Consider the following 144179-nt stretch of genomic DNA (forward strand, 5'->3'; position numbering starts at 1 on the left):
GTCGCGTACGCGCTGCATATTGCGGTTTTTCCTAACGCTCTCGCACTTCAATTAGCAATGTCTGTTATCGCCATTCCTGGATAGATATAACTGTCAATCGCCAGTGGCGTATGCCCGTATACAACTGCCCGTGGTAAACAGGCATGTGCCACACGGGGCGGGAGAAAGGGTTTGAGGACGTACGCAACAGGATTTACACGTTAGTCAGGTCATGACCAGACAGTCGTATTTGTCAAACCCTCCTACAACATTTTTGGGCTACACCAACTTATGGAGGCGATCATGATAGCACCCAGACGTAAACGGCTAGATGGATAGATACGTAGATAGAAACGTTCAAAGTGCTTTAGGTTCGAAAAAAAATGCATTGCTTCAAAAAAAATAACGGGGGGAGGGGGGGGGGGTGCGGTCAGGCCATCCGGGCCGGGCCTCTGAATTTGGCAGTGATATCACAAGAAATGCTTGAAATATATGCATAGTGAAGCAATACGCGCACCAAGCATCCCACCAAATGCTACCTTGTTAAACTCCACACTCCAAACTCCACAATCGAAAACAAGCTACAAACAATGCGCTCCAGCACAATTGGTCAGTTCGCTCAGAGTCGATGACGCGCTCGAGCTACCTGACTAACGTGCAATTGTTATCGCAATGTAATAATCAAAGTAATCTTGTCAACAGCAGCGCACCCTATTGCAAAACCCAGCGCCGCTGGGTACCAGCGTCCAGTGCCATGCCTGATTATGGGCCCGGCGTCGCGCTGGATACTGGGCCGCTGGAGCGGCGTTTTACTGGGAGGCGCTGGGTACTCAAGCGCAAAACGGCTCTACAGCGTTAAAACGGCGGTGCCTACGTTCCCTACAAAAATATATTAGTAAAGAAAGTCATACAGAAAACATTATTGCAATAAAAGAAAGAAAAAAATACAAACCGTATGAAAAGAAAAGCTTCACCACGAGGATTCCAACTCGCCACTTCTCAATCTCCAAGAGAGTTCTCTACCACTGCGCTACGCTGAAGGATGTCGGCATTGCTGTAAAAGAGCTAGTCAATACAGTAAGACATCGTTCCGTTTCATATTTTGATTTCGCGTATTCAAGGAAGATGCGACCTTCCTTTCCAAATCAAGCTTCCTTCTTTATTAGACACACACAGAGGGTTGCCGGCAACGAATGAAATGCCCAAAATGGGAAGAGTGCTAAGTTTCTTTAAGAATTCCCGTCTTATCTCCGAAAAATATCAAATGTGTCGAGGAGCAGGGTACAGTTATTTGACGGCTGTTACTGTCGATTTTAATAGCCGTTTCTCGCCCTTGCTAATGATGAACATGTACAGAAGCTTTATGATGACTCGTTCGATAAACACGCGCTTACATGAATTCATACGGAGTAGTGTTCTCGAGCGAGCGACGATATTACTGCGGAGCGGGCGTGCCTGTATTCTGATTTGCAGTTCTATCGATCACTACAACTATAAAACCGCTCAGCAAATTGCAATTTGTTGAAAAAGGATGCCGGTGTGTTAGTTCACTGATGCGTACCAGTTGACACGTATGTGTTCTCACGTGTGAGTCAGAGAAGGACCGGCGAGTGCGGCCGGCTGCTTTCGGTGAGCCTGCGTTCGTTGCTGCAAGCGCGTCGCATCGATGGTCTTCGCTCCTCGTGCGGACACGGTACACAAGAAAAAATGGTTAAGGGATGTCCAGACTATACTTTACAGTAATTCTTACACGTTGGAATTGCGTGTGCTTAAACCAAGAAGCGCCGGTGGCATGTAGACGGACTCGGCTGGTACGCTAGGCCTAACGCTCGCTGGGAGCCGCACTGGGTAGGCCGATCTCGGCGCGGATGAGTTGCGATGGTTGAACTTTCTGCATTTTGGCCTCGGAACCTTTGTAACTGTTACCTAACGTATAGCTGAAGTAAGTGGAAGTGCAAGATTTGCCCGAGATGCGTTTCCGGTGTGTGGATATCGAACGACGGCTGTTTTTCTGGCCTGCGTTGGGAGAGGTCGCAAAGCCAGAGCTCATTTACTTCTTGCCAACTGCACGACGATGTAACGATTTGCTCTGTATGTTAAGAGCGACGCCTCGAGACCTATAAACGTTACAATATGAAGTCATTACCGCAACACATCATGGATGCAAAACTGATATATATGCACGGCAAGCACAAAATGTGTATTCCTTGCTGCTACGTGCTCCGCAAAAATTAACGACGGTATTGGCACTGCATGAATAAAAAAAAGCGTGCTGGAAAGCAAAGTGATCAGTGTTGGCTGCTTTTGGTTATTAACATATTTTTCTCCGCATTCGACAGGGAAACATTAAAAGTGACCGTGATTTCACTTATCACATATATCATGAAAATAGTGCGCGTCTCATCATCTATCTCTGCCACGCTAGAATTTGTGACACAGGTTTGGGACCTAGCGATACCATCGAATCAAACATTCGATATTGAATGAAAGCATTCCGCCGCGCACAATACTGAAAGCAGCGCGCGACACTGGCAGAAACAGTGCAGGCTCCAGTATGTGCCAGCACACGCCAGTGAGAATTCCAGCATCTCCAGCGCTGCCCAGTGAGCGCCAGCTTCACAGCGGCAAAGCCAGTGCCGATAGCAGTGCGACCCAGCTCTTTTCCAGTGCGTTGACTGGAGTCCCAGTGAATCCGAGCGTATACCAGTGTTCCCAGTGCGACCCAGTGCCAAAAAACGTACTGGTATCACGCTGGGGGTACTGGAGCGGCGCTGGTTTCGTAGCGTTAGCTACACTTGCCTAGCCGGAGCCGGTTTCGCGTGGGTCATCATGAGCCGTGCTACGCATGCGCGAGGATGAGTGCGGAGCCGGCATCTCACGCGCACTCCGCCACCGCCGCGCGCGGCTCGCCGCTGCTGGTGGCGGATGGCGGGAGGAGTGGCGTCGTACCCGGGCAGACAGACTGGCGCCGGCGCGCGCGCCTCGCCGCTGCTGCTCTGCGCATTCGAGAGGGGTGACGTCGTAGCCATGGCGCGCGCAGCTATTCGCCTTCGCTGTGCAGTCGCCGTCTGACAATGCGCTGGTGCCGCTTGATAGCGCATCTGACTGGCGTTTGCAGGTGTTTAACGCCATGGAGAAGGAGAGCGCAAATGCTGCTCAACGGCGCAGAAGAGCCGAGAAGCTTATGTCATGGGATCCCGAAGTAGTTGCCTGGCAATTAGCGGTTCAGCGTACGAAGGATGAACAGAGGAAGGCTAAACGTGCTGCGGAGACACTGGAGAAAGGGTGGAACGTCTAACAAAGCGGCGTCGCCAGGATGCTGAGCGACGTGCCCGACCATCTCTGCAGCAGCAACAACAAGACGCCGTCGATGACGTTAAGGCTCGCCGATGAACTGCCTATACGGTGAAACTTAGCGAAAGCGCTAGTGCGACACGGACCTTCGAGACGGACTTGGTAAACAATCCGTTTGGATACGTGTGCGACGTGTGTGAAAGACTGTGGCACATGAAAGACTTGACGCCGCTAAGTAGTGCCATGCGTGAAACGTTGAGTTTAATGGCGGCGCCTGAGTGGGGTGAAACCGTGGCGCGGGTTTGTACAACGTGCAAGAACTTTCTCGTTAAGCAGAACATTCCGCTCTTTAGCGTTACCAATGGGTATGGTTACCCGGCCATGCCGCCAGGTCTGCCGGTTATGAACGCTGTGGCCGATTGTGTGTCATTGGAGCAGCAGTAAGCATGACAATCAAGCTAATCCTAGACAATCTGGAAAGCTCAGAATAATCAGCTGAACCTTTGCTAACGCTACGTATATCCTGACACAGCCGAGTTAAGCCACTGCAATTTTTTTTTGCAATAGGGCAGGTATGCGCGAGTAGTCGCGAGGATGCTTCGCAGCTCGTACACGAAGCCGGTATGTCTGTGCCTGCAAGCAAACGGCGCAAAAACTGTCTGCTTACGGCATGACGCGGAAGAGTGTTTTCTGATGAGTGCCGATGCTGTCACCTACCGCATTTGTAAGAACGGCGATTTAAACACGGCGTTACTCGTAACCAGTAGCCGGAGCAGCGGAACGATCTGCCCCTTCTCGTCGGCACAACCAAGTGTAATAACATGGGGGTTAGTTTCCTGTAATCACTTCTTCAGCACCTCATTCGCCTCAATTCGAGTAACACGGCAGGCGAAAATATGTCGGCATTACTGTTGCTATCAGCCGCCACACGCCGATACGTACGCTCCGTGGGTGCACATGCGGAGCGCGGTTAACCTTCAACGTGGCGGAAATGCGCACGGCGACCGCTAGATGGCAGCACATTTTGCATGAGGTCTACTCATGAATACCGACGATAGTGGGCTACATTGATTTTAGCCGCAATATAGATTTTAGGTATTTAAGTGACAGGTACACACTGGCCAAAAATTGTTGGAGCAGGCCCGAGCATATTGGCAGTGGCGAAAAAGTGTGTTTTTCTCAGTTTCAGTTAAATTGCATTTGGCTCTTTTAGAAAAAAAAAAGAACAAATGCCACATTTGTCTTTCGACTGTAAAATACTGCACGCCATACCATGCAACTCCTTGTTTCAAAAGTAACATTGATCGTTTTACATCCTATATTGCCAGTAGCTTAGCGGCCGTTTTGCTCTGTTGCCATTTTATTTGCACAGCAGTTTGTATCAATTTGACGGAAAGTAGGCAATGCAGTATATGCAAGGAAAGTATACTGAATCGGCGTATTTGATCGGGCAGAGTTCGCGTACATATGTCGGAAGTCCTTAAGCGATTTTAGAATCAATGTATGTGGACATTTGGCACCATGTGCTCATATCTATGAGCGATTCTGAGGTAGCCACCGTTGGTGCTAGAAAATATTATATCCTATATTTACAATCTTATAAATACTTATATTTACATTCGCATGCCGCGTTTGAGGCCCATGCTTGACCGTTCCCCGTGTTTGCACATTTCCACTTTCCGCTTCGTCCGATTAAATAAAAAAACATGGCTGATCCCTCCGTCATAGGAATCGGTATAACACCAAAGTGAAACGTGTCTTCACAGAAGTAGTGCTTATTGTGTAATGATATATGAGAGCTTGTACAACGTCTATTCGTGTTTAGCAGCTATATCACCGTTTGACGTGGATGCACTCCTGTTGACAGCATGTCTCTATCGCGACGACTAACGCCCATGATTATGATTAAACCGTTGTGGTAGCTGACGGTGTGAACATATATTTGGACACAGCGAATCGTGAATCCCGCGTAAGGATGATATCAACAAGCTCATAATTAACACTGCTACCCGGTATGCACTTCTTCAAAGCGTCGTCAATTAAGGAGAGAAACGGCACGGTGTGCGCTTTCTAGTAATGGGTAGCCGACGCCTGTGCTCATGCATACATAACACACACTGCGCTTCAGCAACACGGGAGGTAGAGGTTCGTAGCCTGAGCCGCAAACGCGTGCGTCCCGCTGGCCTCTGTCTCGCAGGCGCTGCTCTCGCTCCACCAAGGCACGACATTCGCCCGTCGAAATCGCGTCCTTTCTGCAATGCATATTGCAGCAGTTTTGTTATTCGGTGCTCTCGCAATTGAAGCAGTCGGCGGCGGAGAAATCCTGTTGGTGCACGTGGAAGCTGCACTACTCCGATGAGCCGACGCACGCTAACACGAAGCCAAAGGCAAAGAACGTAACTGCGTCAAGGGTGCCTCGGCGACGCCAGCGCAGCCACACTACCTCTCTGGTATCGAGACGCTTTAACCATGACCTCTGATATCGCGTGCAATCTCGGAGTAAGCGCTAGTAAGTGTCGATCGTGAAGCATTACTTCTTTTCACCTCTCACAGACGGCGGCACAGCCCCGCTCCGCCCGCCGCGAAAGAGAATGTGTGAAAGATATAAGGCGCGTTCGCGCCGTGCCTAGCATCTCCCGAGATGGCTTAGTAGGTAGGGCGTCAGGCGCTTGCCGTCGCGGCCGCAACGTCGTGGGTTCGATTCCCACCGGGTTATCTTTTTCGGTTTTTTTCTTTCTCACCCGTTGGTGTCCATTTTATCAACGTTATATCCCTGACGGATGTACTTGGTGGACCCCGGCATAAAACACTTTCGTGTTAAAATATTTTATATCCATTCGCAGAAGAATTCAAGAATGCAATAGCTGGGCAACCGCTAACAAACGCGTCGTAGAAGTACATGTGATTCCTCCCCGCTGTGTCGAAAGGTAACCGAGCAAACGTTCAGTTTAGGCAGCATGATTGCGTTACAAGGACATAAGGTCGAGAGCGCCTTAAAGAGCAGCGCTAACTGAACGGACCGACCTCTGTACTCGGCATCAGGCATGCTCTCCTCTCGAGATGTCGCCGATGCCGCCGAGTCTGGCACGGCCAGACAGACCTGCGGCGATGGCGAAACCTGCACTTGCATAGCTTTCCAGACGCACAATGCATCGAGCTCTCCTGATGGCTTTCGTTCCAAACTGCCTCCCGTCGTGCAGCAGAAGCGAGGGCAGTCTCACCCGATCGACGCTTTGCATGGAGTTGAGACTGCAGAAGACGTACAAGATGATATTGCTATTGCCATTGTGCCACCACAACATACGAGAACTATGGACGATGAAAATCGGACACTTTCAGCATGAACGAAGCTCGGGTAAATGTACGCCAGCTAATCAAAACCTGCAACAGTATTCGGGCAATACTTGTTGCAACACGGGAAGCAATGCAAATTTTGTGCGGTCAAGCACCACGTAAATGGACGATACTATCTGACACAAAATCCGTATTGGAAGCCATTGAATTGCTCAAGCAGGGGAGAATATTTTTCATCAACTTTAGAAACTATTAAGCATTCGAACTTTGTGCAGAGGAATGGTCACTCAATCACATTGCAATTGCTCCCTGGACACTGTGGATTGGCAGGAAACGAGCTTGCTGATGCTTAAGCGAGAGCCGCTGTGTATACCACGCCGATTGATGTGAAAGTACCCTACGCCAGACGATACCTGAACTCTTTGTTGAGATCGCTCTTGCCAGAGTCCACGAGGACTTATTGATCGCAGCCAGAGCGTCGATACAGAGCTCTGGGGCAAAGAGATCGTGAAATTACTTTCGCATTCTAGCGCATTCTAGCGGCGCCTCCCGCTAGAATGCGCCGAATCAAACTCCGCTTCGCTACAGCGGAATCGCTTGGGTGTTGCATTCACTCGCCGCTACGCACACCTCATCCGCCGTGCGCACAGCCCGGATATGAACGCTGTCAAGTGGGTGAAACAACAGCGCATCTATTTTGTGATTGCTCAATTTGCGTGTCGCAATGCAAAACGCTCGCTTCAACGCTGGCAGGAATCGGTGTGGCCACGCTGAATGAAAGTGGCATCTTTTCAGCAATGTGCGATAAGGAACCGTCAACAACTGCTGTCAGGCCTGTTATAGGTTTTGCTAAGAGTACTGGACTGGACACTAGACTCTAGAGAAAGCACTATGTTACGCCGGTATTGTATATACGCACAACCTTTTCCTCTCCCATTTATCACCCCTCACCACTCCTTTTTTCCCCTGTCCATTTTTCCCTGTGCAGAGTAGCAGGCTAGAGCGCGTTAGCCCAGGCCGACCTCTCTACCTTCTAATAAATCAACTCTATCTCGCTCTGCTTCAATGGTTTGAACATGACACTCGGGTTTCTTTCGCGAGCGTCTTGTGCTTCCTTTGATCCTGTGCGTTGCTAAGCCTCTCTGTTTTCGCGCAGCTATGCGCACGCGAACAGACAATGTACACCATCCGAACGGTGGGGCCAGGGCAGTAGTTTCGCGCTAGAAAGCTTTCTACGCGTGTACGCCGATACTAGATTACGCTTCAACTGTATCGTATCCTCACCTCACGTGTGACATAATGCAGCTAGAATGAATCCAGAAACAAAAAGAAACGCCAGGCCTGCGCTGAACCGCAGCACAGTCACAGAGAAAGCTGGAAGAGCGGCGTTTCTGGAGGCCGTTAAGCTCTCTTGGGGTTACAATACAAGTACACTAGAAAGGTACCCACTACGCCATAAATCACAATGTTTGTGAAGTTGGGAAGCACCTACAGAGTCATTATTCGTCATTCTGTGGAGAAGAGAGGCACCAGCTACACGTCTATAACGCATTATGTGCACTTTGTTGAGGCGACGACTGATGACGATGAAGAATCATGGCTCAGCCCTTTGTAATGGGTTGGAATCTTTAAACGGCCCACCATTTATGTAGTTTGCATTGGGTGACGCCCGGTCGCTATTTTCCTCTCCCGTCAAGCTGTATAACATACGTTGACGTGGGAGAGAGACGGGGGGGCGGGGCGAAGAACTTTACTGAGACCCCGAGGAAATGGATCATGTGCTTATGAGTTTCCTTGGCAACCAATACAAGTGCACTTGCGAGGAACCCAGTACGCTATAAATCATTGTAATTTTACTCGGACACCGAGGAAGTGGATCATGCGCTTATGGGCTTCCTTGGCAACCAATACAAGTGCACTTGCGAGGAACCCACTACGCTATAAATCATTGTAATTTTTGAGATGTAGGGCAGCAGGCACTGTGCCATTTTTCGTCATTCTACGGAGAGCGTTGGTACCTGCTAAACCCATGCAAGATATTATGCGCACTTTGTTGATGCTGTGCCTGATGACGATGAAGAATTATGGCAGAGTCCTTTGTAATGGGTTGGAAGCATTTAACAACCTACTCGTTGCGCATTTCGCGTTGTGTGACGCCTGGTTACAGAATTCGCGTTGTGCGACAATTGGTGCTTATTTTACTCTTCCACCACGCTATATTGCATATGCTAATGTGGTTCCTTCCGGACATGAAGCCTGTCATGAAGCCTGTTCCGGACACGAAGCACCGGCATGGCTCATACCATGAAAGAAAGAAAAAAAAAAAAGCACCGGCATGGCTCAGAGATTTAATACTGGGCTCCCACGCAGAGGGCCCAGGTTCGAACCTCGTTCCACCCTGGAGTTTTTTTCTTATTTCGTTTTTATTCTTATTTCGAGCAATACTGCCCACGGACACCGGCGGCGGCGGCGGACAATTACGGCGCCAAAAACGGCCGGTGATATGATCTCATAACAGCTTTCGCTGTAAAAACATGGAATGTTGTTGACACTGCGATTCTGCACTAGGGATTGTACGCGGAACACGTATCATGTTCAAGAGACGAAGATCTTGGCACGATCCTTCTCAAGTATCAACTCAAAGTTTCTCAAACAAACAAGCGCATATTCGTCTCTCTTCTTGTGTAAGATTTTCCAGCAGTCACTTGACCAAGCAACCTTGCCGCTGGACTGGAAGGTCGGTAAGGTTGTGCCGATACACAAGTCTGGTAATAAACACTCCGCTCTTAACTATCGGCCCATTTCACTAACGAGCATTCCGTGTAAACTAATGGAACATGTACTGCACTCGCATATTGCGAAATTTTTAGAATCGAATTCATTTTTTACATCGGCCCAACACGGTTTTAGGCGTACGTTTTCCTGTGAAACCCAGTTGCTTCTTTTCACTCATCACCTGCATACCATTCTTGATAAAAAATCTCTAATTGACTGCATTTTCCTGGATTTTGCAAAAGCATTTGAAAAAGTCAATCACGCTTTACTAATGCATAAGCTTTCCTCTCTCAACCTTGACTCGAATGTATTGGCATGGCTCGACTACTTTCTAACAAACCGTCTTCAGTACGTCACTGTTAACGGCCATGACTCGCCGGAAATAAGTGTAACATCGGGTGTACCGCAGGGCTCAGTTCTGGGACCACTGCTGTTTTTAATATATATTAATGACCTCCCTGACTGCGTTTCTTCATCCGTTCATTTATATGCCGACGACTGTGTGCTTTACAGAGAAATACGTACCGATGATGATAGGAAGATCTTGCAGACAGACTTAAATAACATTAGGAATTGGTGCGATAAATGGCTTATGAAATTAAATCCCAAAAAATGCAAGCTAATGACCGTCTCCCGCCAGTTTAATAACTCCTCAACATACAAACTGGGTGATGTTTATCTTGACCACGTGTCGTCATACCGGTTTTTAGGCGTTACCATTTCTTTCAATCTAACATGGAATGCCCATATTAACGTCATCACGAACAATGCTAACCGTACATTGGGATACATACGTCGAAATTTTAGCAACGCCCCACTTTCCTTGAAGATGCTTCTTTATAAAACCCTCGTGCGCTCGAAATTGGAGTACGCTGCTGCAATCTGGAACCCTCACCACGAAAACTTGATTAGGCACCTTGAGCTAGTTCAAAATAACGCTGCACGTTTTATTCTATCGGATTATCACCGTACATCAAGCGTAACAGCAATGAAGCACCATTTGTCACTGCCACCTCTATCACTGCGTCGCAAGTACTTCCGCCTTTGCCTTTTCCATAAGACCTACCATCATCCATCACTGCATAATGAGCTCATTACGCCTCCCACATATCACTCCTCTCGGATAGACCACGAACACAAGGTTAAAGGTACTTTCTGCTACACAAACACATTTTCTTGCTCCTTCATACCGGTCACATCAAATGATTGGAATCAGCTACCAGGTGACATCGTTTCCATCTCTGATCACTCCCTCTTTCGTCATTCTTTATCAGCTCACCTACTTCGCGATAGCTCTCCTTAGTCATCCGATCTATTCCCCCTCCCTACGAATTTCTGTCTCCACGTGTCAAGATGCCAGCGTTTTCCAGTGGATTCTTGATTTTTTGTGTGTGCGTGTCATTTCTCTTACTTTTACACTTTCTTGCTAGTACTGTATAATTTTACCACATTCACTATTTGCTTTTTGTGAATTCTTTATTTTTACGTTTCACTTTTGTTGCGTTTCATTGAGTAGAGATGTTTTTTGCTTTAGTCTTGTTCATGTATAAAATAGCACGTTTTTTTAGTTGTTTTGTATTTTTTCATGTTGTAACCCACTCCCCTCTGTAAAGCTTCGGCGATTGAGGGTAACAAAATAAATAAATAAAAAAAAAGTGTCGCTTATTTCAACAGGCAGATGGTCGTCCCAGTTCAACTGTTTTACAGTGAAAGCTCTTATGAGATCATTTCAACGGCCGTTTTTGGCGCCGTAGTTATCTGCCGCCGGTGTCCGTAACCGTTATCGCACGAAATGAGAAAGAAAAATAAGAAAACAAATTCAAGAATGGAACGAGGTTCTAAACTGGGCCATCTGCGTGGGAGCCCGGTGTTCTACCTCTGGGCCATGCCAGTGCTTGAAAGTTCGTTGCAAAAAGACCCTATACAGGCTTCATGTCGGGAAGGAACCACATTAACATGTGTAATGTAGTGTGGCAGAAGAGTAAAATAACAACCAGGCGTCACACAAACCCAAATTCTGTAACCGGGCGTCACACAATGCAAATTGCGCAACGAGTGAGTTGTTGAATGCTTACCACCCACAACAAAGGCCTCTGCGATAATTCTTCATCGTCATCAGCCACATCATCAACAAAGTGCACACAATACCTTACAGGTGTATAGCGAGTACCACGGTTCTCCGCAGAATGACGAAAAATTGCATAGTGGCTGCTTCCCTACTTCACAAAAATTATGATGATTGATAGAGTAGTGGGTTCCTCGCAAGTGCACTTCTATTGGTTGCCAAGGAAGCCCGTAAGGCTCTCATGATCCATTTCCTCAGGATCTCAATAAAGTTCACTCCCTTTCTCTATCTCTTTTTCATATTAGCGTATATTTTAAAGCGTGGTGGGAGAGTGAAATAACGACCGGGTGTCACACAATACGAATTACATAACTAGTGTGTCATTTAAAGCTTCTAACCCATTACAAAAGGCTCAGTCATAATTCTTCATCGTCATCAGCCGTCGCATCAAGAAACTGCACATAATGTCTTGCAGATGGTAGCTCGCTTCTCCGTAGAATAACGAATAATGTCGTGGTGGATGCTTCCCAACTTCCCAAAGTTATGACTTGTGGCGTAGTGGGTACGTTGCTAATGTACTTGTATTAGTAGCTACAAGAGAGTTTTAACGGGCTCTAGAAATGCCGCTCTTCTAGCTTTCGCTGTGACTGTGCTGCGCTTTCCGCGCAGGCCTGGCGTTTTTTTCCACGACTCTTGGAAAATTAGTTTGGCTTTCACTGTGAATAGACACAGAAAGCCGTATAGGTCGTATACCTTTGCTGCAGCCTTTAAAACATTCCTCTTTGTTGTGTTCATTGACGCTACAAGCTGCTGCATAATGTCGGAGGTGTCAAACCCGTTCACGCCATCTTCAGGGTACCAAAAAACTCCCAGTATTTTCTTGGTCTTTGGAACTGTTAAACGAATGCCTTTATTAATGCCTTCTCTTTTTTCACTGAGATGTTGAAGACGTGAAATTCGTCGTCCATTTACGCAGATGCATTCCTGCTTCGCTGATAACATTAGCTGCATTATAGCAGACGAGCAAACCCCTTCCACTGTGCCTGCTCCGGCCACAAATTTGTCGACATAAAACTAGCACTTCAGACCACTGGTCATCTCTTCATTTTCTCCCTTTGTGTTCTCAACGTGATGGTGATGAGTGCCACTTTGAAGAAACGGGCTTTATGCAGCTCCGAATGGTACATAATTCATTCGCCATGCGATTTCTTTCGGCTATGCTACTCCTTGTTTCACGGGGTTTTCATACCAAAGGTACCGAAGTGCATTGCGATCGATTTCCGCCAGATTAATTTGTGAAAACGCCTTCTCAATGTCAGCCGTAACCGCATGTTTTTTGTGACCGCATGTGTGTAACCGTATGTATGTTATTTGTGTTTGATTTTTTCCCCTTGTTCATCTTTTGTCACGTGGTTGTGCCACATATATATTTTCGGGTTCGGCACAATAAACCCAGTTGGAAGTTAGTGCTGGTCTTCGTGTACCTTTTGTCATTGTCCTGCTTTTGCGCTCTAACAATTGACATGACCTACCAACTAGCCCAAGCCGCTACCCTTCTAATAACCGCAGCGTTGTATATACGGAACTTTAAAAGGGGCTCAGTTACCGATGGATTCATATCTGGTCCCGCTTGTAAAACGTCGTTCAAAGACAGTTGGCCAGGGCTGCTCGAAGAGGCGTAGAACACTATTCTTGTCTTTGTGGTTTCTCTTTGGTTCTTGATGGCCACCCTGTGTGGCAGGTAATAAACAGGTCCGGTCCCTTCGTGCTCTGGTACTCGTTTTGCAAAGTCATTTCCTTCATATTCCCGTATCGCTTTGTCATATCGTGCCAACAACTCTTCGTCTTTGAGAGGTCTTCGTGGCAGTTTAACTAATCGATTGCTTGCTTCTTTTGTATTGCTGTCTAGTTCACCAGCGTTCTCCTTCCAGGGGAAGCGAACTTCGTAGCTTCCATACACTTTTTTACGGTTTTCTTGGATTCTTGGAGAACTGCACCTGAAATGGTAGTATCCTTTCCAGGTAGTGTTCAAATGTGCTCAACGTCCCAGAAAGCTTCGAGGTATTTTGATAGGTCTGCCTTAAGGTCGCATGTTCGCAGAACCACGTTCATCATTGCGGTGGTGTAAGTCTGACTGACGCTCTTGAAACTTTTGACGGCACCCTGCAATGTCCAACCAAACAGCGTTTCTGTGGCAGTCAATCCATTACTAAGTCGTCTGATTCTTCCAGCGGCCACCTGCCAATAGTAGTGAGATCCAATCAATAGGTCTATGTTGTCGTTGCCGTTGATGTGACGAGCATCATCTGCAAGTTGAATACTGATGTATATTCCGTGAAGCGCTGCGTCGGGCAGTGAAAACGGCGTGCCGTTGCAAATTTTTGGAACTTCCAGGGCCTCTACTGGAATCTGCTTGCCGTCATATTGGCTCTTCAAAACAAGTTCCGCCCGTCGTAATACCTTGGGGGATGAGGCAAATTCGCCAGATGAAGACAAAGTCATTCTCTCTTCTCCTAAAAATTGACATTGAAGGTTTCGCGCCGCCTCTTCGGTGACGAATGTGCGGCGGCTTCCTCCATCCATAAGGGAACGTAGAAGACACCGGTGTCATGATCTCTGTGCCCATACCTTGGCCGTTTGCAGCAGAATAACGTTATCAGTTTTCGAAATCGCCCTTGTCAATTGTACATTCTTCACCGCGTTGTTCTCTGAATCACTCTTAGATTGTTTGAAGTAGGGCTCACAAAGAAATGTCTTCCTTGACATAAGGCACATCGTAATAACCTTGCGTTTCTGCACTCTTTTGTGAGGTGATATTCTTGCACGATCGAAAGCAACGATCACTGAATTTCAGCTTTTCTTTCTTCTCTTGCACGGACACCTCCTTGTCGCATTTGTTAAAGAAATGCTGGTCTGACTCGCAAAAAAGGCAAACTACTTTATGCTGTTCAAATAATGTCGTTAACGAAGCCACTGAAGAGAAACGGTGTCGAGGAAATGCCTCTTGGTTTGCCTCAAGTTCTTCGTGACGTTCTGAGCAATTTCTCTGGGAAATATGGAAAGATCCTTCTGTGGTACTCACCTCATTTTTCAAGAACACGATTAGCCCTGCAAAATCTTTGGTTTCGTCTACAATGCTGGACTTGTTTTGGGAATAGCGAAGTACAATCTCATGTGGCAGGCACTTTTTATGGCAACTTTCAAAAGGGCACTGTATGCTTCTTCTTTTACACCAAGGGACTCGAGACCACGGATAAACTTAAATATTTCATCATAAAGAAGTCGCAAAGAAATCACATCATCCGCTGAAGCTACAGGCTTTAACTGAAGCAGTCGATTTATGTGATCGTTCACGGCCACTTCCTTGGGTCCAAAACGTTCTTTCGGAAAGTCTACAGCAATTTTATAATTGCTATCCATCAGTGATAGACCAGCTACACTGTCTTCTGCCTTTCCAACAAGGTAGCTCTTCAAATATTTGAACTTGTCAACTTCGGACAGATGCTCATTTTTGTGCATAGAACACTCGTACAGATCCCAAAAAGAGCACCAGTTCTGAACAGTTCCGTCATTTGTGCTCATCTCCAGTTTTGGAAGCTTGACGTCAAGTCAATATACGCTGTTCTGGGCACCGTTGACGCATTCAGCGCTTGGCCCAGGCGCTTGAATGCCACTAAGGGACATTTGCATTTCTTGCGTGTGTCTAGTAACCTTATATTTCGCAAAACATATATATGTGTGGTCACTCTCAACGCTTTCGAGTTCTGATTCAAATTGATCGTCCTCTACCAACTGTTCGATTGCACCGTCTAGTTCTCGTAAGGCTGCCTCATTCATTATGAGAAGTTTCAAGTAGTCTTTTAGCTCACCGATAGTCATTTTTGTAGATGCCATCAGCAAAGTGAGGTCGTTGATGAGTTTCGCGACACCGGCCTGCAATGCGCCCCGCCTCTTCATGGGGCGATCCATTCTTGAAGGGGCTCGAGGCGGCATCGGAATAGTTCTGAGAGCGTAGGCCTAACTGCCGCTCCGAGGGTTGTCAGTCGTGGTAGATCTCGGGTCTCGACTTCAAAAGACGTAGCTGCGTCAATCTTAGCTATGCCAGCTTTTTCGGGGGTCCCCTATGGTCAGGTATGCGTCGTTGAAAGACAGGTATTCGGCACCGTACTTTTATAACTGATAGTAGTCGGAGACCCGTCAACACCATGAATGTGTTTATTAGAACAGCAAAAGCTCATATAGCTTCTGATGTGCCCCAGCTAATTCACTCGTGCGCCTGCCCTGTCCGTATTGTGGACTCGTCGGTCTACACCAGCTCAAATGGCCGCAGGTGCCGCTTGCCGTCGAGCGGAAGTTCAGCACCCGCTGCCTCTACTTCGTTTGTCCCCAAAGGACAGCTCGCTCCTGCACAAGGAAACCCTCTGGCGCTCCACGCGTGCATTCATTCCTCCGCATGGATCCGCCCTTCCCGGCGGCTTAACTCGCCAAAAGGAGGTTGCGCTAAGGAGGATTCGTGTGGGCGCTGCGTTGACTCCTGCTATCCGAACTGCATGGACATATGGTGCACAGCCTCCCCCAACGACATGCCCTTCTGCGTTGCCCCAGCCAAAGAGGCAACGATTGATCACCTGCTTGTAACATGTCCGGGCGTTCACAAGGCTCGCACCCGCCACCTAGGATGCTTTCTATAGGCCCAAACACCTTCTATAGGCCCATTTTTTTAACGTCCATACTGGGCTGTAAATAAGTATAGCGGGTTGCGCCCGCGTTAATGAAAAACCTGTTTTATGTTCGCAGCCCTGCCGCCCACAACAATGGCGAAGTGACTTCTCTTCTTGCCAACGTCTGAGTGAAGGAGCGACTGAGATCAGAGGGCACTCAGGAGCCCCAAATATATATCGATAGCTTTGCAACCGGACCATGACGTAGCGCCGTGAATGCTCTTGCACAGCACGCTGTATTACTTCCACCATATTAGATGTTAAATATTATGTGGCTTCTTTCTCTCTAACAATATAGCTAGGTGGCCTAGTCGGTATCTCGCAAATAAACTACGTTTATTTACGCTCAAAGATTTTACTTAATTAATTCTCTCATTACAAAAGTGCCACGTGGAGGACGTGTCGTATGCATGATGTATGTGTGGTTTTCAAAGTTATGCATCTGAAAGTGTGATTGTGTTCATGTAGTATGCCGATTATGTCACTTTAAAATAATTTACATATTTTATATTCGGGTCTTGGACGCTTATTTCCTACCTAGAACACGAGTGAACTAGAGACAAGTTCATTTAGAGAACCGGCTAGTTGCTAAAGCCGCCCAGACCACTCAGGTGAATGTTTTCTGACAGCCTCCCGTCCTGCTGGACAGCTCAGGTTCGGTCCTGTATATCCCCTTCAGTCACTGTGTACACAATTGTGTACGCGAACTTCAGAGGTGCGTCACACGCCGCTTGATTCTTCAAATGGCCTGAAAACCAGTGTGCACATTCGTGTAGGCTTCCTGAGTGGAGAACTAGCGGTCATTTAACTTCATTGTGCTGCGTATTGCTCCAGACGATCACTTTGCTGGAGACACTACCATGTTAGACGATTGTTCGACGTGCCGCGTTTCAGGATAAATGTCGAGAGTATTTTTTCGCTCCGCTCGAAACGAATACAACCGAAAAATAAACTAAGCATGCATTTCGGGCCAACTAGTTGATTCTTTTTATGCAAGTATTGAAGCTGACTGATGGAAGAGTAATTAGATAATTAGTTACAGGCTAATTAACATTAATTAATGAAACTCACGCAAAACAACACATTCCTTCATTTTCTTTCTTGGAATGAAATACTGAGTGTCTTTGAATTATGCCGTGTGAATTTGACGCATTTGAAGACAGTGCATCATAATTCGTGACTGAAGGGGATATAGAGGCTGAGCGATGTTTTCTGCCGCCGCTACCAGATGAATTCTTAGGAGTCTGTGTGATTGAAACACTCGCCTATACCTTATTTAACCGCAGTCTCACTCATTGTATATAGAAAACACGAGAGCGAGCCCAAGTGACTTTTCCGGTTTTATTTCTTCTTGTATATAAAACAGTCCATCGCTGGACATTTAAATGGTATGTTTAATTTGAACATAATTCCACAAGCAATATAAGGCACTTATGTCGAGCACTTTTGTGTTCATAGTTCAAGAAAATTGCTTTTGAACACTCAGTGCCTTGACAAATTCTTTATGAATGATTGTTTGGCTAGGAATACCGCCGGTAAAGCATTTAGTCTTCTTAATTGGTATCTAACAATTCCTTTCTCCTTTTCGTTTGCAGATGTACGAGTTTGAAAATAAACTCGAGGCCATGGCATTTTCTTGGAACGGTAAGTGGATAAGATTAGTCCACAAATGTAAAACCCTTTTCATGAAGTGAAATCTGAGAAAGCAGCGGATCTATCATCAAGTCTTCAGTGTTTCTGGTGTTTTTCTGTGATTCGCGGTGGTTTGTTTTATTTTTTATTGGTTTATTTATTCATCATCTCAATGGACTCCGACACGGCAGAATACACGAGGAATGGGCAAACAAAGCGGGTAAAGTTAGATTTCGCGACATGAAAGGCGGTGTACATTTAAGGTTTGAAACGAGTTATTTCGGTGACGAGGGCATTGTCAAAAGGAAGGTCCTTCCTTCTGAAATAGGCCTCATTACCGACATTACTCGTTTCAAACTGTGCGGCCGCATGCAGAAAAAATTAACGCGAATGAGTAGTACAATGAACACGTAGCAGATACGCCAGGCATATGGCGAGAGCAGCAATGCGGAGAAGGAGGATTTTATTTCCTGGAGGCAGGGAATGAAAGAACACCAAAGAACTAATATTACGCGATAAATATCTCTTTAAATATTTTCAATATGTGTTGCGTCATTGCGTTGCCTTTTAGGAGATTGCTCCTTATGCTCGCGCCTTGTCCGTTGTCGCTAGGGTGTACACGCGGTCTCATTGGTCCCGCCGGAGAGGCGCAGCTGCACTCTCTACGGTCATTTCAAGAATGCTCACTAGATATCGCGCCGCCCAAGACGGCGCACACCATGCACGGCGCATGCGCTAGTTAGATAGGTGACCGCTATCTGCTGTTGTATGCGAGGCTCCTCGTTTGGCGCTCGCGTTCGGCGCGCTTCCTTTCTCATTGCCGGGAGCTCACTCAATGGACACTTTTCGTTGCTGCTCCGCAGCATGAACACCCCAGCCAAGGCTACAGCGCGCCGGCCTCGCAAGGCAGCAGCAGGTCGGGCTCGCCGCCAAGATCTGCGGTGAGAGCCCGGGAGGCCGAAGCGAAGAGGGCTAATGTATATTGTAACGACATGGGATTGACGAGGACACGGAGAACGACAAGCAAACACGCTTTATCATTCAGCGAAACTGCAACGTCTTCTTCGTCCCCGCGATGGGCCAAGAACACTCGCGCTGCTTCGTTGCTGTCACCACTTGCACATACGCGCGGCATTATTCCCCCTTTAAAAAGAAACATCGCCCCGATGTTAAACGTTCAGAAAGCAAGGTAAAAAAACAGCGCAGTTAGTCACTGGAAGTATGGCTTCACTCGAAGCATGTGAACAATTTCTGGCGAGGGTTTTCGGCGCTTTGAACACTGAGAGCCGTCCGCAAGAACCTCGTAGTTGACCTCCCTGATGCGTCGGAGAACTGCGTAAGGTCCGAAGTATCTTCGCAATAGCTTTTCAGAGAGCCCACGCCGACCGACGAATGTGTCCAGACCCACACTTTGTCGCCCACGTTGTATGTGAGGGGGCTGTGTCGGAGATTGTACTGTCTGGCGTCATAGCCTTGTTCGTTGATTCGCAAACGGGCAAGATGTCGAGCTTCTGCTCCCTGTGTAAACTCTTCAGCGTCCATCTCATTCCCATCATTTTCGTGAGGGATCATTGCGTGTAATGTTGTCGTGACTTCACGGCCGTAAATGAGACTGAAAGGTGTCTTCCGAGTGTTCCCCTGACGAGCCGTGTTGTACGCGAACGTGAAGCAGGGTAGAATGCCGTCCCAGTTTTTGTGCTCTACATCTACGTACTGTAGTGGGGAAGAGAGACAGCGAGACAGAGACAGCATCGAGTAGGAGTGGAAGAAGACCAAGACGAAGAGCCGATTGAGAGCGCGCGCGCCAGTTTTTCAGCCGCTGAACCCAGGCCTTTGGTTTTGTGAATAAACCCCCTTATAATTTGGTGGAGTCGCTGGGTAGTCTTCGAAGCTGGATCTACGAAGCCGCACCTTACCTCCAGTGTCAGCAATGCCGGAACAATCCGCCAACCAAGGTACCTCCCAGATTCCCGCCACTGCATGTCCTGGCGTGTTGCCACTGCGTCACCCGCCGATCTTCAGCGGCACTGACGACCAAGACGTTGAGGAGTGGTTGGCTACATACCACAAGGTGAGCGCAGCGAACAAGTGAGACGATGCGTCTAAGCTGACTTATGTCAGCTTTTACTTGGCCGGCATCGCTAGTCTCTGGTTGCGGAATCACGAAGCTGATATTACCAATTGGGCTTCGTTCAAGACAGCCTTTTCAGAAGTCTTCGACCGCCCCGCTGTACGAAAGCTCAGCGTAGAACAGCGACTTCGTGAGCGCGCTCAACAGCCAGGAGAGAACTTCACCAGCTACATTGAAGACGTTGTTGACTTGTGCAAGCGGGTGAACCCATCGATGCTCGAAGCAGACAAGATCAAGCAGATACTCAAGGGAATAGCCGATGATGCATTTCAGATGTTGTTAGCCAAGGACCCACAAACCGTAGCCGAACTGGTCAGTTTGTGCCAGAGTTTCGACGAGTTGCGCAAGCAACGCGCCCAGACACGACGCTCTCTGGAACAGCGTGACTCGATCGCAGCTTTGACTCTCGGAGACCAGAATTCCATGTTGGTTCAGATAAAACAGTTTGTGCGTGAGGAGGTCGCTCGGCAGCTCTCCATATTATCAAGCACTCCCGAACCAGCACAGACACATCATCTGACTCCAGCCATACGACAAGCTATCCAAGAAGAGGTAACTGACGCTTTGCCTTTCCCTCGTTCACCACCTCTGGAGGCTGCGCCCTTGACGTACGCACAGGTCGTCGCAGCCAGAGCGCCCCGTCAGCCAACTTATTCTCCCTCGCCGGTGCCTGTTCAGTCGTCACCAGTTCCGTTCGGACGACCAGTCGCTACGTTTCCTAACCCGTGGCGCACCGCAGACAACCGCCCTATCTGTTATTCTTGTGGCTATGCAGGACATGTGGCACGTTTCTGCCGCCGCCGCCCTCTCGTCCACACAGATACCATGCCACGATCTTCGCACGACCCTCGACGGTTTAGTGGCACATCAAGGTCACAAGAATCTTCTTCACCCGACCAGCTCCCCTCAGTTATCCGCCGATCTCCATCGCCCCGACGTCGCTCCTTGTCACCTATGCGCTGTCGACCCTACCCTTCAGACATGGAAAACTAGATGCCGCAGTTCCCGAGGCACGAACTGCGTCGTCGTCGAAAGAATCAGGTCCTCGCATTTCTCCGGCAAACCTCATCGAAGGTTTTGTGGATGGCTTTCGTACCCTTGCGCTTGTGGACACTGGTGCTGCCGTTTCAGTGATAGATTTAAAACTTTGCCGATTGCTTCGGAAGGTCACCACGACGTCAGAGGGATTGTCGCTCCGTACCGCCAGTGCTCACCATATTCAGCCGCCTGCACAGCCCACGTTCTAATCCAAGGTGTTTTGTATACTGTTGAATTTCTTGTGCTCCCTGCGTGTTCGCATGATGTGATCCTCGGCTGGGATTTTCTCTCTCGTAATCATGCGGTTATCGACTGTGCTCGCGCCGAAGTTGCCTTCTCTGCGTTGTGTTCCTCGTCGCCTGAAGCTGCGTTGAACAAGCTCTTTGTCGCCGATGGTACTGACATACCACCCAATAGCGCAGCCTTTGTTCCCGTGTCCTGTGCCGATGTGTCTGAGTCTCCAGTTTTGTTTACTCCCTCCCAAACCTTCCAACGTCGCAGGTGCCTCGCGTTGCCATTCGCTATTCTCGACGTAGCCACCGGCGTTACGAGCCTATTTGTCACGCATCCCTTGCCGTCTACGTCAACCATACTCCGCGGAGAATGCATTGACACATATCAAGAGTTGGACGCTTCCTCCATCTTCGGCCTTGGCGGCGCGAGTGATTTGCTCCTTAATGCACTGACACCATCTGCCTGTACGCCTGACCGCCCGACTATTAATGCGTTTGGACCCTCAATTGATGGCGACCTTGAAGGGGAACACCGAGAGCAACTTCTCGAACTTCTGCACCAGTTTCGCGGCTCGTTTGACTGCCAGCAGACGTCGTTAGGTCGAACACACACCGTTGTCTATTACATTAACACCGGCTCACAAGCGCCTCTGCGACAGCGCCCCTATCGCGTGTCTACTGCTGAGCGACGTGTTGTCACCGACCAAGTAGACGACATGCTTCAACGCGGCGTCATTCGGCCGTCCAGCAGTCCCTGGTCGTCACCTGTTGTCCTCGTAAAGAAGAAAGACGGCTCGATTCGCTTCTGCGTCGATTACCGCCGTTTAAACAAAGTTACGTGCAAAGATGTGTACCCTTTGCCACGCATCGATGACGCCCTGGACTGCTTGCAAGGCGCCGAATTCTTCTCATCACTGGACTTACGGTCCGGCTATTGGCAGGTCCCCATGGCACCCTCAGATCGCCCGAAAACTGCTTTTGTGACACCTGATGGCCTATACGAATTCAATGCTTTGCCCTTCGGCCTTTGTAATGCGCCAGCAACATACGAAAGGATGATGGATAGCGTCTTGCGTGGGTTAAAATGGAAGACATGTCTTTGTTACTTGGATGATGTGGTTGTCTTCTCCCCCGATTTCGACAGTCACCTGCTCGTCTCAAAGAAGTCTTGAGCTGCCTCACGCGTGCAGGCCTTCAGCTCAACATCAAGAAGTGCCGCTTTGGAGCTCGCAAGCTTACAATACTGGGCCACGTTGTCTCAAAGGAGGGCGTCCTCCCTGACCCGGGGAAGCTTGGGGCAGTTGCTGAGTTCCCGAAGCCTACGAACGTGAAAGCGCTTCGCAGCTTCATCGGTCTCTGCTCATACTTTCGCCGCTTTGTGAAGAACTTCGCTTCAGTAATCGCACCGCTCAGAAAGCTGCTCACCTGTGATGGACACCTCTCTGATTGGTCGCCAGCATGCGATGAAGCTTTCGCAACATTACGCCATCTCCTGACTTCGCCACCCATTTTACGCCACTTCGACCCTACTGCTCCAACCGAAGTGCACACGGATGCCAGTGGCACAGGCCTTGGCGCTGTCCTTGCTCAACGCAAGCCAGGCTTCTTCGAGTATGTCGTTGCATATGCTAGTCGCGCCCTCACCAAGACAGAGTGCAAATACTCGGTTACCGAAAAGGAATGTTTGGCCATTGTTTGGGCATTACAAAAATTTCGCCCGTACGTTTACGGCCATCAGTTTGATGTCGTTACCGATCATCATTCCCTTTGTTGGCTTGCTTCATTGAAGGATCCTTCGGGCCGGCTTGGGCGTTGGGCGCTACGTTTACAGGAATTTGATATTCGCGTCATTTACGGCTCAGGACGCAAGCATACCGACGCCGACGCACTTTCTCGTTCGCCCCTGCCTTCCGTTGCACCCGTTTCCATTGCCGACGCTACTATCGCCAACATTGATCTCGCTGACATGCCTTCGGAACAGCGCAAAGACCCTTGGATAGCGTCGCTCATAGACGTTCTCACCACGTCTTCTGCGACACCATGCTAACGGCTACCTCGTGCACTACGCCGACAAGCCCCTCATTATGCAATACGGGATGCCATGTTGTATCGCCGCAACTATCAGCCAGATGGTAGGAAGTGGCTTCTTGTTATACTTCGCCATTTTCGCTCCGACCTGTGCACGTACTTCCACGCAGACCCACAAAGCGCCCACGCTGGCGTTTTGAAAACTTACGACCGACTTCGCCAGGGATTCTTCTGGCGTGGAATGTACACATACGTTCGCAAGTATATACGTTCCTGCACTGAGTGTCAGCGGCGGACAACAACTTGCCATGCGTCTGGCGAATTGCAACCTTTGCCGTGTCCAGCTCGCCCGTTTGATAGAATTGGCATAGACCTCTACGGCCCCCTTCCTTGCACACCTGCTGGCAATGGATGGATTATTGTGGCCGTTGACCACCTTACCCGTTATGCCGAAACCGCCGCTCTGCCAGCCGCTGCAGCTCGTGATGTTGCCTTGTTCATCTTGCGCAGCTTCGTCCTTCGCCATGGCGCGCCACGTGAGCTGCTTAGCGATCGAGGACGTGTCTTTCTTTCGCAAGTCGTCCAGGAGCTTCTCACTGAGTGCAATATTATTCATCGCTCCACTACGACCTATCACCCGCAGACGAACGGTTTGACGGAGCGCTTTAACCGCACTCTCGGTGATATGCTCTCCATGCACCTATCATCCGACCATTCCAACTGTGACTTGGTGCTTCCGTTCGTGACGTACGCGTAAACACGGCCACACAAGCCACTACTGGGTTTTCGCCTTTCTTTCTACTATACGGACGTGAGCCCTTTTCGATGCTTGACACAATCCTTACATACCGGCCGAATGCTTCTGAATACCGCCCGGCCTCCGAACTCGTTCAATGTGCCGAAGAGTGCCGCCAATTAGCACGGTCATTTACATCCTTCGCACAAGGTATTCAAAAAGAACGACTTGACCAGGACAAGCCTGCCCACACCTTCCCCGTCGGCTCGTTCGTGTGGCTTTCTATTCTGTTCCAGTCTCCTGGCCTCTCCCGAAAGTTCGCACCCAAGTACACTGGTCCGTACCGCATCGTTCAATGCACGTCGCCGGTCAACTACGTCGTCGAACCAGTGACACCTCCCACCGACAGACGATGTCGTGGTCGTGAAACAGTCCACGTCAGCCGCTTAAAGCCCTATTATGATCCGCTTGTGCTTGCTTCGCCTTGAGTCGCCAGGATGGCTCTCTTCGACACCGGGGCAAGTGTAGTGGGCAAGAGAGACAGCGAGACAGCATCGAGTAGGAGTGGAAGAAGACCAAGACGAAGAGCCGATTGAGAGCGCGCGTGTCAGTTTTTCAGCCGCTGAACCCAGGCCTTTGGTTTTGTGAATAAACCCCCTTATAGTACATGCTTATCATGTCAGCCAGGGTCCTATTGAGACATTCAGTCAACCAGTTGGTCTGGGGATGATACGCCGTTGTTTTCCTGTGAGCGGTACCGCTTAGTGGAAAAACAGTATCAAAAAGCTCGTCCATGAAAGCAGTACTGCAGGAGCACCGTGCCTTAAAACGATGGCTTCGATAAAAAATTGCGCCGCTCCAGCTGCTCTTGCGCGTCGCAGAGCGCCCGTCTCGGCGTATCGGGTGAGGTAATCTGTGGCGACGATTATCCACCTATTTCCGGTAGCAGACGTTGGGAAGGGGCCCAGAAAATGCTTGCCGATTTCGGCAAATGGTGTTGTGGGCACTTGGACAGGCTGCAACAGACCGGCTGGCTTGATGGATGGCGGTTTGCGACGCTGGCAACCGAGACATGCCTGCACGTAAGTTTTTACGACCGCGGCAAGTCTCGGCCAGTAACAGTACTGCCTAATCCTCGCCAATGTCCGGATTGTCGTGCCTCAGCACAAAGGCCACAATGTCGTAGACTTTCCAATAAAGAAGGATACTGGAAAACGGAGTCTTCGCCCAGCCGGGAGCCAACACCTGCGTGCTGCTCATAGCAGCGCATCCCAGTTCGGAGAACATGAAGGGGAGCCAACACCTGCGTGCTGCACCTAGCGGCGCGTCCCAATTCGGAGAACATGGGGGAAAGCCATCACCTGCAACCGGCGGAGGGCCAAGAGGACAATGGACGGCTACCCGATTTAAGGCCGTCCCCGTCCGTGGTTAGGTGGTCGAACCGAGTCGAACCAGCCGACGTGGTCGGGCTGGTAGTCATGTTGACTGAGAGTGAAACCATGTAAATAATCTGTACATAAATTATTTCCTTCTTTATCTTGTCCTTCCTGACTGCTCCGAGCATGATGCACACCCGTGTTAGCACCGGCCACTCAACCCGAGTTCCAACAGCGGTTCCAGAGGTGGGATACAATGACGCGTATTTCCAGCAATGAGCCTGAGGGACGACATCGGATCATAACGGTGGCGGTAGCGATGGGCCACGCAACCTCATACCTAACAGTGGTGGCAGCGGTGGGATGCCATAACCCCGTATTCTACGCTGTGCACCCGAAGGGCCCTACCTCGTTCCTAACAGTGGTGGCAGCGGTGGGATTCCATGACCCCGTATTCTACGCTGTGCACCCAAAGGGCCCTACCTCATTCCTAACAGTGGTGGCAGCGGTGGGATGCCATGAGCCGGTATTCTACGCTGTGCACCCGAAGGGCCCTGCCTCATTCCTAACAGTGGTGGCAGCGGTGGGATGCCATGAGCCGGTATTCTACGCTGTGCAATCGAAGGGCCCTACCTCATTCCTAACAGTGGTGGCAGCGGTGGGATGCCATGACCCCGTATTCTACGCTGTGCACCCGAAGGGCCCTACCTCATTCCTAACAGTGGTGGCAGCGGTGGGATGCCATGACCCCGTATTCTACGCTGTGCACTTGAAGGGCCCTACCTCATTCATAACAGTGGATGGCAGCGTGGGATGCCATGACCCCGTATTCTACGCTGTGCATTCGAAGGGCCCTACCTCATTCCTAACAGTGGTGGCAGCGGTGGGATGCCATGACCCCGTATTCTACGCTGCGCACCCGAAGGGCCCTACCTCATTCCCAGCAGTGGTGGCAGCGGTGGGATGCCATGACCCCGTATTCTACGCTGCGCACCCGAAGGGCCCTACCTCATTCATAACAGTGGATGGCAGCTCGGTGGGATCGGCCAGCGCCAGCTACCCCGGTGTGGTGAGTGCCTGAAGTTTACCTCTCTTATTGCCAGACCTGGCTGGCCCACGTTATTGTTAGCAGGTTTTGACTTTTGTTGTAGGCTGGTAACTTTGTTTGGCCAGCCAAGAATTCGATTGTCTGACCGCTTAGTTTCAGTAGAGGGTTAACGAGCCGGAGTGCAGTGTCGGTATGGACAAGTTCAGTGTGCAGGACCTCCTTGAAAGTTGCAAGGAGCTGGGCATTACGGTTGGCTCTGCTAAACGGAAACGGCAGATCCTCCCGATTATAGAGGCAGAGAGGGTAACTGTCGAGGAGGCCCAGGAAGCTCATGAGGATATTCGAGCTAGAAAAGAGGAAATAGATAAAGAGAACAGAGAGATAAAGGAAAGAGAAGAGAAAGCTGCCAAGAGGCAACATGAGTTGAACCTAAAAGAGCTGTAACTTCAGATATCCGCCGCAAGCCAGGTTCCCATTGTGAGGGAGTCCGTAAGGATGGAAGACCTTTTCCAGCCGTTTAAAATTGGCGAGGACATCGCGCTCTTTCTTGTTAATTTTGAGCGAACGTGCGAGAAGGCAGGATTCTCCCTCAAAAGTTGGCCGCAAGTGTGGCTAACTCTTCTTCCATGCGAGGCCGCCGATGTAATAGCTAGACTCAGTAGGAAGGACGCTGTATCGTATGACAAGGTCAAAGAGGCACTGTTGCGCAAATGCCGCTTGTCAGCAAAAGCATTCCAACAGCGTTTGAGTCATACGCGCAAAGTTAGGGCATCGGACGAGGGCACGCATGGGGGAAGAGGAAAGATGGCCAATCGATACACAGAGTGCCTCGGACGTGGGAAAGGCTCAGTTTTAGCCTTAGTGTCAGACGGCCTGCAGGAAGTAACTGAGGTTAAGGATACGTTGTTCAGCCACTGTGGTAATGTAGGTTCGGCCGAATGCAAAGGCCAAGGACAGGGGTCTCTGAAAGGCAGTGATAGAGCCCGAGTAAAGGAAGAGACTCTTCAGAGCCAGCTGACTAGCTTAGAGAGCGTCGCGGCTGTCGTTCAGCCACAGGACATAACTGACGATGACCGCGAAGGTAGCTCAGTTCAGCCGTTTGGAGCTTTGACTCCAAAGAGTTCCGTACATGTGAGTACGAGGGACGAGGCGCCTAGTATTGCGAGCCGCTCCGAGGCGCAAGAGGACGAGGCGCGCCGCAGAGACCAAGATGTCGAGAAGCGTCGCAAGGCACTGGAGGCTGAGGTCCGTCGCGAGGCGCTTGAGGACGCCGAGGCGCGTCACAAGGCCCTAGAGGAGGAGGCGCATCAGAGAGAACGAGAGGCTGAGGCGCTTCGATGGGCGATAGCGGACGAGGCGCTTCGAAAAGCGAAAGAGGCGCGAGAACAAGAGGCACTTCACAATGAGCGAGAAGCTGAGGCGCGTGAGGACGAAGCGCGTCGAAAAGTGCAAGATGAGGCGCGCCGCGGAGACCAAGAGGTCGAGATACGTCGCGAAGTGCAGGACTAAGAGGCAGACTTCGAAGGCCTGAGAAATGGGGCTATCCACGATAGTGATAGATCACCCGAAACTAGAGAGACATCGCGAGGCGAGCTAGCTGACTTAGAGTTTCGGGACTGTCGCTATGTCAGAAGCACAGACACCTAGCGACGACACTGAGGATAGGCTGGTTGAGCCGCCTGAGGTTTTGGCGGTGAATATCGAAGGCAGCGTACTTGCGAGCGCGTGCGTCGAAGCTGCCAGCATTCCGTGTCGTTCAGTGAGGAAAAGGAGCCGGCGAAAACAAAAGGGGAACGAGAGAAGTGTAGCGGTAAGCGTACTAAAGCGCTAGCTAAACGCGACGACCGCATCTCTCGAGACGCCAAGTTGAAGGCTTGGCCTGACATCCCAAAAAGGCGTGCTAGGACAAGTCCCAAGTTCAGAGTCCCGCGGGAATCTAGATTGGGCGCTAAGCGCATCGCGAAGAAACGAATGTCAATGAGATTCAGGCGCCGAGGTTTCCGCCTGCTCTCGTCGTTTTCACTGCCGAGTAGAGGCAACAGCGCAGCGAGGTGTCGCGCACACAATTATCGTGACAAAGGCTCAAAAGAATGCAACAAAACGTGCAAAAAGAAGAAAGCGTCCGCAAGACAGAAATGCGGCAAAAATCGCGACGCATTTGAGGAAGAAGTTCGGACGTCGGTGCGAAATTGCGATTGTCATTATTGACAGGTTTCTACAGCATGCGTCCGAACCGCCGAGAGAAAAGGAGGAGAGAAGCGCATGGTTCGCGAGAAGGGTCGGCTGGGAAAGGAACTCCCCGTTGTGCTTTTCGAGGAACGTTTGTTCAGGTGCGAAACCGCGTGGTCGGTGAGCTTCGCGAAGTAGCAGGAAGCGACAAAGGCAAGTCCGCTTCAAGGAACGTAGTGGGGATCGACGAGGGGGTGATTAACGTTCAGGCGTGTCGTACACCCCGCTTGTCGAGAAAAGCCTTCTGGGCGCGACCACCGCGAGTGCGCCTGAAATGTTGTTGAGGGCAGCTGTTAGCGTTTCCTACAGCTGTTCGCACCAGCCATCAACCCGAGTTCCAACAGCGGTTCCAGAGGTGGGATACAACGGCGCGTATTCCCAGCAACGAGCCTGAGGGAAGACATCGGACCATAACGGTGGCGGTAGCGACGGGCCCCGCAACCTCATTCCTAACAGTGGTGGCAGCGGTGGGATGCCATGACACCGTATTCTACGCTGTGCACCCGAAGGGCCCTACCTCATTCCTGACAGGGAATTCATTCCTAAGTGACCAGCGGTCGGATCGTTGTGGCAGGCGTGTAAGATCTCATGTTGAAGCGACGAGGGAACGATAAGTAGGTAGCTGCTGCCGGTAGGTGAAAAGTTCTTCTAGTAAAGTACGTCATTGCGCAAGCAGTACGACGCCAGCCCCCTTGCGAATAATTTCGGCACGCTACTGGTTCGTCCTTCCAGGTAATGAATAAGCGGTAGCAGTTCAGCATCGTCCCGCTCCTGTTGTGAAAAAATCACAGCATATCCACGTGGTGAATGATGATGAGTGGGGAGAAGCGAACTCGCGCTGCAGCACGGCGATTGCATTGGCACGAGCGTGGTCCTTCTTGATGGAAGATATTGGGACTAGATTGTGACTAGAAACACCGCAACTATGGCCGAAACTGTTATCAAGGAAGTCCCGCGGAAGCACGCGTCGGCGTTTTCGGGCAGAGCCCGCAGGATGCGTTTCGCAGCCACTTCACGTGCTCGCACAGCCTCGGGCTCTGCCTGCCGATACGCGCGCTTTCTCGCCGCTTCACGCTCCTTCACGTTTTGAAGATCCGATTCGCGCCGCAGCCGTGCAGCTTCGGCCTTGCGGGGTCGAACGGTGGGGTATTCGCGCCGCCGCCGTGCAGCTTGTCGAGTGCTTCGGCCTCGCGTCTCGAACGGCGGGGTTTTCTCGCCGCAGCCCTGCAGCTTGTCAAGCAGCTTCGCCCTCGCGGGCTCGAACGGCGGGGTCTTCTCGCCACAGCCGTGCAGCTTGTCGAGCAGCTTCGGCTTCGTGAGCTCGAGTGGCGGAATCGGCTTCGTGACGTCGACGTGCAGCTTCGGCCTCGCGGGCTCTCACCTCAGGATTCTGTCTGCGAGCGCGTGCTGCCGCCGCCTTCCGTGCCCTCCGTTCCGCAGCCTTGTCTTCCATCTGGCGACTCCGAGCTAAAGCGAAAGCATGCCAATAGGGAGCCTCATTGCGCGTTGCATCGGAAATGTTGTCTTCGGGTGTCGTTGAAAACACGAGACGTAGTAAAGAAGAAAGAACGCCACACAGGTCAACACGCACGAGAGTGTCACTCGTCAACATCGTCTTCTTCTTCTACTGCATACCAGAACGCGCGCAGTAAAGAAGAAAGAATGCCACACAGGCGAACACGCACGAGAGTCTCACTCGTCAACGCCGTCTTCTTCTTTTACTGCATACCACAACGGGCGCTTCTCACGAGCTAGAGGTGGCTACTACAACGCTACAAACAAACGGAGGATGGACAGACCCACGGCATAAGAAGCTTCTCCCCTAAAAGCGGCAGTGTCAAAGACTCCCAGAAAGGCCGTGTCGTCGTCGTCTTGGGCTGCTGTCTCAGTAGGAGACCGAGAAAGACAGTCGGCATCGGCGTGCCGTTTTCCCAATTTGTAAGCAGCAGTGAAGTCAAATTCTTGGAGGCGAAGACTCCGTCGTGCTTGACGGCCGGGTGGATCTTTCAAATTAATTAACCAACAGAGTGAATGGTGATCGCTGAGAACGGTGAACAAGTGACTGTACAAATACGGACGGAATTTCTGAACCGCCCATGCCATGGCGGCGCATTCTTTCTCGTAGTACGGAAAGCCGAGCTAGTTGGTACGAATTCATAGTGCAATAGCGCAAAAAACACAAGGACACAGGCAAGAGAGACACGGCGGGGAGAAAGGTTTTAGTGCTGGGTAGCGCCTGTATCGTCTCTCTTGCCTGTGTCCCTGTGTTTTTTGCGCTATTGCGCTATGAATTCTTTCTCGGTCGTAGCGTAGTTGGCTTCTGCTCGGGACAGCGCCCTACTGGCATAGGCGATCACCTTTTCACTGTTGTCCGGCCATTGCACGAGCACTGCTCCAAGACCCACGTTACTAGCGTTTGTGTGCAATATCGTCGGCGCGTCCTCATCGAAGTCGGCGAGCATGGGAGGCGTTTGCATGCGTTGACGAAGGTCGTCAAATGCCCGCTGCTGGTCTTCGCCCCATGCAAAGGGGACATCTTCCCTAGTGAGCTGTGTCAATGGACATGCGATGCGCGAACAATTGGCAATAAACCGCCGATAGTAGGCACATAGTTCCAGAAAACGTCGCACTGATATTTTGTCTGATGGGGTAGGAAAATTCGCCACAGCTGGAATTTTAGCCGGGTCGGGTCGGATCCCCAGGCTGCTCACGACGTGACCGAGGAATTGAAGTTCGTGAAAGCCAAAGTGGCATTTTTTCAGGTTTCAGTGTGAGACCGGCCACACGTATTGCTTCAAAAACTGCTTCCAGTCTTCTTAAGTGTTCATCGAACGTAGCAGAAAAGACAATCACGTCATCGAGGTACACCAGGCAGGTTTGCCATTGTTACGTTTGGCCGAGTTGGCCTCCAAGCCGGGAGAAGAAGACGCCTCGAGAAGGAAGAACGTACTTTTAATCCGGCATGCTTGCCGAAAGAAGGTGTACAAAAAGAAGCGCCCACGGCGTGGTCCGCAGTCCTTTATAAAGGAACACCGTGATGAAAGGGCGTGGGAGAACATATTGTTACGAGTGATTGTGTTTATTTACAGATGAGGTGGAATGGCGTTGGGAAAGAGCAGCGTACTTCTGAGACAGGCCTAGTCCGGTTCACCCAACCACAGTCCAAGCGCCGGCTCCACTACTCTTCTTCTTCTTCCGCGCCCCGTACGCTCGCGCATCTTCGTTGCATTTCCCCCGGCGGCAGACGAAGCTCGCCGAGCGAGTTAAATATGCCTATGATGGTACTGTTTGAGGCGGGCTACGTGAACAATTTGCGTAACGCGCGAACGCCGGTTATTGGCTGTGACTCAGGCGATAACGTAATTCACGTCACTGAGACGAGTGACTATCACGAATGGGCCGGAAGAGTTTGCTAGAAACTTCCGGTACAACCCTTTTCTACGAACAGGAGTCCAGAGCCAAACGTAGTCGCCAGGAGAAAACTCTACGGGGATATGCTTGGCATCGTAGCGACTCTTGCTGTGTTCTTGAGAAGACAATGTTCGAAGGCGCGCTAGTTGACGTGCTTCTTCAGCACGACACAATGTCTGAGCGATGGACAGATCTTCCTCATGCGAGAAAGGTAAGAGGGTGTCCAGAAAACTCCGTGGGTTTCGTGCGTAAAGCAGAAAAAAAGGCGAATGTCCAGTAACTTCATGCTTGGCGGTGTTATATGCGTAAGTAACAAACGGTAAGACGGCGTCCCAGTTCCTGTGGTCAGCATCAACGTACACCGATAGCATATTCGTAAGAGTTCGATTCGTTCTCTCAGTGAGACCGTTAGTTTGCGGATGGTAAGGGGTGGAGTGGCGATAAGAGGAGCCACAGAGGCGCAAAATTTTTTCAACCACATCGGCGATAAATTGCCGTCCACGGTCACTGATGACAACCCGTGGAGCACCGTGACGCAGTATGACCCGTTGTAACAGAAAAGAGGAAACAGCGGCTGCTGTGGCCGATGTCAGTGCGTCCGTTTCCGTATAACGAGTTAAATAATCTACGCACACTATAACATATCGGTGGCCGGATGGGGTCTTAGGAAGGGGTCCGAGCAAGTCGCTGCCGACTTTTTCAAAAGGGGATGTCGGTGGTGAGATGGGCTGCAAATAACCTGCCGGAGCAGTGGTGGATTGCTTGTGGCGCTGACATATAGCGCAGCTGGCGACGTACTGTTTTGTGGTCTTCCACCTTTTCGGCCAGTAGAACCTCTCACGTAGTCGATCTAGCGTACGTGTGAAACCTAGATGACCGGATGTTATGTCATCGTGCATAGAACGAAGGACGACCTGGCGCAGGCTTTCCGGCACCACTAGAAGGAACGGGAGGCCGTCGGCTGAATAGTTTCTCGTGTACTGCAAGCCATTTGAAATTGTAAAGTGCTTGTCGGCGGAGTTATGCGCAGCTTCGAGCAAGGGTTTCAGGGTAGGGTCGCGTTGTTGCTCGCGTTTGAAGCTGCTGGTATCTGGAAAGTTGGACAAGACAGAAACTTAATAGTCATCAATGGCATTGTCGTCAGCATTGGTGTGTACTGAAGGAAGGCGGGATAAGCAGTCGGCATCCGTGTGACATCGTCCGCTCTTATAGGTCACAGAAAAGCTGTACTCTTGGAGGCGCAACGCCCAACGAGCCAGCGGGCCAGACGGGTCAGGAAGTCCCACAAGCCAGCATAGTGAGTGATGATCGGTCACTATTGTGAACTCGCGGCCATGTTGATACGGTCGGAACTTCTGCATGGCGAAGACGACTGCTCTGGTCTCTGCTCTGGTCAGTGTCCGACTGGCATATGCTACGACGTGCTGACGGCAGTTGCAGAGTTGGACCAGCACAGCACCAACACCTAGGCCACCAGCATCAGTATGAAGTTCAGTGAAAGCGTCAGGATCAAAATGCTTCAGGATGGGTCCTGAAGTCAATAAAAACTTCAGCTGTTGAAGTGCTGCCTCACATTTATCATCCCACAAGTACGGTGTGTCTTTATGAAGAAGGGACGTCAGTGGGGAGGCAAGTTGTGCTAAGTTCTTAATAAATCGGCGGAAATATGAGCACAGACCCAGAAAACTTCGCAGGTCCTTCACTGTTCGTGGTTGCTCAAAGTTGCGAACCACTGCGGTCTTCTGTGGGTCTGGTCGTACGCCTTCTTTATCCACGAGAAAGCCTAATACGAGGGCTTCACGTTCTCTAAAATGGCACTTCTTTGAGTTTAAAACAAGGCCAGCTTCGCGTAAGCATTCAAGCACAAGTGACAAGCGGTGGTTATGCTCTCGAAAAGTCTTTCCGTAGATAATCACGTCATCTAAATAGCACATGCAAATTTCCCATTTTAGTCCACGGAGTACTGTATCCATAAATCTCTCGAATGTCGCTGGAGCGTTGCACAAACCAAAGGGCATAACGTTAAACTCAAAAAGACCATCTGGTGTTACGAAGGTCGTCTTCTCTTTTTCTGAGGGATGCATAGGAATTTGCCAATACCCAGAACGCAAGTCAACAGAAGAAAAATAGGAGGCAGAATGCAGGCAGTCCACGGCGTCATCTATACGTGGCAGAGGGTAGACCTCTTTTTTTTGTAATGGCATTTAGGCGACGATAGCCTACGCAGAATCTCCATGAATTATCCTTCTTCCTGACTAGAATGACAGGAGCTGCCCACGGACTACACGATTCTTGTATGACGCCCTTCTTTAGCATGCCTTCAACTTGCTCAGCGATGACTTTCCTTTCGGAAGGCGATACGCGATAGGGCTTCTGGCGTATTGGTGGTGCTTGGCCTGTATAGATGCGGTGTTGGGTACGTGAAGACGGTGGCATAACGGTAGATGTCTCGTCTTGGGCAAAGTCAAAGACTGAGGCGTAGCCTGCGAGCACCTCCTGCAGTAGAGACCATTCAGTTGAAGGAAGCGACTTGTTGATCATACGGTCAATGCGGGCAGAATAGTCGGGGTACGAATTGGCGTGGGGTTTCTTTACGGCCGCCGACAGTTCAAGTGACCGTATGGTAAGAGTACTTTGCTCTTGAAAGCTTGCCAATTTAAGTCCTGCAGGCAGAGATATGGGCTGCGCGGCAACGTTCACAGTCCACAAATCGGCACAACCATCGACGGCGAGCACGAGGCATCGAGGCACAATAACGTTTTTCTTAAGTGCGTTACTGAAGTTCGGCTCGGCTAAACCGTAGGAAGAACCCGCACAAGAACGTGAAGAGTTTACGCGCACAAACATTGCAGTATGCGGGGCCTAACAGACGTCTTGAGACACGGAAAACACGTCCGAGCTGTCATCAACGGTATCTTCCGTCAATGGAGAGGGCAACACGGTACGAAAAATAATCCAACCACTACCACAATCCAGAGTGGCACCACATTCACGCAAAAAATCTATACCTAGAATGACGTCGTGGGTCGCACGACGTCATTCACAGAAAGTAAAACAGAACAAACACCAACCGGGCTCAACGTTTCTCCCCCTACGCCGCGGAACGTAGCACTCAGATTCCAAGCAAAGATTACTTTCGTCCCAAGGCGATTTTTAAGACATGCTCATATAGAAACTGCAGCACCGGTATCAACTAATGCAACAGTACTCACATTGTCTACAAAAACACTCACTTTGTTCTCAACCATTACAACACAAGGGGGTCTTGCGGAAGATGATTTTGCGGCCTCGCCCCCATCGGTCGCACCAGTTAGTTTCCCAGTGGTGGTGGCGTCCCCGAGCGGCGACGCGGGGACGGGGATCGCTGTTGGCGTGCGGGTGGCGGGGTAACGCTGCTGTCGGAGGAAGGCGAGTCAGCACGTGCTGCGTGTTGCCGTTGGAATGAGCTCTGAAATTGTCGAGACTCGCCAGCAGGCACATAGGGCGTGTACACGTTGAATCGTGGAGCTCGCTGCTGGCGACGGTAGCAGTACCTAGCGATGTGTCCAGGTAGCCCGCAGTTGTAGCAAGTACGCATGTCGCGTCTAGTCGTCTCCGGCGAGGTAGACCTCGTTGGTTGATAAAAGCCGGGAGATGGCGGCTGAGGAGTAAATTGCCGTGATGCAGCTTGCCTGCGTTCCTGGTTTTCGAGTGGCCGTTCACTCCTTCGTTCGAACCGATCGGTGTAATTCGGGCGAGGCTCAAAGTAGCTCTGACGCATCCGAGGTACCGGTGGTTCATGGGGGCGCTGGTCGAAAGCACACTGATGGCAGACACCGGCGGTGTCCACAGCTTGCAGTTGAGCAAGTTCTTCCTTAACCCCTCGTCTTATAATCGAAGAGATGTCGTCCTGCGATGGAAGGTTGACACTTGCAATCGTGGGCACATTGTCAAGACGTCCAAATTTCGGTAGGATTCTCCTCCTCTTTAGCGCTTCAAACGCTCGGCAGTGTTTCCTTAGGTCGGAAGGTATGTGTAGGTCTTCCTTAGTGATAAGAAAATTGTACACGTCTTCCGCGATTCCCTTGAGGAGATGACCTACCTTATCTTCGTCAGACATGGTCGCACTCACGATTCCGCAAAGCTTCAAGACGGCCTCGATGTAGGTGGTGCATGTTTCGCCAGGTAACTGACCTCTGCGTGAAAGCGTTTGCTCCGCCTGCTTGACCTTAGCAGTCGAGTCACCAAAACACCTCTTCAGCTCGTCCACAAAAATGTCCCATGTGGTCATTGCACTCTCGTGGTTGTCGAACCAAAGAGACGCGGTGCCAACGACAAAAAAACACCACGTTCTCGAGCTGCTTAGTAGTGCTCCAGCGGTTGCTGCGACTCACTCTTTGGTAGTGCTTGAGCCAATCCTCAACATCTTCATCCGGCTGCCCCGAAAAGGTCCTTGGTTGACGTTCCGACGTGCTGCAGCCAGCTTGTCCTGGCGGGTGAGCGTGTTGCTCATCAGCGGCGAGGTTGTTATGGCCTGCTTCTGCGTCCTCCATGTCTGGTAGCTGCGGTGGCAAGCCTGCCAAGCGTCTGCTCCGTCGCAAAATTGGTAGAGCTGGGTCGTCCAGATCGATGTACCCGGCACCTTCCACCAAACTGTTACGAATGATTGTGTTTATTTACAGATGAGGTGAAATGGCGTTGGGAAAGAGCAGCGTACTTCTGAGACAGGCCTTGTCCGGTTCACCCAACCACACAGTCCAAGCGCCGGCTCCACTACTCTTCTTCTCTTCCGCGCCCCGTACGCTCGCGCATCTTCGTTGCAATATCAACGCACATGCGCGATAGCAGATTATCGTCCGGAACAGAAGAGCCAGACTTGGGCGCCGGCTGATAGGCGGTGAGCGGTGCGAAAACGCAACAGCCCCTCCCCACGGAAGAGCACCAAGAGGTAAAGAAGTCTTCACACGCACTGGTTTTTGCAAAAAGTTCGTCGAAGACGTCAATGTAACGGCACTTTCGGAGATTTTCATCAGTTCAGCCGGCCGCGCGCTTGATGGGCAGTTCCGAGGTGCACAGAAGCGCTAGAGTATTGGCGACCGATGTTCAAGGATCCGGCGAAGTGACGTCTGACCGTCCGAGCTCAGATGACTCGGTGCTGTTTTGAAGTCCAAGGATGCGTCTTTTACGGACGCGCGCAGGGTCCGGTGGCCTGGCAGGCCGATGTGCGAAAATGTGGAGTGCATGGCGTGGCACGAAACTGCAGGCGACGCCGAGGGCGCTCATCCCGGGCCAGGGTCCTGGGCATAAGCGATACAGCAAGCACCCCCGCAAACACCGCAAACAGCTGCCAAGTGCAGCCAGGCTAGACCCTCAAACGCAGAGTGTTTTGGAAACCTTCCAATTGGAACAAAAATGGCTGTCGAGGACTTGCGACAGTTACGGTTCTATGTGAATACTGAATCAAGGCTTTGGTGCCACTAGGCCGACCGGCACTGAGCGAGAGAAAGCCCTGCTGAGACCATCTGCATTTGCGTGCAGCGATCCTTTCCTATGTTTAACCGTAAACGCGTACGGTTGCTAACTGAGGCTCCAACGTAACAACCTGCCATTTTTGTTGGACATCTGTTGAAGCCACGTGAGCGGACGATGATCGGTAATGAAAATGAATTCTGCTCCAGCCAAATAACAGGAAAGTTTTTCTACAGCCCAAACGAGGCACGCGCATTCTTTTTCTATGGTACTGTAAGCTTGTTCACGAGCAGACAGCTTTCGGCTGGCATACAAAATGGGATGCTCATGCCCGTGCTCGTCTTCCTGACTCAAAACTACACCTACCCCTTTTTCGCTTGTGTCACACTGCACAAGAAAGGGTTTCGAGTGGTCTGGGCTCGCCAGGACGGGCTTTTCGGTGAGAGCTACCTTCAAAGGATTGAAGGCCGCTTGTTTTGCTTCGTCCCATTGTATCCGTGGAATGTCAGGAAGTTCGGCTGCTACTTTTTCGGGCTGATTTAACACCAAGTTCACAACTTGCACACGCTCTACATAGGGCTTCATGAGGTTGCTGTGATAGATACGTACTTCTTTCCTACGACCTGGCAGTTTAACAACGTAGGTTGTGTCTGAAAGTTTGTGTTGTATCGTACCGGGGCCTTCCCAGTGTACCTACATCTTGTTAGCTTTAGAAATACGCAACATGAGCAAATTTTGCCCTTCGTGAAACTGGCGTACACTACTGTTTTTGTCGTAGCGTTTTTTTGCTTGTCTCTGAGCTTCAAGCATATTAGCTTCCACCAGAGCCTGCGTCATACAGGCGTTGCAGTAGGTTGCAAACGTACTCGAGCACAATTGGATCGCTACCCTTCTCTTCCCAGTTTTCACAAACTAGCCTAAGCGGGGAGCGCAGCACCGTTCCGTACACGAGCTCTGCTGGGATAAAATCTGTCGATTCATGTGCCACCGAACGCAAGGCAAAGAGCATAGCTTTTAACGCGGCGTCCCATTCTTCTCTTTTCTCATACCATAAAGCCCGCAATACCCGCTTCATTACAGAATGAACCCTCTCTACACTGTTGCTTTGCGGATGTTGAATAGAGCTGTCGTGTATCTTGATACCGCACTTGTTAAGAAAGGTGGTTGTTAACTCGCTTGTGAAGACACTGCCGAGATCCGACTGTATTTCACTCGGAAAACCCACGCTGAAAAAGATCAAAAGGAGGGCGTCTACTATTTCTGCTGATGTAAGACAACGCAGCAGCATTGCCTCAGGAAATTTAGTTGCAGGGCACACCATCGTCAAAAGATATTTATATCCCGACTTCGTCACTGGCGAGGGCCCCACAATGTCAACTACGACCCGACGAAACGGCTCAGTAATTATAGGAACTGCAGTCATAGGTGTCTTGTGTTTCTCGTGTGGTCTCCCAGTTCGCTGACAAACATCACAACTACGAACAAACTCCTCCACATCTTTAAAACAGCCTGGCCAGTAATACTTGCTTAGCAGCCTCGCTTTTGTCTTGGCAATTCCGAGATGACCAGACCAGCCTGCCCGATGGGAAAGTTCTAGTATGTTCTCATGGTACTTTATAGCGCTTTCCATTGGGCGAGCAGGAGCACTTCTAACTGCACTCAAAGTGCTCTCGTGAGTTGCGGCGCCTTCCAGCGGTCTGGCAGGAGCGGGGGCAGAGTGTTTCATTGGTCGATGAGGGGCAGTTTTGCGGCGCCGGGGGCAGCCGAGAGCAGTTCTTGGTGTTCCGCCGCCAGAGGCGGAGTAAACAGAACGCGGAGGAAGTCACATGACCTTTCTCACGCCACTTCTCGTTTTTTGCCCAGGGAGGACAGTGCGCGGACAGCGCAGCGGACAGTGCGAGCGTGCGCCATGTCTGAACATGTCCGCGAAAAGTGCGCGCGGGTGCGGGAAAAGTTTGGTCACGTGACGCCTGACATCACGCGCGGCCTCTATTTGCTCTGCTCTCGGAGCAGCGTGATTGTTCCATTCGAGAGACGAGAGCACGCGTCTCCGCCGCCCCCGTGTGCTGCTCTGGCTGCTCGTTCCCCTTGCTCCTGCTCGCCCAATGGAAAGCGCTATTACAGGGACCATGATTTGGTCAGCGCTTGCGCCTTTGTTGCCCCGAAACTCTCGGTACAAAACGCCATTTCTTTCATAGAACGAACCACTGCCTGCGCCTTGCTTTGCGACGCTTTGACGGCATTTTGTCAAGGTTAAAACCGTTTTTTGTTTATCCATCAACGTGGCTTTGTCGGCGGAAGATAACGCCTGAAAATTGCAGCTCGTGGGTTGAATGAAACACGGTGCCTGTTCGCCTTCCTCGTGGGCAGATTCATGCGTGTCTGAGCTTGCCTCATCGCTATTATCTGATTGACCCCGTTTTTGATCCTCGGCGCTGACAACGCGTGACGATGGCTCTTCATGAGCGGCGGTTTCTTTCGCCATCGACCTCGTGACAACCATTACAGGATTCATATCAAGTGTGACGCCTGTACTCAGCAATTCTTTTGCCGTTCTGTTTGATAGCAAATATGGACACTGTGGCATTACGCTATCCGAGACAGCTGCTTCGGTCTTAATTTCACCGAACGCCATGTTACGTTTGCTACTGGTAAGCTTAGAGTGCCTTCTTCCAAGGCTTGCCTTAAGCACACATAATCGCCTGTGAAGTCACCAGAATTTACTAGGGAAGAGTGCACCACGTCATACGTTGCACCTGTGTCGCGCAAGACCTTACATTCTGGGCCGTTAACTTCCATGCCATATAGGTAAGGTTGCAGCAAATCTTCGCCCTGTCCCATAACGAACTGTATCGGCGATACCTTTCGAACGCGACACCCTGCAGCTACGTGTCCTGGTTTCTGGCATTTAAAGCACACGATAGGCTTCCGCGCCTCAAAAGATTGGTTTATATGTTAATACAAAGATTCCTGCTTTGTGGTACTGTTATCTTTCTTCTCAGGCTTTCTAAATTTCTTCTGCTCTGTTGTAGAGCCTCGTGCGCCTCGCATGTTTCTTTCTGCGTCAAAAGAACGGTGTTTTGCGCAGTAGTCATCTGCATACTCTGCTGCCTTGCGGGCCGTCCTCACATCTGGCTTATCGAGAATCCATTCCCTTAGCTTTTCAGGAAGTGTCGAGCAAAATTGCTCTAGGAAGATTTCCTCAAACATTTTTTTCCTTGTCCTCGAACGCGTCAGCACCTTTTAGCCAATTTTCTTGGAAGCTTGCTAGCCTGTACGCGAACTCTGAGTAGCTTTCGTTCTGCTTCTTAACCGCTTTCCTAAACTTAAGCCGGAAAGCTTCAGGCGACAACTTGTACTTTGCTAACAAGGCCCTTTTTACGTCTTTGTAACATTCCGCTTCTTCAGCGCTTAACGTAGCTAGAATTTGTGCGGCTTCCGCCGGCAACAAACTCAGAGGCTTTGAGGCCAGGACGTCAGATCAAGGCCCATTCTTGTGCAAGTGCGCTCAAAGTTTGTCAAAAAGAGCCCCAATTCACTACCAATAACAAAAGGCTGACGAAAACCTCTCATGTGAGAATTGACGGTACTCGGCTCTGCCTCAGTGGCCAGAGACCGCTTTAGCTGCTCCAATTGGCATTGTTTTAGTTCCTCCTCTCTTTTTCTCACTTTGCGCGTCCTCTGTACTTCATCAACTGCTTCAGCAATTTCGTCGGCACTCGCCCCACAGGCTGAAATTTTGCCCACAATTTCGGGTTTTCGAATAGTATTGCTAACCTCTAAGCAGAGTTTGTCTGCTACGGCCAACAAATCTACCTTTAGCAAGCTATTCGAATCCATGTTCACTACCGTAACTGTGACTAAAGTCCTCTAAGCCGCCTTTTCTACTTCCCTGACTGGAAATTATAACACTCGGCGTACCAGAGAACAAAGCCAAAGCCTCACCGACTGCTGCCGCAGAGCTCCCGGGGGCCCGCCATCCCACCGCTGCCACCAGCTGTTACGTTTGGCCGAGTTGGGCTCCAAGCCGGGAGAAGACGACGCCTAGAGAAGGAAGAACGTACTTTTAATGCGGCATGCTTGCCGAAAGAAGGTGTACAAAAAGAAGCGTCCATGGCGTGATCCGCAGTCCTTTATAAAGGAACGCCGTGATCAAAGGGCGATGGAGAACATATCAACGCACATGCGCGATAGCAGATTATCGTCCAGAACAGAAGAGCCAGACTTGGGCGCCGGCTGATAGGCGGTGAGCGGTGCGAAAACGCAACACCACTGAAGTCCTGATGTACAGTATCCATTAGATGCTGAAACGTTGCTGGCGCCGAACACAAACCGAATGGAAGCACCTGAAATTCATAAAGTCCGTCGGGCGTGACAAAGGCGGTCTTCTCACGGTATCTCTCATCCACTTCAATTTGCCAGTAGCCACTTTTCAAGTCCATTGACGAAAAGTAGCGTGCGTTTCGTAGCCTATCCAGGGAATCATCAATACGCGGTAGCGGATAAACATCCTTCTTTGTGACCTGGTTGAGCTTCCGGTAGTCGACGCAGAAACTCAAGCTGCCGTCCTTCTTTTTACGAGTACTACAGGCGATGCCCAAGAACTGTTAAATGACTGAATAACGCCATCTTTCAGCATCGTTTTCACTTGCTTTTGAATTGCCTCACGTTCCTTTGGGGCAACACGACAAGGATTTTGCCTGATAGGTCTGGCGGCAGAATCGGTGATGATCCGGTGCTTTGTGAGCGGCGTTTGACTAACTCTGGAAGTGGATGAGAAGCAGCCGTGGAACTTGTTCATCAGCGCAAGAAGGCGGTCTCGCTCGACGGTCGATGACGTCGGACTAACGTCAACAGGTGTCGATGTAGTGATAGGAGACGCTGCCACCTCCTCTACCAGATGGCAATCTTCAATTTGCCCAAGTTCGTCGAAATAGGCAATGGCAGTGCCTCGAACAAAGTGTCGGCGTTCCTTGCTGAAACTCGGAAACAAGAGTTCAGCGCGTCCATCGATCACATTGAGGATAGCCCTGGCAATAGAAATGCTGCATGTGAATGCTAGCTCATTGATGTGTTCACCGATGCCAGTGCCGCTCTGCAAGCTGTTGCAGTGCACGGGTACGAGGGAGCAACACCTCAGCAGCAGTATGACGTCGTCGCCGGCGATACGTAATCGAGGTCGTTGGTTTTCCTCATCCTTAGCAGTGCCCGAGTGTGTAGCGTAATCAGGATGGGCAGGAAATCTCGAGCATTGGGCGTTGCGATAACGGCAAACTCGATAGACGTGCCCTGCTTCACCGCAATGAAAGCACACTGGTCGACGGTCAGCGGTACGCCACAAATCGGTTTTGCGACGCTGGTAGTTCAGTGAGGATTCTCCATTGAACCACGTTGCGGTGTTTGGATGCCGACCATACGGCATTCTTCGTGGCGGCGAGATCGGCGAGGTAGGGAGAGCCGACGGCGATGACAGCGGCGGTGCGAGGGTTGGTGGTGGTCTAGGCATTAGAGCCGGCGGCGCCGAGGGTACGATGGCTGGGCGTCGGACAGCATCAGCGTAAGTAGGATGCCGTGGCATATCACAATAGCCGGGCGATGAAAGAGCCTGACGGACCACATCCCGGACAACATCAGCGAAAAAAGACAATGCGGGCGTCGGTTCTGTTGGTGGACATAAACCGAGCTGCCGAAGCTCCTCTCGCAGCATCTCCCGGATTTCTTCACGCAGAGGCTTCTCGTTGCTTAAAGTCATAACAGAAGTACTCGCTACAGAGTTGATCATGGTGTCATGCATGCAGTACCGTTGCTGTAGGGCCCGTTCGATCGATGTGGCGTCTTTAGTGAATTCAGCTACTGTTGTTGATGAATTTCTCACAAGCCCAGCAAACAGTTGCTCCTTCACTCCTCGCATGAGATACCGTAACTTCCGCTCTTCCGGCATCTCGGGGTCTGCCCTGCGAAAAAGACGGGCCATGTCTCCGGCGAACGTAGCAACGCTCTCGTTTGGTTTTTGGTTGCGGGATTCCAGCAGACGTGCATTCTCCCTTCTGTCGACAATGGTAAAAGGGTAAAGCAGCTGGGGACGGAAATCGTCCCAAATAGCCAAGCTTCTTTCCCCGTTGATGTACCACGTCTGAGCGTTGTCCTTCAGGTAGAAGTAGACATTCGAAAGCTTGGCTGCTGGGGTGGCTCATTGGTTGTAATTCGCACAGCGCTCGAACTTATCCAGCCAGCCTTGGGCGTCTTCATAGGCTTCACCATGAAAGCACTCAGGAATCATAGGATTCTGTAGTGTCAGTTGCGATGGAGCTGCAGTGACCATAGCGGTTGAACAAGGCAAGCGATTGCTCGAACTTTCTGGCAGGGGGTTGAGCTCGGCCGCCAGGCCTAACAGACGGCGACTGAATTGGTGGACCGGTGTTTCAAGGCGTGGTGGCTATTCCGGGCTCCATTGTCGGCTCCGCGAAGGATTGCCAAGCATGAAGCTTACCCCGCAACTCCACCAGTGTAACGACGTGGGATCGACGAGTACACGGAGAACAACAAGCAAACACGCTTTATCATTCAGAGAAACTGCAACGTCTTCTTCGTCCCCGCGATGGGCCAAGAACACTTGCGCTGCCTCGTTACCGTCACCACTGGCACATAGGCGCGACAATATACAACGTTGTAGCGTCTATATATGATGGTAGAGGAATGTGTACGGAGGATTCGCAGGTTACCCGATCATCTCCGAGCAAGGTACTCTAACATTATTCACTTCGTGGATATGGCAGTGATTTTTTGCTATACTTAAGCAGGTCTTGGTTTGTTTGCAATTTTTCACGCTTGCTATACTTCTATTGCGTTGTATCTTTTTTCCCTATCCCCCTATGTAATACCCTCCCAGTGAGGGCATTAAGGGGTTTCATGAAATAAGTAAATGACCTAGTTTGGTGGCCTTCATGTGGGCGAAAACACAACTGGGACTTTATGGCGGGAACACTTCTTTTATAGAAGTATTCAGAAATAAGGAATCTGGCAGCGCGCTTCCAGACCGATTCAAGGGAATGAGTGATGCTAGCATGATGCTTGTAAGAAATAGTAAAGGCACATTCCAATTAAGATTATATTAACGTTTTATATGTAAGAAGTTGGACTAAGGAAGATGCTGATAAGTTTTCGACGTATATAATCTAGTATTTGATTTCATGAATTAGTTAAAGGGTTAACATGATGGGTCCCGGAGAGATCAGTAGATATGCGTACTCCTAGAGGACTTGAACAATTTTGCACTGAGACAGGGTGTTGTTGGCAATAAAAAGTAGACGCGGGGGCAATAACTGGTATTAAGGAACAAACGTATGTGAATTTTTTACAATTGAAACTTCATTGTACTCTATTTAGGTTTATCGAGGTTCAATTGCAGTTACCGGCAACGTGAAAAACGATAACACAAACGCTTATTTTTAACCAACCTAGAAACAAGATGCCTTCTGAAAATGGTACTGTATATCGATTCGCAGCCGCGCGATTGTTGAGGTAATTAAGAATTCTAGGGAGTGTTGTAAACCAAACCAAACTACTTTCATCGGCTACGATCGGGAATTTGACTCGGTGGAAATGCGAGCGATTTTAAAGGCACAGTGTCTCCAAAATACTTGAGACATATGCCGTAGCCAATAGATACGCGTCCGGCCACCCTCCCAAGGTGGCAACGGAGATTCCATACGAAAAAAACGAGGAGGGGTCACTGATCTCGGGGGTGTGTGCTTTGGAGATAGAGTGAGAGGGCGCAGGTAGGTACAACAAACATAATTTATTACAAACAGGAAAACTAGAAGAAAACTCAACACTAAAAAAAAAAACGCCAGGCCTGCGCTGAAACCGCAGCCAGTCACAGCGACAGCTGAAAGAGCGGCGTTTATAGGGCCCGTTGTAAGCTCCCTTGGGGCTACTAATACAAGTACACTAGCAAGGTACCCACTAGGCCATAGATCACAATTTTCGTAAAATTGGGAAGGACCTAATAAGCCATTATTCGTCATTCTGCGGAGAAGCGAGGCACCAGCTACACGTCTGTAAGGCATTATGTGCACTTTGTTGACGCGACGACTCATGACGATGAAGAATTATGGCTCAGCCCTTTGTAAAGGGTTGGAAGCTTTAAACGGCCCACCAGTTATGCAATTAGCATTGGGTGACGCCCGGTCGCTATTTCCGTCTCCCGCCATGCTACATAACGTACGTTCACGTGGGAGAGAGAGAGAGAGAGGGAGAGAGGGGCGAAGAACTTTACTGAGACACCGAGAAAATAGATCATGCGCTTATCGGCTTCCTTGGCAACCAATACGGGTGCACTTGCGAGGAACCCACTGCGCTATAAATCATTGTAATTCTTTAGAAGTAGGGAGGCAGGCACTATGCCCTTTTTCGTCATTCTACGGAAAGCCGTGGTACCTGCTAAACGCATGTAAGGCATTATGCGCACTTTGTTGATGCTGTACCTGATGACGATGAAGACTTATGGCAGAGCCCTTTGTAATGGGTGGGAAGCATTCAACAGCCTACTCGTTGCGCAATTCGCACTGTGTGATGCCTGGTTACAGAAGTCGCGTTGTGCGACGCTTGGTGCTTAATTTTCCCTTCTACCACGCTATATTGCATATGGTAATGTGGTTCCTTCCCGACATGAAGCCTGTATAGGACCTTTTCGCAAAGCAGTTTCAAGCACCGGCATGGCTCAGAGGATGAATAATGGGGTCCTACGCAGAGGGCCCAGGTTCGAACCTCTTTCCATGCTGGAATGTTTTTCTTATTTTTTCTTATTTCGAGCGCTAGTGGTTACGGGCACCAGCGGCGGCGGCGGCGGACAACTGCGGCGCCAAAAACGGCCGCTGAAATGATCTTATAACACCTTTCGCTGTAAAACATGAGTGAACACCTTGACATACTAAATAAGCGAAAATAAACAAATACAATTCTCAGTACTTCCAAACATCCGACTAGCGTCCTTACTAGAGTCTATCTGGCCACTTAGGCCTCGTGGCCATTCGACGGCACTAAGTGGCCACTTAGGCCACTTAGTGCCGTCGAATCGTAGTCTGAATTGAGCACTCTGACTTGGTTTCGTCAAACGCCCTAAGTCCAGCCTCCGTTGTGTTGGGTCCGCAGTCGATCTAGCCGACGATCCTCTTCAATCGTCTCTCCGATACGTAATGGTCAGCCACGCTGCCGTAGGCCTTTTAGATGCGAATATCTTATGGCGGAGTTCAATCCGGTGGTGGTGGTGGTGGTTGTGGTGTGCGGCGTGACCAGCCTTACTGCGCATGCGCATACTCTCTCCCCTCCCCCTCTCTACTACCCCTGTCACTTTCCCTCTCCCATTTCCCCCTCTCCTCTCCCCCTTTTCCAATCTTCGTCTGAAACGCGGGCTAGACATGCCGAAATTCTCTCCTGCGCAACGCCGCGATGAGCACCAGCGCATGCGCGTCCTCTCCTCCTCTCTCTCCTCTCCTACGCTGCCCCCCTCTCGCACGCCTGCCGACTGCGTTCCCCGCTCGCCCTGTGAGAATTAACGGCCAGGCTAGAGGTAAGACAAGACGCGCGTAGCGTTCCTCTTCGCGTTCCACGACGCGAGGGCGGTAGCATGCCCAAAGAACGCCAACGGAACGCGATCGTGCCAGTGCTCCCGCTTCGCATCGCCTCATGGTCCCCTTTAGCGGGAAATGGTGTAATTTTTTCCAATAGCTGAAGTGGCAGGGCGTCTCTGTCGCTTCGGCCTAAGTACGAGTTCGGCCCCTGCCGTAAATGATGACGTGGCGTCTCGGGGATTGTTGCTGGCCGAAGTTCGAAGAGGGACTGCTGCTGGTACATCCGCAACTGCCGCAAGGTGCTGCAGCACCTCCGAGGAGGCTCGCCCGAGTGTCGTCGAGGCCAACGGCCACGCCATGGAGTACCAGCGTCACGGCCTCCGGAATCGAACGCCCGCTGCCCTCCCGTTGACAGAACGTAGCTTCCAATGCGACCTTCTTCTCCCGTAGCCACGCAAACAATGCCAGCTCATCGAACTGCTGCATTCATGTACGTCTCGTGTCACGAGCATCAAGCCGTGTGCTACCATGCCCGCGCTCGTGCCTCTTCCACGTGCTTTCCCTCTGACTTCGTCGTCTTCGTCGTCCATACGTCCTCTCCTTACTGATGACATTCGCTCCTTTTTTTGAAAGTTTTTTTTTAAAAAGCTACCCTTCTTTCTTTTGTCGTAATGCCTGTGCATCTTGAACAGTTGCGATGTCTTCTCGACTCACAGGCCTTTCCACTCGACACTTCACAACATACTTCTCAGACACACCTTTCGCTGGTCACTTCACAACACTCCTAATAAGCCAATCGTCCCTATCGTTCTATACACCCCATTACACACATCAAGATATCACCGTGCATTTTCTATACCCTGTCTTTCACAATTTCATCCTCTTAGCCCTAACAAGTTTTGCTTTCCCCTGTTTTACCCTCTACACCAAATTTCGCCCCTCAACAACTTCTACTCATAAAATCGGCCCCCACATTTTCTCAACCTTAAATATTTTCAACACTAAATGAGTGTTCTTGCAGTGAAAGACTCCATCGCATTACTCTTCCATTTGTCAACTTTACCTTGTATATGCGTTCTAACGGTGGATGGTCCGTTGTACTTTAAAATTCTTTCCGAACAAATAGATGCAAAAGCTTTTGACAGCCCATACTAACGCCGAGCCTTGCCTCTTTACTGTCGAATAATTTCTTTCTGCACAGTTTAATCCCCTGCTTGCATAAAATACAAGATGCAACCTGCGGTCTTTTTCTTGCAACAAGACTTCTCCCCGCACTCGTGCTGATGCGTCTGTCCGGAGGACGAACTCCTGCTCTAGATCTGGCGCCAATGAGACAGGCAGTTTGGATTTACTCTCCTTTAATGCATCAAATGCTTCTTCTTCTACTGATGTCCACTTCACAAAATTACTGGATCTCTTCTTCGTTAATGCAACTACAGGGGCTCCATCTCTGCATATCGGGGTATGAATTCTCTATAAAATCCGGTCAACCCGAAGAATGACTGTATTTCTTTCTTGGTCTTCGGTGTCTTTGAAGCTTGAATTTTCTCGAGAATGCCTTCTTTTGTGGCGATTTGGACTATGCCCAATTTGTAATAATATAATAATATCTGGGGTTTAACGTCCCAAAACCACGATATGATTATGAGAGACGCCGTAGTGGAGGGCTCCGGAAATTTCGACCACCTGGGGTTCTTTAACGTGCACCTAAATCTAAGTACACGGGCCTCGAACATTTTCGCCTCCATCGAAAATGCAGCCGCCGCGGCCGGGATTCGATCCCGCGACCTTCGGGTCAGCAGTCGAGCGCCATAACCACTAGACCACCGTGGCGGGGCATGCCCAATTTGTGTTCAAGGGAAGTGACTGCTTGGAACCCAAGCTCACACTTATTTGGTTTAATTGTTAGTCTGCCTAAAACGCGTTCATAGGATAGTTGGTGCATGATCTGACAGAAATTTCGAGGCACAAAGGAACGAGGACAAGAAATGACAGGACTGGTGCCAAACTAACAACTGTTTTATTAGAAAGAATAATGCATTCCAAGTAGCTTCACGCGAATGCGCGAGTCACATTAGCAATCACCGTAACAGAATGACAACCTACTTTGAGTTATCAAGACTTGTCTAAAAAGTGCAATTCGTTGCGATATAAATTTAAAGAAGGCACACTAACACATTGGGCACCCTTCTTATTTATGCAAAAAGCCTCCAACGATTCTCTGGCCACCGAAACGAGGGTGCTTGGGAAAAGTTGAAACCAGGTGGCCAGATAATTATTGGAGGCTTTTTGCATAAACAGGAAAGGTTCCCGATGTGTTAGTGTGCCTTCTTTGGATTTATGTCGCAACGAATTGCACTTTTGAGACAAGTCTTGATAACCCGAGGTAGGTTGTCATTATGTTACGGTGATTGTCAATGTGACTCGCGCATGCGTGTGAAGTAGAGCACTGCACGGGCTCGGGCCTACCCGAAAACCCGAGCCCGGCCCGGCCCGTGGGCCGGGCCGGGCCGGGTAAAGTAGTTTTCACGGCGGGCCCGGGCCGGGCTCGGGTCTGAAGCTCCGGGCTTAGGGCCGGGCCCGGGTTTGAGGTGGCGGGCTCGGGTCGGGCCGGGCTTGGACTTTGCTCAGTTCTTAAAGGGGCACTAAATGGAAACAATGAATCGGTTTAGACTGATAAAGTATACTCTGAGAACTCGAATGTCGTTAATTTCACCATCATAAGTTTATTCAGGAGAAAATCAAGGTCAAAGTTCTATTTTTTAATGTTGCCCCGACGTCATTGATTTCAAACTTAATTTTTGTCGTATTTTAAGGACATTAGCTCCATGATATTTTTTGAAACTTGGCTTGTTAAGTCTATGACTTCCTCAGATGTCAATGTACTGCATTTTTTACCGATCAGGAACTACGTAGGCCCCAGTAGACGCCGTCAGAATCTCTGACGTCACGGTGTTTGCTGCGCGAAATTCCAGATGGCTTCGCTACTCGCATTTCCCTTTTGCGCGTTTTCACGCTTACGAAGAGTCTTGTCGCGGCGAGCGTGGTTATTTTGGAATTGTAAAAGAGTAATTTACTGATAATAGAAAAAGCGTTTTTCTCTTTAGTGTCCTTTCAAGCTTCTTCCACATACGTGGTGCCTACATGCATGTTCCAAATTATGTCCCGAAAAAACGTTTTATATATGTGGTGCAGGGTATTTGGGGAAGTTTATGAAGTACAAGTACTGAACTTGGTTTGCTTCTTGCACATGGGGCTACTTGAATTAGCTGAAACGGGCGAGCTAAAATTAGATAGATCAGGCGCTTATAACATCTCGCTAGTCTGTGCTTCATTTGCATTTGTTGTGATTTTATATGCCAAATGTTATTTTTTAATCGCAGTAATAAATGTAATATAATAAATTTATGCCTTGAACTTGTCATCACAAGCGCGATCACAGAGTTCCAAAGCGGGGAAACGTTCTTGAAAGTTCCAGCCCTCCACTAAAGCGAAAGTACTGCGCGGAATCTCGTTACAATAGAATCCCTATAAAGACACATTCTTTTTCCATCGCTCTGCCACAGCTCGCAGTGGTCATGTGACGCGATATGGGCATGCACAGTCTGCTTTGTGTGCCCACATTGGTAATGTTTTAGCTTTCGTCTTGCTCCGCTATATCAGGGGTCTCAAAGTCACCTCCGTTGGGCCGCATTGACGAAAAGTTACTCCCACGATGGCCAGGACAACGTGCCGAAGGTAGGTGCGCGGGGGCATAGGTTGTAGAAAACGTCAGCTAAGGTTGTCATTTGAGGAAGGACCTTTCCCACAGCTCATGTATGGGTTATTTCTGAAGGGGATTTGGCGGCAGGATTCCTACAACATATCGATAGCTGTCTTCAAAATGACTAAAACCTGGACGCCGATTCTGACATAGACAGTTGTTTCACGGTTATGTATCAACGCATGGTGACCGCAGGCGGTGCCTCACGAAAAAAAAATGTTTTAGACCTGTCATGCCTGTGTAGGTCAAGAAGGTACGTATAAATAAAATTACCGTAAGTTAAAGTATAATTGTTAGCGAAGCATGCGCCAACAAAGCGTAGATATTTCATACATAAAACGCCTCGCTGTCGATTCCATGTTCGAGTAACACCACATAGATTATTGGCTCGGGCCCCTGTCGGGCCCGATCTGCGGTCGGGCCGGGCCGGGCCGGGTAGGTGAAATTTTTTCTCGGGTTCGGGCCGGGCCCGGGTCTGGCTTTGAGTCACCGGGCCGGGTTCGGGCGGGTAAACTTTAACGAGCTCCGGGCACGGGCCGGGCCCGGGCCGAGAATTCCGGCCCGTGCAGTGCTCTAGTGTGAAGATACTTGGAATTCAATGTTATTTTCAATAAAACAGTTGTTAGTTTGGCATCAGTCCTGTCATTTCTTGTCCTCGTTCCTTTGTGCCTCCAAATTTCTGTTAGTTTGGCCTCCCGTAATCTTTCAAAGAGCATTTTTAATGTTTCCAAGTGCTCCTGCCACGTGTCTGTAACCAGAAGAATATCATCAATGTAATGCTCAACGTTCCTAATACCGTGGAGCACTCTCCTCATCAGCTTTGTAAAAACGGCTGCCGTGGTCTTAAGTCCGAACGGCGTATACGTGAATTGCAATAGTCCTCGTGCGCAGGAAAACGCCGTCTTTTCTTTAGATTTTTTCTCCATTGGTATTTGCCAATACCCCTTGGTCAAATCTAGCTTCGAAAAGAACTTTTACAGCGAAAGCTGTTATGAGATCATTTCAGCGGCCGTTTCTGGCGCCGTAGTTGTCCACCGCCGCCGCCGCCGGTGTCTGTAACCACTATGGGTGAAAATAGGAAAGAAAAACGAAACAAGAAAAACAATTCACGATGGAACGATGTTCGAACCTGGGCCCTCTGCGTGGGAGCCCAGTATTCAACCTCTGAGCCATGCCGGTGCTTGAAACAGCTTTGCAAAAAGATCCTATACATGCTTCATGTCGGGAAGGAATCACATTAGCATATGCAATATAGCCTGGTAGAAGAGTAAAATGAGCACCAAGCGTCGCACAACGCGAATTCTGTCACCAGGCGTGACACAATGCGAATTGCGCAACGAGTAGCTTGTTGAATGCTTCCAACCCATTACAAAGGGCTCCGCCATAATTCTTCATCGTCATCAGGCACAGCATCAACAAAGTACGCACAATGCCTTACATGAGTTTAGCAGGTACCATGGCTCTATGTAGAATGACGAAAAAGGGCATAGTGCCTGCTTCCCTGCTTCTCAAAAATTACAATGATTTATAGCGTAGTGGGTTCTTCGCAAGTGCAGTTGTATTGGTTGCCAAGGAAGCCCATAAGCGCGAGATCCATTTCCTCGGGGTCTCAGCAGAATTCTTCGCCCCCCCTCTCTCCCACGTGAACGTACGTTATGTAGCATGGCGGTAGAGGGAAATAGCGACCGGGCGTCACTCAATTCAAATTGCATAACTGGTGGGCCGTTTAAAGTTTCCAACCCATTACAAAGGGTTGAGCCATAATTCTTCATCGTCGTCAGTCGTCGCGTCAACAAAGTGCACAAATGCCTTACAGACGTGTAGCTGGTGCCTCGCCTCTCCGCAGAATGACGAATAATGGCGTAGTAGGTGCTTTCCAACTACACAAATATTGTGATTTATGGCGTAGTGGGTACCTTGCTAGTGTACTTGTATTAGTAGCCCCAAGGGAGCTTACAACGGGCTGTAGAAACGCCGCTCTTCCAGCTTTCGCTGTGACTGTGCTGCGGTTTCAGCGCAGGCCTGGCAATTTTTTTTCTCAATGACCTTTGAAAAAACCACATAAACTCTCGGTATAACTTTCGAGTCCGCCACGAGTATATTGTTCAGCCGTTGGAAGTCTAGACAAATTCTGTTGGAACCGTTTGGTTTCTGTACCACCACCAACGGTGCGTTGTAAGGTGGTGTCGACCTCTGTGTAATTCCTAAGGGGAGCCACGGCCGCTCGATGAAAAAGACACGGTCAAGCCTGCCGCGTCGCGGCGCAGGCAATGGGCGAGAGCGGGGCAGCGGAGTTGACAGTTGTCGCCGCATTTCGCTAGGAGGGCGCCAGTAGTAGGGGAGGGCTCCACGCGACGCGCGGGCGGGAAGGAGCGCGCTTTCAGCGGGTAGGTCGACGTAGTGGTTGTTTTTCTCCACATGAATCGCTCGCACTGAGTGTGACTCAAGACAGTCTGCGCATGTGTGATATTTTATACGTTAGGCAAAATGCCCCGTAACTGTTGTGTGCCGTTGTGTTCCACGAATGCATCGAAGGACCCGCATATACGCTACCACGAGTTTCCCAGTAACACAGAACGCAGGGCAGCATGGCTGCGAAGCATTTCCTGTGAAGGACCCGGCGGGAAGGGAACACTGTGGCAGCCTAACGACAGGTCGCTGGTGTGCGCCTTGCATTTTACGGAACAGGACTACAAGAAGACCGAGAAGTTGAGGATACTTTTGCCAACGGCTGTGCCGACAGTGTTCCCCGGTTCTCCAAGTGACAGCACTGAAGCCACGACGCCCAACAACTTTGAACTAGGGAATAAAACACGTGTGGAAATGGCATCATTTTCAGATGCATCATGTCAAACTACATTCGACCTTGTTAAACTGGCAGAACAAGCTGAAAAAAACGCGCTGCTTCCAAGCGAACATCGCTCGTATGAAAGGAGCACTACAGGTCCTTCAAGAAAAAGTGCATGAGGCTGCGGAGCGCGCGCAGTTTTCTGAAAATAACACGGACATTGCCTATGGACAAGGTACTCAATGGTGCTGCGCAAGGTGACAAGACTGCCGAGTTCGTTAGAAACCAAGTTCGCAGTTTCACGACGACGAAGCCCCACTACATTGACGTCATTCTAAGGGAATGTGTAATTTGAACGGCATGCTTCAACAAAAGTTATGAGCATACAAGGTCCAGAAACATCCTTCAGCTCCCTTGTCGCTCAACGCTCCAGAAATATGTAGGCCATATAACAGGTGCAATCGGCGTCACTTCGTTGATAAAGGAGTAGCTGTGCATCGAATTCAAGGGTCTTACTGTAGAGCAAGAAGCGTTCTGCTCCCTTATCGTTGGCGAGATGGCCATATAGCAGACGGTCATATACGTAAACAAGTCGACAAAATTTTTGGTTTCGTTGACCGTGGTAAAGAACAGCACTCAACAGCGGTACCCCAAGTGGCAAACACATCACTATGTTTTCTAATAAGAGGCTTGTCAACATCATATATTATCCCAGTCGGATGTTTTTTGACGAGATGTCTGAAAGGTTACCAGCTGTTCTCTATGACCACAAAAGTGCTGAAAGTGGACTTGCGGGGTGGACGACCACGTCATGGAAGTCTGCAAAGTTTTCATCAGAAAGCTCTTACGAACGCTTCTTGCCAACTAGGCAGGAAATCTTAAAGCCCCAACCACTGGCACGCGTATGCACGCGTATGCACGCGCCTAGGCGTCAAATGCGCCTCTCGGCGTCGGTGGCGGAGGGCTGTACGCGTCCATACGCCTCGAGGCGCGCGGGGTCAAGACGACTTTGATATTTTCGGCTACGTCACCACGCGTACGGCGCGCCAGCCAATCAGTGGCCAGCATGGGCCGGCGGCGCCAACCAATCAGAGGCCGCGATACCTCTGAGTGCTATGCCTAATGGCCGCCGCTTCGAAGGCACCTCCGAGTGCAGGGCAAGCACGGAAACTACGGTCGCAAACGCTCCTGAGTGACCGCGTCGTCATCCAGTACGTCGACGACACGGCGAACGACCGCGAGTGCTACCAGTGGGACGCTGTTTCGTGCCGAGTTCGAGCGACACCGACAAATCCAGCTAATGCTTCCCGGCTGCCCTTGCCCCGGTTTTGAGTGCCATCGTCGACCGAGTGAAAACATCGTACCTACTACTGCGGCATGTCGCTGCTCCTGTGCTCTTACTGTGTGTATCTGCGCTCGGAACGGGTGTAAACATGCTTCGGAGGTTTGAAGTCTTCAGCGTGAGCCCTCGCCTACCGCGAAGTCAATTCAGAGCGGTGTCATCTGCATTCAGCGTAGGCCTCTACCGTCGAGTTCGTGTGAACCAGTTCATGTGAGGAAGTTTCGTTGAAGGAAATTGATGGTAGTTGTTTCCGTCGAAACATAGACGCTATATATGACGCTAGAGACTTCGCGTGACGCTTACGCAGGAGTTTTTAACCGCAGTGTGTTTGTTTTCAACATCGCCATTCGCCTCATCATTGCCGAAAGCGAACATCGCACTTGCCAACGCATTTCGGTGATGTGACAACGTACATGAGGAGGATTTGCGGATTTTACGACGCTGAAACATTGGTTGACTTCGGCGCAAATCGTTTGCGTGTGTTGCCAAGCTAACAACAAGCGTGCGCTTGTTGGTAGCAGTGTGACGTGTTTTCGTGCCGGGTACCAGCGACGCCTACACATTAAGCTGTCAGCGGTCTCATTTACATTCATGTATAAAATAGAAGCTCGAACGTGAGCGAGTGTGGTGATCGAAAAAGAAAGTTGCATGATTAAGTGCTGCTTGTGTTGCCTGCTATTTCACATCTTGACTCTTGGTCTGCTTCTCTGCCGTGCAACTACACCTTAGCACATGCCCAGTTGCACATGCCTTGTTTTGCAGGTTGTCTATTCTGACACACATTCTCCCTAGTCTTTTCTGATACTCATAGACGGGAGAATGTGAACAGTGGCGCTTCTCCATCGTTTTACAGTTTACTTAAATATAACACATGTTTTGTTTACAGCTGGACAGCTAATTTGCTAAAAAGCTTGTAAGTAACAAGCACCTCCATTGAAATCTGAGGTGCACAATGACACGATAGTAAGAAGAGAAGAGCATGACATCACACGTATGTGCAGAAGGAACGAAAGTGCAATATTACTGTGCTGCTCTTTGTTTAGAAGGAATTCAAACGGTGCCTCACTAGAACCTCACACACTTGTGACACCATTCTAAACTGCGCACATATTTATCTCTTCCTCCAGACTGAATCCAGCTGAAATAATTATTTGATGGTTTCAAATGCAAAATCCTTGGATGTATTGCAAGGACTATTTCATTTCTGTTCAGTTCTTTGTATATGCACTAACTTAGACTATGCATGCACTTAAGCATAATTGAAATATGAAGACATTCATTCAGTTTAGCTATGTTAGACAACTTGCCAAAGACTTTTATACAGTGCTCTGGTGCAATCCTATGAGCGAAATCTGTTGTATCATGAAGTTTCAGGCACAATTTATTATGTTAGAAGGTATTTTGACTACTGACGACGTCCAAAGGCCTTCTACACAATGCTTGGTTCCAATCTTATTACCGATATCTGTCGCATAATGAAGTTTCAGGCACGATTTATTCTATTAGAGGGTATTTTGACTACTGATGACGTCCAAAGGCCTTCTACACAGTGCTTGGTTCCAATCTTATTACCGATATCTGTCGCATCATGACGTTTCAGGCACGATTTATTAATATATATTAGAGGGTATTTTGACTACTGACGACGTCCAAAGGCCTTCTACACAATGCTTGGTTCCAATCTTATTACCGATATCTGTCGCATCATGAAGTTTCAGGCACGATTTATTCTATTAGAGGGTATTTTGACTACTGACGACGTCCAAAGGCCTTCTACACAGTGCTTGGTTCCAATCTTATGACCGATATCTGTCGCATCGTGAAGTTTCAGGCATGATTTATTATATTACAGGGTATTTTGACTACTGACGACGTCCAAAGGCCTTCTACACAGTGCTTGGTTCCAATCTTATTACCGATATCTGTCGCATCATGAAGTTTCAGGCACGATTTATTATGTTAGAGGGTATTTTGACTACTGACGACGTCCAAAGGACTTCTACACAGTGCTTGGTTCCAATCTTATGACCGATATCTGTCACATCATGAAGTACCAGGTGTGGTTTGTTGCGCTAGAGGATATTTCGACTACACACTACGTGCAAAAACCAGTGCTCGGTTCCAATCTTATGGCCGATATCTGTCGCATCGTGAAGTTTCAGGCATGATTTATTATATTAGAGGGTATTTTGACTACTGACGACGTCCAAAGGCCTTCCACACAGTGCTTGGTTCCAATCTTATTACCGATATCTGTCGCATCATGAATTTTCAGGCACGATTTATTATGTTAGAGGGTATTTTGACTACTGACGACGTTCAAAGGCCTTCTACACAGTGCTTGGTTCCAATCTTATGACCGATATCTGTCACATCATGAAGTTTCAGGCACGATTTATTATGTTATAGGGTATTTTGACTACTGACGACGTCCAAAGGCCTTCTACACAGTGCTTGGTTCCAATCTTATGACCGATATCTGTCACATCATGAAGTACCAGGTGTGGTTTGTTGCGCTAGAGGATATTTCGACTACACACAACGTGCAAAAACCAGTGCTCGGTTCCAATCTTATGACCGATATCTGTCGCATCGTGAAGTTTCAGGCAGGATTTATTATATTAGAGGGTATTTTGCCTACTGACGACGTCCAAAGGCCTTCTACACAGTGCTTGGTTCCAATCTTATGACCGATATCTGTCACATCATGAAGTTTCAGGCACGATTTATTATGTTAGAGGGTATTTTGACTACTGACGACGTCCAAAGGCCTTCTACATAGTGCTTGGTTCCAATCTTATGACCGATATTTGTCGCATCATGAAGTACCAGGCGTGGTTTGTTGCGCTAGTGGATATTTCGACTACACACAACGTGCAAAAACCAGTGCTCGGTTCCAATCTTATGGCTGATATTTGTCGCATCATGAAATGTCAGGTGTGGTTTGTTGCGATATTTAGACTACAGACAATGTCCAAAAGCCTTCTACACAGTGCACAGCTGCAATCACAATCTTGACATAACCCATTTTTTTGTGCACACTAACATGTTCAAATACAGTTTTTTCTGATATTTACGAACACTGGAATGATGTACCTGGTTCCGTTCGTGAAATGAATGTATCTGATTTTTGGAGGCACTTGTATGATATTAGTGTTCTATTTCTCTCATTTTTTACCCAGTTGCACTCAACAGGTGGCGATATCTGCTTTTGTTGAAGCAGTTATTGCGATATTACTGTATACATTCTTTCCTTTTGTATTCATGTACACCACTCCTGCAGTAGCCCTGCATTGGGCTGCAATATTTGAAAATAAATAAATAAATAGACTGTTTAATTATGAACTCGATGCGTATTTTGTGGTGAACAGTGCATATTCATTTATTAGAAAACAAGAAAGTCAGCCCATACTTGCAGTGCTACAGTTTACCTGCATTTTGTTGCTAGGCGGAACATAAGTAACTGTGAGTTTCCAGTAATGTTGGTTTCTTGTTTCCATGCTACTGAAAAAAATTTGAGTTAGTATGTATGCTTGCTCCAGGATTCGAACTTCTCAATGTTGGCCCATGTAATAAACTGTAACTCATATTAGGCAGCTAGAATATTAGTCACGGTGACACCCGTGGTACGCGGCAGGGGCATAGCCAAAGGGGGGGGGGGTTGGGGGGTTCAAACCCCCCCCGAAATTTTTGAATTTTGCTTGCGCATATATACACGCACACATACAAACGCACGCACGAACATACATAATGTATGGTTGAACCCCCCCCGAAAAATATTTCTGGCTACGCCCCTGGTACGCGGGAAAGCCGTCTTTTTGTTAATGTGAAAAGTATTAGTCGTTATGCGGCGAATTTTTAGGGCACCTCGTTTGGACTTTGCAGCAAACGTCTATTTCCTTTTTTTTTCGTAACTAAAGTACGTGCCAAGAAACGACGTCAAGCCCACCGACGGTGCGGGCCACGCCGCTCCCGTCCGCTTCTTGGAGCAGAACCATTTTCATGAAAAGGATGATTATATTCGTGTTGGGCACTAATAGCATGGCCGTGAACAGGCGTCAAGAAGGCGATCTCGCAAACATCGTTGGCTGTGTCCCGTGATGCAGACGTGAACTTAGCAGCGCACGCGCCGATGTCGATTACTTGTGCATACCGTGGTTGTTACTTTGGTCATTGCGATGTTAATTACTTCTTAAATAGTCAGAACAGTGGTGGGTGAAGCACAATCAATATTTTAACGACAGTCTAATTCGCTTCGATTGATAACGCACCGTTCTAGGCTGTACATGGACAGTTTTAAACGAAAAGATCAGGCAACACTGTGCCTCTGCCGAAAGCGAGCGTCGGCGCTACAGTGTAGTCGGCGCGGTCGACGCTTGCCAGTGGTTGCGCGCCCTTTTCCTCCACGGGGCGCGCCGCGACGCATTTGACGCGTAGGCGCGTGGAACGCGTGCCGGCGCTTGCCAGTGGTTGGTACTTAATATGTCTGTTGAGCGTCGCGTACGCTTAGTGCAAAAACCTCTAGCCATGAAGGTGCTGCTCCTGTGATTCCAATAACAGAGTGATTCTTTTTTCACGCACGTGAAATAAAGCAATTATGACGCCCTGATGTTCAGAATGCTTTTGTTTCTAAAATGTGAGCAACAGCCATACCGGAAATACAACCGCGCCCATCAATGAGCGACTCTCCTGTTGATAAAATAACTATAGCACAAACATACTTCATCGAGGGTGAACAGCGCAACGGCAACAAAAGAGAGAAAACATGACGCGAAAAATTGCAACTCGCACGAGCAACCACTTCAGATAAAACTAACACTTGCTATATTTAGGTTGAAGCATCGCCGGCGCACATTCGGTAGGACGATTATCCATATAGTTAACGCTATAGCAAGCTTATTGTAACCCTTTAAAAACTAACAAGCGCATAGCAGCTCTGCTGTCAAGCCGCGGTCCGCCGCAATAATTCAGGCGCTCTCGCTTTCGGTCTCCTCAGAGGCTCCCCCACTGGTGGCGCCGCGGCGGCAGCCAGGAGCACTAGGCGCACGACGCAGTATCTGCTCCATGCGGCAGGCCGCACCGTGTGTTTCTCATCGAGCGGCCGTGGCGGAGCATTTCGTCTGGCCCCTTCTCAATTGACTCTTGTACCATCAACGGCAAAGGGTATTGCATGACGTAAACTGGCGTCGCAGTGGTACAGTCCAGGTGGTACAGTCCGCTCGATGAGAAACACACGGTGCGGCTTGCCGCATGGAGCAGATACTGCGTCGCGCGCCTAGTGCTCCTGGCTGCCGCCGCGGCGCCACCAGTGGGGGAGCCTCTGAGGAGACCGAAAGCGAGAGCGCCTGAATTATTGCGGCGGATCGCGGCTTGACAGCACAGCTGCTATGCGCTTGTTAGTTTTTAAAGGGTTACAATAAACTTGCTATAGCGTTAACTATATGGATTAGTTCTCCCTGGCAGGTCAGATAAGAATTCACTATATTTCTCTAATAAGGTTCAAGCTCCTCTGCTTCCTTCATCCCCAGATATGGATTGATAACGACCTTCTCTAGCCCCATGCTTTTATTGTAGTTACCGGTTTCCACTTCAATGTGATATTTCTCTCCTGAAACTACCATACATGCCACTTCTAATCCTTTTCGCTGATGTCTCTCCTTATAATAAATGCGAAGCATTTCTTCGCGAACCTTAGGCACTTTGGCCGTTTCTATCTATCTATCTATCTATCTATCTATCTATCTATCTATCTATCTATCTATCTATCTATCTATCTATCTATCTATCTATCTATCTATCTATCTATCTAGCCGCCGAAGTCTGGGCGCCCTCCTGGTCTTTTCCATAACTTGTAATATTCCAAAATTGGCATAGCAAAGGATCAGTGTATGACGAACACGATTCACTGGTCATGACATGAATAAGGCAAATTACCTGTCGCGTACACCATAAAACCCTTTCTCTGAGTCACGTGTGGCACATATCAGCATAGCAGAATTTATGTTATGCGGGTATGTCTCACAGGTGATATTTACGCGAGGTAGGCTGGCAACTGTTCTGGCCAGCCCCTGGGAAGAGAAGAACGAAGTTAATCGGTGTGCGCGCGCTTTTGGGTGTCGGCCTTTTTCTGAAGTAAACGTCCCTGTTTTGTTTCTTCGCCCTGCGTATTCTACCATCTATCAGTTAGCCTGGTGAGATCTTTTGGTGGAGGTGCTGGGTACGGTAAATGATACGGTCTCCAGAGCGTACCACAGACGCAAGCCCGCCGTGTATTTCGACCGAGCTTGCCTCTGTGTATGTACACCCGTCGGCAAAATGAGTCGGGACGCGCGAGCGACGACCGCAATCAAATAAAACTGCATCGCCGCGTGGAAGGTGCGCGTGCGCGTCCTTTCAATCTGGCAGCCGTATCTTTGTACTTTCTTGGAACGGACCAGATGTAGCGTTTTGCGCTAGGCGTCGCTTTCTTTCAATGCGTGACGCGCTCATTTCCACGGGGGCATGGTGCCGGTGAAGTGGACGCGTCTCGCTATGCCCTGATTAAAGAGATAGCATATCTTGTCTCAGTGGGAAACCGGTGCCACACGCATCATTAATTCTCTTTTTTGCACGTTTGGTTTAGTTGAAGCGTACCATGTGATACTGAAACAGGAACGAGGGCACCGAAAACCAAAAGGCGTTGAGCCAAAGGAATGCTTCAGTTTATTAACATAATATAACAAGAGGCAGGCAGATCACCTTGCACATGCAACTAAATAGGCCAATGGACTAGAAAAAAAAGAAAAAAAACGCTCGCTATAATGGCCTTGAAAGAACAAAAAGGAAAGCAACTGAGGACGAGCGAGAAATAGCAACGGCGAGACTTGTCACCTATGCCGTATTGAGTTGTCATTAAAAACAGTGAAACCGTTGCATCACGTCGTCACACGCAGACACTGATCGGCAAGTTTTCCGAAAAGATACTAAACGATGCATATCTTCAGAATTATTTGTTGTGATCACGTTTTTCCGAGCTTGCGATATCTTCTATAGAAAGCATGTAAATCACAACGCGTTCCGCGTGGCTGCAGAAAGTTGCAAAAACACGTGGCAGCCGTGATGAACTCAAAAAAGCTCAGTGACAGCTCAAAAGAACATAGCGTGTTCATCAATGAGTAGAAGTTCCGCTTCTCTGTACTCTAATTGCGGGATCTTCGAACCACGATAAAACGAGAAGGACGCTTGTGCTTCGCCTCCAAGAGCAGAATAGGATAACCTGATAGGGCCTAGCTGGCATCGCGTTTTCCATATTGAGCCTCAACGTGGCGTGAGGAAAAGAAAGCTTGTGAGCTTAACATTGAACACATTTTTGCCACGCATAAGGCGCTGATTTTTCGTTTCGCGCACTACCAACGACACTTACGAAGACAGCGGTACCGGAACTTTTGCGAAAGGAGCTTTTAACACCAGCGCGTTAAACGAAAAGTTCGGCTTCTCTGCGTTGACTGTGAAGCAAGCCGCGTACACTTCACCACAACCATGCCCCCGTGGAACTGTGCGCGTCACGGATTGAAGAAAGAAAGCGACGCCTAGCGCAAAACGCTACATGTAATCACCTGGTCTGCTGCAAGCGAGTAAAAAGATATGGCTGCGAAATTGAAAGGACGCGCATGCGCACTCTCCAGGTAAGATGGCGCTGCAATGCAGTTTTATCTGATTGCGGTCTTCGCTTGCACGTCCTTACTTATTTTGCCGACGGGTGTACGTACCAGTCGTCGTTTCCAGGGCCTCCAGCCACAGCATGGTTTGCTTCCTCAACGCACGAGAACTATGAATCAAACACCCCCTAACGCTACCGTGCAAGCACCAGCGCCGCTTGTCGTCAACCAAACCATGACGCCGAAGACATTTCACGGAGCTGCTTTCGAAGATGTCGACGACTGGCTTGAGCACTTCGACCGGGTTGCCGTCATCAACGACTGGACCCAAGAGCCTAAGCTACGCTATGTGTTGTGCGCTCTCGAAGATTCCGCAAAAACGTGGTTTGAGAACCACGAGGCAACGCTAACGTCGTGGGATGAGTTTCGTCGGCAGTTCCTCAGCCTTTGCCAGAACGGACAGGAAGGACAGAGCTGAGTGCGCGATGGAGGCCAGAGTTCAGGGCCCGAACGAAAGGGTGACAACATACATAGATGACATGGATCGGTTTTTCAGGCGTGCGGACCCCTCTATGACTGAAGCAAAGAAAGTTCGTCACCTAATGCGGGGCGTTCAAGGAAGACATTTTTGCCGGCCTTATTCGAAACGCGCCAGCGACACTTGCGGAGTTCCACGATGAAGCCACTGCCATGGAGAGGGCCCTTCAATAGCGTGTCAGGCAGTATAACCGCAATGTCGTGCAGTCAAGCGAGGTCACTTCGGTCACTCTCGGCAATGTCATCAGCGCCTTGCGAGAGCTCATCAGGAATGGCATCAAGGAGGAGCTACAAAAGATGGAGATGACTGCTACTACTGTAGGGCAGCTCTTCGTTGCGGAGATGGTTCGCGCTGAGGTACGTCATGCTGTCCTCGCTCCCCAACACTACGAGGTGCCACAACAACGGCAGTGCGTCGAGATGAGCTACGCGGAAGCACTGCGACGTCCTCCACAGTGCAGTACTCCCGGCGCGGTGCACCCCGCACAGCAAATGGAAGTCGGCTTCAGTGTTCGCAAGCCGCCGTTCATTGCCGAAGAAAGACCAAGAAGAGCGATGTCTTGCGCACACTGGACCACAGCCGCCATTGTTTTTCATTGTGGGGAAGCCGGGCACATCTACAGAACCTGCCCTTACCGCCGCGCGGGTCTCCGTGGATTCTCGCCGAATGCCCCTCGACCGCGACCTAGTGAGCGACCACTGGAAATAGAGAAGTTCATCTTTAATTGTCGCAATGTCGAGCATCGATGGTATGAACCCGGTTAATCGTCTCCTGCTCGTGATAGGTCCCCAAGCCCAGCCTTTTCACGCTGCGCTTCGAGACACCGCTCGCCCAGTCCTGCGGGTTGGGAAAACTGAGTTCAGCGACCTCCGGAGGTGAGGCCGCTGACGCTGACTGCACAGAACATCCTCCATTACGACGACATCGCCGACAGAAAAGAGACACACAGATGCAGCCACATTCGGTACCAAAAGTAGTAACCGCCAACATTACTGTAACCGTGGACGACGAAGAAGTAACGGCGCTATTCAATTTTTGAAGTCTTTATTTGATGTCTTATTTTTTATTACCATTTCTACTCTTAATTTTTTTTAACCATTTTACATTCTTTGAATAAGATTTCAAGCTTCAACTACATATTCTTGGCCCATCCCCCAGAGTGGGAACGTGCCATAGACGAGAAGGCAAAACAAATAAACAAATTCAATACTGGGGCAGATTCTTCAGTTATGAGCATGGAGCTTGCCTGCAAGCTGAATAAGGTTTCTACCCAGTGGACTGGGTCCCGTATTCGCACGGCAGAAGGCCATCTTCTAACTCCGGCGGGAAGATGCACAGCACGAGTAAGCATTTGTGGGTTTACGTATCTAGGAGATTTTATTACACTGCCGAATTGCTGGAGGGACGTAATTCTCGGGATGGACTTCCTGCAGGCTAACGGAGCCGTGATTAACTTGAAAGAGTCGCAGGTAACGTTTTCCACGGCGTGCGCCTTAGCGGGCAGCACTGATGGCAGTTATGTAAATGCCTTGAGGGTTGTTGATGACAACGTCACGTTACCGCCGAAGAGTAGCGTATTGATCCTGGTAACCTGCGACGTATTCGACGATTTTGACAACTATGAAGGCATTGCCGAGGCAAATATTCCTCTGTTGCTCAAACGGAACACCTGCATAGCCCGAAGCCTTGTTCCGCTACAGAATAAATGCTCTAAAGTTCTGCTGACCAACTTCATTAATGAATTTCAGCACGTCCCTCAAGGCACCGCTGTCGCCTTTCTCAGCGATATCGCCGACTTCTCTGACATCGGAACGTTAGAGTTGACCTCATAGGATGCAACAATACGTGCTAACCTAGGCAGCCGCATTCACGTTAATGCTTGCTTGTCAGATACGCAGAAGGAGAGCTTGCTAAGCATTGTGACAGAATTCTCCGGTTGCTTCTCCACAGCATCGAAAGTTCAACGCACTTCCGTGACCAAACACCGTATTGTTAGGGAGGAGTCGGCACGGCCTCTTCGCAAGCATTCATACCGCGTGTCCCCAAAGGAGAGGCAGGCGATTAAGCGTCAAGTGCCGGAAATGTTGAATGATGACGTCATGCAACCGTCGACAAGTCCGTGGGCGTCACCTGTGGTACTAGTAAAGAAAAATGGCAACACACTTCGCTTCTGCGTTGACTAAAGCCGACTTAACAGTCAACAAACGCGATATTTATCCCCTGCCGTGGATTGATGACGCCTTGGACCGTCTACGCCATGCCCAGTTCTTTACATCATTAGACCTCAAGTGAGGGCACTGGCAAATTGAGGTTGACGAGGGCGACCGTGAGAAAACCGCGTTCGTGACTCCCGACGCGCTGTACGAATTTAAGTACTGCCTTTCGGTCTCTGTTCTGCTCCCGCCACATTTCAAAGAATGATGGACACTGTACTCGCTGGTCTGAAGTTGCAGACGTGTCTGGTATGCCTGGGCGACGTGGTTGTGTTCTCAAGCCCGTTCGACGAACATCTCACACAGCTAAAAAGCTTACTCACAGCAATACGCAAGGCAAACCTCACTATCAAGCCCGAAAAGTGCTACTTCGGCTACCAGGAACTCAAGTTTCTAGGCCACGTGGTGAGCCCTGACGGTGTTCGACCAGACACAGACAAGCTGACAGCTGTGGCCGAGTTTCCTCGTCCTGAAGACAAGAAGGCTGTTCAGCGGTTCCTTGGCCTCTGCGCCTACTACCGTCGTTTCGTTGAAGGATTCTGCAAAATTGCGGAACCTCTTACGAGACTAACGCGACAAGATGTACCCTTCGTGTGGATGGAAGAGCAACAACAGGCCTTCGTACAGCTACGCAAGCGACTTCGACCAGCTTCAGTGCTGGCACATTTTGACGCCACTGCGGAAACTAAGATTCACACGGACGCCAGCAACGTAGAACTCGGAGCCATTAAAGTTTAATGGCAGGAAGGCGCAGACGACGTTGACGAGTGCGTGATTTCTTCTTTACTACGTCTCGTGTTTTCAACGACGCCCGAAGACAACATTTCAGAAGTAACGCGCCATGAGGCTCCCTCTTTGCACGCTTTCTCTTTACCTCAGAGTCGCCAGATGGAAGGCAAGGCTGCGGAACGGAGGGCGCAGAGGCGGCGGCAGCGCGCGCTCGCAGACAGAATCCTCAGGTGAGAGCCCGCGAGGCCGAAGCTGCACGTCGACGCCGCGAAGCAGATTCCGCCGTTCGAGCCCGCGAAGCCGAAGATGCTCGACAAGCTGCACGGCTGCGGTGAGAAGACCCCGCCGTTCGAGCCCGCGAGGCCGAAGCTGCTTGGCAAGCTGCACGGCTGCAGCGAGAAGACCATCGGAGGGACGTGGGGACGTGTATAGACCTGGTATTTTCTAACGTCCAGTTGCAACCCGTACAAGAACCGCTGTCCCTTCCTTCACTTCACGGACCATAAAGCCGTGATGATGAAGAGAAAACGCAAGCCAAGTATCATCTAATTAAAAAAAAATAAAAGTTTCATGTTTGTAATACACACATAGTGTTTCTCACTCTTCATATGATGATTGATGGGGCGTTACACAGAGCATTCACGGTTTACCGATGATTCTCTCCGGAGCTTCGCCTCACTCATCATCATTCACCACGTGGATATGCTGTGATTTTTTTTTCTCCTTCACGCAACCACCTTTCTCCGTAGTGCTATTGCACCCGAACCCGTCGACCGGGACGGTCGCTCTTGAGAGGGGAGAATTGACGCGAGGTAGGCTGGCAACTGTTCTGGCCAGCCCCTGGAAAGAGAAGAACGAAGTTAATCGATGTGCGCGCGCTATTGGGTGTCGGCCTTTTTCTGAAGTAAACGTCCCTGTTTTGTTTCTTCGCCCGGCGTATTCTACCATCTATCATTTAGCCTGGTGACAATATACAGTCACAACCAAAGGAGCAGCCGCGAACACGCACACATTGACACGGAAGGGAAGTTATAATAATCATTATTGGGGTTTTATGTCCCAAAACCACGATATGATTATAAGAGACGCTGTAGCGAAGGGCTCCAGAAGCTTTGATCATCTTGCATTCTTAAACGTGTACCGAGATGGCACTGTACACTAGAATCTAGCATTTTGCATCCATCAAAATTCAACCGCCGCATCGGGATCGAACCCGCGACCTTCATGTCAGTAGCCGCGCACCGTAACCGCTACACCACCGCGGCGTACTGAAGGAAATGAGGAAGCTGAATACATAAGAACCCTGGAAAACGCTCAACTACCATCCACTCGTCCACGTGGTCCAGATTGCCCAGTGGCAATGTGGACCACGTGTATTACGCAAAAACAGGGGTCACTGCTTCCTACAATAAATCTGCCGAGAGCACCAGGCCTCTCGTCATTACCGGTGACTTCAACATTCAACAAGCATGCGAGGGACGGTGACTGTGGCGTAATTTTCACATTGAAAAAAACGTTACGCAATGGCGCTAGAGAAATGTGGGAGTGGTATACGCACAGTGATATGTTGAAGAGTTGCATATGTATTATATAACCAGTTGTTTACAGTTGCTTAACGATGCCAACAGCGACATGGGTGTTACCAGCAGCAGACGCGGAAAGCTGATATGTAGCGCCTATATTCTTCAATACTGGATAGCGCGAATCCGAACAATACAAACAAGGAACTGCAATGGGCAGAGGTTACTCGCATCTAAGTTTCATTCAGGAAAGTTTTCCTAGATATATACACAGCCCAGTGGCACACGCAGGTGCACAGCACGTGCGTTACAGTCACAGTTGCAGTTTTTACAGTTATACTTGCACTTGTCTGCTATGACGGAGAACGCACGCGTGTTTCGCGAACCCGTGTGCGTGTGTGGAAGGGGTTCTTGAGAGTTCTTGAACAAGGTCATCATCACCGTGATCAGTGAGCCTCAGCAGCTGGCATGGACTTGTTATTCGGATCCGTTCGTGATCGCTGCTACGAGATGTCTAAGTGCGAGGTATAGTACAGCTGGTGAAAATCCTGGATGCCTCTTACGATGAAATGATCTATGATGCCTCCTGTCCTGGACGTGGCAGCGAGGTCTTTTGGTGCCCTGTCCACATCCAAGCCGTCTTTCACGCAGTATAAGGACCAGGCGTTGTTGGGTCTTGATAAATCAATGTTGAAGTCACCGGTAATGATGAGAGGCCTGTTTCTCTCGGCAGCTCTATTGTAGGAAGCATTGATCCGTGTTTTTGCGTGAACCACGTGGTCCACGTTGCGGACCACGTGCACGAGTGGATGGTAGTTCCGCGTCTTACAGGGCTGGTGTGTCTTCAGCTTCTTCACTTTCCCTGCGTCCGCCGCGGAAGTGTAGCGGTTACGGTGCTCGGCTGCTGACCCGAAGGTCGCGGGTTCGATTCCCGCCGCGGCGGTTGAATTTCGACGAAGGCAACATGCTAGATGCGCGTGCACTGTGATCTCGGTACACGTTAAAGAATGTCAGATGGTCAAAATTTCCGGAGCCCTTCGCTACGGCGTCTCTTATAATCATATCGTGGTTTTCGGACATAAAACCCCAACAACTAATATTGCAATCACTTTCCTTGCGTGTCAATGCGTGTGTGTATTCGCGGTTACTGTGTTGGTTGAGACTCGGTACCACCTATCGCACATACCCGCAAAATATAAACTCAGGTATGCGGGTATCTGCCACACGTGAGTGAGAGAAAGGGTTTTATGGCGTACGCGACAGTATTTTGCGTTATTCATGTCATGACAAGCGGACCGTGTTCGTCCTACACTGATCCCCTGCTATGCTAATTTTCGTATATTACAAGTTATGGAGACGTCCTGGAGAGCGCCCAGGCGTAGGCGGCTAGATAGATAGATAGATAGATAGATAGATAGATAGATAGATAGATAGATAGATAGATAGATAGAAACGGCCAAAGTGCCTGAGGTTCGCTAAGAAATGCTTCGCATTTAATAAAAATTAAGTATAGGCGCTACGCGTTTGCAATTAGCGCAATATTGTTCTGAGCCATATAGAGCACGTCAGATTATTTTTTTTCTAACCGCCATGCTCGGCAATTAACAAGGATTGCTTAATAAACTTTTTAAATAATAACTCTAGAGAACAGCTTTAAATACAAAAGTTGTAGCGCTTGTGCAGAAACATCGAATTTTTCTTTTTGTGTTAACTGCCTTGCTTAATTTTTATCCGGCCTTTCTTTAATTAAAGCGCGCGAATTAAAAAAAATACCACGTGACTGCCGCCAAACGCGCGGCGCTTTTAGTGCCATCAAATGTAAGTTGAACGAATTATCAAAGGCTGCTTCGTGCACGAAGATCGGTGTAACAGGTTAGGCTATCGGTGACTGCGATGCACGTTAAGCGACAAAATGAGCATACCGTTTCCACAACAACAACAAAAAAATCAACAAAAAAGCGGCAGCCACGGAGCAAATGCTACATGAGACCTTAGGTAGAATTTGATGTAGGGTGGGTCTTTTTTCGCACCAGTGAACAAACAGATTGAAAGGAGCGAGGGTGACAGCGCGGTGCAGGACCGAGATAAAAGATGCACTCACACGTTACGGCCGCTCTTTCAAAGATCTTTTTTTTTGTTTTTGGATGGTAACGCCTCTGTCATCATTTATCGTCCATCGCAGTCAGCGGCAGCCTTTTCAATTGACCTACGTGCGCGGAGCAGCCTTTGATAATTCGTTCATGTTACATTTGAGGGCACTAAAAGCGCTACGCGATAGCCGGCGGTCATGTGCTATTCTTTAAAATTCACGCGCTTTAAAGAAAGGCCGGGAAAAAATTAAGCAGGGCCGTTATCTTAGCATAGATTAAAAAATACGATGTTTGTGAATAAGCGCTACAACATTTGTAGGGAAAACTTTTCTCTATAGATATTATTTAAAAATAATTAAGCAATCCTCAATAATTACCAAACTTGGCGAATCGGAAAAAAATATTCTGACGTGCTTTATATGGCTAAGAACAATACTGCACTAATTGGAGATGCGTAGCACCTACGTTTAATTTTTTAATACTTGGTGCTTTTTAGCTGAAACACCGTGTATCATTTCAAATGGTGAAAAACATAGTCTTGCTTGGGGCGCCTCTCGATACGCGAAAAGTAAACCAGGTAAATACCGGCTCCAATCCTTAGGTTTCACTTGACACATCTTTTTTATCTTAGTCTGGATCGTCCCATTAAATCTTTGTACCAATTTATTAGACATAGGATGATATGGTGTATTGAGCCTGTGTGTGATAGCCAATAGCCTATTCAACTCATATATAAGTTCTGAAGTGAAATTCGACACCCAGTCACTCACCAATTCATTAAGCACACCGTACCGAGATAACATCTCTAGCAGTGCTTCTGCTACGTGTATGGCATCTTTTTCAATGCGACCACATCTGGGTATCTCGTTGCCATATCAACTAATGTCAGCACATATCGAGTGCCCTCACTCGATGCTGGTGATATTGGTCCCACGATATGAATAGCTGCCTTTCGAAAGGGCATGTCCACCACGGGCGTATTACCTAACGGAGCTCTGCCTACTCTCCCTTTTGTTACTGTGCGCTGACACACATCACAAGACTTCACATATATTTTACCTTCTGACTGAATGCCTGGCCAAAAGAATTCTTGGGTAATTTTAGTAAGCGTGTTATTAACCCATATATGCCCAAACTAAAGAAATGAAAAAACAAATATTTTTTTTTTCACAAAAAGTGTACTTCTACCCTGAAAACAAAACACAAGTTTTTAATTTACTGCCAGGTAAATGTAAGACGTAAGATGAAGAAGTGCAATGTCAGTGTGCGCGTGAAATGTTTCTTCCTCTCCATGACGTATTTCATACAAAGCACGCGTTTGTCCGGAAAAAGCGGTCGGCATTTCGCGTGCACTTCTTCCTCTGCGTGACGTCTTTCGCACGAAGCACGCCTTTGCGCTGTGAAAGCGGTCGGTACGTGGGCGCATGAAACGCAAGCAATGTGTAGGCTTGCACACGTTGCGAATGAGGCCTGCTTGATGTGCTGTAGGTGGCGCTAGTCTTCAGCTAAAGAAATAGCGATGTTAAAGTGCATCAAAGGAGCATCCTATATGTAGGACACTGGGCATATAAGGGTTAACTCCCCGATGCCCTGCCATGACACTGTCATGCCCTAAGATAAGTATCGCTTTCCTGAAAGCTTTGTGTGCCATCAGCTGTTGTACTTCCCTTCCTGAACTAAACTGGCATCTCCATCGTGTATTTGGAACTCGAATACAGTCCTGCTTCGCTGTTTCTTGAATGGTTACCCTACTTTCTGAAAACAACCCTTCAACGATTCATCCTTTTTTATGCTATTCTCGGAACTCCTTAGGGGTTATATCTATACTCTGCTTGGTCGCGACGTTCAAGCTTGTGGCTTTTGCTTCTCTCTTTGCAGCCGCTCTCGTAATCGCTGGCAATGCCACTTCTGCTATGGGCGGGTGCACTTCTCGTAAACTTTCTTGGCATGACTCCTTCTTACCACTCTCCTTTTGTTCCGCTACTCTACCAATGGTTGCATTCTGTTCACCTGCCTCGTCCTTGTTGTTTTCCGAGTTCGTATCAGGTTCATCTGCTTTCCTCATTCCCGGCACTTTAGCCAATATCAGGTCGTACACGGGCTTCTCCAAGCCCATTGCTGTCACCCAACCTGTGTAATATGGACTTGTAACTTTTATCCGAGCTTCTGGAAGCCTTCTCACCGAACTATCCACCAAAAGGACGGTTGCGTACTCTCCTGTTAGATTCAATTCGTCTACTAAGCTCCTTTTCACCTAAACAATATTTGCACCTGTATCTCTCAAACGTTTCACCCTTCGTGCATGCACCTCTCCGTCTACGACCGGCAACCAATCTCCTTGCGAGCAAAGCTTCATTTCGTTCTTTCTTACACTTTTTTCTGCACCTCTTGCCCTTCTTTCACGCTATCCCTCTGTGAGTCTACTATACACACTACGTTGCCTGTACTCCCAACTTCCTTTGTGCTACTGCCCTTGGAGTCCACTATACGGGCTACATTGTCTGTAGTCTCTGACCTACACTCATTTGCTCGGTGTCCCCTTCTATTGCACAACTGACAAACTACTACTTGTGGATGTGAACGACCATCTCCAGCTCGACAATTCATCGCTCGGTGCCCAATGCGGTTACACAGCACCTGAGTGGTCGCTGTGACGTGTTCGGTACCCCCTGAGGTATACTCTTTTTCTCCTGTGGTTTTGCTTTGTCACCGCCCTCATTTGCCTATCCTTATTTTCCATATCCTTAGGCCTCCAAATACTGGTCGGCATGCTCTCCTACACCATCAAGTGAGGCTACATTTCGTTCTTTCAGGAAAACGCTTAACATGTTACTACAGCAGTTCAAGAATTGCTCCACGAACATGCAATCACGTACGCCTTCGCATGTATTGTCTACAATCAGCGTCTCCATTTATCATTCAAAAGAATTCGACAAGCGGCAAACAAACTGCTTCGCTGTCTCTGCATTATCTGGCTTGCACCCACGAAACCGCTACCGGAAGCCTTCCGCCGTTAACCTAAATCTTTGCAGCAGAGGTTTCTTGACTTTTTCATAATCCATGGAGTCATCGGCGGGCATTCGGTTTGGCAAAAACACTTAAGGCTTCGCCTACCAGACAAAGGCTGAGTGCTGTTGCCCACTCCCGTCTGTCTCAACCATGACCCCTAGCAGTCCGTTCAAATCTATGTAAATAGGCATCCAAGTCATACGTCTTTCATCGAACGGAACCATTAGCTTCCTCGGACATATGCGGGCAGTTTTGGGTGACTGCGAGCCAGAGGATGCTGACGTGACACTCTTTTCGTTTGCCGAACACCATGAAGTTGCGCTAGTCTCAACTTTAATTCGAGAAGCTCTTTTTCGCGTTCAAATGCACGCTCCTCTTTCTCTCGTTCATACTCGCGTTCCCTCTCCTTCAGCGCTTTCTGCTTATCCTGTTCTATTTGGCATTTAAAAAAAATTGCCAGGCCTGCGCTGAAACCGCAGCACAGTCACAGCGAAAGCTGGAAGAGCGGCGTTTCTAGAGCCCGTTGCATGCTCTCTTGCAGCTACTAATAAAAGTACACTAGCAAGGTACCCACTACGCCATAAATCACAATTTTTGTGAAGTTGCGAAGCACCTACTAAGCCATTATTCGTCATTCTGCGGAGAACCGAGGCACCAGCTACACGTCTGTAAGGCATTATGTGCACTTTGTTGAAGCGACGACATGCGCAAATGGATCATGCGCTTATAGGCTTCCTTGGCAACCAATACAAGTGCATTTGGGAGGAACCCACTACGCTATAAATCATTTTATTTTACTGAGACCACGAGGAAGTGGATCATGCGCTTATGGGCTTCCTTGGCAACCAATACAAGTGCACTTGCGAGGAACCCACTACGCTATAAATCATTGTAATTTTTGAGATGTAGGGCAGCAGGCACTGTGCCATTTTTCGTCATTCTACGGAGAGCGTTGGTAGCTGCTAACGTATGTAAGGCATTATGCGCACTTTGTTGATGCTGTGTCTGATGACGATGAAGAATTATGGCAGAGCCCTTTGTAATGGGTTGGAAGCATTCAACAACCTACTCGTTGCGCAATTCGCATTGTGTGACGCCTGGTTACAGAATTCGCGTTGTGCGACGCTTGGTGCTTATTTTACACTTCTACCACGCTATATTGCATATGCTAATGTGGTTCCTTCCCGAAATGAAGCCTGTATAGGACCTTTTTGCAAAGCAGTTTCAAGCACCGGCATGGCTCAGAGGTTGAATACTGGGCCAATCGTTTTGTCACTGATCTCGGAGGCGTATACTTTAGAGATATTGTCACGTGGTCGTGACGTCGACGAAGATAGCAGTCAGCTCCTCCGAGATGAAACTGTTTATTTGGCCTAACTTGTGGCCGGGAAACTGAAAGTCAAACTGCAGCAATACACTGATAGCGGCGAACAGAGCGTCGACCGTCGATCAACTGACAAGCGGCGAAGCGCGTCGGCATTTATACACGTGCCGTCGAATATTCCAACCTTATCGCTGGTTGTCGCGCAAACTCTAGAATAAGCTCGAGTATTCCCGTCTTTGCACGAAATCTTAAAAAAACGATCTACAATAATCGCGAAGCTTCTCGAACAACGAGGCGCAGTTTCCGCTGAGCGTTGCTGACAGTCTTTGTGGGCGAAATCTGAATATAGGAAAAGTGATAATAAGAAACGCATGTGGCAATGCCCCCCTCTGAAAAGGCATCGTCCCGATGCTTAAAACGGAACACGGGGGTGGGGGGGGGCAATGCATGCAACAATAGCAACAATAAAGCAAGAAAGTACAATAAACAAGCACACGCAAGTACAATAAAAATAAGCACAAGCAAGACAGTACAATAATAAAGTAAAAGTGCAGTCCTCAGATTCACTAACGCGCGTAATATGGCTTGAGGCGCACGACATGGACGACTCCAGGTCGCGCACGGCGCCGCTGAGAGTTCGTAATGCCGTCAGGGACAACCTCGTAGTCGAGTGCGCCGAGACGTCGAAGTACCCTGTATGGTCCGAAGTATCGTCGAAGAAGCTTCTAAGTTTCGGTCGGCGTATTGGCGTCCATACCCACACACGGTCACCGGGTTCGTATTCCATGTGGCGTCGTCGAAGGTTGTACCGGCGGCTGTCATTCGTCTGCTGGTTCTTGCTTCTTCGGCGCGCTGCTGCTTCGGCGCGCTGTAGGTACGTGGTCACGTCGATGTTTTCCTCGTCGGTCACGTTAGGTAACATGTCGTCGAGCGTCGTTGCCGGGCTCCGCCCGTAGACCAATTTGTATGGTGTCATCTGCGTGGTTTCTTGTACGGCCTTGTCGTACGCGAAGGTCACGTACGGAAGGATGACTTCCCATGTCTTTTGTTCGACGTCGACGTACATGGCCAGCATGTCGGCGATGGTCTTATTTAGACGCTCGGTGAGGCCGTTGGTCTCTGGGTGGTACGCGGTGGTCCGGCGGTGGCTTGTGCGGCTGTATTCCAAGATCGCCTGAGTTAGGTTAGCCGTAAACGCCGTACCTCATTCGGTGATGAGAACTTCTGGAGCGCCGTGTAGAAGGACGATGCTCTCAACGAAGAACTTGGCTACCTCAGCGGCACTGCCTTTGGGCAGGGCTTTTGTTTCGGCGTAGCGCGTGAGGTAGCCGGTAGCCACGACGATCCATTTATTTCTGCAAGTCGACGGTGGGAACAGCCCCAGGTTGTCCATCCCGATCTGCTGGAATGGTCGCCGAGGAGGCTCGATCGGCTCAAGGAAGCCTGCTGGTCTTGTGGGCGGTGTCTTCCGTCGCTGACAGTCTCGGCACGTCCTTACGTAGTGAGTGACGTGGGCGGCAAGGCGCGGCCAGAAGTACTTTTCCTGTACTCGTGCGAGCGTGCGGGAAAGTCCGAGGTGTCCAGCCGTCGGGTCGTCGTGCAGGGCATGCAGAATTTCTGGTCGCCGTCCCGAAGGTACGACGATAAGGTAGCTGGCTCGGGCCGGAGAGAAGTTCTTTACGAGGACGTCGTTTTTCACAGAAAATGATGCCAATCCTCGCCTGAATACTTTTGAAACAATGATGGTCCTGCCCTCCAGGTATTGCACTAGACCCTTCAGTTCCGGGTCGACTCGCTGTCGTTCGGCGAAGTCGTCGGCACTTGTGGTTCCCAAGAAGCTGTCATCATCCTGGTCGCCAGGTGGTGGTGGGTCGACGGGGGCACGAGACAAGCAGTCGGCGTCGAAGTGTTTCCTTCCGGACTTGTACACGACGGTAATGTAAAATTCTTGAAGTCTTAGACTCCACTGTGCGAGGCGACCTGAAGGATCCTTCAAGTAAGCTAGCCAACGCAAGGCGTGATGGTCGCTCACAACTTTGAAGGGCCTGCCGTAGCGGCAGGGGCGAAACTTTGACGTAGCCCAGATGATGGCGAGGCATTCTTTTTCTGTTGTGGAATAGTTGGCCTCTGCAATAGACAGCGACCGGCTAGCATAACTGATAACCCTTTCCAGTCCATCCGTTCGCTGTACAAGGACGGCGCCGAGTCCTACGCTGCTTGCATCAGTGTGAATCTCGGTATCGGCGTATTCGTCGAAATGCGCAAGGATCGGAGGCGTCTGCAGGCGTCGTTTCAGTTTATGAAATGTTCGACTTGCGCTGTTTGCCACCTGAATTCGACGTTGTTCTTCGTGAGCTGCGTTAGTGGTTCGGCGATCCGTGAAAAGTCTTTGACAAAGCGTCTGTAATAAGCGCACAAGCCGAGAAACCGGCGCAAGGCCTTCTTGTCGGTGGGTGGCGCGAAAGCGGCGATGGCAGCTGTTTCCTGTGGGTCTGGGCGCACTCCAGTCTTGCTGATCACGTGACCCAAAAACAAGAGCTCCTCGTACGCGAAGCGGCACTTTTCAGGCTTCAAGGTGAACCCGGAGGTCTTGATAGCTTGAAGCACGGATTCAAGGCGCTGGAGGTGTCCGTCGAAGTTCGAGGAAAACACAACGACGTCGTCCGAGTAAACAAGGCAAGTTTGCCACTTCAAGCCAGCTAATACTCTATCCATGACTCCTTCTTCCATCCTTCTTCCTTACTAACATCACAGGTGACGCCTACAGACTCTTGGACGGGTGGATAATGTCGTCACGTAACATTTCGTCGACCTGTTTCTTGACGGCCTCGCGTTCTCGCGTCGAAACTCGGTACGGGCTGTGACGGATTGGTCGAGCACTTTCTTCTGTTATGATGCGATGTTTCGCGACTGGGGTCTGTGAATACTTGACGACGATGAAAAGCAGTCCTTGTATTGCAGGAGCAGGGCTTTGAGCTGGTCTTCCTTGACCTTCGGAAGGCTCGGGTTGACGTCGAAATCTGATTCGGGACTTCGATTCGTCGAAGCAAGTTCGGTAGCATTGGAGAGGGCGAAAGCATTGCTGGCGGCCACACATTCCTCGTTGTAGGCGACCGTCGTACCAATGTTGAGGTGCCTATATTCGTGGCTGAAGTTTGTCAGCACTACGGTTGCTTTACCGTCACGTAGCTCGGCTATACCTCGTGCGACGCAAATTGGACGGTTCAGGAGTAGGGGCTGATCACCCTCAATGACGCCTTCATGGTTCGCAGATTTTTCAGTGCTGACGGAAATAATTACGCTGGAGCGCGCCGGAACGGTCACCTGCTCATCTATCACATTCAATGCATGATGCCCTGGCGTCGCGTGGGTCGGGAGCGCTTTGTCTGAGGTTAGTGTTATGGACTCAGACCTCAGGTCAATGACGGCGCCGTAGTTATTTAGGAAGTCTATTCCAAGTATCACATCTCTGGAGCAGTTTTGTAGGATTATAAAGCTCGCAGGATAAGTCCGATTATTGATGGTGACTCTCGCCGTGCAGACACCAATCGGCGTTATCAGGTGGCCTCCAGCTGTCCGGATTTCGGGTCCACTCCAAGCGGTCTTTACTTTCTTCAACTTGGTGGCGAATGGCCCACTGACGATGGAATAGTCGGCCCCAGTGTCTGCGAGAGCGGTGACGTTGTGGCTGCCGATGAGAACGTCGAGGTCGCTAGTTCGTCGTCTTGCGTTGCGGTTGCGTCGCAGCGTCGGGTCACGGCGTCGGGTCACGGCTGCGTCGGTTGGTTCCGCTGCTTCCATATTGCGTCGTCGGGTCTTCTTCGGTCCGCGAAGTTTCGTCGGCAGGGCTTCGTCTGCTTTGCGTCGTGTTCTGCAGGTCTCGTCGCGTTCTCGTCGTCGGCGGCCGCGGAGGATCTTCGGCATTTCATCGTACACTGCAAAAAATTTGGCCCCTGTTTATGAACAAAGCTGAAGGTATAGCGGTGCCGAGCACTTTTCCGTGATCCAAAATAAACGATTTCTTTAAAAAGCAGTCTTCTTACGAAGTGCTTTCGTTAGCACAGATAAGACAAAGCACTCCGACACTTCGTTTGAATGCGAACATTATTCCGCGGCCAGAATACAACAATTTCCCTCAAAGAAAGTCTTCTTACGTACTTCTTACGTTAACATACTGCAGTACGGTCGACCCGTATAGTCGAATATAATACGGCAAATTTGCCTTATTGCAAAATAATGATTTTGTACCGCAGCTGCACCATAAAATCTGCTTGCAAAACATGAAAATGCTTTGTTTTTATGAAAATATCCCATAGAAGCTTTGCCACCTATGCAGGCGACAGCCTCAGTATACACTGGCAACAAGTGAGCGGAGGTCGACCAGTCCACTAGCCACATACGTCGTCGTACACGTTCGGTATGGGTCTGTGGTTGTTGTTTCAAGCCCATGCTTCGTGTCGTATGAACCATAATTCCAATAGTTTTCTTTTCTCTCACTTCGTTCCTGAGCCAGCATCGTCGCATTGTTTAGGTCGGAGCTATAACCTGTCGTCTAGCATTACTAAACAAGCTGTCTCACAATGCGCTGCATGGGTGGCTTTAGCAACATTTCCCTTTGTGTTCTTTGAACGTCTTTGGCCTTTTCCTGCCCGTTTCGCTTATGTAAGTGGTGTCGCGATCCCCGCATCGTACTCTGTAGACGACCCTACTCTAATCATCCGTAGGTGTGCAGTCTTTGGGCTTTGTGAACGCATGTCCGAAGGTATACTCGAAAACCGCCGAAGATTAGAGCAGGGCCATCTACGAAGCACAATGTGGGGATTGCGACACGACTTGCGTAGGCGAAACGGGTGGAAGAAGGTCATCGAAGGTTAAAGAATACAAAGAGGATGTTGCGAAAACCACCCATGCAACGTGTTCTAAGACGGAGCTTGTTGAACGCTGCTGAATGACAAGGCATAACTTCGACCTAATCAATTCGACGACGCTGCATCGTGTACAAAGGTGGGAGGAAAGGAAAAATCCTTGAATCATGGTTCAGTCGTTGCGGCGCATTGGCTTGCAACAACAACAGCGGCCCCCTACCAGATGTTTACAAGTAAATGTGCGACAACTCGACCGGTGAAACTCCGCTTATTTTTTGCCAGCATATAATGAGAATGTCGCTTGCATAGGTGGCAAAATTTTCATGTCATTTTGTTACTAATTGTTGTATTAAGTCAAAGTAAACATTCTACAGTCAAGCTACACATCCCGATCTTGTATATGTGGGGGTAGTATGCCATGCGTATATATATTGCCACGTGCGTTTCTTTATCACTTTTGCTGTATTCGGTTTTCGGCCACAAAGACTGTCGGCAACGCTCAGCGCGAACCGCGCCTCATTGTTCGAGAACCTTCGCGATCATTGTAGATCGTTTTGTTAAGATTGCGCGCAAGACGCGCACACTCGAGCTTATTCTAGAATTTGCAGGACAGCCAGCGATAACGCTGGAATATTCGACGGCACATGTTTAAATGCCGACGCGCTTCACCGCTTGTCAGTTGATCGACGGACGACGCCCTGTTCGCCGCTATCTTTGTACAGCGTGTATTGCTGTAGTTCGAGTTCTCATTTTCCGGCCACAAGTTCGGCCAAATAAACAGTTTCATCCTGCAAACGCTGACTGCTGTCTTCGTCGACGTCACGACCACGTGACAATATGCACTGCACTGTGTGAACTTGCAGATGAGTGAAGCATACCTGCTGCTTCATGCCAAATAAACAATGAAGTACACAACCACATACTTCTTTAAATGCCACTTTGGCACATGTATTCAGGAACATAATTGCCAATAATGTTGCAAGCCCGCTTATAAAACTGTGCACGGCCCATGGACAGCTCCACTTCGCTCCTTTCTGTACGTCTGAAAAGGAAGTGAAAGAAAACACCTAGAGCAACAGCGATGTTCAGAATTTATACCCATTTAAACCTTGCCATGGTGCATGTGTACATGGCCTCACTTAGTATCACTGTTTCAGAAATCGAAAAGGGAGAAACGGTACTTTGCAGATATTTTTGGACTCGTTCTGATCATATGAAGAACAAGCAGCATGATTTCACAAAGACTTATTGTTAGAGTACACAAGAGTTCAAGGTTAAACACACTACATTCTAACTGCAAGATTTACGTGCATAACCAATTCTATTCAATTATTGCCATGAGGTTGCAGCAAAAGTCTTAACAGTTACTGTTTTTGTAACTACTTTTTGCTGCCGAGAAGGCTGAGAGCTACGTGTGTGAAGAAATGAAGAATCGCGCATGTATAAAATGGAATCAGCTCGCACAAGACGAGGCAAATTGTAGACCACTGCGAAGGGCTACTGCTGTAGTTGACATGTAATAAGGCTGAAGATGACAAAGATTAAAGCGTAAACGTAAAGGGTGAGCGTTAAATTGAGAAGCAAGGCTTGCTGTCAATAGCTCTTGAATTCCATCGGAACACAACATGACAGTTGTATCCTGTACATCTTAACGCGACAGAAGTTGAGCTGAAGATGGCAGCTTGAATGACTGTCAAACCATTGAACAAAGCGTGTTGTTGGAGCCGATGTTTCAACAAAATGATGTCTCTAAATTGTGGCAGCAACCTTGAGGCGATTCGCTGCCCCTATAAACATGAGTCCTCTTGTCGAATCACTACCTCCAACCACATTCGTTGTTCGACAATTTTTTCATGAGCTGTACATCTCTTTACATTCATTACAAACCTCAAGCCTACCAAATGATACTATGGCAATGATAGTGGGTAAAATACTTAAGCTGCAGTGTCATAAGCAGGTAACTGGCTATTCGGCCCTTTTAATATACCAGATCCAAAAAGACTACAAACCTTCAGGCAAGCACAACACAAAGAACAAGCGTAAGAAAATTGAAAGAGGTTAACTTTATTAAGCAAGTTATGAATTAGTCATCTCCTTTTTAAGTATACAAGATGGTATTTCAACTAACTCCTTTGCTGTTGGAAAAGATCATGATGCTAAAAACATCATACCTGTAGTGAAGTGATAATTTCCAGGACGAAATTTCATGATGCTGAGAGCGTGCAATAAACTACGTGCACGATAAGTGTTAGGCGCAATGTCAGAGGGGCAAGAAGATTTAATGGATAGCAAATACCAAAAAAGAAACAGCTCTCAGTAACCATCGCAAGGTTAAGAACGAAGTAAGGAAGGAAGCACATTGTGAGAAGCTAGTGCTATGTTTTAGGTGAGGTCATCTTGCCTTAGAATATGCAGTCATAATGTGACATCCAGTAAGTAGGCGTCTCATGCACTGGTTGTGAGAGAGATATAGAAATGACGGACCATCTTTTAAATAAATGTAAAAATGTCCAACCATATGCGTGTTTGGAACTAGCTCTCACGAAGCCCAAGGTTTAAAGAAAGCTTGATAAAGATGAACATCTCCGCAAGAGAAATCAGTAAATGAAAGATGGAGGATTGGTAGTGGAAAAGTAGGGAAAACAACCAAAAAAATCTCGCACAAAAAACAAGGGTCCTATGTACAATGCCGAAACATAGGCTACCAATTTATAACTTTTTTTAAGGAAATAAATTTATTTCAGGTAGGAAAGGCATTAAGCCAATTCAAAAATTGAGCTTGGTCACTTGCATGTCACTGCTTCGCTTTAAAGGGAACACCCATAGCATCCATCCATCTACAGATGGGAAACTGTGTCATGCAAGCTAACTTATACAAAGTTATTGCATTGAGCAATTAGTGCAAAATATTTCAGGAGAGTACCTAACTGGGCTGGTTGGTATATGATTAAGACAGGAACAAAGAGAGCTGGACACGGGATGGAAAAAAAACTGCTGTTTTTTGTCCATCTTGTTTGTTTCTGTGTTAATGCAAAATATCTTTCTTTATTCTGAAGGTGGCAGTGCTTCATGGATAAAATAGTTTACTAACTTACATTTCAAGTTACATTTTTTCAGGCATAAGGAAACGTTACAAAATGCTGATGTTCTAATGTTAACTTTTATCAGGAGAAAGGCCAATTATTTCGTATGGAATACCCACAGTTGATTGGCTTTGTATTTTGTGCTGTTCCCTTATCATTTTCCTTAAGACGGTTGTATAGATGTTCCTCCTCTATCTTGTGTTTTGTATATGTTATGCTCCTATTTTTGCTTAGCAATATCATTTTATGTGTGACTTATCATTGTAGCCCACTTTGCAATACTGCTTACTGGTGTCAGCAGTATTGTCAAGTAATAAATAAATAGGTAAATAGATATTCACTTTGTGATAAAACTACTGTGAAAATAAAATAAACAAAAACGTTGCACCCAAACTGTGACAGAGCCAGAAAAAATAGCTTTTTGACCCATATTGCAGCTTAACTTTTGCTATGGAGCATTCCAAGCATAAATATCGCCAAAACATTATTGTGTGGTATACTTTGCTGGTAATTTATATTCCATTTAAAGAAAACATACTGGTTGGTTGTAAGCAAGGAAAAATTTACTGAAATGAATAATCCCTAGCCTGCACAAAGAGTCTCGTTCCTTGACATTCGCTGCACAACACATTGGCACAGGATTCACGCGGGTGCCCCTGTGCTCATATAATGCAAGTCCAAACGTTGCAGATTTAAGCACAGTTCTGTCTGAAATACCATGCAAGAACAGTGATGTGCTCTGCAGTGAAGGCAAAGCTCCAAGGAACTTTACACAGCTTTGCAATTTTTCATTTGAAAAATTTATTTTTCGCTTGAAGGTAATAGTACACCTTAAAAACTTTGTTTAAATTATCGCAAGAGGAAACAACTCTATAATGTGTAGGCGATATTTTTGCTTGGAATGCTACACTGTGAAAGAGAACCCGCAATATGGGTTCAAACGCTATTTCTTCCAAGTGTCAATTTTGAAGACATTTCTGCTTCTTTTTGCCAGCAGCATTTTCAACCCTTGGTAAATGCACTTAATTCATACTGTGAATATATTTCACATGAAGCATTCAGTCTTTTTTATAATATACTTAAAAATGCTGCATTTTGCAGTGTTTCTTCAAGACTGCAAATAGCATAAATTGAAATGGAAATAAATTCGACTCTCATAGTCATGAAAGATTGGTGACTATGTCAAAGAAACAAATGCTTTGTAGTAATAGCTCGAAGCAATAATCATGTGCCAATTAATATGCATGACACAGCTTCATTTCTGCGTGCAAAGTTTGAAACGTCTTTGCTGCATAACGAAACTCTTTCTCCGAAAATAGCGCTTGAACGACTACTTCCCACATTGAAACATAACAACACCAGTTTTTCAAAATATTGGAAATGGTCAAGAAACGACCTGGTACCCTGGAGGGAAATGACAAAATAGGTACTAACATAAAGCAGTGTGCACTGTCAGACACTAAAACAAAGCTCTAATCTGTTTGTATTGCTAAATTACTTCAAAACCCTGCTATGAATAACTGACCACAAGAAGTTGATTGTGAAAAAAAAATTCGGCAGATCCCACGTACCGTGGGAATTGACGCTATGCAAAGCATGTGCAGGACGGTGACTGTAGAGGAATTTTTCACATTGAGCGAAACGTTACGGAATAAATCTAGAGAAATGTGGAAGTGGTATACGCACATTCATATGTTGAGTCGCATTTGTACTATATAACCAGTTGTGTACAGTTGCGTAACGATGCCAACAGCAACATGGGTGTTACCAGCACCAGACGTGGTAAGCTGATATGCAGGGCTTATATTCTTCAATACTGGATAACGCGAATCCGAACAAGACAAAGACGGAAAATGGATGCACAGGACAGTCGTTACTCGCAACTAAGCTTCATTCAGGAAAGTTTCCCTAGATATATACACAGCCGAGTGGCACGCGCAAGCGCACTTCACGTACGTTACAGTCACAGTTACAATTGTTATGCTTATACTTGTCCGTTATCACGGAGAACGCATGCACGTCTGAAGAACCCGTGTCTATGTGTAGAAGGGGTTCTTGACAGTTCTTCAACAAGGTCATCATCACCGTGTTCAGTGAGCTCCAGCAGCTGGACCGGACATCTTAATCGGATGCATTGGTGATTGCGGCTACGAGGAGTCTAAGTATAGTGAAGTGCGAGGTATAGTGCAGCTGGTGGCAATCCGGGATGCCTCTTACGATGAAAGGATCTATGATGCACATCCCGCATCTGGATAAGGAAGTATGGACCAGTAGTCTTGATGTTTTCCTAGTAGATATGGACACCTAAGCCTGTGTGATATTGTCACAGCCTATAATGTTGACAAAACCATACATATAGTTCAGGGCCAGCAACCCGTGATTTAGTTCACGCAATTATTTATATTTCAAATATAAGGTGGGTGCAGTTGGACCTACATGGTTCACACTGAAAATTGTGCTGTCCGATTTGTTGTGATGAGAGTAGCTCTGCGAGATAGGCCAGCATATTTATGATGCACAATCAAGGTGTGCATTCATGTAAATGTGGCTTATGCAGCCCGGATAGCTATTTATGAGATGAATAATTCAAAATCCTCCACTTTGTAAATGTCATTGCCTCTGTTCAGCATTTCATGAAACGTTCATTTTTGCAATGCTTTGTGGTATTTCCTTAATCATGGATGATTCTTTGAAGATAAAATGCTTGGAATGTATAAATCAATTATGATTCCTGTCTCAGTCGCAGAATACACATTGCTTCCAATGAAAAATGGCATGGCAGCACATAGTGGTCCGTATATTAGTAGCCCTGTGATTGCGCCCTGATAGCTTAATCGTGATTTTTTTTTCTCTAAAAGACTGATGAAATCCTATACCTTCGCATTCTTCTATGTCTTTTTTTTTTCAGCTGAGCCTGGTCAGAGCGGCCTCCAATTTTCCAAGGAGGGCAGCAGCGCGGAGCAGATGCAAGAAACGCCAAAAAAGTGGGCGAAGAAAACGCAGCTCTGTGCACACCCTTCGCACCAAAAAGAAGCTGCTAACACTTCACTCACGAAGTGAAGGGTACCGCAAGGCAGTCTGTCAGATGAAAAAAAGGGACGAGGCGAGGCGAGTAACGCAGCAGGAGGTTTTAAACATGCTTGAACCGTATTTGTGAAAGGACCTTTTTTGAACTACTTAAAGCACGAATCAGGCTTGGCACATTCCCAAAATAAAAAAAAAAACATTGGTCCAAATGGATGAAACAATTCACTCTCCATTCACGCTTCCTCAGAGAAATGCTTCACTTGCCACATGGGCGGACACTCAGGTGCTGGCTGGCAGACATCCCAATGACACCTGGTATCATTCCAGGTGCCATGGATGCAATAGAATCAATCATTAAAGCTTGGCCTCTGCAAGACAAAGCATGCTGTCTTTTATTCGATTAAATAGCCTTGAAAAGACATTTGATGTACGATCAATCAAAAGATATAGTGATTGGCTACACATATGATGGAAACACAAGGACTTCTCGTGTGGCAAATGCAGCCATTCTAATGGCTGTGTCTGGCATATCGAGAATTTGGATGCAGCCAGTAGCCTTTGCAGTGTCCCGCAATGCAACGTCAGCTCTTGCAATGCACAAGCTGCTATTATATGCAATTATGCAGCTTGAAAAAAATGTCTTTTGGTAAAAGGGGTCATCTATGATCAAGGGGCAAACAATGTCAGCCTGTCAAGAATGATGATCCATTCTCTTCATGAACCATGTTTTACTGTCAACAACTGCAAACTATGCTTCATGTTTGACATCCCACACCTGATAAAATGCACGCGGAATAATTTGAGAAAACACAAGCTCACGATTGGCTCCGAGGTTGTTGACTGGGCGTACATTGAAACCTTTTACAAAAATACTCGCAAATCACGCCTCTAACACACCAACTGAACATCTAAAAAAGAAAGATTGCCAAGGAAGCTCAAAGAGCAACATATCTACAAGATGTCCTTTGCTGACACACGGCCGCTGGATAAAAAGTGCGCTTTTTCATCCAGCGGCCGTGGCTGACATAAGAGTGAAGTATGCCACACAAGTATTCAGTGAATCTGTCTCTGTGGCACTCTTCACTCTCATTGCCATTCAAGAGCTTCCTCTTGATGCTAAATTTACAGCTCTGTTCACAGAAAGAATGGATAAGATTTTTGACAGCCAGAACAGTTCGACCCTAAAAAATCAGGACGATAAGTTGCGGTATGCAATGATTGATGGGTTGGAACACCGTGCTTCCCTTGAGTCATGCATCAGTTGGATTGCCCAATGGCACTTTGGTAGTCCTCGGGAGAAGCAGCCGCGCACTGTTAAAGGTTGGCAGATTACAATCAAAGCCTTGTTGTTACTGTGTACTGATTTAAAAGAGGACTTTGATTTCACTCATCTTTTCACACGTTGATTGCAGCAAGATCCCCTAGAAAACTTTTTTTGGAATCATTTGTCAAAAACGTGGCTGCAATGAGACACCAAATGTGTACCAATTCGTGGCGGCTCTAAAACATATTTGGATTGGCAAGCTCTTCAAGCTTTCGCAGGGAAACTGTAAGGTGACAACAATTGCTTTCCTCAACAAATTGGAGAGTGCATCTGCATTGTTGTCAACTAGCAGCACACCAATCACAAGCCACAGCACGCAGCAGGCCTCTCATTCATCTGATCTGCAGGCATCTTCACAAGATGCGACCGACATGGTGTATGAAAATGTTGTGTACCATGTCGCTGGTACTCTTGTGAACAGCTTTCTTGAACTGAGGACTAGTGAGTGCATATGTGAGAGAACACTCCTTGAAGTGGATGGTGGCTCTCTCCATGGACGATACCAATTCTTTGCACTACTCAAGGAAAGTGGTGTACCCGAGAAACTCCTCGGTTCTACTGCCGTAACCTCTGAATCATGTCTGAATTACATAAAGGAATTAGATTCGGCCTTCAGACATGAAATCAACTATAGTGCACATTTTTCCAATGTGTGCAAAAATCTGGTGGAAAGGATGCCAATCCGGCAAGCTATTTTCTGTTCTGTTGGCTGCACTGAGAAATTTCTTAAAATATTCTGCCGCAGAAGGCTACATTGGCACATTACATTTGTAAACAAAAACACACAAGAAACAAAGTCAAGGCACAGTGCTGCTGCCAGCAAAAACGTAAAGTAGCAGGCTAAATTTATCCTGTGCCTTTCTAGAACATGATTATGTAAATTGCATTTCTAGTGCAGCCTTCTGCAGCCATTTCCTATCGATTTTTTAGATGTGTTGCACTATTTTTTTATGTGTATATGTCCGTATTATTATGTATATATGTATATTTTATGTAGGTATATATTTATATATCTGTATTTATAATTCTGCTGTGGTTGTATGTAATGCATTGACTACTTTTGCTCCTGCTGCGTTACTTTTGTATTATACAAGTTTAACCGACTAACTTTTTTTTGAAGCCTTGTGTGCCCCTATCAGCATGAGTATTACAACCAGAGGTTCTGGATTGCTTTAGTATTGGGAAATGCCAACACTTCCCAAAATGCACTGGAAAACTCTGCTCGTTCTGCTTTCTTTCTGTTTGCTTGGCATGGTTTGGAAGGCAATCAAACATCCAGCCTCCCAAAAAATGCCAAAATTTATATAATACTGACGACTCGTTTTACACTGAAGCAGTCCTTACAAGCAGTAACAGTGTCATTAATTCACAATGAACGTTGCAAAAATAGGTTGATTAATAAAAAATGTGGAGATTTTATGTCCAAGAACCATGATACGAATATGAGGCATGCAGTAGTGGAGCACTTCAGATATTTTGAGCACCTGGCGTTTTTTTAACGTGCACCTAAATCTAGGCAGATGGGCCTCAAGCATATTGCATCCATTGATATGCAGCCGGGATTCAATCCCACTACATTCGGGCCAGCAGTTGAGCACCGCAACCACTAGACCACTGCGACGGGCCACGAAGTTTGAAGCATGCATGAATTCAGGTGCTCATCAAGTCCAAAAGATTTTCAGCACCCAGGGGCTCTGTCACGTTTCAATTACAAACCTCTTGTCATGACTGTTGTGCCACTGCAAAGAACTGATGGTGTCAGCTATTCACAGGCATAAAAGATACATTGATGAAGTGCTCAGCTCTGTGAGGATTCCAGAGGGGTTTGTGCAGAAGCTGCGACTCGGTTGACATGCATGTTAGTTTGAAATAGAAGCATGCATCCATACTCACTGAAACTATTCACAACGTACTGTTTGTGTAGAGCAACTGTGTTTCTTGTTTAACTAAACTCTGCAAACTCCGACATTCCACTTCCTGAATCAACGAATGACAAGCGATGCAGTTCTAGTTAGTGACACATTATGATGAAACTGTGCAGCGTTTCCCATCTGCAATTAAGGTACTGCTCAGAAAATCTTCTGACATTGTGATGGATCGAACATGGTACCTGGTAGAAAAATAATAGGGAAGCTGTGTTCAACTTTGCACTTTACTTATTTCTTTGATAAGATGCTTATCTTCGTGTATATTTCATGTTACCTTGAGTATTTCGCACCACTTCCAACTTTACTAATGACCTGTGATCATTCCTGTTGTTCACCAGTCACAACCACAATGTTTCCACAAATTTCAAAGGTCACCTCTGCAACTGAGTCTAGACCATTCTTCGTTGCGTTTTTCTCCCTTTATTACTTGAAAATTAAAGCATCGCGTGTCTTGTTCACATCACGTGAGCTTGCCTGCAACACATTTACCTGGAGGAAAACATGATCAGGAATAGCTGAGCCAAATGGTAGATTTGTCTCACTGCTTTTACAAAATAATATGCTGTAGCACTGCAGCATATTGTGACATTGAAATACTTATGCTGCATGGGTTCGTCTACATGAGCCAAAGGCTATGACTGTTAGGTGCACTTTCTGTGTACATATATGCAAAAGTATGTGTGTGTGTGTATGTGCAAAAGGCAATGACACAACGCAGGGCAATAAAAAAATGTACAGGAAAGGGTGTTTTTCCTATACCCCTTGTTTTCTTCGGCTTGCGTCGCGTCATTATCTTTTGCACAGTATGAACCAACCATTCGAACAACCTGTTTTGTTATGATATATTTCAATGCGCGGGATTGTTTCGCTTTATGCTGTTAGTCATAATCTATACAACTAGTATGTGTACACTTATTTACGCTGATGTAGCACTTCTTTATATGCTTACCCTGCTTATGTGATTATATTATGCGTTTTCGTATCCTATTTATATTGTACGCGTGCTCGACGTACGCATTCCTGTATTCAGGTTTTACCACAGCAGTATTTCGAATCTTTTTCGTTTTCTTTTGTTATTATTAGCGATATTATAGCCCAAATATTGCCTAAATGTGCAGCAATTTACGTTTCCTTCAATAAATATCATGTGAAGAAAGCTATATGCGCTTCTTGCTTCTCGAGCGAGCGTCGAAAGCGGCTGCTATGCAGCTGAGACGGCGCCGCTCGCCACCATTCGCCATGCTACCAAAGAGGCTACAACGAAGCAGAAAAACAACTACACACATTACGTACGTATATCGGCAATAAAGAGAGAAGAGAGTGCAGTAGAAATTAGTGCGCAAACGCTCGAACCGACGTCGCGGCCGCGGGGCCGGCGGCACCACGAGCGAGGAAGCGACCGTAAACGGGTGCGGCCATATTGGATTTTTTCCTTTCGGATTGGCTCGCCTCCAGCAGAAATCCAAAATCCAGTCAATTACCGCCCATCCCAGGAACCGCCACCGTCGCCGGAAGCGGAAAAACGTCCCCATTGGCCCTATGGGTATGTCACTCCACTGCCTCGGCCAGCCTCGGCCTCCTCTGTCAGTCTGCTCGGTCTCTTGGAATGTGATGCATCGGTTGCGCGGGTTGCGTCAGTTGCCTGTCGTGCAGTTTTGTGTTCGAACCAAAATGCGCATCTTCAGTGGCGTTGACGCCAGGCTCCGTGCTCGAAGTCACGCTGGGAGGGCGGAATATTCATGGAGCTACGGACACGGACAACGTGCACCCGTTAACGGTGATTGTGCTGCTTTCGTAGGTACTAATTTTACACCTTTAGCTGGGCGTCTGCAGCAGCTCTGCGGAAGTTATCTGCCAGCCATTTCCATCAGCAACCTGCGTCCGCGGGGCTGTTGCGGACGCCCAACTAAAGCTGTCAGTTAACAGGTTGACACCGTTATGCGCGTTGCTGTACAAGCGCCCATAAAATGAGCGATGCAAACAATTATCAAGGGTCATTTTTTGCTGAACGTACATTGCGTTTGCACTGCTGAAGGTGCAAGATGTCGTTTTGAGAGGCGCTTTAGTCTACTTCATAACATTTCCACCAACCTTGAGTGTGCAGCGTGCCTCCGCGCGTGGGAACGTGAAAAAAGACCGTGTACAGAACGCTTAGACGCACTATATATTGTTGTTTTTCTTGACTTAAAGACGGTAGTTTGAGGTGCAGTTATAGTAAGATGCTTCCAGCACGTACGCGTTAGTCACCTAAGTTGGACACGCCTCGCTGGTAAGGTGAAAAAGCGCGAGACATTCAACGGCGCGCGTTGTTGCGGCCGCCACCGTGCACGTTTTTTTCCTTCGTTTCTGTTTGCTGTTTTCGTCGTTTGCCAACATGTGCGATGATGCTATAACAACACTGAGTGAGTGTACGTGATTGCGGTAGTTGTGTGCGCTAATTCTAGCATATGAAATGTCTTATCTCGACGTAGACGGCGTCCGCGCGCGCTGGGCGTTGTTCGGGCGCTCGTACTCGAATGTGTTTGCTGAGTATTTAAGGAGCGGTTACGCTCACGGCGTGCCCCTGAGTGCCGGGGGATGTGCTTGGGTGTCGGAATATGCTGGCGCAAAGCCGTGCTTACTCTGAAACAAAACTGAACCGATATAAAGAAGTGCTTTCTTTCGTGCATAGCCAGTGCCTATTGCGAAACAAGGTTCCCGCTACCTTTTTGCGTGAAAATTTGTTTTTGTTGGGAAATTATTTCGAACGAAACACTCTTGTCAGATGTGTGTACAGGAACGGTGTGTTGAACAAAAGGTGGTTTTAAATACAAATAAGCAGTGTGTATGTTTTGGTTATTCCCAGAACCCCGGATCACTTCTCCCGCCTCTTCACTCCATTTGACAGCCACACTCGGAGAAACGAATGTGTCACTTGGCCTCGCGCCTCACCGCTCGTGATGGGAAAATCAACGGCGGCGTTCGGCCTCTCAACCGAATGAGGCAGTCGTTCCTACATTTCCTTTGGTTAGGCAACACGACGTAGGAAAAGAGGTGCGTGGCACCCACGCAAAGGAGCTTAAACGAATTTTGTTTGTTGTTTAAAAAAGACTCACAAGATCTTGCACTACAAGTTTGTCGCCAAGTGACGTGTTACGAAAGCTACTATTTGCAAGCTGTGTTTTACACGATAACGGCAAAACACTTGGTTCTTTACCATACCTGTTTGCCTTTGCATATCCAGCTTTTGTGGACAAATAACAGCCAGCGCGCCTGCCGGCCGCGGCGCGAAACTAGCACGTTTTCAATGGAACAAGTGAGTGTTTCCCGAAATATTAAGCGCAGAGGGTGAATGTTGAAAAACGCCGACAACAGAGCGCTTCTGGTAAGCTAAACGCACGAGATGACTGTAGCGATGATGTTGCAGTAAGCTTCAATTTTGTTCCCAGAGCAGTTAAAGGTTGTACAATGGGAGTCTATGGAAACGGCGATAAATGTGGCCTGTTTTTCGAGGCAATAACGGTCACTGTTGTAAAACTAGGCAAGTTACATTAATAGTCAGAAAATCACATCTAGTCCTGACATTCAGCTTTCGTTTGAAGCCATTCTCAACTTGCCGCAATTGGCATAACATTGTTCCCTAACGCGTTTTTTGAAACGCGGTCCTTCAAATGCTTGTGGTAAATTGATAAACCCTTGCTTACCACCAGCTCCAAGGCGTCGGCTGTGGCCAAGCGAGCTAATCGCTCAAGTTCAGAGTGCGGCATCACGGCGCCGTCATCGGTTCGATTCCTAGCGACTGATCAGCATTTTTTTTCAGCCCGTGACTTAGTTCCACAGCTTCGCACAGGATGTCGCCGCCGAAACAAAGAGCTTTCATTTCGGTTTCGTTTCTTGACTGCAATCTCGAGCTACCGTTTCTTTTTCACTTTATTTTATCACTCTTTTAGTGTATGTTAAACACTCCACGCGTATCATATCGTTCAGATCTACATTTGTAATTCTTTATTCTTTTATAAACGTCGTAAGGAACAGAACGCCCGATCAAGTTATGGTGAACAAAGCTCTTTCGAACTTTTGTACGCGTATTGTGGTGGAAACGTACTTCTCCGTTCTCATGATTTCGTTACGATCTTCTCAGGTACCTACAATTCAGCAACGTAAAGGAAACGAAACAAAGCTTAGAAAAACAAGGCATAGTAATTGAATGGCAAAGTTACATGTTTTCGCAGTTGCTTTTTACGTTAGGGCTAACGCAAGTGTCTGTCGTAACATTAACGAAAGAAGGGGGATTGTTCGAGGGGTTCTTTTCCTTCTTAGACACAACTGATGAAACCAACAGATAATTAAGCCAAGCAAAGAATAGGAAACATTATTTGATTTTGTTTTTTCAACAGCAGTGCAATTTCGCCCTAACTTCAAAGAAATCAAAATCGCTATCTCCACAGGCATCAGCGCACGGCTCGTATACCCTTCTGCATCCTGCGATCTCAACGCAAAGAGACTGTGCGAAGGCCTCTTTCCTACATGGAGTGGCTGTGTTCTCTTACAGCACCATTTTGTAGAGTTCGCGAGTCTGGATCTAAAAGAGTTAGCTGCCAGCTTTACTTCATTTGTTGCTATCGCACTGATTGCATCGCCCTTGCGGTGAAATTGGGATTTTTATTCACCTATTGTCATACATATCGTCCTACGTCAGCAGAAAAAGACCAGCATGCCTTCTCCTTTAACATCACAAAGCACTGTGCCCTGCTTCGGATAGGTCCGTGTGGATCAAAGCAGCTTTTCTCACGCACTCGCAGCCGACCTCAGCGTACCGAAGTAAGGTGCCATTTTAAACATCTATAAATAAAAATGTGCGCAGCTTGTACTAGTTGCGTAAGGCTAGAACCGACAGCGAGCTAGTGTTCGATCTAGTTTCTTCTAAGGTTTTGCTAGTAATACCAAGCTTTTGCTAGAGGTGCGAAGTTTTTGCTAGTAGTACTAGGATATCGTTAGGATTGGATATTGCCACGCCCACTTCTTGTCTTGTTTTGATGTATTCGAGTTTGACCGGCAGGGACGGTTATCAACGCTCGACGCTGTCCGCGAAGTAGTGTTCTAGAAGCGTCGCGATTGTAGTAGATCGGTTTGTTAAGATTGCGCCCCGCACGCGAATGTTCCAGTTTTGTCTAGAGATAACGCCGCCACCAGCGATATTGCTGGAAAGTTCGATAGCGCCTGTATAAAAGCCGACGCGCTTGATCGCTTGTCAGTTGATCGACGGACGACGCCCTGTTCGCCGCTATCATTGTACAGCGTGCATTGCTGTAGTTCTAGTTCTCATTTTCCGGCCACAAGTTCGGCTACATAAACAGTTTCATCCTACAAACGCCGACTGCTGTGTTCGTCGACGTCACGACCACGTGACATCTGGTGGAGGTGCTGCTTCTTCCATGATCCGGACGCCCCCGCGAAGCGCTGACCCAAGCCCAAGCCGCGAGGAGGACGACGGCAAAGAAAACCCGGATCGTCGAACAAGCCGCAGGCAGAAGGGACTGCAGCCAGAGTACGGGCTCCTTCCCGAAAACACCAGGCAGCCCCAGGTCCCAACACCGACCGCAGCGACGATGACCGACCCCGTGCAGCCTGCGCCGATACTTCTCCGGCAGCCCAAGGAGCCGCCAACTTTCCGCGGGTCGTCATTCGAAGACCCGGAAACCTGGCTCGAGACCTTCGAAAGGGTCTCAGCGTTCAACAACTGGGACTCCGAGGACGAGCTGCGCCACGTCTACTTTTACCTGGAAGATGCAGCAAGGACCTGGTTCGAGAATCGGGAGTCCACTTTTCGAACCTGGGACGCCTTTCGCAGCGCTTTCCTGGAGACGTTCACAAGCGTCGTCCGAAAGGAAAGGGCCGCAGCCTTGCTGGAGACACGGGTCCAACTTCCAAATGAAAGCGTGGCCATCTTTGCAGAGGAAATGACCCGGCTATTTCGCCACGCTGACCCTGCCATGCCCGAGGACAAGAAAGTCCGCTTCCTCATGCGAGGAGTAAAGGAACAGCTCTTCGCTGGACTTATGAGGAATCCGCCGAATACCGTCGAAGAATTTGTCTCCGAAGCAACAACAATCGAGAAAACGCTTGAGATGCGAACACGGCAATAAAACCGCCGCTTCTCGACCACAAGCTACGCCGACGTTCAAGCACTAGGATCCGCCGACCTGCGTGAGACGATTCGAGCAATCGTGCAAGAGGAGCTGCGAAAAATTCTACCTTCGTCGCAACCTCAAGTGGATTCCATCGCCGACGTCGTGCGCCAGGAGATCCAGCATTCACTCGGTGCGCCTCAGCTAGCAGGGCCGCAGCCGCAAGCTATGAGCTATGCTGCTGCAGCCCGCCGTCATGCTCCTCCTCCACGCCCACGCCAAGACGACACACCGCCGCAGTACCGTCGTCAGACGCCGCCAGCGACGCCCTACCGTCCACCTGTCGGCCAGACGCCGCCGCCGCCACCGACGCCCTACCGCCCACCTGTCGGCCAGCGCTACACCCCGAGGAAGACCGATGTCTCGCGTGCCCCTGACAACCGCCCGCTCTGCTACCACTGCGGGGAGGCCGGCCACACGTACCGCCGCTGCCAGTACCGTCAGATGGGGCTACGCGGATTCCCCGTCAACGCGCCGCGCCCGCAGCCAGGCGAACGGCCTCGCGACATCGACGACTACCTCACAGGCACACAGTGGCAAGAACGACGACCTTCCCGCTCACCGTCGCCCGGCCGCTACATGTCACCGCACCGCCGGCAGTACACTGGCCCAAACCGGGGCCGGTCGCCTAGCCCGTATCCGGAAAACTAAGGGCAGCAACCGATGGAGGTGCGGTTGCTGAACGACGAATTACTGAAGATCCTCCGCCGTCGACGACGACACCGCGACGAAGTTGCGAGCCCCCGCCGCACGCCGAACGACGTCGACGTCCCGAAGACGAAACTTTGCGACCGGAAGCAGACCTGACGACGCAACGCGGAAGCAGCGGTGCAAACCGACGTAGCCGTGACCCGACGCCGCGACGTAACCGCAACGCAAGACGGCGGACTAGCGACCTCGACGTTCTGATCGACGGCCACAACGTCACCGCTCTCGTCGATACTGGAGCCGACTATTCCGTCATCAGTGGGCCGTTCGCAGCAAAGTTGAAGAAAGTTACGACTGCTTGGGAAGGCCCCGAGATCCGTACCGCTGGAGGCCATCTAATAACGCCGATTGGTGTCTGCACGGCGAGAGTCACTATCAACAACCTGACTTATCCTGCGAGCTTTGTAATCCTACAAAACTGCTCCAGGGATGTGATACTTGGAATGGACTTCCTAAGTGACCACGGCGCCGTCATCGACTTAAGAACCAAGTCGATGACCCTATCGTCGGAGAAAGCGACACCACCGGATACGAACCCATGTCAACATGCCCTCAACGTGCTCGAGGTTCAAGTTACCATCCCGCCTCGCTCCAGCGTCATAATTTCCGTCGGCACCGAAAAGGCTGAAGACATCGAAGGTGTCATCGAGAGCGATCAGCGTTTGCTGCTAGACCGTGACATTTGCGTCGCAAGGGGCATTGCTCAGTTGGATGAATGAAAAGGAAACGCGATGCGAACGAACTTCAGCCAGGAATACAGACACCTGAGCAGGGGCACGACGATTGCATACATCGAAGAAATCTTGGCCGTCAGCGATGCGTTTGCCTTTTCAGATTCTGACGAAGCTACGACGACGATCCCTGAGCCACCCTTCGACGTAAACCCAAGACTTCCCGCTCGCCAACAACAACAGCTTCGACGCCTTCTGCAGGAATACAGGGACTGTTTCTCGTGTCGTCGCGGGTCCGACAAACGCCCCTTGCTAAGCACCGCATCATAACAGAAGAAAATGCTCGACCACTCCGTCAGAGTCCCTACCGGGTTTCGACGCGGGAACGGGAGGCCGTTAAGAAACAAGTCGATGAAATGCTACGCGACGACATCATCCAGCCGTCCAACAGCCCGTGGGCGTCTCCCGTGGCGTTAGTGAAGAAGAAGGATGGGACCCTACGTTTCTGCGTCGATTATCGTCGCCTAAACAAAATCACAAAGAAGGACGTATACCCTCTCCCACGGATAGACGACACCCTGGATCGACTCCACAACGCGAATTACTTTTCGTCGATGGACCTCAAGACCGGCTACTGGCAAATTGAAGTCGACGAGAGAGACCGAGAAAAGACCGCCTTTATAACGCCGGACGGCGTGTTCGAGTTCAAGGTCATGCCCTTCGGTCTTTGCTCGGCACCTGCGACTTTCCAACGAGTCATGGATACTGTATTAGCTGGCTTGAAGTGGCAGACTTGCCTTGTTTACTTGGACGACGTCGTTGTGTATTCCTCGAACTTCGACGAACACCTCCAGCGACTTCAATCCGTACTTCAAGCAATCAAGAACTCCGGGCTCACCCTGAAGCCAGAAAAGTGCCGCTTCGCGTACGAGGAGCTCTTGTTTCTGGGTCACGTGATCATCAAGACTGGAGTGCTCCCAGACCCGCAGAAAACACCTGCCATCGCCGCTTTCCCGCCACCCACCGACAAGAAGGCCGCGCGCCGATTTCTCGGCTTGTGCGCCTATTACAGACGCTTTGTCAAAGACTTTTCACGGATCGCCGAGCCACTAACGCAGCTCACGAAGACCGACGTCGAATTCAGGTGGCAAACAGCGCAAGTCGAAGCATTTCATGAACTGAAACGACGCCTGCAGACACCTCCGATACTTGCGCATTTCGACGAATACGCCGATACGGAGATTCACACCGATGCAAGCACCATAGGACTCGGCGCCGTCCTTGTGCAGCGGGCGGGCGGACTTGAAAGGGTTATCATTTATGCTAGCCGGTCGCTGTCTAAAGCAGAGGTCAACTATTCCACAACAGAAAAGGAGTGCCTCGCCATCATCTGGGCTACGTCAAAGTTTCGCCCCTATCTCTACGGCAGGCCCTTCAAAGTTGTGAGCGACCATCACGCCTTGTGTTGGCTAGCTAACTTGAAGGACCCTTCAGGTCGCCTCGCATGGTGGAGCCTGAGACTTCAAGAATTTGACATTACTGTCGTGTACAAGTCCGGAAGGAAACACTCCGACGCCGACTGCTTGTCTCGTGCCCTCGTCGACCCACCAACGCCCGACGACCAGGATGATGACAGCTTCTTGGGAGCCATAACTACCGAAGACTTCGCCGAACGACAGCGAGCCGACCCTGAACTGAAGGGTCTAGTGGAATACCTGGAGCGCAGGACCATCGTTGTCCCAAAAGTATTCAGGCGAGGATTGGCATCATTTTCTTTGAAAAACAACGTCCTCGTAAAGAAGAACTTCTCTCCGGCCAGAGCCAGCAACCTTATCGTTGTACCTCCGGGACTGCGACCAGAAATTTTGCATGCCCTGCACGACGACCCGACTGCTGGACACCTCGGACTTTCCCGAACGCTCGCACGAGTACACGAAAAGTACTACTGGCCGCGCCTTGCCGCCGACGTCACTCGCTACGTAAGGACGTGCCGAGACTGTCAGCGACGGAAGACACCGCCCACAAGACCAGCAGGCTTCCTTCAGCCGATCGAGCCTCCTCGGCGACCATTCCAGCAGATCGGGATGGACCTCCTGGGGCCGTTCCCAACGTCGACTTGCGGAAATAAATGGATCGTCGTGGCTACCGACTACCTCACCCGCTACGCCGAAACAAAAGCCCTGCCCCAAGCCAGTGCCGCTGAGGTAGCCAAGTTCTTCGTTGAGAGCATCGTCCTTCGACACGGCGCCCCAGAGGTTCTCATCACCGACAGAGGTACGGCGTTCACGGCTGACCTAACTCAGGCGATCTTGGAATACAGCCACACAAGCCATCGCCGCACCACCGCGTGGTGGTGCGGGATGTACCCACAGACCAACGGCCTCACCGAGCGTCTAAATAAGACCATCGCCGACATGCTGGCCATGTACGTCGACGTCGAACACAAGACGTGGGACGCCATCCTTCCGTACGTGACCTTCGCGTACAACACGGCCGTACAGGAAACGACGCAGATGACGCCATACAAGTTGGTCTACGGATGAGCCCGGCAACGACGCTCGACGCCATGCTACCAAACGTGACCGACGAGGAAAACATAGACGTGACCACCTACCTACAGCGCGCCGAAGAAGCACGACAGCTCGCCCGCCTACGGATAAAGAACCAGCAGACGACTGACAGCCGCCGCTACAACCTTCGACGACGCCACATGGAATACCAACCCGGTGACCGTGTATGGGTATGGACGCCAATACGCCGGCGAAGACTTAGTGAGAAGCTTCTTCGACGATACTTCGGACCGTACAGGGTACTTCGACGCCTCGGCGCACTCGACTATGAGGTTGCCCCTGAAAGCATTACGAACTCTCAGCGGCGCCGTGCGCGACCTGAAGTCGTCCATGTCGTGCGCCTTAAGCCGTTTTTTGCGCGTTAGCGAGCCTGGGGACTCTATTTTTTCCTTCGTTATTGTAATTTATTTGTGTATGCACTTGTTTTGTTTTGTTTTTTTCTCTTCTATGTTCTTTCATAAGCATCGGGACGATGCTTTTTCAGAGGGGGGCAATGCCACGCCCCCTTCTTGTCTTGTTTTGATGTATTCGAGTTTGACCGGCAGGGACGGTTATCAACGCTCGACGCTGTCCGCGAAGTAGTGTTCTAGAAGCGTCGCGATTGTAGTAGATCGGTTTGTTAAGATTGCGCCCCGCACGCGAATGTTCCAGTTTTGTCTGGAGATAACGCCGCCACCAGCGATATTGCTGGAAAGTTCGATAGCGCCTGTATAAAAGCCGACGCGCTTGATCGCTTGTCAGTTGATCGACGGACGACGCCCTGTTCGCCGCTATCATTGTACAGTGTGCATTGCTGTAGTTCTAGTTCTCATTTGCCGGCCACAAGTTCGGCCAAATAAACAGTTTCATCCTACAAACGCCGACTGCTGCGTTCGTCGACGTCACGACCACGTGACAATACTTTATTATTCCCTGGTTTCGGCCGGTTCCCCGCGCTACGCACTTGTTACGTGGTTCTGAAGGAGAAATGTCGCGTCACTAGTAGTTACGTGGTGGGATTGTAGTCACATGAGAGAGAAAGTACAACTTTATTAGAGTCCAGTGCAGACGCTGAAGTTGCCCAGCGCCACCAGGTCTGTTACGAAGTTTTTGGCGGAAACATGTCACATCAATAGTTACGTGACCTTGCGGGATTTTAGTCGCGTGACTAATTATGTCATCTTACGTGATTTTCATTCAATTGACGAGTTGTTACGTGTTGTTACATGATTGTAGTCACGTAAGGACATGTGCGATGTTAGGTGATTTTAGTCACGCGACAATTACAGGCCTGGTGTACAAAAAATTGTAGTCACAGGAAACAACAACCCATCATTGATATTGCCGCATGTCTTATGTTTCATGAGTTGAAGCTACACCCCCAAGACTGTCAGCAACGCTCAGCGCAAACCCCGCCACATTGTTCGCGAAGCTTCCCGATCATTGTAGATCGTTTTGTTAAGATTGCGCGCCGCACGCGAATGTTCCAGCTTTGTCGAGAGATAACGCTGCCACCAGCGATATCGCTGGAAAGTTCGATAGCGCCTGTATAAAAGCCGACACGCTTGACCGCTTGTCAGTTGATCGACGGTCGACGCTCTGTTCGACGCTATCAGTGTATTGCTGTAGTTTGACCTTCAGTTTCCCGGCCACAGGTTCGGCCAAATAAACAGTTTCATCTCGGACGTGCTGACTGCTGTCTTCGTCGACGTCACGACCACGTCACATCTGGTGGAGGTGCTGCTTCATGATCCGGACTCCACCGCGGAGCGCTGACCCAAGCCCAAGCCGCGAAGAAGACGACTCTAAGGTCAACCCGGATCCTCGAACCAGCCGCCGGCAGAAGGGACTACAACCAGAGTACGGGCTCCTTCCCGAAAACGCCAGGCAGCCGAAGACCGTCACATCTACCGCCGAGACGATGACAGACCCTGCCACCTACAACGGTAGTGATGCAACAGCCAAGGGAGCCACCAACTTTCCGTGGATCGTCGTTTGAAGACCCGGAGAGCTGGCTGGAGACGTACGAGCGAGTCGCCGCATTCAACAACTGGGACACTGAGGAGAAGCTGCGCCACGTCTACTTCTACTTAGAAGACGCCGCGAAGACGTGGTTCGAAAACCATGAATCGAGCCTTCAATCCTGGGACCTCTTTCGGACGACGTTCCTCAATACGTTCGCGAGCATCGTCCGCAAGGAAAAGGCCGCTGCTTTGCTGGAGACCCGGGTGCAGCTGCCAAGCGAAAACGTCACCATCTTCACGTAAGAGATGACTCGACTTTTCCGTCAGGCCGACGCTGCGATGGCGGAAGACAAAAAAGTTCGCCTGCTCAAGCGGGGTGTCAAACAAGAACTTTTCGCGGGACTTGTCCGCAACCTGCCCACGACGGTCGCCGAATTCCTCGCCGAGGCTACGACTATTGAAAAGACACTGGACATGCGGACGAAACAGTACAACCGCTCGCCGTTGTCTGCAACCTATTCCGAAGTGCACTCACTAGCCACCGACGACTTGCGTGAAACCATCCGAGCGATCGTGCGGGAGGAGTTGCGCAAGCTGTTACCTTCGCCGCAGCCTCAGGTGGATTCGATCGCAGACATTGTCCGCGAGGAAATCAAAGAGTCACTGGGTGTTCCTCAGCCGGCACCGCCGCAGCTTCAAGCAATGAGTTATGCTGCTGCAGCCCGAAGCAACGCCCCCCTCCTCGCCCGCGTCAAGACGCCGCGCCGCCCCAGCAGTTCCGCCGCCAGGCACCACCGCCGCCACCACCGACGCCATACCGCCCGCCAACCGGCCAGCGATACACGCCGAGAAAAACCGACGTTTGGCGCGCCCCCGACCATCGTCCACTCTGCTACCACTGCGGAGAAGCCGGCCACACCTACCGCCGCTGCCAGTATCGACGGATGGGACTGCGAGGGTTCGCCATCGACGCGCCGCGTCCACAGCAGGGTGAACGACCACGTGACATCGCCGACTATCTGGCAGGAGCGCAGTGGACCCCCTGAGGGCCTTCCCGATCGCCGTCGCCAGGCCGCTACGCCTCTCCCCAACGCCGCCAGTATACTGGCCCATTCCGGGGCCGGTCGCCTAGCCCGTATCCGGAAAACTAGGGACAGCAACCGATGGAGGGGCGGTTGCTGTACGACGAAATATCGAAGATCCTCCGCCGCCGACGACGGCGCCACGACGTACACGCCGCCAGAAAAACACGCCCTGAATGTGCTGGAAGACCAGGTCACCATTCCCCCTCGCTCCGGCGTCATCATTTCCGTCGGCACTCAGAAATCAGCAGACCTGGAAGGCGTCGTCGAGGGCAATCAGCACCTGCTTCTGAACCGTCAGATTTGCGTCTCAAGAGGCATAGCCGAGCTGCGCGATGGCAAAGGAAAGGTAGTGCTGACAAACTTCAGCCACGAATATAGGCACCTAAACATTGGTACGACGGTCGCCTACATCGAAGAATTTATGGACGCCAGCAATGCTTTCGCCTTCTTCGATGCTACCGAACCTGCTACGAAGGATCGAGATCCCCAAACAGATTTCGACGTCAACCAGAGCCTCCCGAACCACAAGCAAGACCAGCTTCAAGCCCTGCTCCTGCAATTCAAAGACTGCTTTTCGTCGTCGTCAAGAATTCGACAGACCCCAGTCGCGAAACATCGCATCATAACAGAAGAAGGTGCCTGACCAATCCGTCAGAGCCCGTACCGAGTTTCGACGCGAGAACGCGAGGCTCTTAAGAAACAGGTCGACGAAATGCTACGCGACGACATCATCCAGCCGTCGAAGAGTCCGTGGGCATCCCCCGTGGTGCTAGTGAAGAAGAAGGATGGAACTCTACGTTTTTGCGTCGACTATCGTCGCCTGAACAAAGTGACGAAGAAGGACGTGTATCCCCTTCCCCGGATAGACGACGCCCTGGATTGATTACACAACGCAAAGTACTTTTCGTCGATGGACCTGAACACCGGTTACTGGCAAATCGAAGTCGACGAGAGAGACCGAGAAAAGACTGCCTTTGTAAAACCAGACGCCCTGTTCGAGTTCAAGGCCATGCCCTTTGGTCTTTGCTCGGCACCTGCGACATTTCAACGCGTTATGGATACAGTACTGACCGGCTTGAAGTGGCAGACGTGCCTCGTGTACTTGGACGACATCGTTGTGTTTTCAAACTTCGACGAACACCTTCGCCGCCTTGAAGCTGTACTTCAAGCAGTCAGGACCTCCGGACTCACCCTGAAGCCTGAAAAGTGCCGCTTCGCGTACGAGGAGCTCTTGTTTTTGGGTCACGTGATCTGCAAAGATGGTGTTCGCGCGGACCCGCGCAAAACAGCTGCCATCGCTGCCTTCCCGCCACCCACCGATAAGAAGGCCGTACGCCGTTTTCTCGGCTTGTGCGCCTACTACAGACGCTTCGTCAAGGAATTTTCACAAATAGCCGAGCCACTAACGCACCTCACGAAGACAGACGTGACATTCAAGTGGGAAACGGCGCAAATCGAAGCTTTTCAAGTACCTAAACGACGCCTTCAGATGCCTCCGATACTAGTGCATTTCGACCAAGACGCCGATACGGAAATCCACACCGACGCAAGCTGCGTAGGACTCGGCACCGTCCTCGTGCAGAAGACTGACTGGCTGGAAAGGGTCATTAGTTATGCTAGCAGGTCGCTATCAAAGGCAGAAATCAACTATTCAACAACAGAAAAGGAGTGCCTGGCCATCAAATGGGCTACATCGAAGTTTCGCCCCTATCTCTACGGCCGGCCCTTCAAAGTTGTGAGCGACCACCACGCCTTGTGTTGGTTAGCTAACTTGAAGGACCCTTCAGGTCGCCTCGCACGGTGGAGCCTACGACTGCAAGAATTCGACATTACCGTCGTGTACAAGTCCGGACGAAAACACTCTGACGCCGACTGCATGTCTCGTGCCCCCGTCGACGCGCCGCCGAGAGACGACGACGATGACTCCTTCCTCGGAACTATATGTGCCGATGACTTCGCCGAAAGGCAACGAGCCGACGCGATACTTGGGGGCATTATGGAGTACCTCGAGTGCAAAACCACCGATGTTCCGAAGGTATTCAAGCGAGGACTGCCGTCGTTTTTCTTGCGGAACGGCGTTCTCCTGAAGAACTTCTCGCCACTTCGAGCCGACTGCCTTCTTGTCGTGCCCTCATCATTGCGACCAGAAGTCCTCCAGGCCCTACACGACGACCCGACGGCTGGACACCTCGGTGTTTCCCGCACGCTCGCCAGAATACAGGAAAAATACTACTGGCCACGCCTTGCTGCCGACCTCACCCACTACGTTAAGACTTGCCGAGATTACAAGCGACGGAAGACAGCGCCGACTAGGCCAGCGGCACTTCTGCAGCCAATCGAACCACCTCACCGGCCGTTCCAGCTAATCGGGATGGACCTACTGGGGTCGTTCCCGACGTCGACTTCCGGCAACAAGTGGATCGTCGTAGCAACTGACTACCTCACCCGCCACGCCGAGTCAAAGGCCTTGTCCAAAGGCAGTGCGGCCGAGGTAGCCAAGTCCTTCGTGGAGATCATCGTATTGCGTCATGGCGCCCCAGAGGTCCTCATCACAGACAGAGGTACCGCCTTTACTGCGGACCTCACTCAGGCGATCTTCAAATACAGCGAGACGAGCCACCGTCGCACCACCGCCTACCACCCGCAGACCAATGGCCTCACCGAGTGTCTAAATAAGACCATCGCCGACATGCTGGCCATGTACGTCGACGTTGAGCACAAGACGTGGGACGCCATCCTTCCGTACGTGACCTTCGCTTACAACACGGCCGTCCAAGAAACGACGCAGATGACGCCGTACAAGTTGGTCTACGGAAGGAGCCCGGCGACGACGCTCGACGCCATGCTACCCAACGTCACCGACGAAGAAAATCTCGACGCCGCCGCTTACTTACAACGTGCCGAAGAAGCTCGACAGCTCGCCCGCCTGCGCATCAAGACCCAGCAGAACAGCGACAGCCGTCGCTACAATCTTCGACGACGCTCCGTGGAGTACCAGCCCGGCGAGCGTGTCTGGGTCTGGACACCAATACGACGAGCGGACTGAGCGAGAAGCTTCTGCGACGATACTTCGGACCGTACAGGGTACTTCGACGTCTCGGCGCACTAGACTACGAGGTTGTCCCCGACGGCATCACGGACTCTCAGAGGCGCCGAGCTCGACCCGAGGTCGTGCATGTGGTGCGCCTTAAACCGTACTATGCACGTTAACGCACCAGAGGACTCTAATGTTTGCTTTCTTTATTAGTTTTCTTTAGTATTGCATGTATTCATGTTCTGTTTTTAAGCATCGGGACGATGCTTTTTCAGAGTGGGGCATGCCGCGTGTCTTATGTTTCATGAGTTGAAGCTACACCCCCCAAGACTGTCAGCAACGCTCAGCTCAAACCCCGCCACATTGTTCGCGAAGCTTCCCGATCATTGTATATCGTTTTGTTAAGATTGCGCGCCGCACGCGAATGTTCCAGCTTTGTCGAGAGATAACGCTGCCACCAGCGATATCGCTGGAAAGTTCGATAGCGCCTGTATAAAAGCCGACACGCTTGACCGCTTGTCAGTTGATCGACGGTCGACGCTCTGTTCGACGCTATCAGTGTATTGCTGTAGTTTGACCTTCAGGTTCCCGGCCGCAGGTTCGGCCAAATAAACAGTTTCATCTCGGACGTGCTGACTGCTGCCTTCGTCGACGTCACGACCACGTGACAATATCACATATATTTTACGATCACGTGAAATTCACTTTCGTTGCTCGAAAGAGCAAGCGAAGCTGCGCTCATGCACTTTTTATCACGTTTCAAAATTTCTTGGGATTTTACGATACTTCTGAAATTTTTTGCATGCTTCACTTGCTCTAATTCTTTTTTCGTTCTTGGTGAAAAGCGTATATATATTGCTGTAAGCTTGAAAATATAGCGAGTTGTAAGTTCTGCGCTGTGTGTGTTTTCCAATATTGTCCTCGTTCCTTACGCTGTGAAACATCGAATTATGATCTACAGCGCATTTTTGCAAACAGAAAGCAGCCGTTTTCCCTTTGCATTCCGTTCCTGTCCTTTGGAAGGTGGGGACACTAGCAAGGAGCTTTGCAAGGAGCGTTTGACCGTACGATCTTTAAAATAGCTACCGTATCACGTGTCAGCCGCCGCGCGCTGTGAATGAATGGGTTGATCGTCCGTGCTGGCTGTTCGCGCGTAATCGCTGGGGTGCGGGTTCGAAGCCCAATGCAGTTTTTCTTTCTTGTTCTCTTTTTAACACGAAAGTGTTTTATGCCGGGGTCCACCAAGTACATCCGTCACGGATATGACGTTGATAAAATGGACGCCAACAGGTGAGAAAGAAAAAAACCAAGAAAAAGATACCCCGCTGGGAATCGAACCCACGACGTTGCGGCCGCGACGGCAAGCGCCCGACGCCCTACCGAGTAACCTAACTCGGGAGATGCTAGACACGGCGCGAACGCGCCTTATATCTTTCACACACTCTCTTTCGCGGCGGGCGGAGCGGGGCGGTGCTGCCGTCTGTGAGATGTGAACAGAAGTAATGCTTGACGATCGACACTTACTAGCGCTTACTCCGAGATTGCACGTGATATCGGAGGTCATGGTTAAAGCGTCTCGATACCAGAGGGGTAGACTGGCCGCGCTGGCGTCGCCGAGGCGCCCTTGACGCAGTTACGTTCTTTGCCTTTGGCTTCGTGTTAGCGTGCGTCGGCTCATCGGAGTAGTGCAGTTTCCACGTGCACCAACGGGATTTCTCCGCGGCCGACTGCTTCAATTGCGAGAGCACCGACTAACAAAACTGCTGCAATATGCGTTGCAGAAAGGACGCGATTTCGACGGGCGAATGTCGTGCCTTGGTGGAGCGAGTGCCGCGCCTGCGAGACAGAGGCCAGCGGGACGCACGCGTTTGCGGCTCAGGCTACGAACCTCTACCTCCCGGCCGTGTTGCTGAAGCGCAGTGTGTGTTATGTATGCATGAGCACAAGCGTCGGCTACCCATTACTAGAAAGCGCACACCGTGCCGTTTCTCTCCTTAATTGAAGACGCTTTGAAGAAGCGCATACCGGGTACCAGTGTTGATTATGAGCTTGCTGATATCATCCTTACGCGGGATTCACGATTCGCTGTGTCCAAATATATGTTCACACCGTCAGCTACCATAACGGTTTAATAATGATCATGGGCGTTAGTCGTCGCGATAGAGACATGCTGTCAACATGGGTGCATCCACGTCAAACGGTGCTAGAGCTGCCAAACACGAATAAACATTGTACAAGCTCTCATATATCACTACACAATAAGCACTACTTCTGTGAAGACACGTTTCACTTTCGTGTTATACCGATTCCTATGACGGAGGGATCATCCATGTTTTTTTTTTTCTCTCTCAGAATCGCATATGTTTGCCGCGGTACTACAGCGGTTATGGTGCTCGGCTGCTGATCCAAAGGGTACAGGTTTGACGGCGGCTCCAGCATTTTTGCACAAGGTGAAATTGCTAGAGGCTCGTATACTTGGTTTTAGATGCACGTTACGAACCTGAAGTGGTCGAAATTTCCGCAACCCTCCTCTACGGCACGCCTCATAAAAATATTATGGTTTTGGCACGTAGAACTCAAGCAATGATTATTACTAGTGCAACGCTGCTGAACATTTAGTTGCTTGTTTTCTCGCTGGACTATTTCACCCAAGATATTTGCTGCAGTTTCTTTTTCGCTTCTGTAAATGGAGCAAGTAAACTTATGTTTTATTATTTATTACCACGCAACCCATTTCTTGATAGCGAAGAAAAGGAACCCAGATTTTACTTAACCTCAGCCATAAGAAGGCGATACGCAACGAAACCAAGACAAGCATGAGGGCAGCCATTTACAATATATTGAAGCGTTTTGAAGAAGTACTCTACTATTAGAGACAGACGCAGAAACGTAACCAGGAATAGTAGAACCAACGCGACGCTTGTGTTGTGGAATCGTCGCCTTTTTTCTAAGGGAGCAACGTTCTCTGCTTCTGGAAGTAGTGCAGCTCTTTTGCATTACATTTACAACCCCTCCGAAAAAGAGCCATCCTGGCTAATTACCAGGGGCGTAGCCAAGGGGGGGGGGGTTGGGGGGGTTCAAACCCCCCCCGAATTTTTTCAGTTTTGCTTGCGTATATATAGGCACGCACACATACAAACGCACGCACGAACATACATAAAGTATGGTTGAACCCCCCCCGAAAAAAATTTCTGGCTACGCCCCTGCTAATTACGGACAGCTGCATGGTGACAGTGAAGCTTTAGCAGGTCCACATGCACAATCTCGTGCCTAGTTATTTCATTACAATAAGTCTCAAGCGACTTGACAACGTATATCAAGTACGAGGCTTGCTAGAGCACACGGTACGGGCCGTGGTACTACGGAAGAAGTTTCACAGACCGACCGGGGCCACATAGGAGTCCGGAGCCCAGGCCCGTAGCTAGGGGGTAAGCCCCCGGGGTCCGCCTCCCCTCCCAAAAGTTTGACGGAGGGGGTGTTTTACCAACAAGAATAATGAGAATAGGTATTTGGAATAATGAGAATAGGAATAATGAGAATCGCCCCCCCCCCCCTCGCCCTTCGCTGGCTGGCGCAGGCCGGCGGCGGCGGGGACCGGTGTGCGCGGAACAGACGGCGAAACGGTAGGCAAGCAGACGCGGAAATGCGACAAAGCGCGGCCGCGCGCCGTTGCCATGGCAACGACGGAGAGATCTTCCACCGGCTGCTTTGCTGCTGGCTTGCGTTTCCTTTATTGAATTCTCGGCGCTCGCCACTTTCCTATGAAAAATCCTGTCTTACGCTCATAACGTGCATGCCATTCGTGACCTGGAAGTGCCGGGTGCCCGGCGATAATGCAATCGAGAAGCATGCAAGATATCAGAACTATTTTTGTGAGGCGAAACGACACCCTTTCAACACGTTCTTCAGTGTACGCTGCTTTCCTGATCCGCATAGGTAACTTCATCGAGAATATCAGCCGATGACACACTGCCTTTGTTGCAGCAACGCCCCTTCACGCAGTTGAAAGAGTAATCACTAAGAGGCAAGTTCAGGTATGGACACATGCATTTCGTCTTTACTGCTGACTTTCCAGGAACAGGTACCCATGTTTGCAGCAATGTATACAACAGAGCGAATGAAAACAGCGAGGAAGAAGACTTCAGTACTAACAAACGCTTTGCGCATTACAGTACTGCTTACCGATTCAATGAGCCAAGTATTGGATGCTCACTAGATTGCCCTCCGCATTGTGTTCGCGAGCCAAACCTAATCATGGCTCATCAAGCTATATGAACAGATGAAGCTCGCCTTGCGTGTTCGCCTCAGGTTTATGCACCTGAGTTTATGATATGTCGCTGCTACACCAAACATATATATACTATGTACTGATGGGCTAGTTGGTGTGCCATGATTTTCGAATAGGCAGCGCACAAAAGGGCAACGAACACGTACACAAAAAAGACGCAAACACAAGCGCTGTTTGTGTTTGCGTCTTTTTTGTGTACGTGTTCGTCGCCCTTTTGTGCGCTGCGTAATCGAATATATATATATATATATATATATATATATATACATATGATGCAGCAGCAACACGTCAGTCAAACCTCGCGGGCTTTCTTGATCGACCGGAAAAAATGAGCGCCCAATTAGCACGTTGTTCAAAGTTACATGCCATTTGAACAAGCCTACATAGGCCTCATTCACATTTTTACAATTAGGTGAGTACTTGTCGAGTCACAAATATAATGATGAACAATTATTCAAACCTCATTATCGAAAAAATAGCAGTGGTAACTCCATTGTGCTAGGAACAATATGCAGTAGGTTTGCTTCGCTTAACGCCGTTCCTCCTTCTCAATATATATATATATATATATATATATATATATATATATATATATATATATATATATATATATATATATATATATATATATATATATATTTGTGTGTGCACTGTAGCGAATCGTTCGTAGTCGGTAATGGGTCGTCCTCTCGAACGCCTTCTAGTGGGTCGCCTCTTCTCTGAGAGCACGCCCCTCGTACAGAGTCGAATCGCTTTGACTATCGCCGTCATCGAGTGCCCGCTAATAAACGTCTTGACAATATATATATATGTATATATATATATATATATATATATATATATATATATATATATATATATATAGATATATATATAACCTCGTTTTCTACCTCGCGGGTGTGGCAAGCTTATGGTACAACAACAACGCATCCAATTTCGCTACGTGGTTGGATTTCAAGACCGCCATCATCGACGTCTTTGGCCGCCCTGTCGTCCGCAAGCTGCAAGCCGAACAGCGTTTACGTGAACGAGCCCAGCAGGCCGGCGAGTCTTTCACGAGCTACACTGAAGACGTGCTCGACTTGTGCAAGAAAGCCAATACGACAATGTCTGAGTCCGACAAGATCCGGAACGTTATGAAAGGCATCGACGATGATGCCTTCACCATGCTGCTCGCCAAAACCCTCGCACTGTGGCAGAGGTCATCACACTGTGCCAAAGCTACGAGAAGCTGCGCCGGCAGCGGCTGGTGACGCGTCGACCTCCATCACGCGACGCCGATCTCGCTGGCTTGTCGGCCACGTCGGACCACTCCGTCTTACTCGTCGAGATCAAGTCCTTCGTGCGCGAGGAAATTGCCCGCCAGTTTTCTGTACTGGCCTTCGCTCACCCGCAGCATGTTGAACAACCGTCGACCACACTGCTGCCTCCCCTACCTACGCCGGGTAATCGAGCAGGAAATCGCGGTGGTCATGCCGGAATACCACCAGCCCCCTCCGGCGCCTGCGCCTCTCAGTTACGCGCAAGTTGTAGCCAGGCCGCCCCCAGCGCTCCCTGTGGTGCCCCCGCTATCTTACGCCGGAGCCGTCGTCAGGCCTCAGGCCTTCGAAGCGAGTGGGCCGGCTGCGTACGCCGACGTCATCCATACGCCCCGACTCCAGACCACCATGCAGTCATATCAGCCACCGCCCCGTGCCTGGCGTCCTGCGACATGGATGGCACCTAGCCCGGCAAGCCGATGGCGCACTGCCGACAACCGTCCCATCTGCTTTGCGTGGGGTTGCGCCGGCCACGTCGCCCCCTATTGCAACCGCGTGCAGCCGCCTCGAGTCGGATCAACCGTCACCAACCAGTCCTGCCGCCCGTATTACGACCCGCCGCCGCCTATGTCACCGACGTCACGCCCAGCTTCATCTACCGGCAGTTCACCGTCCCCGCGACGCCGATCACTGTCGCCGATGCGGCCTCGTCCGGTCGCACGAGACCAGGAAAACTAGTCGTCGCAGTCCAAGAGGCAAGGGCTGCAATGCTATCGAACTGCCCACGCCCTCAGCAAAGCCCATCAAACGTAGTAGACGTGTTTGTAGATGGTGTGCGCACATCGGCCCTTGTAGACACTGGAGCTGCCGTATCCGTTATGGACGCTAAATTTAGCCGACTGCTACGAAAAGTGACGACGCCACTTTCCGGGCTCTCCCTCCCTACAGCCAGCGCCCAAAGTATTCACCCTACAGCGGTGTGCACAGCCCGTGTCATGATTTAGGACGCTCTGTACGCCGCCGAATTCATCATAATTTGTTCATGCTCCCAGAACGTCATCTTGGGATGCGATTTTCTCGCACGTCACGACGCCGTAATTCGGTGCGCACCAGCCGAAATAGGGCTCTCACCATTTCCAGATTTGACGCCGGCGGACAGTCTACCGGCTGCGACCAAGGTACTCGTCAAAGACACCACACTTCCTGCAAACTCGTCAACGGCTGTGTCAGTCTACTGCACCGTTCTCGCCTACACCGTTGCACTCCTTTCTGCATCTGACTGCGTTTTCAATAGGAAAGGCTTGCTGGTGCCATTTACGACCGTGCAAGTCACTCAGGGCAACACCGATATTTTTGTTACGAACCCATCTCCATACATTGTTACATTGGTGCGAGGGGAATGAATGTCTCGGCAGAGCGGAAACCCTCGAAGACGCACAAGGTATGGACGCACCGGGTGACACGCACTGCGCCAGCCCCCGTTCGCCCAGTGCTGTTTCCACATCTGATTCGTCACCCGCTGATGTATTTGGTTCCTCGATTGCTGACAACCTTACATCGGTTCAGCGTTCCCAGCTTCTATGCCTGTTGGAAGAATTTCGTTCTTCGTTCGATGTCGCGCAAACTTCTCTCGGCCGCACGTCTGCTGTCACGCATCACATCGACACTGGCACCCAACCACCACTGCGGCAACGTCCATATCGTCTATTGCCGGCAGAGCGTCGTGTAATTAAAGGCCAACTCCGGCGATTTTTCGAGGTCGATTGATCTCCAAGAAATTCGCTGGGTACGTTCCTTTGCACGTTTCCGTCATTTATGCCAAATTACAGGCTTGAGACATGCGCAGATTGTTTGCAAATGAATTTTAAAGATTGTCTGCAAACGACCTCCTGGCTTCCCACAATTATTGGCAACATTGCGTCTGTGACGTCAGTATTGGGAAGGCGGCGGAAGTGACGCAGCCGATGGCACCGCTAACTTCGGTGCTTCGGCCGCTACAGCGAGCGTCTGCTGTGCACAGGGCGACAGACAGCGTTGATTTGGCCGGCGCTTCGCTGGTCGTCCCGGCTCTCACAGTTTTCATACTCCGCGCCGGCGTGAGCGGCATGCCTTGCACGACTTCCGGTTCGTTCGTAAGAACGTCTACGTCATACGTAGACAGTACACTCGGTTGGGTTTCGGTTTCGGTGTTGCGGTGTTTTGCTTATTTAACATTATTCTCAAATTTGCCGAGTATTTCTGCTATCGGGCCCAAACCAGGAGCGTCTCAGGAACATGAAAACACCATTACTTTGATATGGCCATAAAATCACCGGAGTTGGCCTTTAACGAGCAAGTCGAACACATGCTTCGCCGCGGTGTTATTCGGCCCTCCAACAGCCCGTGGGCTTCTCCTGTCGTTCTCGTTGCGAAGAAGGGCGGCTCTGTGCGGTTCTCTGTGGACTACTGACGACTCTATAAGACCACCCGTAAGGACATTTATCCCCTACCTCGAATATACGACGCCATTGACAGCCTGCAAGGAGCAAAATCTTTTTCATTGCTCGATTTGCGCTCTCCACGCAAGTCCCCATGGCTGATGACGCTCGACCGAAGACAGCGTTTGTCACACCCGACGGCTTGTACGAATTTAACGTCATGCCGTTTGGGCTGTGCAATGCGCCCGCGACCTTTGAGCGCATGATGGATACCGTTCTGCGCAACTTGAAATGGCACACGTGCCTGTGCTACCTCGACGAGGTCGTCGTTTTCGCCCCGGACTTCTCGACGCATCTTCAACGCCTGCGGCGTGTTTTGACGCGTTTGAGTGAGGCCGGGCTACAACTGAATCTAAAGAAGTGCCGATTCGCAGCAAGACAGCTGACGATACTAGGATACGTCGTGTCCAAGGACGGAATTCTCCCTGATCCAGCCAAGCTTCGGGCCGTGACAGAGTTCTCCAAACCTACGTCCGTCAAGGAACTGCGCAGTTTCGTAGGATTATGCTCCTACTTTCGGCGCTTTATCCGAAACTTCGCGACTATCATATCGCCGCTGACGAAGCTCCTTGGCAGCAACGGGCCCCTCAATTCGTGGTCGTCACAGTGCGACGACGCTTTCGCAAAGCTCCGTCGTTTGTTGACGTCTCCTCCCATACTACGTACGACCCAACGGCCCCTACAGAGGTACACACGGACGCCAGCGGTGTTGGCCTCGGCGCAGTGCTTGCGCAGCGCAAGCCTGGGTTCCCAGAGTATGTCGTGGCATATGCAAAGTACTAAAGCCGAGACCATCTACACCGTCACGGAGAAAGAATGCCTGGCAATCATCTGGGCCCTTGCGAAATTTCGACCTTATTTGAATGGTCGCCCATTTGATGTTGTCACCGACAATCATGCACTGTGCTTTTTGCCGTCGTTGAGATCCCTCAGGCCGTCTCGCCCGTTAGGCACTTCGCCTGCAAGACTACGACATCCGCGTGCTGTACCGCAACGGACGCCAGCATGCTGACGCTGACGCCCTGTCGCGCTCCCCCTTGCCTGACGAAAATGCCCAGAGCTCAGTGTCTCACTTTGCCGTTTCTTCCATCGACATTCACATCATTGCTACGGAACAGCGCAAGGACCTATGGATTGCCTCACTGATAGACTTACTGACTGATCCGTCGGCCACACCATCGACTCGCGCGTTGCGTCGTCAAGCCCACCATTTTGCCGTTCGCGACAACCTGCTCCATCGACGCAATTACAACGGCGACGGCCGCCGGTGGCTACTAGTAATACCCCGCAGTCTGCGTTCTGACATATGCGAGTCGTTCCACTCTGATCGGCAATGTACACACTTGGGGTATCAAAAACCTACCACCGCATTCGCCAACGGTACTTTTGGCGAGGGATGTACCACCACGTGCAGAAGTTCGTTCGCTCCTGCATCGACTGTCAGCGCCGCAAAACTTCAACGCACCTGTCGCCGGCAGGTCTGCACCCTCTACCTTGCCCTGACCGACCGTTTGGGCGCGTTGGCATCGATCTGTATGGGCCACTTCCTCTGACGTCCGCTGGTAACCGCTGGGCCATCGTCGCTGTAGACCACCTCACGCGATACGCTGAAACTGCTGCCCTCCCTGCGGCTACAGCGAGCGATGTGGCCTCCTTCCTGCTCCACCGATTCATGCTGCGTCACGGTCCACCCCAGGAGCTCCTCAGTGATGGAGGCCTTGTCTTCTTGTCGGAAGTCGTGGAAGCCATTCTCAAAGAGTGCAACGTTGTTCACCGCAAAACTACTGCTTACCACCCGCAGACGAATGGCCTCACCGAACGCTTTAACCGCACGCTCGGCGACATGCTCTCGATGTACGTCGCCGCCGACCACACAGATTGGGATGCCATTCTGCCCTTCGTCACGTATGCCTACAATACCGCCTCTCAGAGCACTAATGTTTTCTCACCATTTTTCTTATTGTACGGCAGGCACCCGTCGCACACAATCGACACCATCCTTCCCTACAAGCCAGATCAATCTGAATGTGCGCCTATTTCGGACACAGCCAGGCTTGCTGAAGAATGTGGCTAGCTTGCGAAGACCTTTACAACGCATGAACAAGAGCGGCAGAAGAGCATTCGCGGTGACACCACCACTTCTGAGTCCACGTTCCTCCCTGGAGCGCTCGTGTGGCTCTCGGTCCCGACCACTGCAACTGGCCTCTCTTTCAAACTACTGCCCAAATACGACGGCCCCTACCGTGTCGTGGAACGCACATCCCCGGTCAACTAGCTGAGCGTACCCATCGAACCGTCTTCGGACATGCGCCGTCGAGGGCGCGACATTGTCAACGTGGAGCGCCTGAAACCCTACCATGACCCGCTCATAGTGACAAGCTGCGAGGTCGCCAGGCGGCTCCCTTTTCGTACCCGGGGTAATTGTAGCGAAGCGTTCGTAGTCGGTAATGCGTCGTCCTCTCGAGCGCCTTCTAGTGGGTCGCCTCTTCTCTGAGAGCACGCCCCTCGTGCAGAGAGTCGACCCCGCTTTCACTGTCGCCGTCGTCGATTGCCCGCTAATAATAAACGTCTTGACAATATATATATATATATATTATATATTATATATTATATATATATATATATATATATATATATATATTTATATATATATATATATATATAAGCCTCTTGAGTCATCGACAAGCTCCTATACAAACAGCTGCAAAGAGAGACCGTTTCCATTTGCGTTTAACCTCCATGCCTTTCAGTGCTTGTATAGTTGTTGTACATCCGAAAAGACATGGTGCAGTTTATTTGATTTCCAGCTTCTCAAAAACTCAGCGTTTCCCGTCTTCCTATATGCCTAAGGCATTTGAAAGTTAGATCGTGCGCCTAACACTTTTCTTCGACAACCAAATTTTCCTGTTTTATTGCAAGCAAGTAACCACGCTTTTGCACCGTTTTGAATGAATGATTTTCCTCGGATAGAATCTGATTGTAGGATATCTGTTGTCTTACGGTCCGTTAGTTGCCAGGCTAGGGCATCTTTTTTTTTCTACGGCATCGTAAGTTGTTTCGACCCAAGCAGGGCTTGTCGAACTTGCTCTTCATCTATAGTAGCACTCTGGCACAGAAATGTTACACTGATTTTATTTCAATGGCAGGCGTCCGTTGCCCACCGTGAGCTTCGATCATTGCGTGTAGGAACATCCTTGCAATTATTGTACCGAATTTAAGCATTTTCACCATCTTCCTCCTTTTGGTCCATTCTTCAATACCATTCCATTATAATTCTTTGACAAATAAACAGTAAAATTGGAGAATTTAAGCAAGGAAAACTGGTGTACAATTTTCAATATTTCATTTTCCTGCTTAAGCTGGTTTCTTCGATGATGGCGCAACACTCAAGTAAACTTCACCATGGAATCAGAGTCATACCACCAGCTCTGGTCCAGATTACTATAGACGCATGTATAATTGCATTTCGGAGCATCACAAAAATTAAATTACCTAGTGCCATTCGACTACGGTGTCTCGAAACCCGAGTGTCAAACACAGGTGTTCATACATATACTACAACGGGTATGAGCCGATTAGTGGTCGTATCCCTAAGAGCACGTAGGTCGTGCGTCGTGTCACCGGGAAAGGAACGACGGTGCTGTCGCTGCCGATCGACTCGACGGTCTGCAACGCCGGACATGGCCGACAGCGAGGATACAGCCGATGCAGGTTCGTGCGATCGGTTATGGGCACTATAATCGCAGCCTAGCTGTTCGGCGTTCACTGATTTGTTATGTCGTTCGAGTTCTTTGCGGACAATTAGCCGTACAGTTGCCCTAAGGTCAAACTGGAAACTGTAGCTGTCGTCGACGATTGCAACCATGGCCACGTTAGCTAACCGGCCGAACTTTGCCGTGATACGGCGTAGTCAAGGTCTCAAATGTGCGGCAACGTTTGATGACGTCAATGGCCAAAGCGAGCATATGCAGCGTTTCTGGACACCAGCGGCCTAGTTCGCGTGAACGATACCACGTGGCGTATCGACCTTAAATAATTCAAAAGTCCCGCCGTGACGTATGCAGTGACGCGGCACTAAATAAAAGAGAATCAAAAGAAACAGTACACACGCCCCGAGACTGTCGCTTCACCTCGGTGCGCAAAAAAGAGAGCGCTGTTTGTCGGCGTTATCTCGACGGCGATGACTGGCAATAAATTGGCAGTTTTTCTAGACGTGCCACGCCAAATGTCTGGCCGTTATAGACGCGCCCACGATGCATGAATAGAACCGTGTTTTTATTTGGTTGTTTCTTTGTTTGTTTGCTTAGTTTCTTGCGCTGCCGTACCGGTGGGATATTGGAGCAGCACGCTGCTTTCCGAGTTTCTTTTTTCAGCTAGCGGGAACCATTATGTTTGGGTACGAAGAGGATATTGTGGTTGCATATTACACGGAATTTGCTTTGGTGTACAACTTGGGTGATGCTAGTTTCCTCCTTGCGTTACCTCAAATTAGAACTGGATAAGTTTGAGAACGCTAGGAATGAGAGTAAAAAAATAAGTTAAAGATAGCTTTTATTTGTTTTCATTTAGTTCTTATTGAAATGTGGCTGCCACCGCAAGCCTGGCGCCGTCTAAGCGGGTGTGCAAAAATGATACAGTCGTTGAAAGATGATCTTGTACACCGGAAAATGTGAACTTGATTAGTTTTTTTGTTAGTAAGGAACGTATAGTAGACCATATACGACTGACGTGCTGTGTAATAATCTCTAGATCTGCCGTCTATCCCGCTACAAAGGCACTTATCTATCCTAAACGCATTTCTTTTTTCTCTTTCTTTTCTTCCACTTTTTTTCTCACGGTCAACTGACTCATATGCTCGAGGTGATTGTCTTGCATCCTGTTGGAGCAGATACACCAATAGGCTACACTAATGAGCTGGAAGTTCTCCTGAAGCTCCCCTTTCATGTTCTGTAGGCGCAGTCTCTTCCAACTTTGCACTACAGCAAGCACAAAGTCGATAATGAATCACCTACTGGCCCTATCGTCCACTTTGATCAGCACAAAGAAATTCAGAAGAGCGAATTTTGGCGTTTTTGCGCTGACAACAACGATTGGTAATGCAACATAATATAGTAACTATTCCTACAATCTCTCAAAATCACTTCTTTATTCTGTTTCACTCCTGATGTAGAATACAAATGCATTTGATTTGCTCAACAACGGGTCACAAGACACATCAGACAAAAACGAACCCTTTGATTCCCCCTTCTTTCGTTCACTTAGCGTATGAAATGTCTCCAGTTGTGAGTGGAGCTCCTTCTGTTGCCACGAAGATGTGCAGGCGTTCCAAAGGAAATCTTAAGCATTTCTTTCCAGGAGGTTCTCTTAAGAGTACAATGGTATTTATGCGCATAGGATTTTTGATTAGTAGTTTTTCGCTCGAAACAATGACTGAAAAATACCAGTCTTCAGCCAGATAAAGCCTAGCGAAATCTGCTTGTTCCCTTAATATCTACTGCTTTTCAAGCAGTAGTCTTCTTCCTCTGAAAGCCCAACGGAAAATGACCCATGTCGATTAGAATGATTACAGCTCCGCTCGAGGGTCTTCAAAACCGGAGCTTTCTTTTGTAGTTCATGGTGCAAAATATCAGCTGCGTATTGAACCTTCTGGCTTGATAGGAATGTCGAAGCTGTGAAGACATTCCTGGTTGGGATTCTTTTTTGGCTCAAACGTGTAGGCCCACCTTGAAAGTCCCTTCCACTGTATCGGGTACTTTTGTCTCTATTGTAGATAAGGAAATCATAGTAAAATAGATAGTAAGAAATATATAATTCAATATTAAATTTTACTGCAACATAAAAGTTGCAATAGAAATACGCGCGAAAGTGACTAAGAAAAATTAGCAATATTTCAGAAGACACGATAACTGGCATGTAGCCTCGACTCTAAAGGGACACTAAAGAGCAAAACGATTTTTCTCGCATTACTAAAGTAGTCTTCCACGATACCAAAAACACCACGCTTGCAGCGAGAGACGCTTAATAAGCGAGAAAACGCGTAAAAAGAATATAGAGGTGGCGACGCCAGCTTGGAATTCCCGCACCATTTGCCGTGACGTCACATATTTTTGACGGCGCCTGCTTGGGTCTACTTAGTTCCTAATCGGCTAAATCGAAGTACATTGTCCTCTGAGGGGGCCAGAGACTTGACATAACGAGTTTGTCGAAATTTCGTCGAGCCAGTGGCGCCAAAATACGTTAAGTGCTCTTTGAAATCTTTTACGTCAAGAATTACAAAGTTCGGCGAGAAATTTAAAAATGAAACTTTGAACTTTGTTTTCTCCGCTAATAAATAACCTATGGTGGTGAAATAAACTACACAGGAGTTCTCCGGGAACGCTTTATCAATCTAAACCAGTTCATTGTTGCTCTTTAGTACCCCATTAATAATAGGGATATCTGCACACAGGTGTGAAGTCTGGTTAATGCGCATCGATAGCACAGTGCTATCATAGATACACGCGTTTTAGAAAACACCTTCTAGACATGGTATTCCCTCTCAGCTTTGTCTGAGTGGAAATAGGTCAAAGAATTGAATTCCTGTCAATCTGATAACATGTTATTTTTTTTCTTAGATTAGGCCCTAAATCTGCCCTGAATGGTGGCTCTGCGCTGTACAGCGCACACGCGTGCTGGACAGCGCAGAGCCACCATTTAGGGCAGATTTTGGAGTGACGCGGAAATTACCTCATTGATAGTGAGAAAGTTCAAATATGTATACACAATAACTTTCTCAATATTTACTTATGGACAAATATTTGGGATCGTGGAACATGAGGTGAGCATAGTGAGCTCACGCATTTTTAGAGTAAATACTTACTCTATCACTATATATATTCGCGATGTGCTTTCTTAAAGGGACTGACAACCGACCGAAATGTGTCACAAGACCCTGCCTGTGAATTAAAGTGACATGAACGAGCTTTTTTTTTTCACCATATGATTAGGATTTGTATTGTTGAATTGCGCTTTGAAAGTCACAACGGCATGTCGCGTTGCCTGACGGGCAAGCCTTCATAGTGCACGAATGAGATGCGCAGATTGCTGTACGCAGTCCGGTGCTATTTACTAAAGAAAAAAAATGCGTTTAAAATTAATCCGCACGTTACTAGGCATTCTCGATTTATTCTGTGCTTATAAAAGAGTAAAAGGAGTTGACGTGGAGAGGTGGCGTTGCCTTCGCGACTACTAGTGAATGCATGTCGAGCAACGGCGCATGCGCGCGGCGCTTTCGACATTGAATGAACTTCCAGGTAGCACACATCAAAGACCGGAAAAAATGCATTCCATAAGGTTTGAGTTGTGGCATGGGCTTCGCAAGACACTGACCTACGTAGGCGGTGTCACGGCTGAAACGTTAAGTACCAACCGCTGGCAAGCGCCGGCACGCGTTCCACGCGCCTACGCGTCAAATGCGTCGCGGCGCACCCCGTGGAGGAAAAGGGCGCGCAACCACTGGCAAGCGTCGACCGCGCCGACGCTCGCTTTCGGCCATGCTTTCGGCAGAGGCACAGTGTTGCCTGATCTTTTTGTTTAAAACTGTCCATGTACAGCCTAGAACGGTGCGTTATCAATCGAAGCGAATTAGACTGTCGTTAAAATATTGATTGTGCTTCACCCACCACTGTTTTGACTATTTAAGAAGTAATTAGCATCGCAATGACCAAAGTAACAACCACGGTATGCACAAGTAATCGACATCGGCGCGTGCGCTGCTAAGTTCACGTCTGCATCACGGGACACAGCCAACGATGTTTGCGAGATCGCCAACGCTTGTGCGATCGCCTTCTTGACGCCTTTTCACGGCCATGCTATTAGTGCCCAACACGAATATAATCATCCTTTTCATGAAAATGGTTCTGCTCCAAGAAGCGGACGGGAGCGGCGTCGCCCGCACCGTCGGTGGGCTTGACGTCGTTTCTTGGCACGTACTTTAGTTACGAAAAAAAAAGGAAATAGACGTTTGCTGCAAAGTCCAAACGAGGTGCCCTAAAAATTCGCCGCATAACGACTAATACTTTTCACATTAACAAAAAGACGGCTTTCCCGCGTACCAGGGGCGTAGCCAGAAATATTTTTCGGGGGGGGGGGCGGGTTCAACCATACATTATGTATGTTCGTGCGTGCGTTTGTATGTGTGCGTGTATATATGCGCAAGCAAAATTCAAAAATTTCGGGGGGGGGGGGTTTGAACCCCCCCAACCCCCCCCCCCCTTGGCTACGCCCCTGCCGCGTACCACGGGTGTCACCGTGACTAATATTCTAGCTGCCTAATATGAGTTACAGTTTATTACATGGGCCAACATTGAGAAGTTCGAATCCTGGAGCAAGCATACATACTAACTCAAATTTTTTTCAGTAGCATGGAAACAAGAAACCAACATTACTGGAAACTCACAGTTACTTATGTTCCGTCTAGCAACAAAATGCAGGTAAACTGTAGCACTGCAAGTATGGCCCGACTTTCTTGTTTTCTAATAAATGAATATGCACTGTTCACCACAAAATACGCATCGAGTTCATAATTAAACAGTCTATTTATTTATTTATTTTCAAATATTGCAGCCCAATGCAGGGCTACTGCAGGAGTGGTGTACATGAATACAAAAGGAAAGAATGTATACAGTAATATCGCAATAACTGCTTCAACAAAAGCAGATATCGCCACCTGTTGAGTGCAACTGGGTAAAAAATGAGAGAAATAGAACACTAATATCATACAAGTGCCTCCAAAAATCAGATACATTCATTTCACGAACGGAACCAGGTACATCATTCCAGTGTTCGTAAATATCAGAAAAAACTGTATTTGAACATGTTAGTGTGCACAAAAAAATGGGTTATGTCAAGATTGTGATTGCAGCTGTGCACTGTGTAGAAGGCTTTTGGACATTGTCTGTAGTCTAAATATCGCAACAAACCACACCTGACATTTCATGATGCGACAAATATCAGCCATAAGATTGGAACCGAGCACTGGTTTTTGCACGTTGTGTGTAGTCGAAATATCCTCTAGCGCAACAAACCACACTTGGTACTTCATGATGCGACAAATATCGGTCATAAGATTGGAACCAAGCACTATGTAGAAGGCCTTTGGACGTCGTCAGTAGTCAAAATACCCTCTAACATAATAAATCGTGCCTGAAACTTCATGATGTGACAGATATCGGTCATAAGATTGGAACCAAGCACTGTGTAGAAGGCCTTTGGACGTCGTCAGTAGGCAAAATACCCTCTAATATAATAAATCCTGCCTGAAACTTCACGATGCGACAGATATCGGTCATAAGATTGGAACCGAGCACTGGTTTTTGCACGTTGTGTGTAGTCGAAATATCCTCTAGCGCAACAAACCACACCTGGTACTTCATGATGTGACAGATATCGGTCATAAGATTGGAACCAAGCACTGTGTAGAAGGCCTTTGGACGTCGTCAGTAGTCAAAATACCCTCTAACATAATAAATCGTGCCTGAAACTTCATGATGTGACAGATATCGGTCATAAGATTGGAACCAAGCACTGTGTAGAAGGCCTTTGGACGTCGTCAGTAGTCAAAATACCCTCTAACATAATAAATCGTGCCTGAAACTTCATGATGCGACAGATATCGGTCATAAGATTGGAACCAAGCACTGTGTAGAAGGCCTTTGGACGTCGTCAGTAGTCAAAACACCCTCTAATATAATAAATCCTGCCTGAAACTTCACGATGCGACAGATATCGGCCATAAGATTGGAACCGAGCACTGGTTTTTGCACGTTGTGTGTAGTCGAAATATCCTCTAGCGCAACAAACCACACCTGGTACTTCATGATGTGACAGATATCGGTCATAAGATTGGAACCAAGCACTGTGTAGAAGGCTTTTGGACGTCGTCAGTAGTCAAAATACCCTCTAATAGAATAAATCGTGCCTGAAACTTCATGATGCGACAGATATCGGTAATAAGATTGGAACCAAGCATTGTGTAGAAGGCCTTTGGACGTCGTCAGTAGTCAAAATACCCTCTAATATAATAAATCGTGCCTGAAACTTCATGATGCGACAGATATCGGTCATAAGATTGGAACCAAGCACTGTGTAGAAGGCCTTTGGAAGTCGTCAGTAGTGAAAGTACCCTCTAATATAATAAATCGTGCCTGAAACTTCATGATGCGACAGATATCAGTCATAAGATTGGAACCAAGCACTGCGTAGAAGGCCTTTGCACGTCATCAGTAGTCAAAATACCCTCTAACATAATAAAGTGTGCCTGAAACTTCATGATACAACAGATTTCGCTCATAGGATTGCACCAGAGCACTGTATAAAAGTCTTTGGAAAGTTGTCTAACATAGCTAAACTGAATGAATGTCTTCATATTTCAATTATGCTTAAGTGCATGCATAGTCTAAGTTAGTGCATATACAATGAACTGAACAGAAATGAAATAGTCCTTGCAGTACATCCAAGGATTTTGCATTTGAAACCATCAAATAATTATTTCAGCTGGATTCAGTCTGGAGGAAGAGATAAATATGTGCGCAGTTTAGAATGGTGTCACAAGTGTGTGAGGTTCCAGTGAGGCACCGTTTGAATTCCTTCTAAACAAAGAGCAGCACAGTAATATTGCACTTTCATTCCTTCTGCACATACATGTGATGTCATGCTCTTCTCTTCTTACTATCGTGTCATTGTGCACCTCAGATTTCAATGGAGGTGCTTGTTACTTACAAGCTTTTTAGCAAATTAGCTGTCCAGCTGTAAACAAAACATGTGTTATATTTAAGTAAACTGTAAAACGATGGAGAAGCGCCACTGTTCACATTCTCCCGTCTATGAGTATCAGAAAAGACTAGGGAGAATGTGTGTCAGAATAGACAACCTGCAAACAAGGCATGTGCAACTGGGCATGTGCTAAGGTGTAGTTGCACGGCAGAGAAGCAGACCAAGAGTCAAGATGTGAAATAGCAGGCAACACAAGCAGCACTTAATCATGCAACTTTCTTTTTCGATCACCACACTCGCTCACGTTCGAGCTTCTATTTTATACATGAATGTAAATGAGACCGCTGACAGCTTAATGTGTCGGCATCGCTGGTACCCGGCACGAAAACACGTCACACTGCTACCAACAAGCGCACGCTTGTTGTTAGCTTGGCAACACACGCAAACGATTTGCGCCGAAGTCAACCAATGTTTCAGCGTCGTAAAACCCGCAAATCCTCCTCATGTACGTTCTCACATCACCGAAATGCGTTGGGAAGTGCGATGTTCGCTTTCGGCAATGATGAGGCGAATGGCGATGTTGAAAACAAACACACTGCGGTTAAAAACTCCTGCGTAAGCGCCACGCGAAGTCTCTAGCGTCATATATAGCGTATATGTTTCGACGGAAACAACTACCATCAATTTCCTTCAACCAAACTTCCTCACATGAACTGGTTCACACGAACTCGACGGTAGAGGCCTACGCTGAATGCAGACGACACCGCTCTGAATTGACTTCGCGGTAGGCGAGGGCTCACGCTGAGGACTTCAAACCTCCGAAGCATGTTTACACCCGTTCCGAGCGCAGATACACACAGATCAGAGCACAGGAGCAGCGACACGCCGCAGTAGTAGGTACGATGTTTTCACTCGGTCGACGATGGCACTCAAAACCGGGGCAAGGGCAGCCGGGAAGCATTCGCTGGATTTGTCGGTGTCGCTCGAACTCGGCACGAAACAGCGTCCCACTGGTAGCACTCGCGGTCGGTCGCCGTGTCGTCGACGTACTGGACAACGAAATAATCTAAAAACGTTGGTACTGGATGACGACGCGGTCACTCAGGAGCGTTTGCGACCGTAGTTTCCGTGCTTGCCCTGCACTCGCAGGTGCCTTCAAAGCGGCGGCCATTAGGCGTAGCACTCAGAGGTATCGCGGCCTCTGATTGGTTGGCGCCGCCGGCCCATGCCGGCCTCTATTTGGTTGGCGCGCCGTACGCGTGGTGACGTAGCCGAAAATATCAAAGTCGTCTTGACCCCGCGCGCCTCGAGGCGTATGGACGCGTACAGCCCTCCGCGACCGACGCCGAGAGGCGCATTTGACGCCTAGGCGCGTGCATACGCGTGCCAGTGGTTGGGGCTTTAGTAAAGGCATCTTTTCTTTTTTCAGTGAGTGCTACCCGCAAGGCATTCTCTACACAAACACACACACACACAAACATTTTACATATATATGTATATATATATATATATATATATATATATATATATATATATATATATATATAAACCTGAGGCGAACAAGCAAGGCGAGCTTGATCTGTTCATTAGTTTGATGAATCTTAATTAGGCTTGGCTCGGAAACACAGTGCGGAGGGCAATCTAGTGAGCGTCGAATACTTGGCTCATTGAATCGGTAAGCAGAACTGTCAAGCGAAAAGCGCTTGTTAGTTTTGAAGTCTTCTTCCTCGCTGTTTTCATTCACTCTGCTGCACATTGCTGCTAACATGGGTACCTGTTAAGGGAAAGTCATCAGTAAAGACAGCATGCATGTGTCCATGCCTGGACTTCCCTCTTAGTTACTCGCTCTTATTACTCTTTCAACGGCGTGAAGTGGCGTTGCGGCAACAAAGGCAGTGTGTAATAGGCTAATATTCCCTATGAAATTACCTACGCTTTTCAGGAAAGCAGCGTACACTAAAGAACGTGTTGAAAGGGCGTCGTTTAGCCTTACAAAAACAGTCCTGATATCGTGCATTCAATAATAAAGGAAACGGAAGCCAGCAGCAAAGCAGCCGGTGGAAGATCTCTCTGTCGTTGCCATGGCAAACGCGCGCGGCCGCGCTTTGTCGCATTTCCGCGTCTGCTTGCCTACCGTTTCGCCGTCTGTTCCGCACACACAGGTCCCCGCCGCCGCCGGTCTGCGCCAGCCAGCGAAGGGCGAGGGGGGGGCAATGGGAGGGGAGGGGGCCCTTGCTGAAGGCCTTGACAGTTTGAGAGAAACACCTATTCTCATTATTCTTGTCGGTAAAACACTGCCTCCGTCAAAGGGAGGCGGGCCCTTGGGACATACCCCCTAGCTACGGGCCTGGCCTATGGACTCCTAGCTGGCCCCGGTCGGTCTACGAAACTTCTTCCGAAGTACCACGGCCCGTACCGTGTGGTCTAGCAAGCTTGGTACTTCATATACGCAGTGATTCCACTCCTGCGCCAACTGCGCCAAAGTGCGCCAAATTGTATTTACTGCGCCATCCTGATAATATCGACGAAATTTGCGCCAAACTGCGCCAAAGTCTCGGGTTTGGGGGCGTCTATCACCGGCAATCGCACCGCCGGCGCGTCAGAACATGTGCAGCTCGATCTTGGGGCTGCCAATAAAGTTGCAATCATGAACCAAGAATTATTCCGCTGAATAAATAGCGCTCGCGCGTGCGTTCCGAGTAAGCCACGATGCCACGCACGGTGCCGACGCAGCTTCTGTTCTGCAAGTCGGCTCGACAGCAAAACGCGCTCTCCGCAGAGGCTCGTGACGTCTAGGCCTATCGGTAGCGAGAAAGTGCGACGGCGATTCATCGGCGGACGTCGTCTGTTCCAGAAACGCTGCTGATAGCTCGTTTCAAGCGTCGCACGGCATGTAAGGAAAGAAATGTTCAGTAATAACTACATGAGTGCCGCTAAAATGTCTGTCACTTCTGTTTCCGGACATCGCGGAATGAAATCTGGGATCGCTCGCAGTAGATATATGGGACAATATCGAATTTTCCTTGCTTCGCGTTTATGGAAGAGCGCGCGAACGGTGGAAACGCGTTGAGACTTTTCCTCAGATATACTTTATCCATGGATCTTCATCCAGAACAGCTTTTTCGTAATTCCTTCCGCCAGCACGTCCGAGTTTGTAATCACTCTGCGGTAAATACCCCCTAAAAGGCCCTGGCCTCTCGAGCTCACGTGCTAGGGTTCCAATTCGAATTTTTCGCTTGCTTTTTTAAAAATGTCATCTTATTAGTACAATCATATCTCCTGGTCGGAGCAGCCGCAAATGCGCAGCTGTCAGTAGCGGGCCTGTCGCTGACGGCCCACAGTGAAGCGGCTACGCCATGTTACACGTCCGCCCCTCGCTTTCGGGGGTCAATATAGCTAACGGTTAAAAAAAACTCAGTTTTGCTTAAGAGTGAAGCATGCAATGAATGCGATACCAAAAAATTGTATTGTGAAACAAAGTAAGACTAGCAGCTAACTCTTTTGGATCCGATCTCGCGTAACTCAACAAAACGCTGGTTTAAGGGAATATGGTCCCTCCAGGAACCGAAGCGTTTTCTTGCTCTGAGTTCTCTAAACGCGAAGTAAGCGTTGAGAGCCAGGGGCGTAGCCAGAAATTTTTTTCGGGGGGGGGGGGGTTCAACCATACTTTATGTATACTTTATGTATGTTCGTGCGTGCGTTTGTATGTGTGCGTGTATATATACGCAAGCAAAACTGAAAAAATTCGGGGGGAGTTTGAACCCCCCCAACCCCCCCCCACCCTTGGCTACGCCCCTGTTGAGAGCACTGCAAGTTTACGAGCCGTCCAGGGGCGTAGCCAGAAAATTTTTTCGGGGGGGGGTTCAACCATACTTTATGTATGTTCGTGCGTGCGTTTGTATGTGTGCCTGCATATATACGCAAGCAAAACTGAAAAATTTCGGGGGGGGGGTTCAACCCCCCCCCCTTGGCTACGCCCCTGGAGCCGTCTCCTGATGCCTCGAGATAGCGCGCGCGCAAGCGACTGCGGCCTTCGAACGACTGCGGCCCCCCCTACCGCTCCCCTGGCGTCCCTTCATGCTCCTTACGAAAGACGGGCGGGGCGTTTCCTCTCTGTTTGATGAGCAATCGACGGCAGGCCCGCACACGGGAAGATGTTATCTCATGCGCTGTCCGTGCGGCGGAGACAGACGGCCGGCTAGTTTAATCTCCGCTGCAGCCGCGTTCGTCGCCAGCGCTCGCGAGATTTTACCCGCGGCTAGAATGCGCGTGGTGATGTTATTAATTTGGACTTTATACTGAAAATTACGGCAACGGCGACGGCAAAAATCCGCCGAGAGTGTCCATATAATTGCTATCGCAAGGGTCAATGTACGGGGCAGATTTTGCGCCCCCCCCTCTTAGGTGATTAGGGGGGGGGGGCCCTGCCCCCGCTGTGCGCACGCCTATGCTCCTGAGATGATTTTTTCCATGAGATTTGCAATGAATCGAAATATTTCTAGCCTTCATAAGAGCCCCATAATAATACTCAGGTGCTTGAATGTTAATGCAATATGCTTCTGTATTGCACTCCAGGATGTAATATTCGCTGCTCCAAAGTGCTCCCAGATGCAAAATTATCTGCTCCAAAGTGCTCCAAGATGAAAATTTTGCTGCTCCAAAGTGCTCCAAAACGGAAATTTTGCTGCTCCAAAAATTGCTCCAAATCAGAAGTCCTCGGTAGCATCACTGTATACGCCGTCAAGTCGGTTGAGACTTATTGTAATCAAACAATGTCGAGGCATGAGATTGTGCATATGGACCTACTAAAGCCTCACTGTCACTGTGCAGCTGTCCGTAATTAGCTAGGATGGCTCTTTTTCGGAGGGGAAGTAAATGTAATGCAAAAGAGCAGCACTACTTGCAGAAGTAGACAACGCTGCTCCCGTAGGAAAAAGGCGACGATTCAACAATACAAGCTTTGCGTTGGTTCTACTATTACTGGTTACGTTTCTGCGTCGTCTCTAATAGTAGAGTACTTCTTTAAAACGCTTCATTATATTACAAATGGATGCCCTCATGCTTGCCTTGGTTTCGTTTTGTATTGCCTTCTTATGGTTGAAGTTGACTAAAATCTGGGTTCCTTTTCTTCGTTATTAAGTAATGGGTTGTGTGGTAATAAAAAATAAAACATTAGAAGTTTACTTGCTCCATTTCCAAAAGCGAAACCGAAACTGCAGCAATTATCTTGGTTGCAATGCTCCAGTGAAAAAACAAGCACCTAAATCTCCAACAGCGTTGTACTAGAAATAATAATTGCTGGAATTCTACGTGCCCAAACCACAATATGTTCATGAGTCGTGCCGTAGAGGAGGGCTGCGGAAATTTCGAGCACTTCAGGTTCGTAACGAGCATCTAAAACCATGTACACGAGCCTCTAGCATTTTCGCCTTGTTCAAAAATGCCGGAGCCACCGTCAAACATGTGCCCTTTGGGTCAGCAGCCGAACACCGTAACCGCTGTACCACCGCGGCAAACCTAAGCAATTTATTAGAGAGACAAAAAAAGAAGAAGAAACTGCATTGGGATTCGAACAATAGCCCCAGCGATTGCGCACAAACAGCCAGCACGAATGATCAACCCATTCAGCCACAGCGCGTGGCGGCTAGCCCGTGATACGATAGCTATTATAAAGATACTACGGTCAAACTCTCCTTGCAACGCTCCTTGCAAGTGTCCCCACCTTCCAAAGAGCAAGAACGGAATGCAAAAGTGAAAACAGCTGCTTTCTGTTTGCAAAAATGCGCTGTAGACCATGATTCGATGTTTCACAGCGCAAGGAACGAGGACGACATTGGAAAACACACACAGCGCTGAACTTAAAGCTGTCAATATTTTTAAACTTACAGCAATATATATGCGCTCTTCACCAGGAAAGAAAAAAGAATAGAGCAAATGAAGCATGCAAAAAATTCCAGAAAAAAATCGGAGAATCCCAAACAATTTTGAAACCTGATAAAAAGTGCACGAGTGCAGCTTCGCTTGCTCTTTCGAGCATCGAAATTTAATTTCTTGTGATCGTAAAATATATGTGATATCGATGATAGGTTCCACTACAATTTTTTGCACACCAGGCCTGCAATTGTCGCGTGACCAAAATCACGTAACATCGCACATCTACTTATGTGACTACAATCACGTAACAACTAGCCACGTGACTAAAAATCACGTAAAATAAAGTAATTAGTCTCGCCACTAAAATCCCGTAACGTCACGTAACTATTGACGTGACGTGTTGGCGCCAAAAACTTCGGAACAACCGGGTGGCGCGGGGCAACCTCAGCGTACGCACTAGACTCTAATAAATATGTACTTTCTCAAGTGACTAAAATCCCATCACGTAACTACTACACAAGGGGAGAAATACGGCCTTGTTGGCCGAATTTCTCCCCTTCTCGTCCTTGTGTTATTTTGCGCTGCAAATTTTTCCTAACGTTACTACTAGTGACGCGACATTTCCCCTTCAGAACCACGCAACAAGTGCGTAGTCTGGGGAACCGACCGAAACCTGAAAAGAATATATTATCCAAGCCTAGCCATATCCTATAATACTATACTATTAAAAACTTTGCACATCTAGCAATAGCTTGGTATTACTAGCAAAACCTTGAAGAAGCTAGGTCGAACGCTAGCTCCGCTTTCGGTTCCAGCATTGCGCAACCAGTACGTGCTGCGCACATTTTCATTTACAGATGTTTAAAATGGCACCTTATTGCGGTACGTTGAGGTGGTCTGCGAGTGCATGCGAAAAGCTGCTGAATCACAGGATTTTCGTTTTGTAACTGGGAGCACCAGCCCCTGGACTTCCCGAAAGCTTTGATCCGCACACGTCATATCACACGGACCTATCCGATGCAGCGCACAGTGCTATGTGATGTTAAATGAGAAGGCGTGCTGTTTTTTTTTCTGTTCACGTAGGGCGATAGATATGACAAGAGATGAATAAAAATCCCAGTTTCACCGCGAGGACGATGCAATGATTGCGATAGCAACAAATGAAGTAAAGCTGGCAGCTAACTCTTCTAGATGTAGTCTTGCGTAACTCTACAAAATGGTGCTGTAAGAGAACACAGCCACTCCGGGTAGGAAAGGGGATTTCGCAGTCTCTTTGAGTTGAGAGCGCAGCATATGGAAAGGTATATGAGCCGTCCGCTGATGCTTGTCGAGATAGCGATTTTGATTTCATTTAAGTTAGGGCGAAATCATTGAACTGCTGTTTGATAAAGAACAAATAATTTTTCCTATTCTTTGATTGGCTAAATTATCTGTTTGTTTCATTAGTAGTGTCTAACAGAAAAACGAACCCCTCGAAAAATTCCCCTTCGTTCGTTAAGATTATGACAATCACTTGCGTTAGCCCTAAAGTGAAAAGCAACTGCAAAAATGTCTAACTTTGTGATTTAATTACTATCCTTCGCTTGTCTAAGGTTAGTTCGCTTCCTTTACGTTGCTGAATTGTAGGTACATGAGAAGGTCGTAACGTCATCATGAGAAGGGAGAAATAAGTTTCCACCACAATACGCGTACAAATGTTCGAAAGAGCTTTCTTCACCATAACTTGATTGGGCGTTCTGTTCCTCAGGACGTTTATAAAAGAATAAAGTGTGTAAAAGAATAAAGTGAATAAAGAAGAAAGTGTGTCTAGCTCTACGCACCACTCCGACACGTTCAAACGATACAAAACAACTATAGAAAGGCAAAAGTTAGAAATAAAATGTGCAAAAAACGAATCCTTCAACGAACCATTCAACTTAGCTGAACTGCAAGCAGCGCTTAACTGCTGCAATGAATCTGCCCCAGGATCTGACCGTGTTATATACCAAATGCTTAAGCACTTACCCTACGAAACACAGAAAACTCTCCTCTGCCTCTATAACGCTGTATGGACTTCCGGCGAGATTCCCTCTGCCTGGAAAGAGGCTATTGTGATCCCTGTACTGAAACAGGGAAAGGATCCATCTAATGTTTCCAGCTACAGGCCCATAGCATTAACAAGTTGCCTTTGTAAAGTATTTGAGAAGATGATTAACTGCCGCTTAACACATTTCCTAGAATCAAATAAGCTGCTTGATCCATATCAGTGCGGCTTCCGAGAAGGTCGATCCACCACTGACCACCTCGTACGTATTGAGGCACAAATCCGCGAGGCTTTTGTCCACAGACAATTCTTCCTCTCTGTATTCCTTGATATGGAAAAGGCCTATGATACGACGTGGCGGTTTGGCATACCGAGAGACCTGTCACACTTAGGCATACGTGGCCGGATGTTAAATATAATTGAAAGTTATCTGTCAAAACGCACATTCCGTGTTCGGGTTGGAAATGCTTTGTCACGATCGTTCGTGCAGGAAACCGGCGTTCCACAGGGTGGTGTGCTCAGCTGTACACTTTTCATTATAAAAATGAACTCGTTGCATCTTTGTATCCCACGAACTATGTTTTATTGCACGTATGTTGACGACATCCAAATAGCGTTTAAATCTTTCAGTCTCGCCATTTGTGAGCGGCAGGTCCAGCTTGGCCTGAACGAGGTGTCCCAATGGGCAGATGATAACGGGTTCCGGTTAAATCCACAAAAGAGCACCTGTGTTCTCTTTTCAAGAAAGAGAGGCCTCCACCCAAATCCCGAAATTGACCTGCATGGCCAGCGGTTACCTGTAGAGGTGGAGCATAAGTTTCTAGGCGTCATTCTGAACTCTAAACTCACCTTTATAGCACACATCAAATACATAAAAAATAAGTGCATGAAGACTATGAATATCCTAAAAGTGTTGTCGCGTACTTCATGGGGCAGTGACCGGAAATGCCTAATGAACCTGTATAAAAGCCTCATTCGAACGCGCCTAGACTACGGGGCCGTTGTTTATCAGTCTGCAACACCGAGCGCCCTGAAGATCCTTGACCCTATCCACCATTTGGGCATCCGTCTCTCTACGGGTGCTTTTCGAACGAGCCCCGTAGAGAGCCTTTACGTTGAATCCAATGAGTGGTCGCTCCACCTGCAGAGATCCTACATATCGTTCACGTATTTTCTCAAGGCGCACGCAAACAACGAACACCCCTCACACTCTACTGTCAATGATTTGTCTAGCTCTGCACTTTTTGACAATCGTCCTTCAGTGAGACAGCCCTATTCACTTCGTGTGAGGGGCCTAGCTCAGGAAACGGGTGTGCCACTTCTTGAACACTGTCTAATGGCTCCCGCTGCACAACTCCCGCCATGGCAGTGGCAGCGTATTGACTGCGATATATCTTTCACAAAACGCGTTAGGGGACAATGTTATGCCAATTGCGGCAAGTTGAGATTGGCTTCAAACGAAAGCAGATTGTCAGGAGTACATGTGATTTCTTGACCATTAACATAACTTGCTTAGTTTTACGACAGTGGCCATTTTTGTCTCGAAAAACAGGCCTCATTTTTCGCCGTTTCCATAGACTCCCATTGTACAATGTTTAACTGCTCTGGGAACAAAATTGAAGCTTACTGCAACAAGATCGCTGCAGTCCTCTCGTGCGTTTAGGTTCCCAGAAGCGCTCTGTGGTCTGCGTTTTTCAACATTCACCTTCTACACTTAATTATTCGGGAAAAACTCGCCAGTTCCATTGAAAATGCGCTAGCTTCGCACCGGGGCCGCCAGGGGCACTGGCTGTGATGTGTCCACAAAAGCTGGATATGACTGCCCTTGCCGATGAAGTAGTTGTACACATCCTCGGCAACACTGCTCAGAAGGTGCCCAACTTTGTCCTCTTCGGACATTTGATGATTCACCGTCTCGCACAACTTGAGGATCACCTCTATGTACGTATAGTGCAGGTCTTACCTGGCATTTGAGTACGCTGAAGAAATGTCTGCCCGCTTTCTTTTCGTGGTCGAATCTCAGAAGCACTCTGATTTCAGAAGCGAATGGATCTCAGGTCATTAGTGATTCTTCGCGGTTATCGAACCACAACAGCGCAGCGTCATTGAGGAAGACAGCGACATACTCTATCTGAGCCGTAGGATTGCAGCTGTTGCAATTACTCACACGCTTGTAGTGGGGGAACCATCCTCCACGTTCTCGCCGGGTTTTCTTGAGAAATGCCAGGGCTACATCTGACGCATCCAGGCTCCGGCTGTCCGTGACGGAGGAGTCCAAGATGACTGTGGAACGCTGTTGTTGGACATCGGGATCTCCAGTAGTGTTGGAGGCAGTCGAAGGAGGTGTCGGCTTTGGCGTAGACCTAGCGGTACTTGCTCCGTCGTCTTTGTCGCACTACCCAGCACTGCCACCAGAAAACTGTTACGGTTAAGGTTTAAGTATGGTTATTTACAGGGGAGGTTGATGGTTGCGTAATGATGGCATCGGTAGACTCCACCAACTCACGTCTGCTTCCTCTCCTCCTTGCCCGGCTTAGGCCCGTATTCACAAACCGACCTTATCCTTATCTTTTGCCCTCCTTACCTTTTCGGCACCTTAACACGTTCCATAAACAAACCTTATGCCTCAATCCAGACTTTCCTTAACCTCATCACCGTGGACTGGTGGCGTTCGATAAGGTAGCCCTGCAGGCACCTTAAAGCGCCACTTATGCGGCGCGCTATGGCTGATTACGCAAGAAGCTTTACAATGTCAATAAAGAAAAGGTGACGTAGGCTGCCGGCATCCATATGTGCAATTTATGCTGCGAGTGCTTGGGAACCGTCAAAATTCCATGGAAGAGTTCAGCGACGATGTGTTACTGAGCAGATTCCGCTTATCGAAGCGAGCACTTCATGTCCACGACCTTGCCGCTGGAAACGGCCCCCACTGCGTCGGTGTTCCCGCGCCACCGCTCCTTCTGCTGCTGGTGGCACTTTGTTTCTACGGCGCAGGCACTTTCCAAATTGTGAATGGCGACTTCTACATTGCCCCGCATTATTAAACGCCTGAAGAAATCAGTCAGGGTACGGCGCGGAAGCCGACGCGTTTCACTGCAGGATGGGATACTTTTACCCATTTTGCACTCACGTTGCTGCTGCTCTGTGCGCAGCCGCACGTCGTTCTTGCTGCTTTGAGCTGCTCCCACTTTCTCGCGTTGTACCTTCACAAACACCGAGTGCTACCACAACTCAACGCTTTCACGTCGATGAGCAGCGCTGGATCTTCAGTGAAATTCAATTTTCGCCTTTCTATCCCACTCAATAACAAGCCTCTGTATGATGCACGTAAACAGCCACACACGCGGGCAGACGGACAAAAGCCGCTCGCAACTTCGTGCGCCTGTCGGTGCTCTCGTAGAAACCAGCGCTTCGTGGACCGGCGCGTCTGACTCCGCATATGCCGGCGCGTCTACGCGAGCCGCCGGTTGCTATGACAACGAAAAAAAACGTTAACAAAGAAAAGGAGTAAACGGCGCGGCCACGCGAGGCGCGTTCGTACCGAAACTTGCGCGGGTATGCGTTCCTGCATTTTGCTTATTGTTTTGAGGAGCATGCAGCTTGTTATTCTTGCTAATAAACCAACAATGAGCCAGCAAAAGTTCGTAGCCTCGCTCCCATGCTCGTTCCTTATGACGACAAGGCCGCCTTTCGTAAGGCTGCCTTAAAACCGAATAAGGCGAGTTTATGAAACGCACTGGGACCTTTTCTTATCCTTATACTTTTCCCTTCCTTACGAAAGGCCGCCTTATAGCGTTAAGATAAGGTTGGTGTGTGAATACAGGCCTTATACCCGTTGGAAGATATACATACACACACACACACACACACACACACACACACACACATATATATATATATATATATATATATACATATATATATATATATATATATATATATATATATATATATATTGGATCCAAGCACTGGACATGGCCGGCGGAGAGGAAGTAACTGCGCAGGAAAAGTGTACGCCATTCGAACTTCACTACGCACACACACACACACAATATATATATATATATATATATATATATATATATATATATATATATATATATATATATATATATATATATGCGCAGTTACTTCCTCTCCGCCGGCCATGTCCAGTGCTTGGATCCAAAATGCTACGCGACAGATATGACCGCGCGGTGATTGTGTTAAGAAGGGTCCCCCGTATTTTATTACATCTTGCGCAAATATTTTTTCCGCGTGTGGCCAGAAATACACGGACAGGCGAAAACTCACCTAAACTTGTTAGCAAGAATATATATATATATATATATATATATATATATATATATATATATTGTAAAGGCGTTTATTGACGGCTGGATTGACGGCGACGATGCACGACAGCCACGACGAAGCGCAGACTCTTCGTCTTCGAGAAGAGACGAAGAGGGCGACCCACTAGAAGGCGCTTGAGAGGACGGCCCATTACAACGTTCCAATGCTTCTCTACAATTACCCCGGGTACGAAAAGGGAGCCGTCCGGCGACCTAGCAGCTGGTCACTATGAGCGGGTCATGGTAGGGCTTGAGGCGCTCCACGTTGACAATGTCGCGCCCTCGACGGCGCATGTCGGAAGATGGGTCGATGGGTTCAATCAGGTAGTTGACCGGGGATGTGCATTCGACGACACGGTAGGGGCCTTCGTATTTGGGCAGCAGTTTCGAAGAGAGGCCAGCTGCAGTGGTAGGGACCGAGAGCCACACGAGTGCTCCGGGTAGGAACGTGGGTGCAGAAGTGTTGGTCTCACCGCGGATGCTTTTCTGCCGCTCTTGGTCCTGCGTAGTAAAGGTCTTCGCAAGCTCACGACACTCCTCAGCAAGTCTGGCTGTGGCAGAAATAGGCGCACACTCAGATCGATCCGGCTTGTATGGAAGGATTGTGTCGATTGTGTGCGACGGGTGCCTGCCGTACAATAGGAAAAATGGTGAGAAACCAGTGGTGCTTTGAGGGGCGGTATTGTAGGCGTAGGTGACGAAAGGTAGAATGGAATCCCAATTTGTGTGATCGGCGGCGACATACATCGAGAGCATGTCTCCGAGCGTGCGGTTAAAGCGTTCCGTGAGCCCATTCGTCTGCGGGTGGTAAGCAGTAGTTTTGCGGTGAACAACGTTGCACTCTTTGAGGATGGCTTCGACGACTTCCGACAGGAAGACACGGCCTCGATCGCTGAGCAGCTCCTGGGGTGGACCGTGGCGCAGCATGAACCGGCGGAGCAGAAAGGAGGCTACATCGCGCGCTGTAGCCGCTGGGAGGGCGGCAGTTTCGGCCTATCGCGTAAGGTGGTCTACAGCGACGATGGCCCAGCGGTTACCAGCCGAAGTCAGAGGGAGTGGCCCATACAAATCGATGCCAACGCGCCCAAACGGCCGGTCAGGGCAAGGTAAAGGCTGCAGACCTGCTGGTGACTGGTGCGTTGAAGTTTTGCGGCGCTGACAATCGATACAGGAGCGAACGAACTTCTGCACGTAGCGGTACATGCCTCGCCAAAAGTACCGTTGGCGAATGCGGTGGTATGTTTTCGATACCCCAGAGTGCGCACACTGCGGATCAGCGTGGAACGATTCGCATATTTCAGAACGCAGACTGCGGGGTATTACTAGTAGCCACTGGCGGCCGTCGGCGTTGTAATTGCGTCGGTGGAGGAGGTCGTCGCGAATGGCGAAATGGTGGGCTTGACGACGCAACGCGCGAGTGGATGGTGTTGCCGAAGGATCAGTAAGCAAGTCTAGCAGTGAAGCGATCCATTGATCCTTGCGCTGTTCGGTAGCGACAGTGTGAACGTCGATGGAACAAACGGCATTGTGAGACATTGAGCTGTGGGTATTGTCGTCAGGCAAGGGGGAGCGCGAGAGTGCGTCGGCGTCAGCATGCTGGCGTCCGTTGCGGTACAGCACGCGGATATCGTAGTCCTGTAGGCGAAGTGCCCAGCGGGCGAGGCGGCCTGATGGATCCTTCAATGATGACAACCAGCAGAGTGCATGGTGGTCGGTGATGACATCAAATGGGCGACCATACAAATAAGGTCGGAACTTTGTAAGGGCCCAGATGATCGCCAGGCATTCCTTTTCGGTGACGGTGTAATTGGTCTCGGCTTTGGTGAGCGTACGACTTGCATATGCCACGACATATTCAAGGAACCCTGGTTTGCGCTGCGCAAGGACAGCGCCAAGGCCAACACCGCTGGCGTCTGTGTGTACCTCTGTAGGGGCCGTAGGGTCGTAGTGGCGTAGTATGGGAGGCGACGTCAACAGACGACGGAGCTTCGCGAAAGCGTCGTCGCACTCTGACGACCATGAATTGAGGGACCCGTTACTTCCGAGGAGCTTCGTCAGCGGCGATATGACAGTCGCGAAGTTTCGAATGAAGCGCCGGAAGTAGGAACACAGTCCTACGAAACTGCGCAGTTCTTTGACGGACGTAGGTTTGGGGAACTCGGTCACGGCCCGAAGCTTGGCTGGATCGGGAAGAATACCGTCCTTGGACACGACGTAACCGAGTATTGTCAGCTGCCGTGCTGCAAATCGGCACTTCTTTAGATTCAGTTGTAGACCGGCGTCGCTCAAACGCATCAAAACATGCCGCAGGCGTTGAAGATGCGTGGAGAAGTCCGGAGCGAAAACAACGACGTCGTCGAGGTAGCACAAGCATGTGTGCCATTTCAGGTTGCGCAGAACGGTATCCATCATGCGCTCAAAGGTGGCGGGCGCATTACACAACCCAAACGGCATGACGTTGAATTCGTACAAGCCGTCGGGCGTGACAAAGGCGGTCTTCGGTCGAGCGTCATCAGCCATGGGTACTTGCCAGTACCCTGAGCGCAAATCGAGAGATGAAAAGAATTCTGCTCCTTGCAGGCTGTCAATCGCGTCGTCTATTCGCGGTAGTGGATACACGTCCTTACGAGTGATCTTGTTGAGTCGTCGGTAGTCCACACAGAACCGCACAGAACCGTCCTTCTTCGCAACAAGAACGACAGGAGACGCCCAGGGGCTGTTAGAAGGTCGAATAACATCGCGTCGAAGCATGTCGTCGACTTGCTCGTTGATTACACGGCGTTCTGTGGGAGATACGCGATATGGACGTTGCCGCAGTGGCGGCTGGGCGCCAGTGTCGATGCGATGCGTAACGGCGGAAGTGCGGCCGAGAGAAGTTTGAGCGACATCGAAAGAAGAGCGAAATTCGTCCAATAGACCCAGAAGCTGGGAGCGCTGGACCGGTGTAAGGTCGTCAGCAATGGAGGAACCAAAGACATCAGCGGGTGATGAACCAAACGTCGAAAGAGCGCCGAGCGTACTGGAACTGTGGCAGTGCATTTCATCTGGTTCGTCCATAACTTGTGCGTCTTCGAGGGGTTCCACGCTGCCGAGACATTCCCCTAGGACCAACGTAACACTGTACGGAGATGGGTTGATAACGAAAATTGACGTACTGCCCTGAGTGACTTGCACGGTCGCGAAAGGCACCAGCATGCCTTTCCTCGTGCAAACACGGTCAGATGGCGAGAGAAGTGCAACGGTGTCAGAGAGACTGGCGCAGTACACTGACACCGCCGTCGACGAGTTTGCAGGCACCTTGGTGTCGTCTTTGACAAGTACCTTGCCCGCAGCCGCTGGACTGTCTGCCAGCGCCAATTCAGAGAAGGGTGAGAGCTCTATTTCGGCTGGTGCGCAATGAATGACGGCGTCGTGGCGGGAGAGAAAATCCCATCCTAGGATGACGTCGTGAGAGCAGGCAGGAATTATGATCAATTCGACGGCGTACAGAGCATCCTGAATAATGACGCGAGCTGTGCACACCGTTGTTGGGTGAATACTTTGGGCGCTGGCTGTACGGAGGGAGAGCCCGGAAAGCGGCGTCGTCACTTTTCGCAGTAATCGGCTAAACTTGGCGTCGATAACGGATACGGCGGCTCCAGTGTCGATAAGGGCAGATGCGCGAACACTTCGAGAAGAGACGAAGAGGGCGACCCACTAGAAGGCGCTTGAGAGGACGGCCCATTACAACGTTCCAATGCTTCTCTACAATATATATATATATATATATATATATATATATATATATATATATATATATATATATATATATATATATATATATATATATAATATATGTGTGTGTGTGTGTATGGAGAGAGAGGGAGAATACCTTGCGGGTAGCACTCACTAAAAAACAGAACAGATGCCTTTACTATCGTTTCAGCCGTGACACCGCCTTCGTCAGAGTCTTGCGAAGCCCGTGCCACAGCATAAACGTTATTCACTGCATTCTTTTCCCGCTTCTAATGTGTACCACCTAGAAGTTCATTCATTCAATGTATAAAGCGCCGCGCGCATTAGGCGTTGCTCGACATACGTTTACTAGTAGTCGTGAAGGCAACGCCGCCTCTCAACTTCAACTCCTATTTTGCTCTTTTATAAGCACAGAATAAAGCGACAATGCCTAATAATATGCGGATTAATAATAAACGCAATTTTTCTTTAGTAAATAGCAGCGCACTGCGTACAGCATTCTGCACAACTCATTCGTGCACTATGAAGGCTTGCCCGTCAGGGAATCCTAAGTGAATCTCCTGGAAAGAAAGGCTTAAGATTTCCTTAGGAATGCCTGCACATCTTCATGGCAACAGAAGGAGCTCCGCTCACAACTCAATAAATTTTCATATGCTGAGTGAACGAAAGAACGGGGAATTAAACGGTTCGCTTTTCTCTGCTGTGTCTTGTGACCCGTTGTTGAGCAAGTCAAATGCATTTTATATTTTACATTACGAGTGATACAGAATAAAGAAGTGGTTTTGAGAGATTGTAGGAATAGTTACTATATTATGTCGCATTAACATTCATTGTTGTCAGCGCAAAAACGCCAAAATTCGCTTTTCTGAAACTGTTTGTGCTGATGAAAGTGGACGATTGGGCCAGTAGGTGATTCATGATTGACTTTGTGCTTGCTGAAGTGCAAAGTTGAAAGAGACTGCGCCTACAGAATATGGAAGGAGTGCTTCAGGAGAGCTTCCAGCCCATTAGAGTAACCTGCTGGTGTAGCTGCGCCAACAGGATTCAATACAATCACCTCCAGCATATGAGTCAGTTGGCCGTGAGAAAAAAAGGGGAAGAAAGAAAAAGAAGATATGCAATAGGATAGATAGATATCTGTTTTGGGCGGGATAGACGGCAGATCTAGAGGTTATTACACAACACGTCGGTCGTATGTGTTCTACTATACGTTCCTTCCTAACAAAAATGCTTACCAAGTTCGCATTTTCCTGTGTACAATATGAACATTCAACGACTGTATCATTCTTGCACACCCAATTCCACGGCGCCAAGCTGAGCGTTTCAGCCACATTTCGATAAGAACTAATTGAAAACAAATAAAAGCTATCTTTAATTTCGTTTTTTTACTCTCATTCCTACCATCCTCAAACTTATCCTGTTTCTAATTTGAGGTAACGCAAGGAGCAAAGGAGCTACACCTAAGTGGTACTCCAAAGGAAATTCGGTTATTATGCAACCAAAATATCCTGTTCGCTCCCAAACATAATGGTTCCCGCTAGCTGAAAAAGAAACTGGAAAGTAGCATGCTGCTCCAGTATCCCGCCGGTACGGCAGCGCAAGAAACTAAACGAACAAACAAACAAAAAACCACGATTTTCTTGAAGCATCGCGGGTGCGTCTATAACGGCCGGACATCTGACATGGTATGTCTAGAAAAACTGCCAATTCATTGCCGGTCGTCGCCGTCGAGATAACGCCGACACACAGCGTTCTCTTTTCTGAGCACTGACGTGAAGCGACAGTCTCGGGGCGTGTGTACTGTTTCTTTTATTCTCTTTTATTTAGTGCCGCGTCACTGCATAGGTCTTGGCGGGACTTTTGAATTCTTTAAGGTCGATACGCCACGTGGTGTCGTTCACGCGAACTAGGGCGCTGGTGTCCAGAAAAGCTGCATATGTTGTTTTGTTGTGAGCCTTCGTTATATTCGTGTGAACTACTCATTGTGTAGATTTTGCAAACTTTTACTGCAATTTCATTTTCTCATCATAATATCACGTTCTGCTTTTCAGCGACAGTTTTCATGGTGCTCACGCTCAACAGGAGCGACAGCCTAGCAAGTCACAAGTCTGATGCCTCCAGCCGCCACCACTATTTGATTTATTCTTTATCATAAGGAATAAAGGTTGAAACAGGATGGTGATTTCTGCAGTTTATTTTGCACCATATCACACTATGCACATCTTAGACACACATTTTCGTTGGCTATACTCATACAAGCACTCCGGCACTTCCTGGACCGAAGGACCGGCGCGGCTCTCAGGACTGCGCCAGGAAAGCCAAAAAACCAGTAACGGGGCCGGATGACGGTCCTGCTACATAAGTACCAAGCTTTTTCAATCCGTACACACAGCGCTATTTTATTTCCAATATGAAGACAGAAATCTTACAGTGGAACGTGAGAGGTCTTCTGAGAAACCTCGATGACATTCAGGAACTCATCCATAAGCATGCTCCAAAAGTGCTGTCTGTACAGGAAACCCACCTCAAATCAAAACACACAAACTTCCTTTGCCAATACACTGCCTTCCGTAAAGACCGCGATGATGCTCTGGCATCGTCTGGTGGAGTAGCGATTATAGTGGTAAAAATATAGCGTGTCAACAGCTACATCTACAAACCCCTCTCGAAGCAGTGGCTGTTAGAGCGGTACTTTTGAATAGGCTTCTTTCCATTTGCTCTATTAGATTCCCCCACATCATAAGCATCAAAAGCAGGAATTTCCATCTCTAATAGATCAGCTACCAGAACCATACATTATTCTTGGAGACTTCAATGCACACAGCACACTATGGGGTGACTCCCGTTGCGATGCACGAAGTCGTTTGGTGGAGCAGTTTCTGTTCACCACCGGCGCTTGTCTATTGAATAAAAAAGAACCTACATACTGTAATCTGGCAAATAAAACATATTCTTGCATAGATCTAAGCATTGTCTCTCCAACTCTTCTACCTGATCTGAAATGGCATGTCATTAAAAACCCGTACGGGGAGCGACCACTTCCCGATAGCTCTGCAAACATCGGAATCCAATGAACGTACTCCTCAGTCCCCTCGATGGAAGGTCGACTCAGCGAACTGGGAGCAGTTCCTAAATGAAACTCTGTTAAAATGGGCTGAAATACGTGGTTTAAGTATAGACGGTGCTGTTGAGTACTTCACCGCATTTCTTATCGCTGCCGCATCTAGGTGTATCCCTAAAACAAATGGATCATCCTGCAAACGCTGTGTACCATGGTGGAACAACGAGTGCCGGAGCGCTCGTAAGAATCAAAACAAAGCATGGGGTTTGCTCCGCGATTCTCCTACTGCAGAAAATTTAGTCAACTCTAAACAAATAAAGTCTCAAGGAAGGAGAACGCGCCGACAGGCTAGAAGAGAGAGCTGGCAAGCATTTATATCAAGCATCAATTCCTATACAGACGAGGCAAAGATGTGGAATAGAGTGAACATAATAAGAGGCCGCCAACCACACTCACTACCACTGGTAAACACCGAAGGAGACACCTTAGAAGACCAGGCAAATTTTCTGGGCGTACATTTTATATATATCTAGTTCGTCGAACTACTCAGAGACATTTCAAACATATAAAACACGAATAGAACAACTGCCAATAGAAAGAAAAGGTACAAACAGCGAAGCAAATACAACCGACCATTCGTCCTTGCAGAGCTTCAGGCATCCCTTAACTGTTGTAAAACATCTGCCCCCGGTTTCTGACCGCATAGTATATGAAATGTTACAACATTTGCACCAGAAACCCAGAAAACACTCCTTTGTCTTTACAATACGATATGGTCTTCAGGCCTTATTCCGTCTGCTTGGAAAGAAGCTATTGTTATCCCCATCCTCAAAGAAGGAAAGAACCCTTCTTTCGCAAATAGTTACAGGCCCATAGCATTGACGAGCTGTCTCTGCAAACCTCTTTGAAAAAATGGTAAACCGGCGCCTTCTTCATTACCTTGAAAGCAACAATCTTTTAGACCCCCTCCAATGTGGTTTCAGGGAAGGTAGAACCACAACAGATCACCTTGTCCGCATAGAGGCGATCATACGGGATGCCTTTATACACAAGCAGTTTTTCTTGTCAGTGTTCTTAGACATGGAGAAGGCATACGACACCACGTGGCGTTTCGGCATTATTCGTGATCTCTCCGGCATGGGTGTCCGCGGCAACATGCTAAACACTATTGAGAGTTATCTGTCCGACAGGACATTTCGCGTAAGAGTAGGTGATGCGCTGTCACGACCATTCACGCAGGAGGCAGGTGTACCTCAGGGTGGTGTGCTGAGCTGCACTCTTTTTATCATAAAAATGAACTCCTTGGGCACTGTGATACCACGCACACTCTTTTACTCCGTCTACGGGACGATGTGCAACTTGGTTTCAAGTCTTGCAATATCGCTATCTGCGAGAGGCAAGTGCAGCTTGCTCTGAACAAGGTATCCAAGTGGGCAGATGCGAACGGATTTAAGCTAAATCCCCAAAAAGTACCTGTATTCTGTTCTCAAGGAAGAGAGGAGTATTACCGGGACCCTAGCATAGAGATCAGTGGCGAACGACTATCAGTGAGCTCTGAGCATAAATTCCTTGGCATCATATTAGACTCAAAACTAACATTTATCGCGCACCTCAAACACATAAAAGCAAAATGTCTGAAAGCAATGAACGTTCTCAAACTTTTGGCGCGTGCGGCGTGGGGCAGTGACAGACGATGCCTGCTGAGCTTGTATAAGAGTCTCGTAGGCTCACGCCTTGACTTTGGAGCTGTAGTATACCAGTCTGCCTCACCTAGCTCCCTAAAAATGTTAGACCCCGTTCACAACCTTGGTATCCGCCTTGCAACCGGTGCCTTCAGAACTAGCCAGTAGAGAGTCTTTATGTTGAAATCGGATGAGTGGCCTCTCTATCTCCAAGAACCTACTCCAGCCTCAAATACTTCCTGAAGGTAAATGCAATACCCCCAAACACCCTGAATAAAGTCCTTAATGATACGACATGTACCAGCCTCTATCAGAATCGCCGAACG

Source organism: Rhipicephalus sanguineus, chromosome 9 (genome assembly GCF_013339695.2).
Source record: "Rhipicephalus sanguineus isolate Rsan-2018 chromosome 9, BIME_Rsan_1.4, whole genome shotgun sequence".
Taxonomy (NCBI): domain Eukaryota; kingdom Metazoa; phylum Arthropoda; class Arachnida; order Ixodida; family Ixodidae; genus Rhipicephalus; species Rhipicephalus sanguineus.